General features: G+C 38.4%; 8 protein-coding genes, 1 long non-coding RNA gene and 1 pseudogene across 17 annotated transcripts; 4 read left to right on the top strand and 6 right to left on the bottom strand.

Annotated features, from left to right (window-relative positions):
- Positions 1-8859: 8859 nt before the first annotated feature.
- On the bottom strand, positions 8860-11091 carry LOC116247057 (protein DETOXIFICATION 49-like). Its single transcript, XM_031619006.2, has one exon. The coding sequence runs from the start codon at positions 10928-10930 to the stop codon at positions 9263-9265; it is 1668 nt and encodes a 555-aa protein (XP_031474866.1). The 5' UTR covers positions 10931-11091; the 3' UTR covers positions 8860-9262.
- A 20467-nt stretch (positions 11092-31558) lies between these two features.
- Positions 31559-35497, top strand: LOC116248825 (BAG family molecular chaperone regulator 1-like). The gene is made up of 4 exons (XM_031621816.2): positions 31559-32661; positions 34510-34766; positions 34862-35008; positions 35129-35497. Exons 1-4 carry the CDS (start codon positions 32442-32444, stop codon positions 35321-35323), a joined length of 819 nt encoding a protein of 272 aa, XP_031477676.1. The 5' UTR covers positions 31559-32441; the 3' UTR covers positions 35324-35497.
- A 5917-nt stretch (positions 35498-41414) lies between these two features.
- Positions 41415-45200, top strand: LOC116246636 (dihydrodipicolinate reductase-like protein CRR1, chloroplastic). 2 transcript variants are annotated; one of them, XM_031618430.2, is made up of 10 exons: positions 41415-41665; positions 41829-41951; positions 42074-42148; positions 42235-42300; positions 42598-42693; positions 42802-42918; positions 43786-43878; positions 44430-44531; positions 44618-44704; positions 44804-45200. In XM_031618430.2, the coding sequence occupies exons 1-10, from the start codon at positions 41558-41560 to the stop codon at positions 44834-44836; spliced, it is 900 nt and encodes a 299-aa protein (XP_031474290.1). In that variant the 5' UTR covers positions 41415-41557; the 3' UTR covers positions 44837-45200. The 2 variants fall into 2 exon arrangements, with proteins under 2 accessions (XP_031474290.1, XP_031474291.1); XM_031618431.2 differs by lacking the exon at positions 42802-42918.
- Positions 45201-49882: 4682 nt separating this feature from the next.
- LOC116247226 (probable transcriptional regulator SLK2) lies at positions 49883-58900 on the top strand. Its single transcript, XM_031619259.2, has 9 exons — positions 49883-51160; positions 51375-51506; positions 51707-51755; positions 52779-52993; positions 53250-53318; positions 55543-55643; positions 55738-55831; positions 55895-55964; positions 57610-58900. Exons 1-9 carry the CDS (start codon positions 50258-50260, stop codon positions 58557-58559), a joined length of 2583 nt encoding a protein of 860 aa, XP_031475119.1. The 5' UTR covers positions 49883-50257; the 3' UTR covers positions 58560-58900.
- Positions 58901-65581: 6681 nt separating this feature from the next.
- LOC116248433 (F-box protein PP2-A13-like) lies at positions 65582-68742 on the bottom strand (annotated as a pseudogene).
- A 7380-nt stretch (positions 68743-76122) lies between these two features.
- On the bottom strand, positions 76123-82473 carry LOC116249133 (E3 ubiquitin ligase BIG BROTHER-related-like). 6 transcript variants are annotated; one of them, XM_031622284.2, is made up of 9 exons: positions 81499-81831; positions 81320-81387; positions 80691-80863; positions 79841-80099; positions 79325-79365; positions 79133-79177; positions 78913-79040; positions 77785-77893; positions 76123-76402 (listed from the first exon to the last, which is right to left on the bottom strand). In XM_031622284.2, the coding sequence occupies exons 3-9, from the start codon at positions 80814-80816 to the stop codon at positions 76364-76366; spliced, it is 747 nt and encodes a 248-aa protein (XP_031478144.1). In that variant the 5' UTR covers positions 80817-80863; positions 81320-81387; positions 81499-81831; the 3' UTR covers positions 76123-76363. The 6 variants fall into 6 exon arrangements, with proteins under 6 accessions (XP_031478144.1, XP_031478148.1, XP_031478147.1 ...); XM_031622288.2 differs by having other exon boundaries at positions 79325-79362; positions 81499-81823; XM_031622287.2 differs by lacking the exons at positions 81320-81387; positions 81499-81831 and adding an exon at positions 82356-82473.
- Positions 82474-84158: 1685 nt separating this feature from the next.
- Positions 84159-91516, bottom strand: LOC116248077 (DNA-directed RNA polymerases II, IV and V subunit 6A-like). Its single transcript, XM_031620673.2, has 7 exons — positions 91360-91516; positions 88571-88653; positions 85426-85459; positions 85174-85343; positions 85040-85091; positions 84684-84751; positions 84159-84598 (listed from the first exon to the last, which is right to left on the bottom strand). Exons 2-7 carry the CDS (start codon positions 88603-88605, stop codon positions 84529-84531), a joined length of 429 nt encoding a protein of 142 aa, XP_031476533.1. The 5' UTR covers positions 88606-88653; positions 91360-91516; the 3' UTR covers positions 84159-84528.
- An 837-nt stretch (positions 91517-92353) lies between these two features.
- On the bottom strand, positions 92354-94596 carry LOC116247235 (uncharacterized). Its single transcript, XM_031619274.2, has 2 exons — positions 93974-94596; positions 92354-93240 (listed from the first exon to the last, which is right to left on the bottom strand). Exons 1-2 carry the CDS (start codon positions 94496-94498, stop codon positions 92659-92661), a joined length of 1107 nt encoding a protein of 368 aa, XP_031475134.1. The 5' UTR covers positions 94499-94596; the 3' UTR covers positions 92354-92658.
- A 3762-nt stretch (positions 94597-98358) lies between these two features.
- LOC116247244 (uncharacterized) lies at positions 98359-105459 on the top strand. 3 transcript variants are annotated; one of them, XR_007572438.1, is made up of 3 exons: positions 98359-99202; positions 103760-103896; positions 104835-105459. It is a non-coding gene; the product is annotated as an uncharacterized LOC116247244 (long non-coding RNA). The 3 variants fall into 3 exon arrangements; XR_007572440.1 differs by lacking the exon at positions 104835-105459 and having other exon boundaries at positions 98359-99155; positions 103760-103984; XR_007572439.1 differs by lacking the exon at positions 104835-105459 and having other exon boundaries at positions 103760-103984.
- Positions 101640-103158, bottom strand: LOC116247243 (arogenate dehydratase/prephenate dehydratase 6, chloroplastic-like). Its single transcript, XM_031619285.2, has one exon. The coding sequence runs from the start codon at positions 103071-103073 to the stop codon at positions 101955-101957; it is 1119 nt and encodes a 372-aa protein (XP_031475145.1). The 5' UTR covers positions 103074-103158; the 3' UTR covers positions 101640-101954.
- Positions 105460-106207: the final 748 nt, after the last annotated feature.

The following is a 106207-nucleotide window of genomic DNA, read 5'->3' as shown; positions in this document are numbered from 1 at the left end:
CGTAAATAATAATCACGCCGGTTTATTAGCAGACACGACCTTGATGCGTTGCGGCCGCCGGAAATGGTTCTTGCTTTTCCAGCGACGGCAAGCCGGTATGTTTGTCATCGGGTATGAGGTGGCCAAAGTTCAAAACCAGAGATCGATCTCTTAAGTTTTAGTCATTTGGTAATTAATATCACTGGACATATTTGAATATATATACTAAAAACCATTGTAAAATGTGCATTACATTACTAAAACCCATGGTCAAACAATTGCGGCTGACAATGTATCTTTTGTAATAGTTTTTTGCGATACAATTTTTTTTTTTTAAAATACAATCATGGAGGCAGCTTACTAATTTAACATTATATAAATATATAAATATATATATATATATATATATATATATAGTCAATGTTGTCGAATGTTGATAATTGCCATGCGGTTGGAATTTAAAAATTCATCACTAAAATTGAGCTTAGCATGGCTAAAATTTGAAAAATTGTTGCTTTAAAAAGTAACTAAATTGACATTAGCACGGGTTATGATGCAGGATGATTTATGATGAATTTTTAATTTTTAGTTGTGCAGAAACTATCTTGCATCTGGAAGCATTGACTATATATATATATATCCTCTAAAAATTAGACTATTTGGATAAGAAACAAAAGCCAAACCCATTTAAATTCATTATATATATATATATATTATAATCTAACTTTATAGATATGTTTGTAAGACTGATTTGGTGATAAACATACATTAAGTTAGTTGTTTTCTAACTTAAAAAACGTTTCTTAATAATAAAAAACGAATGGCTCGTATAACATTAGTTTTTTTTCCCTAGTGGACAGATCAATTTTTTTTACAAAAATGTCTTGAATTAAAGCATGATTTATATTAAATTAATGTTTATAAACTCATTAGAAGGTTTATATATATATATATATATATATATATATATATATATATATATATATATATATAATATCATTATTTAGGCATTCATATTCTCCAGCCTAATGCACTAGGTTGCATGTGTGGGAAGCAAAAACATCCTGACAGCAAGAGGATTTCAATATATATATATATATATATATATATATATATATATATATATATATATATATATATATATATATATATATATATATATGACATAGCACTCCATCATTTTTTATCGATGGCCTGTAAATATTGACTTTTTTTTTTCCATCTCAGGATGGAGGAAGAGTACGAGGGGTTGGAGGCGGGGCACCCCCGTGCTGTCCACCGGCGGCGGCAGGGACGAAGCCGGCAGTGCTTCAGATGGAAGAAGAGGAGGGTGGGGAAGGGAGAGGTGGGAGGGAAGGGAGGGTGGGGAAAGGTTGTTCTGAGCCGTTCAATTTTAAATCGACGGTCAAACTTTGATGTCCTAGAGAGGTCCAACCTTTTTTCATGGGAATTTTTTTCTATTTCAATGAAAAATGCATGGTAAAATGTTGAAACTTGAAAAAAAATCCATTGTGCATAGTATTTTTCTTGTGCATCAAACGAGGCCTTAAGGTATGTGTACTGCATGGATAAAATCGAAATTACTATTAAGCATATGTAAAAAATTTTGATTAAGATAGTTTGACTCCTATTACAATAAATTCTTGACTCCGCCCTCTTCCCCTCTTCCACCTACATTGCACCACACACTTGTCGCTTCAAATTATCAAAATGTCAATCCTTTATATTATAAAAAGAGGACCACTGACATGCAAGTTAAAGCATAGAGTGGCGACACTTCAAGACACTGAAAGCATTTTCTGCATTCAGAGAAGAGAAAAGGTTGGCTGAAAGCTTTAGTTCGTTCTTGGATGACAGATGAAATACTCTTTCTGCTCACCTCACCCAAAAAGACTTGACAAAAGGTGGCTTAGTTATTCAAAGAATGTTTAGAAAAAGCTACCAACTGTTCCAGCATAAAGCACAATTATTCAAATCCATCGGCATGGATGCGACTCTTATGACATTTTTTCTCTCCAATTTCCTCTGAATTCTCATTAAGAAGCTTTTTTGTTTTATTGCTGACTATCTTAAAGAAATAGCCTTGTTAATGACTTTATAAGATGGTCCATTGACTAAGAGATTGTCTCATGCAAGTTTATTATCCAAATAAGTCTTACCATAAATATTTCTTTCATCTTTTTTTTACTCTAATCACTTTGCAAACCAAATTCCTAAAGTCTGGGTATACAATAAATCGGCCCATTCAACAATTCCGGCTAAAGTCCTTTATAAGTAATATAAAAAATATTTTAAAAGTTTTAAAAATAGTTAAAGCTAATGCGTGACATTTTTAAACACGCCTTTGATATTTCTAATTTTCACATTAGCATCTTCAAATATTTTGTCCATTATTTTTTCAGATATAAAAATATGTGAATGAGTGTCACTCCAGAATCTACCACTGAATAAATTGCATTGTCAATGATGACAACAATTAAGGTCAGATTAGAGAGCGAGGTTACTATATAAACAGGAAAAGTATTACATGTGATTCTTGAAGTCAAATAATTTAAGATAATGATTAATGAAAGTGGACAATCAGAACGGCGCCAATGTGGGTCGGATGAGCAAAATTATTAATCCCACCGCCCGAAGCGAGAGTCCTGCACCTCTTCTTTTCTATTCAGCGATTTTAATGTTAGTTATTTAAAATATTTAAAATAGAGAATATAATTTAAAAAGATAAAAAAAAAACTTAAACTTCCACTTAAACAGTTTCAATGATCCATTTACCATTTATTTTCTTGTGGCTCCAGCAATAAGTGTTGATAAAAATTGTCAAACTGGAAAAGTTATTAACTTCCTTACATCAAAGGAAATTCCTTACATCAAAGGAAATTCTTAATCTGTGTTCAAACATTCAATCAAAATGGTCATGATATGGACAAGGCAGCACTTAGGCAAATTAATCCAAAAATGGCTGCTATATAAGACAACAGATATTTGGTTCCAAATTCTAAATGCTATCAGTCTGAACATCTGATTTGTTCATTTAGATGTGTGAGCTTGAACATATATGCTCATAAAATTCCTTGCTTTCTAATTGAGATTTCTCCATGCATTTTGTCGTGTACTTTGCTAATTTCAAAGACATCATTGCCTTTGATTTGATTTAAGTGGAAACACAAGAATGCCTCTCTCTCTCTCTCTCTCTATATATATATATATATATATATATATATATATATAATCATATGATCTGCAGTCAAAAGGCATCTACAACTTAGAAGAGCTATGTTTCTCCCATTCCCCAAGCCGGGGACAAATGGCTTGAACAAAGAACACTAAAAGGCTTACGAAGAAAGGGTTGTGAGACATCTTTTGACTGTCCTCTACGGCCGTGCAAAGTCCTAACACAGCAAGATTCATGTGAGAGCACAGTCATCCATTTCATTACCTTGCATTCTGTGTCTATTCTTCAGAGGAGTGAAAAATGAACAAAGATGAAATCATCTTCCTTCTTCCAATGCATGGTCATAGTGAGGGTAAGCAATGACAGGAATTGGTGTACATTTCGATGCCCTGACCACAACCTTTTTTGGGGTCTACTAAAGAAATCCGGCTGAGCCGAACTGACCCAGAAGAGAGTTGAAGCTTCGACCCGACCCTTCTACTAAAGAAATCAATGGGAAGAAGATACAAGAGTTGCTATTCGCTCTGTGCTAAGTCGGTTAAAGTCTTCGATTCACATATACCAAATGATGAAAAAATGTGAAATGATGAAAAAAGTCGAAGAAATTAATCATTCTAAATCAAGATTTTTATTAGAGACGTGTTCATGATCTTTTTACAAAGGTCAGATCTAAAGAAAATGATTTTTTTTTTTTTTCTAATACATGAAAAGTCAATAAGGAAATTTGTATTGAGGAACCCAGAGTGAGTTTTGACGAGCATGCAGGTGTCATTGGATTCAAACTTGGATTCGGACACCACCTTTTGAACCTAATCCGGATCATACTAGCATACAATCCAACATGGATCATTACAATTGATATCAGGTAATCAATCTGAGACAGACTTTTTGTTATGGAACTGCAGGCACAACTTAAATCCCATCAGCAATCAGATCCAAGTTTCTTTAGCAGATCCGGCGAAAAGGATCGATAATTGGGTATGCCTGATCCAGTGGCGGATCCACTAAATCACTAAATTTCTTTGAGCTATTAAAATATAAATATATAATTTATTCACCAATTGCCCACACCAGCTCACATGTGTCCCCGAGCTGCCCTAGTTCTGCTGCATCCCTATTTTGCATTCCAGTATGTTCAGATCAACGGCGGAGGGAAGGGGGACCGGCGGCGGCCGTGGCACCCCTCCCCTACCTCTTCCCTAGATTTTGAAAAATAAAGTTTTACCTGTTAAATTTTCAACAATTTTAGCTTTGGCATCCGTAAAATTTTAGAAAAAGTTTTCAAAAGAAACTTTTCTAGGGTCTAGATATGGGGGGCAATTTTGGTCAGATTTGGATCTGAATTGACATCAGATCGGATCCATTTGAAGCCAAGTAAGTGGACCAGCATGGTCCACGAGTACCAATACTGGTGGCCTTTATTCCGTTCAACCATGGGCTGTTCTGCACTAGAAAGCGTGTGTTTGACTCTTCCGCCTCCTCCTCCTCTTCTTCTTCTTCTTTACCTTTTTAAGCATATGCTTTCAGCACTGTCCCTGTTCCCTCTTTGAACATGATCAACTTGTTCCTTTTCCTTCCTTCTTTTCTCTCTCGCGGGATCTTTTGCTTCTGGTCCACCAAAAGCGGATGATCCGGCCTCACTTTGTCCGGAGTTTCCAAATGCGGCCAGGAACTCGCCGGAAGTGCGGCATTACCTACCACCCAAAAAGTGAAGTTGTTTCGGCCTTTTAAAATTCTTGGTTATATGCTAAAGATGTAGGCAACAAAGTTGCGTGTTCTCGGCTGCATCAACCGATAATGATCACCACTACCATGTTGACTGGACGTCGGCATGCACACATATAGTATTATTTTTCTACCACAGATGCTTGTATTTATTAAATTCGGTTGCCTGATCCATACGACACATATAGAAGCACACATAAAAGTAACTTTTTGAGAAGATAGTAAGCAATCGGTTTCTTTCTGTGTCAATCTTGTACTAGATGATGTACATTGGGTCGACATCATGATCCGATGTTCTTCTTAAACCCTTTAGGGAGTCGAGAGTCGAAGGGAGTCGAGAGACTTCGACTCTCGCCTAAGCAGTGGGATGAAACACTTTGTATTGCTCACTCAAAGCTTCTTTTAGTTACTTAAAGGTCTTTGTAAGCATGTTCAAATGATCAAAAGAATGAGTGCTCATGGTTTATCAATATATGAACAGTACACATGGATAATTAAGCCATCAATGAATTTGATTAAATATCTGAATTCATATACGAGTTCTTAAAATATGACGGCTTGTTTGCATTTCACATCCAAGGATTGAGCAGAAGTTGCTATTAAGCATATTTTACTACCTTGATTAACTTTTTTAATTGGAAGCTCCTTCTTAAAAAACGGATGAAATATTCACAAGGAATGACATGAACTGTCAACTTAATTCAATTAAACATTGCAGAATTATATTGGAAACATTCTTTTATAAAGCCAAGTCGCAAGTGGCATTGTGAATTTATAACATCATGCGTTAATATGACAAAACCTTTGTAATTGATTCTCATGAAACTTATTTTCCACGATTCTCTTGTAACGTCGAGAAGACTTGGAAATTTGCTTTTTTTTCCCCCTTAAAAAAATCAACTGGGAGAATTATATTCCAAAGACTTGGAAATTGACATATAAAATAATCATGATTGTTCAATGCACTTTTTAGATTCTATGATGACTCCAAGGACAAGGAAAACCCTAAGCGAATCAGCTATAAGCAAGGAATTCAATGCATAAGAGCACAAATATGAAATTTCTTAATTTGGAGGGAGCAGAGCGGTAATCATCATGCAGTTCGGCTAGTTAATTTGCGAGGTCACTCTATGTGGCTCGGTCCGGAGCAAAAGTGGGTGAAGGGTGAGGGTTTTGGACCTGGCATTCCCTAGTGGTTCTGCATTGACTGCATAGACGCCACATAGTAGGCGCGGACCCAGTTGGGTCAAAAGGCTCAATCAAGCCGCCATTATTGTCACCATGGCTCGACCTATTGCTATGGCTGGGGGCGCGTAGGCGCCGCGGTCGAAACCTTGGTCTTGTCTGGAATCTAAATCTTGCTCGGTCAAATACCGGCCAAGCCTGGTAGGCCCATGAATCAAATCAATTTTGATGAACTCATCTAAGGAGGAATGAGATCACTTACATCTCATCATCTTCCATGTCGGCACGGCCAGCAACTTTGCAGCCGGACCCGCAGCATTTCTAAAAAGAGTTTATGTGCGTTGGCCTAACTTGTTACGCCTTCTCTTGTTTGAAAAAAGGAAAAATATTTAAGATTTTTTTTCTCATGTCGATCACATTTTTAATTAACAACCGTGGTGAATTAGGTTTTTCTCAAATGAGGTAAAACTTAAATATCCCAGAATTTGAAAAAAAGTGTGAGGCACCTTTCAGGAATTCACAGTAAAGTGGTCGACCCCTTGTGTTATTTAGGGTCGTCTTTGTGCTGATGGTGGGACCAGAGAATGTCCCGCAAGTGATTGAGTTAACAGGCTTTCCCTTTATCGTGGGGCCCACAGAACGCCGCCATGCTACTGACGCGGATGACAGTATGGATGAGCTAAAACAGTTAGCACCATTACTTCTCTCTCTCTCTCTCTCTCTCTCTCTCTCTCTAAAAAGTTAACTTTGCCGACCTTTTCCCTTCCACGCGCCTACTCAGCGGATGCGTAACTTGACCATCTATTCGTTCTTTTTATATATATATATATATATATATGTATTTAAATTTGTATATCATAACAGATGCAGCGACCAAATTGTTTAGTTATGGTCCTTTTATATATATATGCACATTTTGCAAATGATTCTTAGCGATACAAAATTAAAAAATAATCATTCAGTCACAAAAAATTAACAGCTGATTTCGATTTACGTATATTATAAAGAGAAACTAGAAAAAAAAAAAATTGGGAGGTGCTAGATGTTTATACGCTAGTTAATTTAATTGACACCACTTTCTTTAATTTAATTGGTATTCAGACACTTAAATACTATGTACATTGGCCCAACGATTGAGAGAATAACAAAATGAAAAGAAAAGTGAACTAATACTAAATATTAAAAATATTATATCGCATTTTTCTTTTTCTTTTTTTCTTTATTATTAATTAAAAAAAATCAAGTATTGAAACAAACAATGGATATATATATATATATGTGGTGACAGCATGAGAGGGCGCAAGGAAGGAAGCTACCTCCTCAAAAGAGGAAATAACCACCAGAAGAATGAATACGTCACGGAAGGAAGAATGTCCTGCTTGCTTACGTGCTCCTTTTTCATAAGCAACTGAGTATATTATTGAACAAGATGAGCTTTTCGGCTGAGTTCTTTGGTAGTAATCCTTTCCCCACTCACATATTTTTAAATTCGTTGCCTTTTCGGGATTATTGTTTCCAAATTCCCTAGCTTTTCTGCTTTAATTAACGCTGGGCAGAATCATAGAACGCTGTCAAATCAACTCATCTGCTTTAAATGCTTGACTAGAATCCCATGAAAACGAATCTATTAGATGTCATATTCCGTAAACTTAATGCATTTTAATGCATAGAATTTATCAGTTCATTAAGTAAGTATGATTTATGCATCAGATATTTTCAGTTTCTTTCTGTTTTACATGATTTCAGATCTTATATGCACTTGGGCATCGTGTTTCTCCACATCATAATCTCTCTCTCTCTCTCTCTCTCTCTCTCTCTAGACTCTAATGGATGTATATATAGAAGAAAAATATAGTGGCATGCCAAATTTCTCCACGCCTTGAAGCGGGCCTATGTGCAGTGACCAAGACTTCCCTTAAATTAAAATTTACTGGTATATATAAATTGAATCTACTTTCCTTTTTAGGTGTGCAAAGATTGGAACTTACTTTTTCTATTAATTAGAATTTTGATACCTTTAATTCTTCTATTTCTAGGTTTCTCTATTAAAAGAAACTATAGCGGATCACACTCGTCGGATTCCTTTCATCATGGTTTGTTTCAGGAGCACACAGACAACCCAAGAGCAGAGCACTCGCACTGATTATGATTTGAGGACGGTGATACTTTCATTACCTTTATTTTAACACTTTCTATATAATATATATATATACATGGTGATTCATATTTTTCTCAGTCATTTAATAAAAACAGTTTGATCCATTATGATAAGTGGTCAAGAAAAAGACAGAGAAAAAAAGATGGAGATGGTGAGCATTTTCATCATTCGAGCATTAATTTTTTTCATTGTTTCTTTCTCAACCAATTTATTTTTTTTAGATAAATGGTCTTGATTATATATATACATATATATATATTGAAATGGCCTCTAATGAGAAAAATAGATTACCTGAATACTGTGCATGGTGCAGAAACTTTAAAGGAATTTGGCATGCAAAAGATTATGCACAAGCCTCTGCATATGACCTGTTAAGTCTCAAAGGACAACATGGAGAGGCATCGAGGCATCTGGATTCCGGCCGGCCTGAGAAAATCCACATTTTGGAAGCCCTGGTCAACCACTCAAGATATGGTATTTCCATGTGGCTATGACTTGAATATGTCTTTTTCACATACAGGAATAAACAGGCATGCGATCTGTGGTCAAAAGAATAAAGTCTGATCAAAAGTGGCGACGGTTTGGATCTTCTGATCATCTTCATGGCTTGGACCGTGTCTTCGTTCATAGTCGGCCGCTCCTTTACTCTCTCTCGAACCAGCTGGAACAGACGTGAATCGAAAACAGAGGAGAACTACCAGAACACGATTCTCATGTATGAACAGTAGCTTCATAGATTTCGCCTTTGTATTCAAAGCCAGAAATTACAACATGGAGTCCAAAATCAAAAGAAGAAGAACAAAAAACCCATGCTATAACAATTGGCAAAAAGAAGAACAGATTTTACATTTCTTCCTCCCCCGACTCCAATGAAGTATTATATTTGTATCTATGGATTCAAGATTGGGTTTCCTACTCCCTGCTATGGTTTGGTGTTGAAGAAACAGAGAGAAAGAGTATTCAAAAATGAAGGATGAAAAGTATGTATTAATAATTTACAGAGTGTGACGAGGAAATGATCAACAACGTAACAGAGCCCATCACCGTTGCTGGTCGATTTTAATATTGACGAGCTTATCCGAGGGCTGCTGATCGCCACTAGGAACAGAGGCGCCATTGGTGGAACTGCTTTCGTCGTCACCGCCGGTAAGAACCTTTGCTCTTTCCGCCTGAATTTTCCAGTCGGTGCGGCAGATGACGCTCATCATGGTCACGACGCAGGACATTTGCGCCGCCATGAGCCCCAGCCATAGCCCCTTGAAGTCGAACCCCATCACGAACGCGAGCAGCACCGCCACCGGCATCCCCACTAGGTAGAAGCACCCGAGGTTGATGTTGGCCCCTGTCCTTGGCCGCGCCGTCCCCCTCAGCACACCGCAGCCGGTCGTCTGCGGGCAGTTTCCGAGCTCGCACAGCCCAATGATCGGCAGCACCATGGCCGTGATCCTGAGGATCTCCGGGTCCGTCGTGTACATCGTCGCCCAGCTCTTCCTCACCGTGGTGGTGAAGCACAATGCGACGAAGCCCAGGACGAAGCTGCAGGAAAGGCCGACCACCATCGATTTCTTCGCCCTGTCCGGCCGGTTCGCTCCGAGCTCGTTTCCCACTCTCGTTGACACGCCGAAGCTCAGGGAGGAAGGGAAGATGTAGATGAGGGAAGTGGTCTGGATGAGGATGCCCATAGAAGCCACCGTCGCCTTGGGGTTGAGCAGCAGGCCGCAGAGGAGGATCATTATCTCGTACCACCACCACTCCAGGCAGACGGAGACGCAGCTGGGAATGGCGAGGCTGACAAGCGAGTACCAGTCCCTCAGGCACTCTGTGGAAATTCGAACTCGGGACGACTTACAGGCCTTCGAGAAGCAGACATAGCAGAGGAGGCAGAGAACAATGTTGACGTTGGTCCAGGCGGCGCTAAGGGCGACACCGCGGATACCCATGTCGAAGACGGTGACCAGGAGGTAGTTGACGGGAAAATGAAGGGCTATGGCGGCCAGTGCACAGTAGGTGATGGGCATGGTGAGGGTCTGCGTGCGGAGGTAGACGCGAAGTGGGTGCAACAGGGCTTGGGCGAAGAGGTCGGGGAGGGAGTAAACAATGTAGTAGTGGGCGAGCTCGACGATGTCCGGCTGCTGGCCGAGGAAGATTAAGATCCTGTGCATGTTAAGCCAGAGGAGGGAGATGGGAATGCAGGCGCAGAGGAGCATGAGGATGGCGCGGTGGAAGGTGATGCCGAGGAGGTAGTGCTTCTTGGCGCCGAAGGCCTGGCCGCAGATGGGCTCCATTCCCATTGCGAGACCGGAGATGATGGAGTAGCCGGTGATGTTGGCGAAGCCGATGGCGAGGGATCCGCCGGCTAGCGGGAGGCCGCCAAGGCGACCAAGGAAGACCATGGATACCCAAGTTCGGGAGTACAGGAAGAGGCCGTTGAGGACCATGGGGAGGGCTATGCGGCCGAGGTCGTAGAGCTCTCTGACGTAACCGGAGGCGACGGAGTCTTCAGGGCGGCGGAACTCCGCGGCGTCGCCGCCTTCCTCCAGGTGGGACAGAGGGTCCTTCTTGGCAGCGAATTCATGGGGCTTGGCGTCGATGAAAGGGGTGAGCAAGGTTGGCTCGGGCTGGTCATGGAGGCTTTGGGGCTGGTGCTCTTGGTCGGATTTTAGGAGACTGGCCGCTTCCTCCTCCATGGGTCGCTTCGCCTCGCACATGGTGGTAGCGGAGATCAGGAGCTTACCCAACAGAGAGAAAGGCAGAGAGGCAAGTTGATTGTTTAATTTGGAGGAAGAAGGTAGAGACAGAGTGCCGGCAATTCCCTCTTACGTCGTCAGTGCCGTCTTCCGGAGAACTGTTGAGAGGGAGAGAGTGACGACTGACGAGGGAATGAGTGATGTGAGGCGGAAGGAGAGGTTATTTATAAAGCCAAAAAGCGCTATGTTGCTTAGCACCAACAAAACAATACATTGACCAACTTATTACTGAAATACACATAGAGAGAGGGAAATTGCTAAAAAGCCAGACCCTTTAGTTTTTTTTTTTTTTTGTTAAAAAACTTTTATTTTAAATAAAATATAAACATCTTAATATATTTATAAGCTATTTTGATGTAAAACATGCTCTAAATCAAGTTGTTTTCACGAAAAAATGTTACTTTTTTTGTTACCAAGTTGATGCTATGAAAACCATTCGTTTTTACTTATTATAAAAACACTATTAAAACACAAAAAAATTGATCAACTTAATATATATTTTGTGTCAACCTATCCTTAAAATCATATTAGTAAGGTTAGCTTTTCAGAAAAAACATTAAATACAATACTTAAAGGATCTGGTCTTTGTCTTGACCTATCGATTTGGTTCTACCAATCTATATATATCCATCTTAAATTGAAGGTTGCCTGCAAAGGTAAATGAATCGCGAATTTCGCTACTAATGTAAGAAGAAGGATTTGCAATCTTCTTTGTATCTTCAAAACTTCGTTCCGAAAAAGGAGAAACTAGCTTTCAATCTCTAGTTCTCTGATCACCTCCGATCTCAGATCCGGTGTAAATGAACACAACTTAATCTTCAAAATGTCATTGAAGTGCAGCTGTAATGGACAATTCTATTGTTGCATGTCATAGCATGTTTGAAAGGACCCCCTCAAACAGCTAGCCTATTAGTAGTTTTGAAGGGTCAATCCAAAACCTGTTAGGAATTGGGATCTGACTCAATGGATGGTAGCCACTACTTTTCCTCAAGTACCCAACAGTCTCTCTTATTATTAATCAAAAGAAGAAAAGAAGCAAAAGGGCAACTGCCCTCCTCCTTTACTCTAATTAAATTCATGAGAAGCTATTCTGTCTTCTCCACAGTAGTGCATAACAAAATCAGAAACTGAATGTGGTTGGGCACTAAGGCACTTTGACTGGCCATGCTGGTTGTGAGGAGGATTCTTCTTTTGGGCGCTGAAGTTTGTATCAGAATCAGCAGACATCCTCTTCTTTATCCTCAAACCTCATGAGAGCTTTGCATGAAGCCCAAAAAGAAAACCACGTGTCGACAGGACGCGGCCCGTTAACAAGAGCTCCGGCCACCTGGCTAGGTAGAGCCCCCGGCTTCAAGAAGGTTATTGGTTCGATTCTTCATAATTTCCGATGCAAACCTGCTGGGAGATTTTTCGGCTTGCCATTAGTCGAAAGAGAGAGACAACCTCTGACATTTCCTCGAAAAGGGTGTCACCCTCCAATTGGGCACTTGCATTTACTTATATATATAAAGCCACCAAGAGAAAAAATGGCATGGCCCTGTGGGTGCTGGATGTCATGTTTGTGACATTGATTTTTGTTATTGCTAGTCTTTCAGAGTTGCCAATTGACATGTAATTGGTGCCGTACAAAGGATAAATGTGTTTCAAACCTTATAATATACTGCGGAGACATTATATTAAATACAAAATTGTTCCTGTGACAATTCGACTTTGAAGATCGGATTTGACTATCATATATAATCTTTCATTGGCTCAAAATTTCAAACATTATTGTAATGGTTTGATATTCCTGCAATCTGTCACTGCGTGCGCATTAGCAGCAGGCCCGTTGCCGGCCAGATGATTTGCCCACGGTAGAGTTCTCCCCAGCTGTTGATATTGCAACCAGAGAGACTTTCCCAAGATTGGTTTCCTACTCATGGCATCTTTTACAATTTGCAGGCAGTCGCCTGTGTCGGCCGGAATCGTAAGTTTGGAGTTGCCAATCTGTTGAATGAGAGTATATTGACAGCCAAAGGGACGGCCAGATTTGAGCCGTTGCCGACCAGATCATTAGTCCATATTAGAGTTCTCCCAGCTTTTGACATTGCAACAAGAGAGACATGGCATCTTCTACGTTAATTTGCAGGCAGTCCGCAGTGCCGGGCGGAATAGTAAGGCCGGAGCTGTCAATCTGTTGAATGAGAGTATATTGACAGCCAAATGAACGGCCAGATTTGAGCCGTTGCCGACCAGATCATTAGTCCATATTAGAGTTCTCCTAGCTTTTGACATTGCAAAAAGAGAGACATGGCATCTTCTACAATTCGCTGGTGTCGGCCGGAATAGTAGGGCTGGAGCTGACAGTCACATGAACGGCCAGTTCTGAGTGAGCGGGAGGTTAACCCACTGACCCAAATAAGAGGTAAAGCCTCTTCTCTTCTTTGTCCTTTGCTTTTAGGGTTCAGAGCTGTGTCGGTATCAGGTGATGCAGCGCAGACGGCGGGACACATCGTAAAGTTGCCCAAGTGGCAACCTGATCCATGTTCAGCACAAACACAAAGGCAGCACATGGCGCCCGGTGGACAACGAAAGATTGTGACTCTCTTCTTCTTCTTCCTCCTCATTTGAAAGAGGCAATTGTCCTCACTTGAGAGAGGCAATTGGAAAGATGATGTGAATGTATGAGAGAAAAATCAAATTTGCCGTTTGTTAATGGAGCCGAGTGGATCCAAAACATGGTGAATGGGGTGGTCAAGGGGTCCCGTGTTTGCGTGTCCGACTTTTCTCGGTCAGCCCTTGACTGGAGGTAGTGGAGCATGCTTTTCTGGTGACAAGCCAGGCGACTGACTGGTCTTGATTGGTTCCACTTTTGAGCCCACTAATGGTGGGGAATGGGCCATTCTCGGCTCCTGTTCCGTGGTGCTCATGGAGAACGCGTGGGATGCACCACTTATATATATATATATATATATGTGCATGTGTTAATATTTGTGTATCTGACACATTAATCAACTGTTTGCTTGCCTCTGTTTGGATTGTAGGAATCCAAGGGAAAATTATCCTAGGAAAACACCGGGAACTGGGAAACCGTGGCATTCGATTGGGAAAAGAAGTACGAAGAAAAGGAAGTAAATCTATCAATGGGAGATGGGAAAATAAGTTCCAAGGAAAAGCATTCCAATCAGGTGAAAGCACCCGCTTTGGTTGGGAAATTTGGATCAGGAACTCATCTTTTTGTGTGTTAGATCTGAAACGGGCCCATGTGTATGCAAAATTCCGAGTTTTTTATTTTAAGGAAATAAGTGTCTTCTTGAGCTTCTCAAGAGGTCATCCGTCTAACTTCTGAGTTTTGATGGGATCCGGTCTTATTCAAGTTTTTCAACTAAAAAATGAAAACCGATCCACGTTTAATTATATCCAATTTAACTGAGTTTTTAGATATAATGATAAAAATAAAAACTTTAAGTTGAGTTTGATAGCTTCGTATCTTAGATCCAAAGCTTCAAAACTGCATAAAAATATGTGTTTTTGGAGATCCTTATTCTTAACAAACTGACGATCTCAATAGTATGAATTTTAAATCTATGCTACATGTTAACAATCGGAGATTTAAGGTCATCGCGAATTTAAGACCCTATGATCTTAAATCAACGCGGCTATGAGATCCGGGGTGAAACAAACCAAAATGGGCAGCAAACGCTCATCCCATATAAGGAAAAAAAGAAAACAAACTGGTTTTGTGCAGTTATAACCATAATCTAGTGCTAAAAATGAAATTCTAATTTTCCAACTCCTCCTTGTGAAAATGATCAGCTGGTACACCGAATTCTGCAGGCTTACATATTCACAGCTACAGCTGAATGAATTATGAATCCGCCAAAAAATATTTAAAAATTATTTTATAAAAAGAGAAATAAAACAGACAAATAAGCCAAAAAAATATGTAAAAGAAAAAATCTTCTAGAAATAGTTAAAAGTTGATACGGGCACTCTTGAACGAAGCACAAAACCGAATCAGTTTGCCACTAATGGAGACAAAGGGAATTGCTTCCAAAACACTTCTCAAAGACTTAGAAGGAATTGGAAAGACTTGAGATTCGGGATGAAGGTGCTCCCGAACAAATGCCCATTCCTTTCGATTGCTTTCATATAATTTTCTCTTTGACTCGTCCCCAATCGGTTGCTACTTCTACTTTCCCATCCCACCTTTCTTCCGGTTCTGTTCTACCAATATTCTTGTGGACTTCCTTCCAAATCAAACACAAGCAGCGGAAATGCAAAATCCAAATTTTCTTACTTAACAAGTAACCATGTCAATATATCCTATTTTTATCGGGTATTCAATTGATCTGAATATATATATATATATATATATATATATATATATATATATATATATATGTATATGTTCAGATTTAAGAAATGACATCTGAACAGGTTGGTATTCAAATTCAAATATACATAAATATCTTATCAGATTCAGGTAGGGGTTCGAATCGGATTTATTTTGAAACAAATAAGTCGCATTTAATGCCCCTACATTTGGCAAAATTCTGCTCTAAATTTGGATTCAAATTCTGATATAAATATAAAAATCAGATTCAGGACTGATTCAAATTGTAAGATTAGATTTGGGATTCAGATTCAGATTCAGATTCATATTTGACTTTTCTTTGTTTGTATTCGAATTGAAATTCAAATTTGAATATGTGAGTACAAAAAAATGTGAATATGGTTCAAGGGATACCTGATTCGAATCTGATCTGTTGACATCTTTATTTACACAAAGAGATAGAGATTGCATGGCATGAATTCGAATAAAAGGTTGTTGCTTTCCAGACTTGGAAATGAGAACTTTAGAATTTTAGAATGGGAATCAGGAAAAAAAAATGCCCTGGATGTAAAACCATAGGATTTGAGATGGTTCAAACCAAAACCTTCCCTTAGACTAGTAGTCTTAAACTAGTAGCCAAGGCAGGAGTAGGCTGTCGTGGCATTTGCCCATGCCAGCGCACCAAAATTGTCTTATATATTGATACTTTAGTAACTTTTTATTTATTTATGTGTAGGTGCTAGAAATTTTTGGCTCCGCCACCGTCTTAAACCCTTTCGAGAGCAGCCGTCAAACCCTTTTCAGTTAAACTTTTCCATGGATTTTGTTTGTGCAAGAAATGACATTTGTAAGATTTGAACTACAATTAGTGATGTTAATATATCCGATTTGGATTGGATATTAGGTGGTAGAGCCATTACCAAAATAAAAAAGACATGAAAAAAGTGTAATATCTAATTAACAAATCAGATCAGATTTAGATTTAAAAATTGACATCCAATTATATCTGCATTCGAATATACATAAATTTCGAACCGATTCATATTTGAGTTTAGATCAGATTTAGTTTTAAACAAAAATTTTATAACCAGAACCTCTAATATTTTGAAAGTTGGCTAAATTTGGTTCAAAATTCGGATTCAGATTCATATGTAAATGTAAAAAAAACGGATACATATTGGATTCGAATTGTGAAATTGAATTTTGAATTCTGATTGAGACATGACTTTTCTTTATTTGTATTTGAATCCAAACATGTTAATATAAAAAATCTTATGATCCATTAACATCCCTAATAATAATACTGGAGTACAAGGATACATCGTAGGTCAAACTAGACCCTAAAGGTATGGCCTTGGGGGTTTGACAGCAAACACGGTTTCCCCTAAGCAAACATTTAAAAAAAAAAAAAAACATCAAAAGGGTTGGTGAAGAATGAAGATGCTTTAGCATATTTTATGATCTGCCTAACACCAAAGCAAATTAGCAAGAGAATTTGCAACGAGCTTCTTTCCCGCACCTTTTTGGATTAAACAAAAGAATGAAAGAGAAAAGGGAGATGGTGGGAAGCTATAAATCAATTAATCGACGCTTATATCTTCTTTCAACCATTAAAAGTTTGGATGGATTGCCTTGCACGGCTTTGCCGCATTATTTTCTGGCCAAAGTGCTGCAGCCATTTCAACTAAGCACCAATGATCCACATTCACCAAGATTGGAGTGCAATATTATCCACATTCGGGTACATTCATTTTATATTTAAGAGCTCACGTCAGCCACGTGTACCAATAGGAGGCTACTCAATCTTTTGAAAAGCTTTTTAAGTATTGGCTCGCTTGCATTATCTCTCTTTCCGAAGGGAAAGAGAGCAGGGAATTTGTCGAGTAGCCTTTAATGGAGTTGGTGTGGACTGGTAGGCGGGCAAGCCAATTCTATTCTGGATATCTGGGACATCAATTCTTTGTACTACAAATAAATGGGAGGTCACTAATGTGCAAGTTGAAGTACGGTAGGGGTGGCATCCCGAGACATCGAAAGTAATCCCTGTACCAAAAAAAGACGAGGAGTTTTTTGTAGTTTATATTAAAAATAGTTGTTATGAGAATATTAACATCAACAGTCACCGTTTTTTTGTAGTTTTAGCAACAGTTTATGAGTTTTCTTTATCGTAGTTTTTAAATTTTTAGCCATCTGACCGGCGGATTTAAGGTCTACATACAAAGATTGTATAAACTGATTAAGAGATATTTTCTTAATTTAAAAAATAGTTCACAAGATGCCACGTATAAAGTTACTTTTCTTCATAGTCAGGTGCAAATTGTCATTCGCTTTTCTTTTTTCCTTTTTGGATGAAGTTGCAACCAACTATGAAATGTGTCTATATGTATAGGAAAATGGCTAGGCACCAAACTCTTAGGTGCTAGACTTGTAAGAATGAATCTCAACTTCTGATTTCTTCCATGTCAACAGTTGTAGAGAAAAAAGAGAAAAGGAAATGACATTTTCATCTTTTAGTTCCAATTTACAACTCTTTTTTTTTTATTTGTATAGAAAGATGAAAGGTTGGGATTGTTCTTTACGATTCTCCGTGCATGTAGCTGATAGTTGCAGCAACTCTGTCTGTGTTTCTACCGGGAAAAAGAAATGAAGATGAAGGATGCTTATTAGTTCCAATAGAACGAATCAATTCAATTGCTCGGGTTTTGCTGAGTTTTCTTTGTTCTTTCGAGGGAGGGAAAAGGTAAAAGCTCCCATGACGAATTTTGCTTTTCATTGTGCACCGTGAATTGACTGGACGACGTTCTTCAAAACTTTATCTCTTGAGCTTTCGTTGGCACTTGCAAAATGCTGACATCTTGTCCTCATCGGCATTTATCCGCCGACGTTCATTTTTCTGTAACCTCGGTTGCGTGCAACCCGGCAGGCGACAATTAGTCCCGCGAATGAAGGAGAAGAGAGAGAGAGAGAGAGAAGTTTTCCCCGTTTGTGTCTGTTCTTTGCTAATGATTCTGAAGTAAAGACTATCCCTGACTTCTTTGAAGAGGGAAGAACATAAATCAGTGATAAGAATATTGGGTTCTTTTCAGCGGAACGACTCCCTTGATCAGCTCTTCTTCTGCGCAACACGTTCTCGGGTGGTGTCTCCATTATGTGCGTTAAATGGCTGCAGAAAAAACAGAGAAGATGAAGACAGAAGCTGTGAGATAATCGCTTTCAGGTTTGCTTCTACGAGGCTTCGATTAGGGCGATCAACCGGTAAGCCTAGATCAAAGAATAGCTGGGCATATATAGTGCCGCCTCATAAGTTTTTCCGTAGCTTAATTGAGTGAGAGATTTGTAGAGAAAATCAAGCTCTTAACTGCAAGTGGGCCTCCTTATAGATGAATGGGTAGGGCTCTTGACCACTATTCGACAAAGAAGACAAATTTTCTCTAGTTAATTTCTTAAGTAGAAAAAGTTCACTTGGCTTTTATCTTCCCCAGCATTTTGTGCCGCCCCCAGGGTGCCATTTGTGTTTGATCTGCCCTCCCATTAAGAGGATTTGAGATTATTTCCTCTCAAGTCTCGGAACAACCCATTTGAAAACACAAAACAATAAAATGTATAATCGATTCCTGGCTTTGATACGCGAATCTTTTGATCGGCAAATCATGAAGTTTGTGGTTTATGGTGTAAATGGGTCTCATGGAACCATATAAGATCAAAGGAAGGAGAGTTTGTCCTCAATTCCTTATATCTCATGTCTAAGAATAATCAAATAGCATATTAGAAGTACCAATGAAATCAAAGAAAAGACTCTTAATCCTTGTGGAAAGTGTCTCGATGATGAGAATCTCCCTGCATTTGTAGCTCAAGTTGGCTTGGGATCTTTAAGTTTGAGTGAGCGGGAGATAATCCTACCACCAAAGTGAGAGGCCCAGAACGAACATACGATTTTGAATCCCACATGTGGGAAAAACAACCCTAATTTGATTCACTTTCTCACTGTTGGAGGTTGTTTTTGTATGATTTGATGTCGGACTTTCTCTTTTCAAACCGTCTCCTTCGATCAAAGCCAAAGACAACTTATATGTGCTTGGATTTGGTCGCATCCAAACTCATTATCACAACTCCAGCGGAGAAGAATTCTCAGTTGGGACCAAGAAAGCAATGGATAAATTGTTCCAGGTTTTCTTTCCTTCACTCAAACATGAGTTCAAAGTCGAATTCGACCATCTAAACCTGGTAAAGTCTAGTATTTATAAGCATTTATGCGTAGATGCTTTCAAATTCATGTTGTATTGATAGTTGAACTTGAATTCGGATGGAAAATTTGGCAATGAATTCAAAACCGTACTTCTGCCATTAGTACAACTAAGTGGATATAGAGATGCCGACTTGAATGGTCGGACCTTTTTTTTACACTATATTTCGAGAAAGTGACAATTGCTCCATGAAGACTCGCTTTCATTATGGCTCCCGAGAACGCCCAAGAGTGAAAGGCGAGATGGGAACTGTAACAACCCGAACCACTCTTGGGTTCCTCACATTATTATAAGCCCTTGAAGATTTCTCACAATCTTCGATACGAAACTAAACACTTGGGGTATTACAGGAACCACCTCGTAGAAGATGTGGATCGAGACGTCCCATGCAAAATGCTTAGATCCAAAGCCTATGTAGTAAAATAAGAAATGCAAAATGCTTAGATCCAAAGCCTATGTAGTAAAATAAGAAATTGAAAGATTTCTTTGAAATTGTTCATTTGAAAATTTTCTGAAAAGCTTATCCCTATCATCTCTCCATAATCACACTATTGTTCAGATGGAAACAAGAACCGACTAAATGACCATGAACGATAGAACGCAAAGTTTCATAGCAAATATTTTGCTATGGCTCAGTTTGAATAGTTCAAAATTAGACAATCTGAAGTGATATTTCAATGAAAAATTTGTGGTAAGCGAGTTCATTAAGTGGGCATTTGTTTATCTTAGATCCGAAGATTTGAGGTCAGACCCCCTCCTATCGAACCTCAAATATGAGATTTTGGCTACATACCGAGGATCTCGAATCCTCGCTTTATCGTAGGATCTGAAATCCAAATTGGAAGCTATCAAACACACCCTAATCGGTTGAACCTTTCAAGAAGAGTTGAGAGAAAGATTTCTGATGTTTGATTGTTCTGGTCCTCAAGTACTTCGCTTGATTGTTTGTTTGATGCTTACTGTGAGGGTTTTGAAGCCGACTCGGCACTACTTAATGGTTCAAATCATTTCCATTCATAGCTATAAATATCGTTTTTGGGTTTTAAACGGTGATGTTTTCCCGAGTTTAAAAGAGTAAAGTTGTTTTCTTTCAAGAAAATCATAAAATACTTAATCTTTTGGCAAGAAAGAGAATGGTAGCCAAAATCTAAAAAACAAAATGAGAAAAATGTGAATATAAAAATCTAGTAGTTAAAAACTGTGAAAACCATGGAAAAAAAAACGAAAGGAAAAGGTGAAAAAGGATTTTTATTTCATTTTTAGCTTTTTTTACATTTTCCTTTTTTTCTGCTGACCTGTTCTATATTTTTTTTTTCTAAAAAACGTGTTTTCTGTGGGTATTTTTTATTATATGAGTTTAACAAAATGACTAAGCATCTTAGTTTACACTGATGCATAGAAAGAAAACCAGGTCCGACTTAGGCATCAATATCGGCTTTGAGTTACAAAATGCAACGGCTCTAATGTAGGATTCATTTATGGGTTTATGATCTTTGCTGTATTTGGCATGAAGATTGGGAGTAATTCTTATAAATCTACAGAATTGTTCACATAATATGAATTTGGTTGCTGCATTTCTTTTGTTATTGAAAGTTCTTGGTTCATAACTGTTGCTGTAAGTGTTCTAAAGTAAAGCATCTGAACATAGACTTTCCTGTCTTGCACTTGGGAGCAATACCATGGGATGTGTTTGTGACCTTTGATCTTCAGTTCTTAGATTCCAAAATTTCAGATTCATTATTTCCAACAACTATTTGAAATATTTTGTTCGAAAGATGCATGAATCACATTATAAAAGTAAAGGGGGGCCGAGAATCTCTCCTTTCCCGTTGCCTCGAGGGTCCAAAGCTGTTCTGAGACATGGGTAGAAATTGCGCACCCCGTGGCATGCATTTTATTACTTGCCGTCAAAGTAAATAGCACCCAGGGGAATCAAACTGTCGATACAACAAATACTATAAAATTTTGAAAACTTATATTTCGGCTCCTGTTCAAATTTTGAAATGGTAATTTACTCCATCTTTTAGTGAAAAATTTCTGACTCCGCCTCTATGACTGCGGCTACATTACATTCTTGATGTTTGTCAGTTGGTTTGTGGGTCAGCTTGACTGATCTGCATAGTGAACTTAATGTTAACTATTATGAAGATCAACGGCCACAATTAAGGTGCAAATAATAACGCCATTAATATTTTAATAATGCACCCACTGCTTGACAACTGTACGGTGAAGATGAAATTAATGGTATCTGATGGTGAGGATGTTAGAACAGAAATTGGGTGGATCGGGTCGCGGACTTCCGATGGTGCAAGGAACGTAAATTGTTTCGGACCCAGTCCAGGTTACTACAATAAAATAGATTTTGGGTCCGACCATCTAATTGGTTTGGATCCATTTTCGGGTCTTCCATTCGGATTTAGTCTTAAAACCGCATATTGAATCTGGATCCCATTACTATGCAGAGCTTTTGTTTTTAACAAAACCAGTTGTTAAATGTCCCTTCGGAGACATCCGCTATTAAATGAATTTGGATTTCACGTTGACATGTATTCATGATATTTAGGGATGTCAACCCGATAAGGTTCAAATCAGATATATCCTTAACCATATCCGACTCTTCAGATATTCACATTGGGAATTCGAATAATGTAAAGTAATATTTGAATCTAAATATGAAACCGATTTTACAATTCCAATCCGATTTTAAAAGTTGGGTTTTAATTTTTTTTAGATGGATTTTAATTTCTGCTTCAAATAGTAATATACTATAAATCAATCATTAGGATTTGAAACATGCAACTACAAATTTTATAGACAAATTTGTGAAAAAAAATAATGAATGCCCATATTAATTGAAACTTGAGAACTTTTTTTTTTTTTAATTAAGAGTCATTTTCAAGTATTTGAGAATTTAAAGGGCCTATACCACCGACAAATATGAAGTCCAAAATGCCCAGCAAGTCTAAATCTTGGTGATTAGATAGAAGAACACGAGATGTCGTTGATACATTACTTGCAATAGTTTGATTTTTGTCGCGATTTAGTTAAATGGTTCATGAAGGGTCCTCCGAACTGTTTAAAATAAATGTATATTCAATTTTCTTACATAATGAAGCCCAGAAGTTCATATATATACACACACGAGTGAGTGAATGGTAACTCTAGTTCTTCAGAATTACCTATCCAACTAAGCTGAGTCGTTAAAAAAAAGTCGTTAAAAAAAAGGTAAGAACTCCTAATGAAAATGGTCACCATTTTTTTCTCTCTCTTAACCGTTCATCATGATGGGACCTTCTTGGTTAGAAGGCCAATTAAAATACATATAAAATGTTTATAAAAAACTAGCAATATTTTGCCAAATTGCAGGAAGGTGGTTTTTCTCCCTTATTCTCACCTAGGGTAAAATTAAAAACTTTAACCTCTTAAAATTTACAAGCTACTCTTTTAACAGGTAGCTTTTGCTTTCTCTAGGGTTCACGGGACAACATAACTCTAAAAATCTATCTCTCTCTCTCTCTTCAGTCGAGTCATAGATGCCATCTTCTTTAATCAAACTCTCAAAGGCGTAACTTGTCCGCCACTTTCATCAGTGCGGAAGATTTCAAGCTTTCCCTTCTTCCAAGTGAATTCACAGGCTTTGTTACAGTCTAACTCTGATGGGGAGGGAGGGAAAGAGACCATTCATCAACTTCAGCCTTTCTTTTGCCAAATTTTCTTCTTTTTCTGTGTTACTGTTACTTAAACGCTTTTCTTTTGCTTCCCTTTTTGTGACCTTATATAAATTCAACAAGCTAAGAGAGGTCGGCGGATTTGCTTTCAGAGTGCTATCTGGAAGCTTCAGAAATGGCCAGTGGCGGAGTCAGAAATTTTTTTGCTATGGAGCATTGTTATAGAAATTCTTATTTTTGAAGGGCACAACGTATACAAATAAGTAAATAATTATAAGAAATCTATGTAAAAATAAATAAAAAATTTTGTTGCTGACGTGAGCAATTGCCCATGCTAGCATATATGTAGCTAGGCTACCGCATAACAGGGAAACGGTTCAGATTGAGCACATTCCTAAACAAATTTGGGCAAACTGTGTAGGGTGCTTCCCCCTCAAGTATAAAGAAAACTCGAGGGACCGCAAGGAGCTTGAGGCATGGCTAAGTTTTCGAGCTTGCTGTAGATGAGATAAGGATATATGCATTCTCAAGTGGTCTTTGGGTGTAAACGGGGAGAAAAGTTACGTGCATTGAGCGCATCGTGTGTAGTAAAGGAAGGAAGGATATTTTGATAATTTATTAAAAAGAAATGTCTTCTATAGTTTTTATTTTACTTTCTTTCTTTTCTAATTTTACCTTTACAAAAAAAATTCTTTTTCAATGTAAACTAAAGCTATTTTAGTCAATAGCCATACGCCACATGAAAAATCAAGCAGTAGTATGGCACACACATATATATATATATATATATATATATATATATATATATATATATATATATATATATATATATATATATAAGGTGTCCATTCTGGTAGGTACATCTTTCAACTCGAAGGTCGTGTTTGCCACCGTTTGCGATCCAAATGAGGACCACATTGGTGTAGCCCAAATGAGTAACACATCGGGGATCCCTTTAGTGTGGGCCGCCTTATCATCTATAGCCACACCCCTCGATCTTGCTGTTTCTTGAGAAGCAGAGGAAGAAAATTTGTTGGAAATCATAAATTTCTGGCACCAACAAGTTGCTTGGGCTTCTAATGTTGGCAGAACTTATTATTAAATATATGGCCCTCTGAAACTTGGAACATTTATAAATTGTACAAAATATCTACCATGAGGAACTATACTTTCCACAAGGAACTATTCATTACGTCTACTAAGTACATCAATGAATAATAGTAATAATAATAACAATAAATAATAATAGTAAATGGCAACTGTTCATTACAAGGCAAGATTCCTGCACTGAAAAATGTAGTTGTTGTGTTGCTCTCTCTTCTTCATCGTCGGCAGCAGCAAGACGTTTCTTCCCGTCTCTCATCTTCGAACAGAAAGCTTCTTTAAAGAGTACAACTTTTTTGTGAAATCAGTTTGCGAACTGAATCTTTGAGAACCGCCCAAAATTGTAATAAAAGACACCTGTAAAATGAAAAATGTATAAAAAAGAGTTCAAATTAAACATATTTTGAAAAATGGTTTGACATTGACGCATGCCACTTTTCAATTGGCCAATTTTGATAACTTTTTGTATATTAATGGATCTGGATTTTACCTCTTACCAATTAGTCTCGTTTTTACCAACTTTTTTATATGAATCTTCTAATGTGTTCATACTACTAATTGAATGTAAATCTTGTTTTAAATTAAACCCATTTTTCGTAAAAAAAATAAATAAATTTAATATACCATCAAAGTTTTCATGTTATAAAAGCCACTCCTTTTTTATTATTTAAAAAATATTCTTTAAATAAAAAACAACTAACTGAATATGAGTTTCTCTCCAAAATACTCTTTAAGATCGCATCTATAAGCTTACATTGTAAAAAAAAAAAAAAACTTTAATAATTAGTTTTAATAGGTCTGATTTTGCTTTTACCCAAGTACAGGAGAGGAGCTAGAAATGTTTCATGAGACATGCAGAATTAAAGTTTTTAAATTTTGATTAGAGCCCAAATATCATTTTTCAAAATTTCTATATAAAACAAACGAAATTTTTTAAAATTTACATGTACATTTTTTATAAAAAAAAAAAATTGATGCAGGGCCAAGGTCCATGCGAGCCCTACCTTGACTCCACGTTCCTGCCCAAGTAATCTGGTTTTAATCTCTCTCTCTCTCTCTCTCTCTCTCTCTCTATATATATATATATATATATATATATATATATATATATATATATATATATATATAGAGGGCCAGCAAAGAGACGATAGGTAGGAGAATGAGCAAAGGTTGCTTTCAGTCCAGCTCCCCATCTGTGGAGTAGCTTGCAAATGCACGAAAGTGGCAGCTCTCACTGAGAGGATGAAAGGGACGGAAGGCCAGCTCTCTAGAAATTGTGACACATAACGAATTCATCACACCCTTCTCCTATCCGCCGTTGCTGCTTCGAGTGATCTTCCGAGCACATCCCCAAGGCACTAATTAGAGCCAATTAAGACCGATATAATCATTCATTCTTATGGCTTTTCTAAGTAAATATAAATATATATATATATAATTTATAAATGAGTTGAAATGTTCTAGTAATATATATATATATATATATATATATATATATATATATATATATATATATATATATAATTTATAAATGAGTTGAAATGTTCTAGTCAGCTTGAGCTCAGTCCAATCATGGAGGCCCAACGCATATGAGAAGCTAGAGGATCATTGTCTTATTCTGGGCGAGTGGTTATTTTTTCATTGCCCCGAAGAGGTCGTAGCTTACCTTGTACTCCTCAGCCCCCTGGAGTTTACAAACTTTGCTTCGGAACATTTTTACGCTCCAAAAGAGCCATGCATTTGGTCGTGACAACAATCATCCCTTTAAGTAGATCACCTTGCCGTCCACTGTGCGTACTATTTTTTGAAATAAAAAAAAAATGAACTCCCCAATTTTGTTTTTTTTATTAAAAAAAAAAGTATGTGTTCATTTTTATTGTTAAAAAATATTTGCGCTTGGATATCACAAGAACGATAATATACTAAACGGTCCCTGCTGATCAATCATACGAATTACAGATATGGTATTTTATTTCTAAAAAAAAATGAAAACAAAAATCAACTAGCTTTTGCTAACGGACACGTGAGAGAGTGTGTTTCATTTTGCATTTTTTTTAAATTTGATTTAAAATTTTCTGGTCACATCACTTTGTCGATAAGAACGGATTCATCTTTTTAAAGGAAAAGCATCTCCATCAACCAATTGCAGCAAGCAGACGGAGGCAATTTCGATCACCGACAACTTTTGAAAATCTTTACGTTTCAAAAGATGAGGCAGAAACCGTGCCTGATCCATGTAGATACCCCGAAATATTAAAAATAATGAACCGTCTACTTCGTAATGGTTGGTAAGAGAATTTTATATATATATATATATATATAAAATATAGTAATTAAATCTTAACACCCAATTATTTAGACAACTCAATATTTTTTGTATCATAAACTTATAAAATAAATTAAGTCGAGCTACATTTTGATTTTGAGATTGATCTTACCTAACCCTTTCGGGTGTTGGTGAACAATCTATTTACCTTAATAATGAAAACATTACGAATCCACAGAATTCAACTTGTGTTTTTTCAAATATGTGAAAAGTTAATGACATATTAACCTCAAGGGTATGAATTTTCCTTAGCTTCTAGAATTCACATAAAATGTCCAAAAAAATTTAATTTCACGTTAAAGTTTTGCGTTTTTAAGCAACCGAATACTTGTAGTTGTTTTTCCAAATGAACCTTAAAATATAATGTGCGGTTTTACCACTTGCAGAAGGAGACGGACTTAATTTGTCACTCCCTCGTTATATACAGCCAGAGGGCCGGAACCAAAAATTTCGAAACCAGTAATAAAATTTTAAATTTTTATGAAACATCGACTTCTAAATGAGAAAAATTTGTTGTAAGGTATCAATATAAAAATATATATTTTTCTTTTTGCGGCTTCATCTGGGCAATTGCTCATATATTGCTCTCACATATAATATATATATATATATATATATATATATATATGGAGTGATGAATGTTGTTGGATTGCTGAAATTAAGAACAGTAAGAGGCATTATTTCATCACAAACTATCTTTAATGCCTATGTAGCGACTGTTTTTAAATTTAGAATGCAAAATTACTTGATCTTAACCCGCCGACATTTTATTACATATAAAAGAAACTTAACAATAATCTTATAATAAAGTGCTCCAAAACAGTAAGTTTTATCATTGGAATCTGAACTTGGCGGAATACATTTAATGGGATCGAGAAGGTTGCGAAACAGAATAAAAGTAAAATATTATAAAATATTTAAAAAAAAAAAAAAAAAAGAACTTCTTAATTGAAGATGGGGATTAGAAGATGAACAACCCTACGGGCTACGCCTAAAGCCCGAAGGAGCCGAGGACAATCGTACTTCTTATGCATCATTTCGAGGCCCCTTTGTTTATGTCATTCCTTTTGTCTTCTTATGTGAACCAAAGCATTAAAAAAGAAAGGGAAAGGAAGAAATTTCCAAACGCCTTCACTCTCTATTGCAATTTGTAAGGTGAGGCCCGAGACATCTTTTTCTCGACTCTCTGTCCCACTTCTTTTTTATGCTTCGCATAAAAAGACAAGTCCTAAGCAAACCGACATTTAGCTCCTAAATGGGAGAAAAATATATCTATATGACATCATGATGGGTAGTTGCAGCCATATAAAGCAAAAGTTGATTTAAAAGCTTACCCACCATATATATATATATATATATATGAATTATGATGATTTTTGTCGATTAAGATATTTTAAAAAAAAATAATTCAAAATTAAAAATAAAGGGATATAGGTCAATGATACCCACATTAACAACATTGCAAATCTGAGATTGGTGCTACCCAAATTTTTAAAATATTGTCGTATGTCATTTTATTCACTCTCGGAGTAGAAAAAATTGGAGCATATTGATCCAGCTACCTTCTTAAGTCGTCAATCAATCCGCGCTTTATGATTGCGCATTGACCAAGGTGTTTTAATGTTTTATAGAAAAAGCAGTCACATATTTAATCACACCAGTACTTTCATTTTATAACAAATGGAGAGAGAAAGCATATATATATATATATATATATATATATGTGTGTGTGTTAGTGTGTGTTAAATTGTTCAAAAAAGAAAAAATAAATCTTTGTGTGTTAGTGTGTGTTAAATTGTTCAAAAAAGAAAAAATAAATCTTAGTCGCTGTTAATTGGTCTAGTAGCAATAAAATAATAAGAAAAAAGGGAAATAAAATAGTTAATTAGTTCATAGTTAAAGTAGTGGAAAAGAAAAGGGTTTGATTAGAATAATTGATTTTGGGGGAGGGTGGTCGTCCCCTTCCCTTTCTTTCGTGGCTTTCTACTGGTGTGAAGTTGCGTGGTCCCTTTCCGGTCCCTTCAGATGGACGGAGCAAAAGGCGCCACGCCGGTAGGCGGACGCCGCGATGCCGTTGATCCGTGGTAAGCGGGGAGGGTGGAGAGTGTCGGTGGTTCGGGTTAGGTTTCGGTCAAACGCGGACGGGTCCGGATGCCGTGGTGGTTGGAAAGATCGGCGGCAATTCATCGCCGATTTCTTCGTGGCGGAACACTGAAGAAAACGGCCTTTCCGTAGACGTCGATATTTTGACATTTTAACCATTTTTAGCGAACCGACAGCAATTTCTCGGCTCCAAAAAGTCCCGATATTTTTCAGACTGCCGCCCACGTGACCTTAAAATTATATATTATCCTTTATATTTATCTATTTATTTATTTGAGAAATCTGTAATCCCAACAACTCAAGTAGCTTTTTATTTCTCCTTTTTTAAATGAACTATTAAAGTACCTTTCTACAATCTAATCTTACAGATATTATCTTGAGAGACATTTGATTGTACACATATATTAAGGTAATTATTTTTTTAGTTTAATTGCAATTCTCACATCAACGTTTTGATGGTAAAAAAATAATATTTTTCACGTAACCAACTTGAGTTTAGACATGGTTTATACTAAATTAGTATTCAAAAGCTTGTTTATATGTCATATTTTTTATATCTGATGCCTAGAGTACACTACTTATTCATATATACATGTATATAAAGAGGAAGCGAAATTAGATTCTAGCAACAATTTCTTCTTGTTTGACATAACAAAAGAGAGAAGTTAAAGGTTGTCCCCACATTTAATTTTCACCGAATGCTTAAAATTGGTGAAAATTTACTTTCATCTATTTAATAACTTTTGGCACATGAGTCAATCTCTTTAATAAATAAATCAACAAAGCTATGTCTATATAAAGTGAATAGTCATTGTCACTATTCATAGTCAATCAACCCCATTTGTGAGGATTATTTAATTCATCATAATGGATGGTTGAGAAAAAAACGAGAAAAAAAATATCATGTATTAGTTCAGATGTTTTTCGCTTTGTTTTTTTCTCACCAATTCTTCGTGATGGATCTGATTGCCTTCACGAGTGAGCTAAATGACTCTTGATAGTAAAGTCACCTCTCACCCAATATATACATATACATAAGCTTATATATTGCCACATATGTGTTTCTGTGTCTTGTACGTTAAGATAAGAATTCCATTCCATTGAGGCATCTATTTATTAAGAAAAAAGAAAAAAAACAATATAGTCCAACAAAAAAGTAACTATTGTCTTTAGAATTACCTGACTAGAGGAAGGATGTAAAAAGGTATTCCGGCAGAAAAGACCAAATAGGTGATTTGATGAGAGGTCGAATCAACTTCTCTTTACTCCAGGACTGCTACTGGACCTAGGAGGCCTACCGGAATGGACTTGATGACTAAGCTTTCGTTGGTTTGTCAGCTCGGCCAGCTACACTTTGCCCCTTGAACCCAAAAAAAGGTCAAAATTGAAACTATCACTTGCTCAAAACTAATCAAGTGTCTGGCCTTCACGACTTAGTTTCAGTTTGGACACCAAAAAGGTAGTAAATAAGACAGCTCAAACAACTCTCATGTCGAGTTTAGGCTTCAAGTTCGGCATATCCCAATTTGACCTTTACCAACTTTGGTTCTTCTCTTAAAAAGGATAAAAGCTAGAACCACTAATAATTAAGCAACCCCCTTATAGACAATCTAAAATTTCAAATAACTTTTATGTGGAACTAAACTTTCTTGTAACAAGGTGCTGCATCTCCACCCTTTCTTGATGGATCCTAACCCGACCCCAACAACTCCAGGGTTAGGAACGAGAACAACTAATTATTTAGCCATGTTTCCCTTATAAACCCTAAAAAATTTCTAAGCATCTTTGATATGAGATTAAACTTTGGCACAATAGGCAATATTACATTAGTTATACAAGAAGCCTCAGGTAATTTTTTGTGTATGAGACGACGCATATATATTTCCAATAACTATATAATGTGTATAGTCAAATTGATTATTTTGCCATGTCCAAGCTTAGCATCGTGGTTTTAAAGAGAAGCTGCCCCCTACTTGGTAAAAATCATGATTTGGATCTCAAAATTTTCCAAGCCCATTGCCCAAAGTTGTAATCTTGGATACTACAGTATCCAATTTTGAGAAGATCTTGGATTTTACTGGATCATCAACTGCCTCGTAGTGTTCAAAAGAAAATCTGGACAAAAGAGTCTGGTGAAAGTGTTGCCAATACCTTGAACTTGGGATTGAAGTAAACTTAGATTTGACGTTGGACCCAAATTCAATTTTTTCGCATCAAATCTGGATTTGAACTTAGATTCGAACTTTGATTTTCGGAAACTGGATTTTGAATGAGTCTGACAGAAGAGTGTCACATACTTAGCTCGAACCTTCGTTGGATATTAAAGACAGACTTCAATTCAGTTCAAGGATTGCAAACCAAATCCAAATTAGGTCAATGATTGAATCTAAAGGCATTGAAAATGGATCGATAATGAAATGTATATAGAATCCATCTGCATCCATGATAGTAAGCAGGCCAAAACCTAGGGGGACACTGGACAGTAACCAGTCTGTGGGACATGCGACATGCTGATGGATCTGATCTGTCCAGAACTTGAAGTTCCGGACAGCAGAGCCCCAGGAGCACAAGGGACAAAGCGGTCATCCCCCCGTGGACCCGCGCAGTCGGCGCCGCTGCTCTCAAGTGCCCCCTCTCGTACAAGGTCGGAGGGCATTTTGGTCTATAAGTAAAATCGATAACCGGCAAGATGTTCCCGGCGAGGAAATCGGCGAGAAAATGCCCCGAGTTTTGGCGAAGCCTTTAAGCTTCCCCACTAACCGACACGTGTCTATATTCCTTACTTGGACTCTATATGCTGGATATCATCTCTCTCTCTCTCTTATAAAGGCCGCTTCTCCGTGGGCGGACTCAAGGGGAGGAAGTTTTTTCCTTTTTCTTTTTCCCGTATTTTTTTTTCTTCCTCGTGGTTCTGGAATCTGATTGTGGCCGATCCGTGCGGCATTGCTGGCCGTGATTTTGGTCGGAGAGGCGGGAGAGACACCGCGTCCGAAGTGAAAATTACGGAAACTGAAGGCGGCCGCCGTCCGTCCATCGGGGGGCTGCAGGTTTTGTCGCTTGGGAGGGGTGGACTCACGGGCATTCTCTCAATCGCCTTCGGATCTGGGAAGGAGTCCGGCGGCCCCTTTTTTTCCGGCGTCTCTCCGGCTTGTTAGGCCACTCCGCGAGGCGCTGTTTAAGTCCGGGAGGATCTGACTCTGCTGGCTGGCGGAGGCGGCGGTGGCCCTTTGTGGCGACTAGAGGCGGATTATCCGCGGGGCGGCCGCGTCGATTTCCTTGGGGTTTCCTCGGTGAGTCCCTGCATTGACGGACGACGGGTTCTGGAGGAGATTCGCAGAGTGGATAGCCGGATTCTGCCGAGGTGCGGTCGTTTGTCGGCAGGGGAAGCGGTGATCGGGCATGCTTCGGGAGGAAGGCTTGTAGGTTCCATGTAAGGGAGGGATTGGTGATTATTTAGGGCGGATCTGGTTTTCCGGCTTGAAGGTGAAGCCAGCTAGACGCGGATTTCCGGTCTGCCGATTCAGCAGGAACTTCTCTTGCTTTCGGGGTTCGAACTAGCTGCTATCACTCGCCTGAGGGAAAGCGGAGAGCTGCAGGGCAACTCGCCATTTCCGTGTTGCCTCGGATAGAAAAGGAGAGCGAGAAGCGCCGATCTAGGTAGCGTCCTTTTTTCATCTTCTTACAAAAGGGGAAAAACGAAAGCAGGAGAAAGATGATGCGGACGAGGGTGAAGAGCGCGTCTCCGACGACAACGATGCACGGGAGCAACACCGCTGGCACCGACTCAGTGGAGTGGGAGATGAGGCCCGGGGGAATGCTGGTCCAGAAAAGGACCTCAGGGTCGGACCAGGCCCCGGCTCCGACCATCAGGGTCCGAGTGAAGTACGGCTCCGCCCACCACGAGGTCCGCATTAGCTCCCAAGCCACATTCGGTAAGACACACTTCTTCACTAGGACCAGTTATTTGCTTATTACAGATTCCCGTCCGCCTTCCATCGCCTCTCTAGATTTTTGCGCTCCCTCCTTTTGTGCTTATGATTTTGCTAGCGGCTAATGCACCAATCCGGATTCTTGAATCCGAGATGACCCACTCCAAGGAACGAGAATTGCGGCTCAGTTCTCGTTCCCGCAAGTGGCGTATTGCTCGATCTTGGTACTGTGTCGATGGTCGAGACCAGAGACCAGTTTGTCTTTTGGAACACGACCAGTCACAGCTCGTTGACATCCATTATTCACCCGTCGATACGTCCATCATGGAATCTACCATGGCCCGCGTACGAGCTAAAGTATGCAGGTCTCTTTTACTTTTACCTAGCTTTTAGCGAATTTACGTTAGCACCCATACGCGGCCCCTCATTTTACCTCCTTTTTGCTGCTCTTTCACATGTTCTCGTCTTTCCTCCTCCTCTTTTAACGCAAGCGGGAATCGTAATTTATCAGTTTATAATTTTGCGTAAGATTTTCGAGATACCGTATTCGACCATTCACCTAATTAGGACGCCTTGTTATGTGCACCACACACCTCAGACTCATGGTTCTTTCGAGAAGGCTTCTTGCGAAAGGTCAATTTCCAGAATAAAAGAGTGAAATTGCGGTCCCTGCTATTAAATAGTGCTATGGTGGCAGCTTTGAAGGCCTCTTCTAAATTCAAATAATTGAGCGTCATTCATCACGCTACTACATTGGCCCAACCATTAACTATTACTATTTGAGTCTTGCATGGTGTTAAGGAGCCTGCGATTACAAGAAAACACTGTTCCCTTGTGGTTACGAACTTGATATATCCATCGCGCATTTTTCTCCTGTGAGCTGTCCCCACCTTTTGCGCAACTCCGAGTAATTGGCATCCGAGCCACAAAAACTGTATCTTATGGTCATCGTTACTGTCGTCTTTACTGAGCTCTTATGCATCTTTGCTGTCAGGCCTTTATACGTTACATGCCAAACTAGTAAGTATCAGGGAGAAACTACAAACCCTTGGCAGACTTGCTAGACGGTTGTACCTAAAGCCTTAAAATCAAAGAAGCTTTAGAGTTAACGCGAGTAATTGCCTCAAGGACCAAGATGGTGGCGAAGGGGACTATGATAGTTGGAAAAAGACCGATATTGGTGCTTGTTACAGTGAGGAAATATTAGAACGTGGTAGGTACATACATGAGGTTTCTAAGTTAGACGTGGGAAATAAAACTACTGAGAGGAAAAAAGAAAGCTTAGAAGGTGTTCACCAAAAGAATGCTCTATCTCTCCGTCTCTCTTGTTTTGCACGTTACATCACGGTCGAGTGTTAAGGGATTGGATGATAATTTTGCATAAAAAGCTTCATTTGCCAATAAGATGTTGGTCTCTGTTTTTGCCATGCACAGATGTGCCAGTCTCCGGTTCGGTTCCTTTTCTTTTTTCCCTTTGTGGGGTGGAAAACAGGGCTTGCTTTGCAACAAAGTGCAGCCCCGTCTCTCGCTTCGGGGTCATAATGAGACCCCGTCTCTCACGCTGCAATCAACTTTAGTGTAGCTTACACAACGCCAGCGTCGGCAGGGGTTATTCCATTGTGTTTCCCTCGTGCTGTTTGTCTGCATTCCCTTCCTCCCTCGTCCTTCCCCAAAAGGGCTTGGAATAATTCCTTTCTTTTCAGCACCGCCATGTCCAAGGTTGAGTCTTTTCGGTGGCTTGTCAATCTGAAAACCTGTCCGGCTGCTGCCGTGGGAATGTAAAAAGCATGTGAAAATGAAGCATGGCCGCTATCGGTAGCTAAAAGGGAGGTGCCTTGCTTTGATTCTCAGGGGAGCTAAAGAAGTTGCTGGCTTCGCACACGGGACTGCACCCCGACGATCAGAAGCTTATTTTCAAAGACAAGGAGAGGGACTCGAAGGCTTTTCTAGACATGACTGGCGTGAAAGACAAGGCGAAGATGGTTCTCGTGGAGGATCCCCAGAGCCTAGAGAGAAGGTACCTAGAGATGAGGAAGAATGCCAAGATGGAGAAGGCTGCGAAAGCCATTGCAGAGATCAGCCTAGAGGTCGATAAGCTCGCAGGCCAGGTAGCATTAACATATTGTTTCTTTATTCATTCGTCTCCGTTGGGTCGGTCGCTTCCCGAATTCGTTTTATATCGATTGAGGGTGGTCCAATGCAGGTCTCTTCTCTCGAGTCAGTCACCTCCAGAGGTGGAAAAGTTGCTGAGAAAGACGTGCTTGGCTTGATCGAACTCTTGATGACCCAGCTGATCAAGCTAGACGGCATCATGGCGGACGGCGACGTCAAAATGCAGAGGAGAATGCAGGTAAAAAAAAATCTGAACAACGATTACACCACCACATTGATATCATCGTTTCCTCGATAGTTAAAAAGCCTTTTTTCTTCTAAAATATGTATGCTGAGAATTTCCGGTGGAATGCGGCAGGTGAGGAGGGTGCAAAAGTATGTGGAGACTCTTGATTCGATCAAGCTCCGCAACTCAATGATTGCCAGCAACCAAGCACCAGGAAGGCAGCAGCCGGCTGTTGTCGTCACCACCAAGTGGGAGACCTTTGAATCGTCCCCTGCACCGCCACCTGCCTCCTCTTCCTCAAAGCTGAACTGGGAGTTTTTCGATTAAAGTATCTGTATATCATCTGTGCCCCACACTGCAATTTGTGCTTGCTTTCTCTCTCTCTCTCTCTACACTTGTTTTCTTTCGTTTTTTCTTTTTTTCTTGTTTTGGTTTTCTGTATGTAGTTTTTTCACCATCATTCATCCATTACAGTAAATAAGTAAGATGGTATTTTTGTCACATATTTTCCTTCTTAATAGTAGCCCGAACCTCTTACTGTTGTTTCGCTTCTTTTTTTAACGTATTTGAAGCTCAAGAGATGTAAATTTCCTTTAAATTGTTGGTAAGCAATCACAGTTTCGTTAAGGTCCCACCTGCTTAATTTCTCTATTCCTCCTTTGTCACTGTCTGCCTGCCTTCCACTTCTCTCTTTAATCATTCAGGGATCTTTGACCTGATACTTTTAACAACCTTTCGAAGAGCCTAATTGAGGCCTTGGGCTGCCCGGCATTAGTTTTATTTCCACACGCATGTTTTGCTTTCTCCGAGACCTTTCTGTGGCGACAGCCGAAGTCGGAATCGCTCCCTGCAGATTCTTCAGGTCCACTTATAAATTTATGACAGATTAGAAGATCAAAACGTTGAACCAACAAACCGAATAATGAGCAATGGGATTGTCGGTTCATCCGTTTCGCACCGATTGTATGATTGCACATATTTTTATAGCATATAAATGAAGTAAAGTCTTTTGACTCTCTAAAGGGTTAATTTTTATGTATTTTTATTGCAACCGAGTTGAATGCTCTGTGGGTGAGTCAGGGTGATTTAGGACGAGTAAGAGGCAATCCTCATCGAGTCAATCTGAGTTCGGGGCGAGTCAGATTTTAGCTCGCCGAAACATTGACTCGTCGCCAGATCTGTACGCGATCGAACGAGTTTGTCAACCATAATCAATTGGGACAAACAAAACAAAGAAAGTGGAATAACCATGAATGGCAGGTCCAACTACTGCACCAGAACCATAATCAAAGCAGGTTGAACCGACATTTTGCAATGTGATTAAGTTTTATGCATCACCCGGAAGCTCTTTGATGATGAGAAGAACGCCATCAAGCATTGTTAGATCCCAAATTCTGATTGTTTCTTTGGTCCAACCTGCAATTATATAGATTCTATCCACTAAGAAAAATCTTCATTTACTAACCATAAAACTCTATTCTATAGCATATATAACAATATTAATGAAGAAGTACTTAAAAAATATACATATATGTAGCCATCAATATACTTCAGAGCCAGTTGTCTCCTGGCCCAGTGATAGCAAGAAATATTGCGATAAATGTTCATGATTCGAGAGATGATGCTGAAAGGAAGAAGCACCAATATCCTATGTCATCAATTCCATTGCTTAGTAGCCTGAGATGCAATATGTAGGAGCCACTCGCCCAAATGAGACAGGCCATTTAAATTGTTTTCTAGTCGATTTTTTAATATAAAAAAATATGGAAATAGTCATATTCACTCCAACTCAGGTCCGCCAATAGGGCACCATCCACCATATCCTCCATGTCAACGGGTCAAATTTGGATCAGATACAACCATTACCGGATCCGAATTCTTGAACGTTGTCTAATATGATCTGGAACGGATTCGGATACTAAAACAAGAATTAGAAAGCTTGTCATACCCGTTTCATTATTTTACCGAATCCAATTCGTTGAAGTTGGATTCGAATGAAATAGCCGGATAGATCCAAACTATCACCATTACCAATATTTTAAAGTCGGATCTGGATCGAATACCAGATTGCATCCAAACCATACCAACACTGACACTATAATTGCTACCATCCATTTTTCCACAAAGATACCGGGGCAGCCAAACTGGTCAATTGAGCTGTACATTAAGATGTAGTAAGTGGGTCGATCTGATTTGAGGATTTTTATCATTTTGTATTGTACTTGATTCCATTTTGGCAAAGTAAATAACATAATTTTACTTTGTATACATTAAATATAAAATTATTCAAAGATTATGAATACATACAGGGGGATACAGCGTAATCGTAAGGCATACAACATAGTTTGTAACAGCCTAGGTGATTCAATGCGAGGTTGCACCGCCCCCCCTTATGGGTTCACAAGGCTGCTCCACACATCCACTGTTTGCAGTCCAAATGAACAACGCATATGGAAATCGAACTTGTTCGACCAGCAACACTATGCTCCTTGGAAAAGATGTGAATCTAGCACTAGAGATGAACGCAGAAGAGAAACAGGAAGCATGAAGAAGCGTAGAGGAAACGTGTGATTCAGAGTCTGAGAAAACTGGAAGAAGAAGCCAGAGAATGTGGGGTTCTGCTGCTGCCAATGAGGGGATTTTGGCACCAAGTGAAGTTAGCTAGGTCCTCGACAGCCATGGCCATACATTATTAAAGAAAAAAAGGCTGAAGTGTAAGTTTCCTGTGAAGGACACCATTTCACAGCCTGTCATGTGTTTTGGAGTATTCAAACTGGAGCCAGCACTTCCAATATATATATATATATATATAACTGAATTTTTTTTTCTTTTTTTCGATTTAATTTCGGGTTTTGGAAGTCTCTCTCTCACTAAAAATGGACCATAGTCTGGAAATTAAAGAACTTCTAAGGAATTTGTGTTCGTTTACTTAGGCGTGTAGTCCACAGACATGTACAGTTTGAGACAGGTAATCCGCAGGACATGTGGTCTGGGACTATTTATCCACGGTCACTTTGTGGCCTGTATTTATCGATTAAAATGAACTGTTTCAAGAAATTGTGTTTCTTTGATTTTCTTAATTGTTTTTGCATGTGAATTGGGATGTATGTTCCCTTTGCAAATTGGCAAACTATTCATGATTTAAAACACTTTTGCTTCTAATTTCTTGAGTTAGAAAGATTAAGTTTTTATTAATTTAGTAGCAACACCCAGTTCCCTTGAGATCTTGAACATCCAACAAGTACCACAAATATGAGGGAAAAGGAAATTTTTGAACATGAAATAAACAATAACTTTGTGAGAAAGAGAGCAAAAAGTGGGAAAATATGAAGACATTTTGATAGTCGGTACATTTTCTTGTGAATAAATTTTTACTAATTTTCCTTTTTTATTTTCGAATGATATTTTGTAAAATGTCACCTTCATAACATAATAAATGACCTGAAAACCTATTCAATGATTGGTAAAGCTAGAAATTTGTAAAGTTAATGTCAATAATATGTGCACACTCATTAAGTTTTAATTGGTGGAAGTTCTATTCAATGAATAATTGGTAAAGCTAGAAATCAAGCCAGCACCAAACATACGTCAAGCCAACTAAGAAGCGCATTCTCATTATCTTTCATTATACGAGTTTGACATTGACAGGCACGTTATGAACTTACATGTTATCAATGCTTTGGGCCCCATTTATTTCATGGTATTTTCTCATAATTATGTGAACTCATGCAGTGCTTGCCAACTCAAGGGCATGTTTGAATGGTGGAGAAAATTGTACCAGAGGGGCCATCTGTCTCCCGCCGTGGTAGGATGAATACTCTTCTTACTCACTCAGACGCTTTTTCATGTGAAAATATGCGGAGTCCACCTTTTTTCCGTCGATGCAACATGAAAATGGGAAGAAACTATCGTGTGACAGGGCATCACAAACAGTCGTCTTCGCCTTTTAAGACTCGCCGTAAGTGAGAATGGATGGGAAAACATCAGGAAAAAAATGGACTAGAAAGGATTTAAAGTGAATGATGCCTGTTTGGTTGGGAAGAAATTTTCAGAAAAAAATTCAGAGCAAGTCAAGTGGAGGTTGGGAGGAGAGGAAGAGAGTGTTCATCATGTTCTATCTCCTGTCTAATGGCTCCTCAGAGCATTGAGAGATGGTGACGTGCACCCTGGTGTACAGTCCCTTGTGCATGACAGGTGGATCCTTGGCCCACTTTCAGATGGCCCGGCTCACTCTTTAAGACAAGTGTGAGATGGTGACGTGCACCCTGGTGTACAGTCCCTTGTGCATGACAGGTGGATCCTTGGCCCACTTTCAGATGGCCCGGCTCACTCTTTAAGACAAGTGTCATGCACATAGACCCACACATATAACCACCTTAGGATAGCACTTGAGACCAAACCTATTTATATGGGCCATATGCTGCATGATTCTTCATGCGTCAGTATGGTTAATGACTAAAATACCCTTAGTTCATACTCAGAAAAGAAAATTTGTTGTAAAGACAAAATTGAAAATGAAAAAAAAGTAAAAAGACTATGGAGGATTTTTTTTAAAATAAATTATAAAAAAAAATCATTCTTTTCTTTACTATGCATGGTGCGCCTAGCGCACATTGTAGAATTTTTTTGTTAAAGGCACTGTTTGTAGAAATTTTCATTATGATGGGGCACAACATATATGAATAAGTAAATAATTGTAAAGTATTTATACAAAAATGAAGAAAGAATTGTCGCTGGTGTGGGCAACTGCCCACGCCAGCCTATATGTAGCTCCGCTTCTCTACATGTAATGCAGAGATGAATCTGGTAATAAAGTGGGCCATCTGTCTCCCACCCTGTTTGGATGCTATGAGCAGTATGATGAATACTCCTCTTACTCACTCAGACGCTTTTTCATGTGAAAATATGCGGAGTTCACCTTTTTTCCGTCGATGCAACATGAAAATGGGAAGAAACTATCGTGTGACAGGGCATCACAAACAGTCGTTTTCGCCTTTTAAAACTCGCCGTAAGTGAGAATGGATGGGAAAACATGAGGAAAAAAATGGACTAGAAAGGATTTGAAGTGAATGACGCCTGTTTGGTTGGAAAGAAATGTTCAGAAAAAAATTCAGAGCAATCTTTTATGTCCTTCAATCTCAACTCTTTGTTAAGTCAAGAGGAAATTTATACACTTCTCGCCCAACAAGTGTGGTAAGTCAAGTGGAGGTCAGGAATGGAGGAACAGAGTGTTCATCATATTCGATCTCCTGTCTAATGGCTCAGCGCATTGAGAGATGGTTACGTGCACCGTGGTGTACAGTCCCTTGTGCATGACAGGTGGATCTTAAGGGTGGGTATCGGGCCGGGCCGACCCGGGCCTGGCTGTCGGGCCCGGGCCCGGCCCAAGCCCGGCCCAAGCCCGGCCCGGCCCGACACCCAGCCCTAGATCCTCGGCCCACTTTTAAATGGCTCTGCTCACTCTTGAAGGCAGGTGTCATGCACATAGACCCACACATACAACCACCTTAACATAGCACTTGGGACCAAACCTAGTTATATGGGCCATATTGCTGATTGATTTTTCATGCGTCAATATGGTTAATGACTAAAATACCCTTAGTTCATACTAAAAAAAAATTATTGTAAAGACAAAATTGAAAATAAAAAAGTAAAAAGACTATGGAGGATATTTTTTAAAATAAATTATAAAAAAAATCATTCTTTTCTTTACTATGCATGGTGCGCCTAGCGGAAATTTTTTGTTAAAGGGCACCGTTGTAGAAATTTTCATTTTTGATGGGGCACAACATATATGAATAAGTAAATAATTGTAAGGCATTTATACAAAAAATAAAAAAAGAATTGCTGCTGGTGTGGGCAACTGCCCACGCCAGCCTATGTGTAGCTCTGCTTCTCTAACTCTAGCACAGGTAATGCAGAGATGGATCTGCTAATAAAGTGGACGACTCACACACTTGAGCTCAGACTAACTGGCATGATAGAGGGGAGGCGATCCATTCCCACAAAATTGCCTGAGTTTGAAAACATGAGGCATATCTGAATCCTGTTCTACGTCTGCAACTTCGCTATTTCGAGAAATCGGAATTCGAGTATGTCACATGCCGTGGAAGGTTGCAGGTTCAAGCCTCTTGATGGTCTTTAGCAAGGGTTATAGATTCAGATATTTGAATTTGGATATCCACATTGGGCAATGAAGCTAAGATCCAAATTACATGCTAAACTGAATCCGAAATGCTAATCTGATTATCGTTTCAAAATTTTTTTTATACACAACTGATTTAAAGGTGGTTTGATCTATAATAACATATGAATCCGTTCCATTAGATCTAACTTGTTAAAGCACATATATAAAACTGAATCCGACCCGAATCCGAAGTCTTTAAATCAGCAGCCATAACAAGACATGGCCGAATTGGAGTTGAAGAAAGTGTGATGGAACCGGTGCATATTATGGTAATTTTCTTCTGCTCGACATGAAGCAAGGGTTGATGCGTCGTCCTTTCTTTATCCTTCAGCTTATCGTTCCCTCGAAGGAGTGACTGGCAGTGTTTGCTTGAAATGGTGGCGATTGGTTGCCCCCTTCAAGCTTCACACTGCAAACAGCCAAAGAAATGGAGCAGCATTATCTCTTCCTCTATGGGACCGATCAAATCCAACAATATCAAGGTGCCCATTTTGAATCCGGACCAGTATTGCAGCATTCTCCACGCACCTATGTTATTTTTTTGATTTTTTTGTTGGTAACTAAGAAGTTGAGTTCATCTTTCTCTCTTTTGTTTCGCTTTTTCCTTTCGTGGGTTTTCTCTTCTTTTTGGTTCTTTGGTAAAAGGTGGTTATAAATGGAGCGGCCAAAGAGATTGGTAAAGCTGCCATAATTGCAGTAACTAAAGCTAGAGGAATGGAGCTGGCTGCTGCTGTTGATAAAGTTTTAGTAGGAGAAGATGCTGGCACGGTACGCTGTTTCATTTTTTGGTCCAGTTTTGTCCTTTTGTCCTCCCCTTTCCTAATCATTTTTGTAATATCGGCATGGTTTTGTTGGGAACTGTAACTTTTGTTCGTTTATCTTGTGAGCAGATCTGTAACATGGAGGAGCCCCTGGAAATTCCTATTCTTAGTGATTTGACCATGGTTTTAGGTTCCATTTCTCAGGTAAATTTATCTTGGAACTGGCACCTGTTGAAATTATTTGAAAGTTACTTTTTCTCACGATTGAGAATGAAATTGACCGATGGCAGTCTAATTCAAACGGCGTTGTTGTAGACTTCACTGAACCCTCTGCTGTTTATGAGAATGTTAAGCAGGTCTGGCCTCGTTCTCTGTCTTGATTCTCCATGTCTCTACATTCTAGGGAAAACACCTTCATATTTCATGATTAGTTTGATTAACGTAAGCATGCACAGTTACTGTATTCTACACTTAATAGTCTTTATATACCTCTAGTTATTTTGATAGATTGGCTTTGCGATTCTGTTATTTCTTGGAAAGGTCCTTGCATGTTCACTTATATAGCCCCTTTAAGCGAGTTTTAAGAATTACAACCAACCTTTTCTTTTTTATCTAAAATTTTAACTGTATTATCCCTTTTGTTGGATGTTCAGGCGACTGCCTTTGGACTGAAGAGTGTTGTTTATGTGCCTGGGATTAGTTTAGATACGGTGGCAGCACTATCAGCATTCTGCGAGAAGGCGAGCATGGTGAGCTTGGGTGAGATTTTCCAATGGTGATGTCTTGTCAATATTCTCTCCGTTGTTATTTGTTTGCCAAGATTACGAGGAGTTCTTAACCTGAATGAGAATTCTCAGGGATGCCTGATAGCACCAACATTATCAATTGGTTCAGTACTCCTTCAGCAAGCAGCTATCACTGCATCTTTCCATTATGATAATGTGGAGATTGTTGAGTCGCGGCCACATGCGTCGGTACATCTACATGCATAGTTGTTGGAAACTTTTTTTTTCCAATGGTGTATATCCATTCTGCTTACAAGTAGTTATCTGATAGTTCAACCGAGTTCTATGATTTTTCTTTTTCAGTCAACAATGCTGATCATTGATCAGGATTGATTAAACCTGCTTGCGTTGTATGAAGTATAAGCATTCTATACATTAGATCCAATTACTGTCACATAAAGCATGGTTACCCTGATTGTGGATGTCCTTCACACATTTATTTTCTCACCAGCATCCTTTTTGTTCACATGGAACTGCTAGGTGACTGGACATGCAAACTGTAAATCTCTGGAGTATTTATCTGTTAAATTTGAAAATTTAAAATGATGTTGGTTGATAAATGCATCCAATAACCTGCTGCAGCCTGGTCTCGTGCACTTGGAGGGAATGAAATTTCAATCATGTCATATTAGTCGTGACACTATATATACAGAAGGAGCATTTCCTGGCCATAAAATTTTCAAAGCTCAAAGCCCAAGGCTGCAGCTGTAAGCATGATGCCGTTCACTCCTTTTTTGGGTCTCAGTCTTTCTCCCAGTTGAAGCATATGGCCAAGAGAAACTCTAAGCTAAAGCTTCCACCGACGATAAATGTAACCTCACTAAGTTGTAGATCACGGTAGATCCACATGTGTTTATGAGCATAAACTGCAAAAAGTTGAAGTTACAAAGGCCATAGTCAATTATTAGAATTGCATATGATGTTACTTTAGAATAGTTGAAGATCCTGTATCTCCAGAGAAATTTGAATGTGTTAGCCCACGACCACTATCCTGTGAATACGGTCCATTTATTTTTCAGGTTTCCTTAACTAACAAAGGTTTCGGTTCATTTGCAGGACCTTCCATCACTAGATGCCCAACAAATTGCCAACAACCTTTCTAATCTTGGACGTCTATACAACAGAGATGACCTCTCAACGTGCAACTTGGTAGGTGGAGCTTCATCCGGACCATCATACTGATGGGACTGACAAAAAATGCATATATAGAAAGTAAAAAACTCAGATATTACTCCATTCAGTTCCTGCCATGTGGATAATCATGAAGCTGAAAAAGGCTTCGACACTGGGGACAGGAGTAATGAAGTCTCTCAAGTCTCAACCCTAGTGCAGTTTCCCTGTATAAGAAGTGGAAAGGACCTATTTTAGTTCAGGATGCTATTTTCAACTGTGAAAATCCCACTCTTATCAATACCCTCAGTCTTTCAGACTCTCAGGTCAGTTGAGAAAAAAAATGATGGTTGAGCTGTAACAACTCTTTGGAATTACCCAAAGGCATATTCTGACCAGAAAGAAGGCAATTCTTTGGTTTACTGTAGAAGTTGCCAATGAAAAACATGATAGTTTGCTGACATTAGAACAAAGAAATGTCCCTAATGGTCAAGGCACACATCAACTATAATTGGAATAATGCTGACTAGTAGCTTGCCAGAATTTTCATCCATTCTGAAACATCTCCTTTATTCATTTTCTTTGGCAAGGCAAGAGGTCAACTCTTGGGTGAAGATGGCATTCGTGTTCACAGTATGGTTCTTCCAGGTCTTCTTTCCAGCACGACAGTTCACTTCTCTGCTCCGGGAGAGGTATCATATGCTCTTCCTTTCAGAATTATGGGAATAGTACTGATATTTCAATGAAGAAGAACCATAACGATAGCTGCACATAGCAGGTCTACTCTGTTAGACATGACATAACAGATGTCCAGAGCCTAATGCCAGGCCTCATCCTAGCAATAAGGAAGGTCGTGCGGCTTAAGGTTCTCTGTCTCTCTCTCTCTCTCCCTCATTTCATGAATGGCTTTTTTTTTCATGTTAACGCTGCCAATCAAATGATTTTTTTTCGTAACTCTTTCCAGAATTTGATCTATGGACTAGAGAAGTTTCTGTAAAGCCACGAATGTGAGTGGATCGGTCACTGAGATTGAACATGGCAGATATTTTTATGGCAGCTGACAAGGCTTCACCAAGTGAAGCAGTCATTCTCCCCCTGTTGAAAAATGAGCTTAATTGAATTCAACCATATAATGTGGAATCATTGTGACCTTCAATTTTTTGTTGTTGATCATACCTTCGCTTGTCCGGCTCTCCATTGAAAACTCTAATGATTTGGTCATATCGTCTCCCTCGAGTGCATTACTGATATAAGATGGCCATGATGTGAGAACTTTATGGGAGCTGAACCCTGTAGGGAACCAGATTCTCTCTGTCTCCACAGCTATATACTTGCAATGGTACCTGACCTCTTCAAGTTCACTTGTTTATGTAGTTTGGCAAGCTCAGTCCGAGCTTAAACGTGCTCAAGCTTGAACCCAGCAAGCTTGGTGTAAAACTTCTCTGCAAATTACAAAGCTTTCCAAGGTTTATCTTAGGCTTGCTCAAGAAGCCCCCTGCTCATTGTATTTGGATACATTTTCAAAGAGGCATGCTAATCCATGACAGAGACTCAAACTTCATGCCTCATTCCACTGAGTCCAAACAACAGAGATACCACTCATAAGGTGAGAAACCTGGCTGTGCTGGTTTAACCTGTAGCGCTGAACCCCAAGGACCTTCACCAAAGCGAGTGTGATACTCTTTCTATACAAGTAGCCGGTCCAAGAGTCAAACCCTGCTCACTTTATCATTCACTTCTTGCAAATAGTTAAGGCAGGCCAAACCTGTAACATTAGATGAATCATATGGGCAGTGTAGGACAGATGATCATCTATGACAAAATTTGTTACTAGTGCTATATATTTTTAAGGGGATGTTTATTGTTTAATGGCTTGGATGAATCTATCAGGGCGTATGAAATTATATGAATAATGAAAGAAATGTCAGAGCCCTTGTTTTAACAGTTAAAGGCATCTAGAAGGGTGAAGTTCGTTATGTTGGATGGTTTGTTGCACTTCAAGGATAACTTATCTGGTAATAAAAACGCCTGAAGGGAATTAAGTGGTGGAATTTCCGGCTATTATAAGCCATGGATATATCTGACACTACCATATACGTATGGATGAATTCATCCTTATCTTTTTATCAAATAATTTCACATTGGTCCTTCGGACGAAATTTATTGCTGGAATTCATTTAATGATAAAATAAGAGAAGTGCCCAAAAAGGAAAATGCAGTTAAGTGACTTAAGGCTGTCTCTGATAGCCTTATATATAAGATTCCAGGTGATTTGAGATCCGCTGTGAAATCAAATACTTAAACAATCAAGGAATTTTCGGTTCATGCTTTTCAATCCATAGCAACATCAGGCCACAGATGGATGGATCTTGGATCTGTGCGGTTCTCAAAATACCTCGATAAGTTCAAGACTGCGGAATGTAGCCTAAGTGAAATGTCAATACAAGCAAATTACTTTAAATTATAGACCACTATATGGTTTTTAAATCATTGGTATACTGCTCTCCTACCGAAGTAGTGAAGCAACTATAAACTCCTTTAAATTATAAATTATAGACCACCATATGGTTTTTAAATCATTGGTATTTCAAATGTTGAGCCGAAGTTGGCTAGCTCGATTCATAGCCTTGGGGTTTTACGTGCCAATAAGTCTCTCAGTCCAAGGTGGTTTTCTCCAAGTAAAATTAAAATAAAAAAGAAGCGGTGCCACTACTTGACTTTTAACTTTACCTTCTGAAAATAATTTTTTTAAGAAAAATTACCATTAATACCTGCCTTCCCTTGATTTATTCTAAAATTGTCAAACAATTTTCTCAAAAACATTTCACAAGTCCTTTCTTTAGAAAAATAACAGATACAAACTTAAAATGATCATTTCAGACGCATACGGGCCTAGCAGTCCCCGAGAAGCCTGTATGAAGCGTGGCTTTTGGATCGAAACCTGGGGGAATTCACCAACTTGATAAGACGTCTAGAGAATCTAACATGTCATAGTGTTTTATGAATTTGTATCAAAATCAGGAGATTCATCTAACACTTGAATAAGTATATAATAAATCTATCTTAATTTTGAGGTGGATTCATGAAACGGTTCTCATATCTATGGGGCCGAGATCCAACTTGTATGGACCTGAAACCCAACGCTGCTCAGATCCGTTGTTTTTCTGAATACACAGCATGGATTTCAGATACTGAGATAGAAGGCTATCAAATACCAACTTTTGGTGTGTTGACGCATGGGTGGGACTAGACTTGGGCAATAAGTTGAGCAAATTTCAACTTGGGCTTAAGTTGTTCGAGGGAAAATGCAACTCAAACCATTAATAAACTCACATGTTTAACTTTGAATGGTCTCGCTTAAGAATGACCAAAATATATGGAAGAGGAGGCTTTTTGTATGCCCATTTTAGGATGATTTTGTGGCTTTTATTCTTTGGGTTTCTGTTTTTGGACCTTTTGTGTCGAGTTTGTCATTCTGTTGGGTTCGTGGGCATCTATCTTTTGCTCAAACTGTTGTTCAGTTGTTCTCAGTTTATCTCTCTCTCTCTCTCCATATACATACACACACACACATATATATATATATATATATAAAACCTTGTATACTAAATTTAATAATAATAACATCGGCAGTTAATTCTAACGATATCAAATGATAGAAAATAAATTGAAAATATGGAAGCCAAATTGTTTTTCAAGAGCACAGAAAGAATTTAACGTGTAGTAAAAAATTTACACGATGAAATTTCTCCATATCCAATCTAAAGCATGAACAGTATATAAACTATTCCAATCCCAACTTAGTTCTCTCAAATAATAAACTCGTTGCAGTGCAATTACACTTTAAAAATTGGAATTGAAATATTTTTTAAAAATGCGGTTTCATCTAAGCCCCTATGCAAACACGTCAAATGTTGGAGGCTAAGATTATCTTTTAGAGATTTCACGCCGAAAGGAGTTTCCTTTAGTTATCATAGTTCAAAGCTTAAAACATCCCATCCACTCGTTAATATCTTACAAGGATAATAATATGGAATGAAGAATGTCCTTTTGCAAATTTCGAAGGCACTGGAATCCTATTTATGCACTAAAGCAAAACAGTTAATTTTAAAACCTAAATAATATGTGCCATCAAATTACACCTTATTAATCTTAAAAAAAAAAGAAAAAAGATTACAAAGAATCTGAACAACAGGGCGAGAGTAACAAATGGGCACTTACCTTATCAAAAGCATAAAAAAGGAATTTACAAACATCCATACTCTTTAAAAAAAAATCAAAACAGCCAAATAAATTATATATTTGCCCCAAAGCGACATTAAATTAAAAAATGAAAGAATTACTATAAACCCTGAAGGATGATGCGTTGACTTGCCTTTCGTTTTTCAAATAATCTTGGTTGGAAGAGGTAAATGCATAATTTATTTGCTTATCTAGTAGATTCTCTTCAAGGGGTGGTTGTTTGTAAATTTAAAAAGTTAGGCGCATAATTTGATGTATTCGATAACGTGCGCACCTATTTATTATTAATCTTTTCATCAGGGGGGCTTCCTGTAAATTTTTCTAATATCTATTTTTGCTAAGTGGTAAGTTGAAAAGATTGTTTAATACCAGTTGGTTCGTTGCGTACTGGCCCTTTACTCGATACGGTGTGCCCAAAAACAGGCTTCCATTGGACCCGAATCGCCATATTGGCTCGGATAGACCGATTCAACCTCATAACGTCATCTGCCGATACACATATAAGTATCCCTCCTGAGCCACATATAGGCTGGCTCAAGTTTCCTTTACATTTAATTAATTTCTTTAAATATTTGGTTTATTAATTTATATGAGTGTTTGTTAGGATATAAAAATATATGGAGGATGCTTCCTTGATATATATATATTTATATATTCGTTTATCTTGTGGCATCTTTCTAGTGAGTCTCACTTGACATTTATTCGGTAAAGCGATACGATTCTGCATTCGCTCATCGATTGAGGCGAACCGGTCCAAACCCGACCGAGTCATTAACCCAGGGAAAAAGGGAAGGGGCATGAACGTGGAATGCGTGAATTGTCCGGGGCGGAAGAGACTTTCTCGCTCTTACAGGGGCCCCCTTCTCACTCTCTCTCCTCTGCCGAGTTTGGAAAGCAGACGGAGGATCATCGTCAGCTTCGTATCCTCAAACGCTTACATCCAATTTTTTTCCACTGAAAAAATCCAGCCAATGGGAATCGGCGACGTGTCGAGATCTAAGGCGGTGATCGTACGGTGACGCAATCTCCGCCGTCTGATGCACGTATGCGACCTCGACGTCTCGCGCGCTTTCGAGGCGGTACCGGCGATAGCCCGTCGCCGAGGAGCCGGTCGATGGTTGTAGCCGGTCGCTGCAGTTCCCGCGACTAACTCACCTCCCTCCACAGTATAAAGGGCCGAGGGGAGGAGGCCGCGGGGAATGCAGCGGCGGGGAGGAGGAAAGCTTCTTATTTTGATGTTTTTGTGTTTTAGTTTTTCACCAGGTCATTTCTTCGTTGCGAAGGAACTGAGGTAAACTCGAAATTCTTGGTGCTCCTTTTGTTTCTTCCTAATTCTGTTTTGTAAAGTTGAGGCTTCGATCGGCCGTTTTTGATCCAGTTTTTAGGGGTGGAAACCGAAATGTTGTTTTGTCTTTCTTTTTCTTGGATTTGAAATTTCGTCTAGGTTGCCTTTGTTGGATGGCAATTAGGTTTTCCTCCTTTCTCTTCTGAAATTTGGGCGTTGATCGCGCATTTAGTGCTGAATTTCGATGATATTTGATTGTTTTAGGGCTTTTCTGAGAAGGGCCTCGGTGAGTCGGTCTTGTTCTTCTCCTTGTTGGTTATTTTTGAGGTTTGTCTTCGGCCCGCTTCTTTTCCTGGTGTGTCTGTTGCTGTGTTTTTTCTTTCCTTTTTTTGACATTTGGGTTCTTGACATGGACTGTACATGTGCAGTGCTGTGGGGATAGAGTGATCGAGCTTGAGTATAAGGGATCGCTTGAGCTGGGGGGGTTTCTATGTGTTTTATTGAACACACTGAATTCTTTTGGGGATACTTGTGACTGGTGTGGTTCTTCGTGGAGCACTACGATTTTGCGGTGGTGTTAGTTTATTGCATGATCATTCTAGAAGGCTTTCGGTTGAATTATTGAATCTTTTAGGGGTTGAAAAAGAGAAAGTTAGGCTGGCATTGGATAGCTATCTGGATTCCGGCAAGCAGCCGGTGGCGGTGCCCTCAGCGGTTCCGCCTCGGGTGTCCGGAGGTCCAGGACAAACTTCATCCTTTTCAGGCATTTTCTTTCAAGGAGACGACCACGTCCAGTGTGCTGCTAGCTCCCAAGTATACCCTAATTTCGGGAACTCGTCTGTGTCAACCGTTGGCACTGGAAGGGGAAACCCTGGACCTGCCGAAGGTGACATGAACCGTGTATTGAACAGCGGAGGAAATTCTGGACCTAGTGTTGGAGCCAGCTCATTAGTCACTGATGCCAATTCTGCACTATCTGGAGGCGCCCATCTTCAGAGAAGTGCCAGCATCAATGCTGACTCGTACATGCGGCTTCCCGCCTCGCCTATGTCATTTTCATCGGGCAACATAAGCATCTCCGGATCTTCAATTGTGGAAGGATCATCCATCGTGCAGCAGAGCGGTTCTTCTGTTAATAGAATGGAATCCCAACAAGAACAGAATTCTCATCAGTTGCAACAGAGGCAGCAGCAAAGGGCTTCTTCAGCAACTTCACTAACAACACAGCAGTTATCTCAGCACCAGGTTGTTTCCCCAATGATTCAGGTCCCGGGAGCAATCTCTCAACCAGGAAACCATCCGATACCTTATGTCAACCAGCAATCCATGATGCAGCTTGCTGGACAGGCGCTTGGTGCATTTAATCAGGATCCCAAAAGCATGCTGGCCCAACATAACCAGATCCAGAAGTGCAGGCTTGATGCACGGCAAGATGATCTGCTGCAGCAGCATCTCATTCAACAGTTTCTCCAAAGATCAGATGCGGGACTGGTACCTCAGATCCAGCGGCAAGATTCTGTTCAACTACAGGGGCTTAGCCCTCACATACAGGCAATGCTTCAGCAGCAGAGGCTTCTGCAGCGGCATCAGTTACACCAGCAGCAGTTACTGCAGTGCATGACACCAATGCAACGAACCCATCTGCAGCAGCAGCAGCAGCAACCACAGCAGTTGCACCATCACCTGCAACAGCAAAATATACCGCAAATATCTGGTGTGAAGCGACCATATGAAAGTGGTGCTTGTGCTCTCCGGCTTATGAAATACATATTTCATCAACGCCAAAGACCACCTGTATGTTACCCATTATATTTGTTTCTAAAATGAATTTCTCAGTGAAGGATTATAAGCGTGATCATCTATTACTGCAGTTTTATGTATGAAGCTGATTTTGCAGTTAAAGAAACGTTACGTCCTCTGGGAATTTTGATTAGTTTTCGTATGTAAGTTTGAGAACTTACTGTTTAAATGGCTAGTGGCTTACTAATGGTTCTCTTATCTTCTTCAGGACAATAACATTCTTTACTGGAGAAAATTTGTGGCAGAATATTTTGCACCACATGCTAAGAAAAGGTGGTGCTTATCGGCATATGATAATATGGGACAAAATACGCTTGGTGTGTTTCCACAATCAGCAATGGTCAGTGTTTTGGTCCTGATATCTTGTAGTTTCTTTAGAATATTTTGTCTACCATGTTAGACTTATATGTACTAGTTCAATATCTGAACATTCGCAATATATATTAGTTCTTGAAAAAATTATATAGCTTCTGTTTGAAACATCTTGACCAGGGTGTAGTTCTGGGTTATCACTAGATATTCTGTTTCGTTCATTTTCAGGACACATGGCAGTGTGAGATTTGTGGTTCTAAATCAGGGAAAGGATTTGGTTTGTACATCCAGCTCTAACTCTATCTATGAACTGTGATCCCATTATGATTTTCTTCTCTTCTGCTTTTAGGCTTCATATTGTTGCACCATTTTCTTCTGCTCTTGACAGTTGCATAGATGTATTTTCTTGAAATTTGTAGTCTCTAGTATCTAAATTCACATGGAGACACATTTTTTGGTCTTCATATTCTAGGCTTGAGTTACTCTTGGAAGAACCAGTTAATTCAAGGAAAGGAGATCAAACATATCTTACCCAAGGCCTAGGTTGTATGGCTGAGGCAAGACCTGGTTTTAGTCAACCTTTGACCCTCAAATTAGGCCTGCACTGTGGTCTGCTGGATCCCATTAAAGTAACATCAGAGGTCCATGACATGGCAAAATCATCTACCCTTGTGCACCTAGAACTACGCATGGGCCCATCCTAAAATTTGGGCTTGTGACCTCCCCTAAAATGCCTTTCATTCAGTTGACATTTGTGTCACTATTATTTGTTGACTGGGGTTCAGATCTGATTATTATTTTACATTGTGAATCAGTAAAGTATCAGTTTATGCACAGTACTGGTGCATAACAGGTCGGAAATGATAATTCCTGTTTCTTAGGTCTAGTTGGCTTGGTAAAATTGTTGTTTTGCTTGGTTAAAGTCTGCAAAGGAAGAAAATTGAAGAATGATTGGTTTGTGAAAATCCCATGGCCAATTTTGGGATGTGAGATGGTTTCTGACAAGGCATGACAATATGTTGTATATTTATTCTGGTGTGTATATTTCTTACGTGAATATGGTCAATGGCACTACAGTACTGACGTTTGTTGTAAAAATGGATGTTAGTATATATGGCTCTTGTGGTTCTTTTGCTCATTTTTCTGATTCCTGATGAGTGTTTATATGTCATAATATATCTGCAAACATTCCTCTATGATGTTCATTGGGATTGAACAAGTGTTAAAGAGTTCATTTCCCATTTAAAGTCTATGTCCATAACTGGTTCATTGAAACCACTTTCTTTTGGATATGGAGCAGAAACTACCGTTGAGGTGCTTCCTAGGCTCAACAAAATAAAGTTTGATAGTGGTGTTCTAGATGAGCTGTTGTTTGTGGATATGCCTCAGGAACACAGACTTCCATCTGGGATTATGTTGCTGGAGTGTTCAAAAGCTATCCAACAGAGTGTCTATGAAAAGCTCCGGGTCATCCGTGAAGGCCGTCTTCGCATTGTTTTCGGTCCTGATATGAAGGTAAGTACCTTCTAGATAGTATATTAAGTTCATGTTTTCATTATTTTTGAATGCTAAATCTTTTAAGGAATAATTTCCAAAGTCATATATTTATTTAGAAGTAAGTCCTGCTCTGTAATTTCTTTTACCCTTTTAACTGGAACAACTCTGATTGCTAGCAACATCGAAGATGGTACTCTTTTTTAGTCAATCTCCAGATCCTGTATCTATTACCCTGTGATGATTTCTTTTTTTTTTCTTTTTTTTTTTTTTCCAGATATTGTCGTGGGAATTTTGTGCTAGGCGTCATGAGGAGTTTTTGCTTCGTAGACTAGTAACACCTCAGGTACCAATGCTTCCTTATCATTTTCACGTATATTGCATCTGTTCATGCAATTCAAGCAACAATGTGTTGTTCACTTACTTTGTAGTTTGTTCTTAATGGTACAATCTTAATTTATTCAATCATTAGGAACTCCTAAGCACACAAATTATCTATAAATGGGTTGCTTGTGGTTTATTATCAACAGTTTAACATGTCTTATATGCCAATATGAACCACATAAATTATTATGTGAAGTTTTTCTCGCAAATATTTGATCATGTGATTCCACCGAAAACAAAAAGAATGTGTTAAATTGTGTGCATTTTTTCTCACATGAAGGGAAATATGTTTTCTCATTTCTGGTTCTATATTTACAATTTTAAACATAAGATGTGCTGGATATGACCAAGGAGTTTCGTAATGTGACTGTATATTGTATTAATCAAATTTGTCATCTGCTGCATCTTGATAACCATCTGAGATGTTTCTAACTAGGTTTTTCCCTCAGGAGATCTCATTAAATTGAAGAAATTGAATAAAACTATTAAAGATGAAACCGAATAAAAGTGATAGCAGATCTTAGAATTGAAAAGATAACTGAAAGTAATAAAGTAGGATAACATCAAATTGTCAACTCTTTATCTAGTTGTAAAAAAATAAATACAATTTGGAAATAAACATGTAACAGCCGTGAAGCATAAAGAATGGCTGCAAAGTTGTACAAGTGCTATAGGTTACTGGACTATAAGTCAGAATGTAAAGGTGTAAAGTGCTGTAGTCTGAAGCTTTAAGCCTTTAAAACGTAGATGCAATATTTGTTTCTGAGAAAAGGAAAAATAACAAAAAAAAAAAAAGGTCAATGATATGTGTCCTGAACTGTTCTACCACCCAAATGCTTCCACTTTCATCTTCTTCAGTCTTCACTATGTTCTAGATGGATCTTCTTCTCTCTGTATCAGTCATATTGAGTGGGACCACATGGATGATTTAACATTTTGTGCATATTTCAAGCCATCGTCTTTGTAAGCTTAGTACTTCCCAACAGTTATCGTTCTTGATAGTAGCCTTGTCAGTCCAATATTATTTGCCCTTTGTTGGTGTTTTCTGCTTCATATGCATTTCAGTATTTTTCACAAGCTGGAGTAATATGTTTGATCCACATGCTGCTTTCATCTTAGATTGCTTTTTAAATTTAAGCATTGATAAAGACAGATCAGAATCATCAGATTGCTGGGATTAGCCAGATAAGGTGAGGAAGACCATGGAATGGTGTGTGTATCTGTGTACATCCACACATGCTTGTCTTCATGGGGTGTCGCTGTATGTGTACACGCCTGCACGGTTGGGTGCATAGTGTGTGCATGTGTTCATGAGTGTTTAGGGAGGTGCACTCAAGTGAGAGTGTTCTAGGTGGGGATGGATGGCAAATGGGCTAGGACACGTCTGTGTTTACACACGTGGTGTTTGCATGGCCCTGGTGGTGCACTTTGGCATAGGATAGGACATTACAATTTAGTTTACATAATTAGACCATTAGCAAACACATTATGTAGAACAACATTATGGATTTCTGAAAAGTTAAAAGTATTCATAATACAAAAAGTTCCTCCCACATCAAGATCATCAACTTGAACTGGCAAAGTAATTGATAACAAGATTAAAATGGAAAAGGAAACAAACTTATACAAAATAAGTGATGATGATCATAAACTGGGAAAGCTGAATCTGAGGGCAAAATATTGATTGTGTCCGCAATCTTTGTGCATTTGAGAACTGTTATGTTGATGCTGGACGAACTACTAAGTGATTATGCACACATTATACCTAAGATGCCATGCATGTGTGTGTGTGTGTGTATATATATAAATGTGAATGGTGTGCTCTTGGCCAATGGACAACGCATTGACTCAGTTTAATGGCATAGACAGAGGTAAAATGCATTGTTAAAATTGTGCTTGCAAGCATGCTGTTTAAAATAAAATCAAGGTTTTCTAGACCGCCAAATCCAATTAGATGTGTTATTGATTTACTATGCCTTTTGATTTTCCTTCTTAGGTATCAGAGTAACGTAGTTACAACTTTGTTTTTGTAAGCACAGTACTATGAAAATCACATTTGTCAAATTGTTTTATCATCCTGTCCATTTAGGTGGTCATTTTGTAAAAAGTTTTATGATTTCATGTTTATGCACAGTGGCCATATGAACGCCTTGCTTCCTGACTTTGGTCTCTCTCAACTTTTCCAGGTGCATCAGTTACTACAGGCTACACAGAAATATCAAACTGCTGTATCTGAAAGTGGTTCTTCAGGGCTTCCACTTCAGGATTTACAGACTAATTGTGACATGTGAGTGATAATAGTGTTGGGATCTATTCATCCTTAGTATATTGAATGTAACTTCATAGGGAAGGGAGAACTTCAAGATGGTGTATTCTTTTAGGTTTGTGGAAGCAGGAAATCAACTTGCAAGGGTACTGGAGTCACAGGCACTCAATGACTTTGGATTTTCCAAGAGATACATACGGTGCTTGCAGGTAACTCTCTCTCTCTTTCTCTTTCCATCTTAAGTTTTTTGTACTTACTGTCACTGCAAACAGATATCAGAGGTTGTCAACAGCATGAAGGATTTGATCGACTTCTGTCAGGAGAACAAGGGTGGGCCAATTGGTAAGCTTCCTCATTGCTGTTGCATTTTGTTTTTCTGGTAATTTCAATTTCAAAAGCCAAAAGTGAAATATATGCTTAATGCATTGGTAGTATTGGTGCATCTTATGATGTGGCAACATAAGGAGTGTCGCATATCTCAGCCTAAATGGTTTATCTATACTTTTGTTACCTGTGGTTCATGTACACTTTTGCCATGGTGTTTTCTTCATTTTGCAGCTTTCACAAAAGTAGTTCTTTGATGGCTTGAAAATATTGGTGGCCACAGTGTTTGAGAATTCAATAACTTGAAATATCATTTTTTCATTGAAAAACGTGATTCAAGGTGTGATCCTTCTGAATGGACTTTTCTGAATGTTTCTGAATTTGGTTTGAGTAATACATCTTGTGGCCATGCTGATATTACCATTTTTCTCTTCTTTTCATTCCAATGCATGCATTTCTATGTATGTCTGGTGTGTGTATGTCTGCATATTTTTAAGGTTTACAACTGTCTTCTATGGGAACACATTATCTTGTTGAGTTAGATAGTTTGCTTTGTCGGTACCTTCCTACTTATTAGTATAAACCTTCATAGTCTCAATGAGATAAAATTATAGATTGTCTTCAGTTAAGAATATGTTTTCTTACACAAAGCAATCACTGTTAAAATGCCTAGGTTTTGTCATTGATCAGGATAACCTTCTTTATAAAGTTTTCGAAAGGTTTAATGTGGCCCCATATGCAGCGGCTAAAGGAAATAGTTGTGGTCAACAGATATTGGTTCTTCAAAGGAAATGTGTCAGTTGCCTTGTAAGTGAATGTTGTATTATGCTTACATACAGGGAAGGTTGTTCCTTAGGTCTTATTTTGTTAAACCATTGCAGAAAGAATATGACAACAAAATGTTTTTCCACAATTTAAATTTTAATGGGTCAGCTGTTGTCTATAAATGAACAGAAGCGTTGAAAATTTGTACAGAATAAGTTTATTCATTCTGCATCCAAGTACTTAAATCAAGCAAAAATTATGGTGTGTGTGTATATATATTCTTTAGTGTGTAATTTTTTAGGATTGTCAGTTGGAGCCCTGGCATGGTTCTTGGGAGGCACATATAGGCAAAATGCTGTTTCTATGGTGTGCTTCGAAAAGATATTATGAACTTGACTCTCAAGTTTTTGACGTGATATGAAGTTTTTTTTTTTTTAATTGATCAAGAAAAAACTGTGTAAATGTCTGATTTAATATATTTTCTCTGCTAAATCAATTATAAAGTGGTTCCTTTTTACAAAATGCATATAAAGCCATATGTCGAGTAAATGTACCAATCTCTCTCCCTCTCTGTCTCTGTGCGTGGGCTTTATGCATGCATAGGTAGTATGTCCCCCTAATAAAATGCCCATATCGGGCTAACCTGTTGTTCCTATTCTGTGTTGCTAATGAACCAATCCATTCATGATATATATATACACACACACACACACACACACACACGTGTGTGTGAGTTACTGAAGCATCATTTCAAAATTCATGTGATCAATGACCTGGCATTCTTCCATGTCAGATGGCTTTGAATGTTCCCTTTGAAAGAAAACAAGTCGTATCTCATTTATGCAGAAAACGTTTTTGTGGATGTGACTTTTTTTTCCCTTTCTTTGGCTAACTACAGAAAGTTTGAAGAGCTATCCTCGGCATGCTGCAACTTCAAAGAAACTGAAGATGGAACAGATGATGGGTCAGGGGTTGGCAACGGATCAAACCTCTGTGGCCAAAATGATGGCTATGAATTCTGGTCTGAAGATGGAACAGATGATGGGCCAAGGGTTGGCAACGGATCAAACCTCTGTGGCCAAAATGATGGCTATGAATTCTGGTCTGAGCAACCGCACGAATAGCACGCATCTGGGCAGTGGAGTGTTGTGTGGCTCAACCCCGCCTGGAGTAGGATTGACGGGGTACCAGAATCTATTGAGACAGAGTTCTATAAATTCAAACTCGAATGTTCTTTCGCAGGATGCCTCTTTATTTGGCAGTTCAAATCAAGTTCCATCGCAATCATCTCAATTCCAAGGACCCATATCTTCAGTGCCTGTTTCCTTGCAAAACATGACCCTGAGGAGCACTGGTTCATCATCTGCAGCTCAGCCAGCATCACTGAATCCCAACTTGCTTCAAACAATACAACCCCAGCCTTCCCAACAAAATCAGCCTTTACAGCACCATGTACTTCAGCAAATGATGCAGAATGTATTGCAAAATAGTGGGGTCTCGCCCATGCAGTGTACAAATGTAAATGCAGTCGACGATGCTTTTCCAGGAACAAGTGGGTCAGCGATCTTGGCATCAAGAGGTAGTTCTGGTAACGTGCCAGGGTTCGGAAGCAGCAATTTAGCAAACAATGCTATCAGTATGATACCCAGCCGGAGCAATAGTTTCAAGAGTACTGCAAGCAATCCGATGAATGTTGGAGGTAATGCTGCCTTTAATTTAAGGTCCTCTCCGGATGTGTCTCAGACCCTCCATCTGCCCGACCTGGTTCCGGATATTTCTCATGAATTTGCTGAAAATGGGATATTTAGTGGCGAACCAGCTGACATGAGCTATGGCTGGAAGGCTTGAAACACAAGTGCATGGATGTCTGTGGTTCTTAGTGTGTTACATTGTATGTATAGAAGCTTTGAACAGTCTTAAGCATTAAGAAAGTAAAAGGTCGAAAAGAAAGGTGAAAGAAAAGCGGCGTCCGCTTATGTTTCAGGCTGTTGCTGTGTGAAGAGCTCCAAGACGCCCGTTGTTTGCGAACGAGCTCTTGCCGTTGGCAGTTTTGAAGTTTGCCATTTTTTAACTGTAATGTAATGAGGTTTCTTTGACGGTCGGCTGCGAACCATGTGTGATCATTACAAACGAAACATCACATAATCATGTATTTTAGTTTGTCAATTACGTATAAAATATAATGCTCACGCGTGTTCGTTTTGCCGCTTGGCGGTTTAAAAGTTATTTGATAAATGTAATCATGATTGAAGCGTCGGCAAAGCTGGACAACGGAAAATGTGACTTTTTTAGAAAAATAAATAGGATTCTGTGGGCAACAAAAGGGCGAGACTTGGTTTTAAGGGTTATGAGGTTCAAACTCATTATTAAACGGGTCGATGTTTCATGTCTCATCATCCCCCTCGGTGGTGCAAAGTCTACTGTCTGTCAGACATCAATTCGTCTCTCGCTTCTGCAAATACAGGTCCTTAATTTACCTGTTTTGCAGACATTACTATTCAAACGAACAATCATGGCTAATACAAACCGGTGGCCGCCCAACGATCAAATTTTAGTGCAAGCTACAAGAAGAAAAGGTAGAAATCTCGATGTCTTGGGGGATTATTGAGCAAATCGGTTAACATACTTCAGAATTCTGTTTCAGACGATTCAAGAATCTTTCCGCTTGTCCCTTAAAAATGCTTCAGGAATCTGGGTCGACATTCATGAGGAGATTAACAGTTAGATAAGAAAGGAGGAAAATTTAACGAGATAAAGTACTAAACTTTAGATGGTTAAGGGAAGGAGCTCTGAATACTAGCTATGTTCATGCAATAGTTGGAAACAGTGAGCGCATAAAGGAAATGTGAGCTCATTGGAAATGACCTCGATCAGCCTGGTGCAATTTTGAGTGCTACAAGAAAAATTTTCACTGAGGATAAGACGATAAGTCAATTGGAGCTCTGCCTGTGCCCCCAGTTAAAATGATAAAATCACTGCCGTTGCCCTTGATACGTCTGCAAGGCATTTTTACAAGCTATGCAGGAATTGCATTAGAGACGATTTAAGTGGGTCAATCAGATGTATCAAGGTGAGGAGATCTGTATAATGAAGGTAAAGCATCTGATCATTTGGAAGTCGTGGAAAGAAAACTATTTTAAACTCAAATGGAGTACTGCATTTCTAGAAGAGGTAAAGGTGTCGATGTTGTTAGGAATTAAGACGGACAGAAAAATCTCGTGGAGAATAAATTCCTCTTTTGCGTGTCTTCCTTTCGTGGAGAAAAGGAAAAAAAATTCTGCCGTTACGTTTGATTGCCAAACTTTTACTGTGTACAGTGTAAAGATCATCTTCTTCATACTGTAAGACAATCAGATACACTCTGAAGAAGCCTATTTACCATTACACAAGATTTATATTTAAGATGTAATGAAGGAAACTGATGGAGAAAAGGACTCAATTTCTTCTGTCAGCCTTTTGAGTGCAAGTATTACTTAGTGAAAAAGGAACTTGACTTAAACTGAACATATAAGAGCGAGTCGACACCATGATCAAGTTTTTAATTGAAGTTTAAAATCCTTCGCTTCAGAACCTTTCACATCTGCAGTACTTTTACGTGAGTGAGTTCTTGGACATTCCGGTGCAAATCCGCTGGGAGATGGGTCCCTTTCCTTTTATTGCAAAAAAAAAATACAGAACACCAACAAAAAAAGAATTAACCGCAAAAAGAGACTGCAACTGTGCAATTTATACACTATGTCATATGGGTGCGTGGTGCGGGGTGCGAATGCAGCAATTTTTCAAAAACAAAATTGGTGCGGGTGTGGCGAGGATGTATACGTATATATGTATATAAATAATTTATTGCATAGTTATGTAATTGTTTATTAGCTTTATTTATCCATATTTACATATAAAGTTTTTGTATTAAAGATAGTTTAGTTATGTGCATATTTAAAATGGACAGTTTTAGCTCAGTGTGACCAATGTGCTGTGTTGGAAAAGCACCAACATCAACACGAGTGCGACAGCCATTTAGAAGCACTCACTTTCACTTGACATAGTTTATCACTAGGCAAACAATGTTGCAACTTTGTTGTCAAGTAATCAGGATTGCTGCCCCACTCCCTGCCCTTGACCCTCTCACATTGCCCTCCGCAGCTCGATAGCCAGCTGCAAATTTCTCATCGCCTTCCACACTAATAAGCTTTTCCACCACATGTAAAATGAAATCCCTTCCTTCCCACATAAATTTCCCTGAAGTCTTTCTCACCGTCTGCACTCATACCACTGACCTTGATAAATGATGGCGAGGCTCTGGCCTAATACAACTACTCAACCAGACTATCAGAACAAATTACAGCAGTCATCCCAAAACTGTTTGCACTGCATGGCTTTTGCAGAACCTCAGGAAGCATCTTGTTCCTCAGCTTCCAAATGTACCAAATTGCCATGGAAAGAAGTAGACGCCAAAATTTTAGCAGCCACTTTGACTTGAATCTCACTCCCCACCACCAAATCCATAACTCTTTCACATTTCCTGTCCTTCAAACTTCAACATCAAACCTTTCTTGCACAAGGTTCCACAGCGACTTGGAAGACTTACATTCCAAAAAAAGATGAGACCCTGATTCTTTCTTTAGTTCACATACAGAACATTGGTTGGTCAAACAGATGCGCAGTGATTTGAGATTATCTAGCATTAATAACTTGTCATTAAACGCTAGATAAAGGTTCCAATTTGCTCTTGAAATTGCTCCACTTCTCCAGATATTAGCAGCACCTCTTATCTCAGTCCTGTGATCATGGATTTTATCAAAAATTTTCATTCTGGTTAACTTTCCTGCTACATCATTACCTGACATGATCTCATCCTTAGCTTCCCTCAACTGGGTGTAATTAATAATGTGCATGATCCGAATGGACTTCAGCCCATTCAATAAATCCACAGCATGACCTCTAATAATCTGAAGGACTGCGCATTATACTTATTATTGAGTTCTTGGACATTCACGAGGGACTCCTTTGCAGGCTCCCGAATCCCTTGCTTGGACAAAAGGAAAATTATAAATAGACCTTTAATCTGAAAGTCTTGATTGCTCGTGTATTACAACACGACAGGAAATGACAGAAATTTACAGAGAAAGTACTTCTGCTGTTGGACACAATAGTTTCCGGAGGCGTCAACGTAGTGCAGTTCTTCAAGTCTCTCTAATTCTTATCTTGCTGCTATGGCTTCCAGAGTAGTTCACTTCTCCACGACCACTTACATGCGTTAAGGCCAAATTCCCAGTTGAGTTTGAACAATAAATTTCATTTTCTTCAGCAGAAAAATATAACTTCATGGTTTTCAATCTAAAGCCCTATTTTAAATAGTAGTTATTCACACTGGATAGAACCTACTCACTTCAGAGTTTCAAATATCTCATTCCTTTGTCCTTTAAGGGGTTGGTGTAATGGAGAAGAGGGTTGTCATCAACTTTTTGCACTGCAAAAGGAGACCAATGATGGTTAAGTTAAAGCAGAGTGAGGGTGACACCCCTCTGATGCAGTAGCCTAACCGGGATTACATGAGAGCTTCGGCTTTTTATCAGGCGGTGTGTCTCCCCTGCTCACCCAAAATCTCTCTTCTTTTTATGTTGAAGCAGCTAATATATCTATCTTTTTTGTGTATTTCTTTGCAAGTTTTCTTTTCACCAGTTGTTCCTGATCTGTAGGCAATCAAACGGGTACTGTCTTATTGCTAGCCGTTGACAAATTCGTTGCTGATTCCTAAAGTTTTTAGGTTAAATTTGTCAATTAAAACCTGTTTTTTTGAAAAAAAATGAATATGTATATATCCATGGAAAAGAGAAACACAAGTGACTTGATAGAATGATTGACAAGTACGTATGGAAAATGCATGTTCTTAGTTTGCATATACAGATGATGACAAACATAATTTCCCTTTCATTTAAAAAAACAGGAAAAATGAAAAATCCTTCTTGTGCTCTTATGCAATGTCATTTTCGGAGCAGTTGGCACTCACATTGGAGGAAGTTGTGAAAATATCACCCCTTTGACGCGGAAGCAGCATAACTAGATCTTTCATCTATATTTAGTAGTTTATAAGTAGTGATGTCAGCGGATTTGATTGGAATGACATATACCTTTAACTAGATTCACTTTTTCAGATGTTCACATATTCAAATTCAGATTCTAATAAAAATAAAAAAAAATCATATCTCAATCTAAATCCATGATCCGATTTCACAATCCTAATCAAATCAAAATCTGAATTTTACATTCATATTTGAATCCGAATCTGAATTTTCGATGGAATCTGACTTATTTTCAAAATGTAAGACCATATTATTGTATATGTAATACATATTTAATAAATTGTCGTACTTTTACATACCTTGCCGAACCCGTACTCATACCCATGTGATTTAGTATAGGTAAAAGACCAAAAAAAAAAAAATCAAGAAAATTTGTCCTTCAAAAATGGGGATGGCTTCCCTCATATTTACCAGAGAGAGACCGACATGTAATGGAATCAAATCCAAGTTTAGGATATTAAAAGCAAATTGAAGGTGGCAGCCCCATAATAGGGGGCTGAGTTAAAGGGAGGCCTCCATGAGCCCTGACTCACCTCAATTTAAAAAAAAAAAAAATTTACATGTAAATTTTAAAAAAATTTATTTGTTTTATACAAAAATTTTGAAAAATGATATTTGACCCATGTTAAAATTTAGAAACTTTAATTCAGCCCACCTTAAGAAAAATTTCTACTGAATACTTGACTTGAAAAAGAGTCTATAGACACCGCTTAGGTGTTGTTATCATCACAACAACCAATGACTAGAAAAATATCGGCAATGAGAAAAAAAGGTGATATGTCGCAATTGCATGATTTGGGTGAACGGAAGAGACCCACCACCATCTGATTGAAGGCCGAAGCCCCCACTTAAATGCCTCAACACAGGAAATCTAAATCCAGGATAAAGATCACAAGAAAATAAATCTCAAAACAACAAAACAAATCAAAAGGGTTTCCAGCCTGTTCTTGGTGGTTGTTTGAATGAGACATCTCAGAGAGGAAAACGAAAGGATGGGGATTCCCGTACGGAGGGAATTCGGATTCTTCAAGAAAGACGGACGGAAATTGAACACCTCGACATCTCAAGCCTCTAGAACCATCCTTTATTTATTAAAATATTTATTAACTATTTTTAAATAAACATGAAAAATATTTATTATCGTCCAAAAGTGAACGCCATGGAAACCGACACTGATAGCACTGCCCTTGTCCGTTCCACCAAAATCAAGTCTTCTTCATCTGCTTTTTACCTCATCTACTGCATATTTACAATGTACTAACTAAGAGGCTTCAGTTTTTTTAAGAACATATGTTTTGAGATTTTGGCAATCTTAGAATAAGATGAAGATTTTGGTAAAGTGACTCTATGATTTTATTTTCTATTCAAGTAATCTATTCTATCTAAAAGTTGTATAAATGAAATTATCACGTTCTTATAGCAAAACTTAGAAGTTTCTTTTATATGTACGTATATTTGTATATGTATTTGTTTGTGTATATTGGTAGCTGCCAGTCGTTCGTATGCCAGATTTAATGAGAATCGTATGCTACTGTTCGAGTTCGATTTTCTTTACCAAACTTTGAATAAGCTGTAGCTGGAGACTTTTTTTCTTACCTTACTTGGGCAATAAGAATTGGATTCCAATTGGTGAAACAAAAACCCGAGTTACAAGAAAATCTTTACCACTACCAATCCACCAACAAGAAGTAATTCGCCCATGAATTGGTAGCTACAAAATTTCAAGACCAAGAACCTGATCAAATTAAAAGTTTTTTTTTTTTTCCTAAACAGATCAAGCCCCATTCAGCTAAATACATAGACAAGAAAATTTTCATTTTGCGGCTTATCTTTCGTTTATAACCTCTAAAAAAGTATTTTGTGGTTTTTCCAACAAGTCACACTTTTCATGAACAAGGCTACCAAACAAAGTTCTGAAATGAACTTCCGTTGATATGAGAAATCGAAAAGATAAGCTGCAGTTCGTTTCTCCAATACCCTCTAATGCTAAATTAGATCGTTTGTTTTTTTTTTTTCAATATATTAAAGCTTGTGTTTGAAATTTTTTATGAAAAAATGATTTAATCAAAAAAATAGAGAAGATAATCTCTCTCTCTCTTTCTTTTTTAAAACCTATTAGCAAAAGGTAGGCTACAAAGAAGAAAAAGGAACTGGCGGTTGGTGATCAAAGCCGAACTTTCAAATTCCCTCTCTTAAAACACTCGCTTTAACAGATAAACCCTATCTTCTGATCTCTTTCCTCACATTGCCAACATTCCAGTAGGGCTAGGAACAGGAAGAAGAAAGAAAAGGACGGAGATTTTTACGAAGTATGAGCCAAGGGCGTAGGAAGCAGGCCACATCTCCATCACAACGCCGTAGGGATTTCACAACCCTCCCGTCTCGCAGAGGAATTCCCGGACACTCCCAATTCAAAGGAAACTTTTCCAACTCCTTAGGGCGTGTCTTAATCATGGTGGAAAAGGTCTGACTATAGCGTCTAGAGACCTTTCTACCATCTGTTTCAGTCGCGCGTCATCGAAAGTGCAACAGATCTTCAGAAAAATCTGCATGCTAATAGTGGAGATTGATACCCATCTGTCTGAACGAGGAATGTATGCAGTCAGACTTCCCCACCGTTCTTCAGTCTGCATAGACCTGATAAGCACCAATGACCTGACTAGGTCTAAACAAGAGCGCCGGTAGGCTTAGATGCATCAATAAACCAAATCAAGCAATCGCAGACTGGAGGAGGTGAAAAATAGAAACCGCAGGCAACTCTGCAGTCAAACACAGATCAATGGAAAGATAGATCATAGAAGCATCAGAAATGTCATAAGCTCGTGAAGGGAATGTGATACATTTGTCTGAGAAGCAAGAAGCTTCAGTAATATGAATAGAATAAAATACAAACAAAACTTTTTGTACACAACGAAGCGCACTTATCAAATCTATCCTAAACAAACAAACAGCAGAAATCGCAATTACTACAGGAACCCAAAAAAAAAACGGCCTGTAATCTGGCGAGCTCTTCACAGCCTTTGATTTAGCGATTCCAGCAGAAAAATACTAAAACACTACTCTGCTTTTACTTTAAAACTAAGAGACCTTCCTCCTCCCAACAGCTGCCGGAATGATCAACACAGAATCGAGGCACAGACCACCCTTTGTGTGGGTGCAATCGATCTGCATCATCGAGTACTTAATCTTCGTGGGAGTATTCGAATCGTGCACGATGAAATCACCAACGTGATAATCAGTCCAGTTCCCACGTATAGTGGATGCATCTACAGATTTTCCATCCTTATCAGGATCTTCAAGGCAGCGCTGGGTTTGGCCACGTTGCCCATCAGAAGTAGAAAATTCGAATTTCACTGGCTTCAGATCCCAACCATGAACGTGGTCGAAGTTGCAGTAACGCCAGCCAAATCTTTTGGATGCACGGCCCAGCTGAATCCTAAAGTATAGGCTATAAGTTCCGGCAGGAAACTGGAACTCTAGCTCACCATCTACTTCAAACCACCAAATCTGCTGAAGATAAGCAACCTCACGGAACCTGCAAAACGAGCAATCTCTTGTTAGTTCAAGTCGGCAGACCTTCACAAGACTGTCAAAAGGCTCCAAACATGATCCCGAAAGGATGCCATCCAAGAATTGTAACAGGCCAAACCGCCAAAGGCCTCGATTAGAAGCTATGACACTATCTCAACAACATAGTTGATGAAAGAGAAAGAATGTCAAGACACCATCCTAAGCCAATAAAATCAGAATGGTATCTCATGATAATTTTTGTAAAAGATGTCAGTAAAAGGCTTATGATTCTCTCTCGCCAGATAAAAACGCTAATATACTAATGCCTAAGGTGAGAATAAACATTGGCAATCTATCCTTCCACGCACAGCATAATCTACTAGTGTTCCATCAAGCAACCACCAGAACCCATTACCGAGACGGATAAGACAATAATCAGAAAACAATCAATTGAAAAGCTGGTGGTTACGTTCCCTTGCACTAAATGAAATGTTCCTCTCTCTCTCTCTCTCTCTCTCAAGCATGCACAACCTCAGAGCATCATAATCAGTCGGTTAGCAACAGGAAATGGGTCAAACTAACATAGTTCACATACACAGACCAGAAACGAAAAGCCAAAAAATTGCTTGGCAAGAAGCAACTAATTATAAGACACTCTTGTAATGTACCAATAGGAAATCATTAACGAACATAAAAAAAATCTCCGAAGGCATTACTATGGCCAACAAGTATTCCTCGGAAAAAAAATCGCGAACTAGTCAGATCATCTAAGTTTAGTCCGAATTTTTCATAGTGGGAAGATAAGGTGAATCAAAAGCGATGCTGGCATGTTGACAAATTTGCAACCAATTAAAAACTTTACATGTGTTTTTTTTTTCTAGCCACGCAAGGGAAAGATGGTCTTCTTCAGGCACATATCTGATAAATCTGCTCGCAGAGATTCTGATGAAATGTCATTTAACATATTGAAAGTAGTACAACCTTGTGAAAGTTTACAGACACAAGCAAACTATACTACAATCCTCACTACCTATTTGGATGCTTTATCTCGATATCAATTTACTGAATCAAAAACATCTTCTCCAACAGAGAGCCCTTTCGGATTCTTTTTTCCAGGCTTTAATGACCATCTTAGAGAAGATAGGGAGCGTATTTGCACTTTCCTCAGCAACACTGAATCTCCAAAAGCACAAAAATATGGAAAATAAACAAGAACTTCTGTACCAAAACCTACCTGGACTCATCGGTAGGAATATAATTCCAATATCTCCGATCATCGATCCCCGTTATAGACATGGCTCTGGACGATATCGACAAACAAACGGCACCAGTCGTCTTCTCTAACCATACCTCCTGAAAAGGCATTCCAAATTGTCAGCCAAGAATTGAGTTTGAACGAGAGAGAGATAGAGAGAGAAAGCCTAATCAAAACAAAATCTTCTCTAACACAAGCCAGGAAATCCTAAATTTTTAAAAGAAAAGAGATAGAAAGTACGAACAGAAAAGGCAAGAACCAACCTTGGTACCGCCATCAAAAGAGTTAGGGCGAGAAAGGAGAGCGTAGATCTCCTTCTTCGTACGATTCCCCAAGTCCTTCCGGAACAACTTTTTCAACAGGTACCCGTAATTCGCCGGCAACTTCGACTCCCACACGAAATCCGCCGATGCAGCGCCTCTGAAAGTCCGATTCAGCCTCGCCAATTTGCAGATCTCTGGAGGACTCATATACATGAGCACAGATGCAACGCAGTTCTCGGGACATCCCCCAAACCGGGCCTCTTAGGAGCCCCATCTCCCTCCGTCAAGCACGAGAAGTTAACACCCATATATTCATTCACAAAAACAAAGGGGAAACAACAATTCCTGAAATATCCTTAAGCACCAACAACAAAACCCTGATCTCCCTCCAAATAATTTGCCCAAAAAATAATCCCCACAAAAGAGAAGCCCAAGATTCAATCTCTGTCCCAAAATCCCCCCAAAAAAATTTCAATCTTCACACCATAAACAAATCCCAAAAATCAGATCTAAAAGAGAGAACCCCAACGCCACTTCCTCCTTCTCCCGATCTCCCTTCCAACGAAAGGACCTTCAGACCAAATCCACACTCCACCAAGAACAAAACGCCGCCCTTCTTCCACAAACTCCCCGGTAACCCCACGCCCCTGGAATCAAAACCTCATCCGCAACAAAAAAACGGAAGCACAGAGGAACATCATCCACCGAACTTTCTTCCCCACGAAGAGCGAGATCCCGACATCCGGCCAAAGAAATAGAGGGGAACCGTGGATCTTCCACGTCGCCGCCTGCAGCTTCCTGTGTGCGGGGAAGGGAAGACTGGAGAAGGGCAATTGGGGAATTGCGCCCGCCGGGAAAGTCGTGGGCGAGGAGGAAGGGCCAGAGGGCAATGGCGTGGATGCTGCGTCACTGGTTCTAGGGGCGGAGCCGTATATGTATTCGCCGTGGGACGAAAACGGTCTTATCTTTTCAGCGTAATTACCTGGCCGCCTACATTTTTCCGTGTCCGATCTGGATAAGACTAAAGTTTACCGCGAGGGCAGGTAATTACTTTCGCGGGGGAAAGCGAGATCATTTACGGGAAGCTGTTCGCATTTTACTTATTGTTCGATGGACGCCCCGTTCTTTATAAAATTTAAATCTGGTTCACAGATTTTCTTTACGGCCCATGGAAATCTCAAATTGAAAAAATATTTTTGAAAATATAGTTTTTGAAATAAAAGAATAAAAAAAATCTTTTCGATTTTCGTTTGAATGACTATGAAAATATATTTCTGATGAAAAATAAATATATTCTCAATAACCATATAAAAAAATTTTACTATGTTGCGTAAGCATAAATTGAACGAAGCAAACATCCATGATATTTTCAGAAACCATATAAAATTATTGTACACAATAATTTTGGAGTGCCCTTTTTCTTATATATTAATTTTGACATAGGTTCTAATCTATGATTTTTTATGTCCAACAAAGCACTTTTTTTCAATATTGAACTCAAATATATATATAAGAAATATATAGGCGCAATGATTTTTGAGATGAAAGATAGAAAGAAAATCAATGAGAAAAAGATATTAATTAATGTTAAATTATTAAAACATCAGATCTCTTTTTTTTCTCATGATTCTCAACTTCTCATATTAAAAAATCAACCGTTAAGATTATTTCTTATGTATTATTTGTTTACTATTTATTTATTAGAGGTTTTGCTTCTGCAAACAAACGGGTAGTTTTATTTTTTAAAAAAACAAAACGCATTCCACGTACATCAAACTATTTCCAATGGATTGAATACCTAAAGGTTGAGCAGCTACCTGCTCATTTATCATATAATAAATTAAAATAAAAATCTTTAAAATATAATAGAGAATGAGTATGAACTTATTTTTTGAAAATATAGCTAAAAAGGGGTCACTTGTAAAGAAGCTTTTTTTTTTAATTCCTTTGGAGTATTCTTTTAAAATATTATCTGCAGGATGATATATTGAATGATAATAAAATACATTTAATTGAAGAGTTTATGAGCCAAGGACAAAGACCGGGTTAGGTGGGTCCGAACTATAATACGCAAGAAGCCAAGAGCAAGATATGTTAAGATAGGCCTATCTTCTCCTTGAATTACTTAAGATATGCTTAAATAAAATTGCCTTAAACTCACTCAGTTTGGATCCAAATTTTACTGAGTTCGACTAAGTGGAGCCTCATCCAATTGAATCGGGTTTTGGTTCCGGACTTGGGTCACAATTTTATTGGATTTTGGACTTAGTTGGCAAGCTGCACTGCGTACGTGATTCGGATCCGGGTAAGTGAATCCAAATTTAGCTAACTATCGGATAAATTCAGCCCACAGACAACCCTACTTCCAGATCAGTTAAAATATAAAAAATGTTGGATCTTGCTTGGATATAGTCCACCTAAAAAAAACGCAGATTTTCAAATCCATGACTGGCTCATTCAGGCCTTTACATTTATTTCTCTCTCTCTCTCTCTCTCTCTCTCTCTCTCTCTCTCTCTCTATATATATATATATATATATATATATATATATATACACATATATATATATATATATAAGTCATTCACGCCTTTACATTTATTCATCTCTCTCTCTCTCTCTCTCTTTCTATATATATATATATATATATATATATATATATATATATATCACCAATTCAACTTCCTCCTCCATTTTTTGGTTCTTTCCTACCGATTCAAGAAAAAAAACACGTTTTTTATCGTGAATTTAGTTTTATATCGTCAAAACTCAAATTGTATCGGACTCGGCCCAGTCTTGGCTGAGTCAACGAGTCAGCCGATTTTTTGCCGAAGTCTTGGTGTGGATCGCTTGGGTCCTAGCCCATGACCCATTGAGTGAATGATCCCAATCTGATTTGAGCAATTCTTGAGTTGGATGCTATGTTTGCCAACTATGAGAGAGAGAGAGGGCCGATAAAATGAGAATTTATACTTGCAGACAAGAAGTCTCTCAATTACAATAACAAACTCAAAACAGAAACAAAAAGAAGAAATATACAATACAACACACAATAAAATAAAATAAGAGGGATGGGGAGAGAGTGAGAAGACAGAGCGGCACAATCACCCAACCGTAGACGGAGGACGATGTCGTAGCCGAATGACAAAATGTACATCCCCTGCACAAGACGAGCTACAGATTCCGACAAAGAGAATGTGCCCCTGAAGATCCTGTTATTACGCTCTTTCCAAATGCGCCATTAAACTGAAATAAGATGCTAGGTTTGCCAACTATAAGAGAGAGAGTGTGTGGTAATCCTTTGTTAAATCATTTGAAATCAGTTCACAAAAGCATTTTGACATATATAATATGGTTCTAACATTTTTCCTTACAAATTTATGAATATAATTAAGGGAAAACAACGTTTAATTGACTATGTTGATGTAGTGCTAGACAACATCAGTTAAGTATTCGCTTGACCAAGCAAATCGAGGTGATTAAAGTTTTTGATTGACATGTCCCTGAACCAGAAACAAATGACTATGTCAACAACTAAATGGACAAAAACAAAAATTGTTAGCAGGGGGTCGGCAAATACTGACGGCTAAGGAGCCTTGGTGAATTTATGATCAGACAACCTTTCACCAGAAACGCCCCTCACTAGAACAACTATTATAATAGTTATTTAGTTTGTCACTAATTCATATTAAACTGAAACGAAAATATGTTGATCCGATGCTAAGTATGTGACTCTTACAACCCAATTACACTTTCTTTAATAATATTAATAAGGTAATCTAAGGGCCTATTTGATAAAAAAAACAATTTGTAACTGTTTCATGAATATGTTCCAAAAATTGAAAGAAATTCTATGCATTCATGAAACCAACATCCCGGGTTCGGCCAAAATAGCAGAATGCAAGCTTCCAATTCAACAGACGACTTCTCGGCATTCCCATGCGAGCGTCGTTTCTTCGTGTTTCCATTCTACATGGGCCCACAAAGAATGAAAGGCGAGACCCATTCTCCCAGCATTCGAGTGCATTCAAACGCCTTCTAAGAAACATATTCTCATGGCAAAATGAACCCCCTCAATCATTCACATTGTAGTGTTTGAACCAGCTCTTTCTGTCACGCCTCTCTTCCTTTGAAATTAAATATGCAAGTAAAGCAAAACATATATTTAAAAGGAGAAGAAGCCGTATATTGATTAATAAGGTGACAAGATATCTAGTCATCAATAGACAATAGACATCCGCCTATATTGTGTGAACACGCACAACGTCAGACCCTAGTCAGCAATCAAAGGATGTAGACTAAAAAAAGGAGGAAAAAATCAGAAACCATAAATCAATGCGACTCTCGATCCCCACATGGCATTGACGACAACAGCAGAACGCGTTTGTTGGTCTTAATCAGCAAACGCCGCGAATTTCTCCAATTAAAAATAAATTTTTCTTGAGAATTTAGTGTATTAAAAAAGAATTTATTCCGTGGGGACAGTGATTTTCTCCTAATGTGAAAATAGAACCTGGTTCTTCTCAGTTTCAGATATGGTCCCCTAACTTTCTGAAAAATTGCCAGAAGAGGATTTCAAGACTGGAGAGCGCGCAAACACGAGGCTATAAGGTTCTTTAAATTTGCCACGTCCGACGTTAACTTACAAACTTCTACCAAGGCGCGCTTGGTTTTTGAGCTTCGTTATTTGAGTTGGGAAGGGCATGAAATACCAAGCATTGGATCGGAAAACTGGAAAGTTAAAGACTTATACTGTAATTAACGTAAAAATTATTTATTTTTTTATCATTTTTTTTTAGCTGTAAAACGTGTACCGGAGCATCACGTGCTCTGTCAGGCGACAGGATGCTCTTCCCGTCCGTACGGCCCGATTTCCAGTCAGCACCACGTAAGAGAGAAGAGAGAGAAAGAGAAAAGAAGCTTCTCAGCAAACGGTTTCCTCTGGAAGGTGGCTGACGGAATAAAGGGCCATCTAACCTCCTGTCAACTTGACCGGCCCGTCATGGGCGAGCCGCCCGGCCAACATAATTTTAAATTATGTGGCCATGTCAAATTATAAATATATATATAAATAAATAAATAAATAATATATATATATATATATATATAAACTTTGAATTTACGCTCCATCAATGAACAGTTGGATTAAATGGATGGGTGACTTTAAAAATATAGGATTTACCATTCAATTTATTTATATATATATATATTATAGAAATGGTTTTTATTTTTTTTTCTTTCCGTACTTTCAGTTGGATGGGTCTCTTTTATTTTGATGAATGGACATTATTTTTGGATCTCTAAAGAATCAAGCGATAAGTTATTGGGTGCATACATTTGGATTTATGTATGATCACATGTATGATAAGGGAGAAGACCTCACATGTCTCAATAATTGAGACTATTTCTTCTCATTTTAGAGGTAGGCGTAGGTCTCCTTTTCAAGTTAATAACAATTGGTTCGGTCAAGATTAATCGATTTGAGCTGGGCTGGTTGTGGTCGCTAAACAAAAGCAAAATCTTAATAATTTGATTTCTATGGGCACTATGTCTTTTTGTCGATTAAGATATGATGATCGGCTTTTGATGTGATTGCAGCTCGAGACCCTAAAGACAGGAGGCAATGTATCAAATGTATGAGTATCTTTACCTCAATTTGAGTTAACTCTTCTCCGATTGAATTTGTTTCCTTTTTTACAAATTCGCTAAGGCTTGTCCAGTTCCAAACATTAATTTGTAATAATTTGACTACCTTTTATTTTTTATTTTTTAATATGAAAAGCATCCCGTAATGCCCAAAAGCCGAACACTTGTGTTTGCTACAGCAACATTGACAACCACGTAGCTTACAAGAGGATGTCACTTCACCCGAGTTACACGCCTAAAACGTTATAACATGATTTGATAAAGGAAAAATAATAATAAAAGAGCTTCACAAAAATTCTTACGCACACAAATTTTAAAATAAATAATAATAAAATACATTTTTTCATAGGAGCTGTTGAATTATAATTTTAAAATTTTAACCCAAGCTAAAATATAATTTTTTAAAAATTTTATATAAGATAAATAAAACTTTTAAAAATTTACATATAATTTGTTTGTTTGTTTTTTTTTTTTTTTTTGAGGAGAGAGTGGAGGTGGGAAGCAAAGCTTCTCAAATAGTACAAGGGAAGTACTCGCATCTATGGTTCTTCTTCAATAAAAGCGTGGCACATGCACCCATGTCAGTTCCCTTTCGGCATCTTTCTTCCATCTTATTTTTTATATGTATAATTCATGTCTCTCAACATTTAAAAAAAAAATGTATATTTTTGAAGCCACTTTGATTTTTCAATAAAATATAATTTATTATATCTTTTAAAACAATGTGTTTGGATTAGTAAACATGGTTGAAACTATTAAATAATTGGCACAATTAATACTATTTTGAGGCAATCCTAATTTTTTATGTACATCTCTCTTTACTTAAACAATAGACCCAATTAATTTTCTCTCTCTCTCTCTCTCTCAAGGAGGAGACAGGGATCAAGTTGAACGACTCTATATGTAACACCTCAAAAGTTTAGTCATGCATTGAAGATTGTGAGAGATCTTCAAGAACCTATAAAAGGGATCGTTAAAGTGATTGGTTGTTCTAATTTCTAATTTTTTTAAATCGAAACTACTAAAGAGTGGATTCAGATTCATTGAATCAAAGGCCCAAGCCCAATTGGGTCCTGTTGTTACACTGCATCAGGTCCAGATCCAGCCAAATTGATATCACTAAAATGTATTTAGTTCAAGCAGTTAAATGCAAACTACTCAAACATGAGCGTGCTTCTGTTATTTTTACAAAATTACTGAAACTTCGGTGAAGTACTTACTACTAAGGCCTATTGTCCACATGTTTTACACAAGAGACCTAAAAATACATTATTCTTCATTTCAGAGAAGGACAAGGCCATTTTCCTTTTGCAAGTTGGAAGATATCCTTCTGTCTCTAGTTGGCAGAAGGGATCTCAAGGGCCAGAAGTACCAAACACAACCCACCTAATATTTCATCCTGACTAGACTGTTCTTTGTCTCTTTACATTGGGATAGGTTAAAATAAGAAAAAAAAAATGCATCCAAGTTAAAAAAATTGTGCTCATTTTTGTGCTCCATAATTTGTTTTGTTAGGTTAAAAGAAAATGTATTCCTCTGACTGCCATATGAACATAAAATACGATCTTGATGTAAGATTTCCAAACAAGACAAGACCATGGCCATCATCTGTTTCATCTTGGGCAACAAGACCTTTTATTAGCTCAAAATCATGAAGTGACAGCAGCATCCACCTCTCATTTATTTGATAATGGCTGTTCTTGGTAGGTGAAAGGTGTTAAATGTGATCCCTAGTTAAAGCGGTCAACCACATGGTTCTCCCCTTCACTGTGTGTCAATAAAGATATGTTTGAAAGCTTCTGATTTCATCTGATTTCACTATCCTTAAAAATGAGGATTTGAGATCCTCAGTATGTAGCTAGCTAAAACCACATATCTAAGGTTAGATTTTTGAAAGAAGGGGACCTGACCTCAAATCCTCGGATCGCAGATCCAATATAAACAAACACCCCATAAATTCATTGGGTATTATGGATCTAAGGCGGTTGGTGTAGTGGGTATCTCAGATCCAAGATAAACAAACTCCCCATAAATTCATTAGTTATTTATGGATCCAATGAAGAACCAATATCTTTGATCAGGTAGGTCTGACTTGTGCAAAAAAAGGTAGTCGATGCGCCTGGTTGTAATGTTACTTCATGTCTAAACTCAGGAAGACGAGGAGGAGCGCCATCTTGGACCAATGAAGAAGGTGAACTAAAACATTATTGGGTTAGCGTTGCGCGTTTGCAACTCAACCGCGGTTTTCATAGAAACATTAAACACTTGTTTTTCATAAATGCTTCTTCCAAAGATGAAACCATGAATCTACTTCTAATACACAGTCGTCTGGTTCTATCTAATGATCAAGAGTTTGTTGATACAGTTGACTCTCTCTCATATATATATATATATATATATATATAAGAGAGAGAGTTTTTTGTGTCTACTCCTTTTAAATAATCTGTGGAACTTATAGCCGCCTCAGCATTGTACAGAAGTAGGCACAGTTGGCGCAGCTCCTAGGCACAGTTGGCGCAGCTCCTGCTCTCTCCACACACACACACACACATAGCAACCGTACATAAAATATTAGATACATGCACATTCAGACTCACGAATACTTACAAGCATGCATATTAACACATAAGAGCATACACACACATAAATGCAGACCATATAACTTGGATAAATTTGATAATTTCCTGAAGATGCGCATGTCCACTGCGTCTCAACGAAGTCATCAACAGAAAGTAGTTTTTAATTGATGCACAAACAACCAAGTTTATCGAAAGATAGTAAAGGCAAACTCTTAGGTACATCTGTTCAGGTTTTCAAAAATTTATTTACATATATCCTCTGGGAATTAACCAACTGAAGCTTTGCCACAGAAGCAGAAGCAGACAGCCCATCACAGCAGGTCACGAACCAAACACTTCAGAATAGCACACGGGACATACCTAATAGCATAAACAACAAAGTTCAGCTTCAATTCATGGAATGAGAATTAATTCAGTATTACAACTGATAAAGTGAGAAAAATAGTCACAATCGCTCATAAAAATGATGAACTAATAAGGTTGACGTTTTCTCCAATTACAGTGTTTATAGAAGTACTTATAATTCCTAGGAATTGCATAGCGTCGCAATAGTATCCATAATTTCTAGAGAGAGTATGACTTGCCATTCGTATACTCACAGTTTTTAGAGTTGGCGCTAGCTTGTCATCAAGGAAAAAGCTAAAAAGATTAATTTTATCCAACCAGAATGTGTACTGATCATAATAATTTAGACAAGTATGAATGCAGTTGAAGACAAGACCTTATCAAATATATTCGGAACAAGTATAAATGCAGCTGAATCACAATAATTTATCGAATATATTCTGAGCAAAAATCTGACGGAATAGCATTTTCTAGCCCATTAGTAACATGAAAACAGAAGTATACTGGAAATCATCTACAAAATGTATGTAACCAGAGTAAACAATGTCATGCAACAGATACATGAACTCCTTTGCCTAATAAAAGAGGAGCCTGAAGCAAGTGCTGATGGGTCTCCCCTACTTGAATAGCAATTGAAAAACTGGAAGCCTAGCATCTCCTAGCCCATTAAGTCATCACAAGCATCCTTCACCTTTAACTTTTGTTGAAATAAACAGGAACAGTAGTAGGTGGGAATGACACGCTGAAGTAAGAATCACATCCCTTCTTTGTGTAACCAGACATACAAACAAACATCTATAGCAAGGGTTTAAAGGAAGAAGAAAGGAATGGGGGATGTTTGACAGAGTTCAGAGCACAGATCAGGCAGTGTCTCACTGAAACTATAAAGTCAAATCTCATTGGACAAGGACACATATAAGCACTATACTGTTGCATTTAGCATCCAGTTATGCGAGCTGGAAAGACCTGCACTTATTTCTTTAGTATCGAAATCTGGTTAAAAATTGCAGCACTGTTCAGAGCAAAAGAACAGGAATTCCAAGACTCAGTACCCCTAATGAAAGCATCTGATTGTGCCCACATGAATATCCCAGTAACACTTGATTTGCCAGCCACAAGTGAGAGGAAAAATGAGAATCTAATGACTTATGACATCCACATTTATTTATGTAGCCACTTGGGAGACAAAACTTCAGATGCAAGTGGAGATATGCAATTATTTTTAATTATTTGGAGAGCACATTGTTCAAACTTCACACACTCGGACTCTTCACAAACTTTCATCTCCATTGTTGATCACATTGCAACACCTCCTCCCAAACAGGTCTAAGACAACATGATTTTATTGATGATGAAGACAGTAACAACTTGAATGTATTGTAATGAACTGCAGTTACCTTATTGACTCGCAGCCAGCGAGAAGCACAATCTGCATGGTAAAAATGTTTGCAAGGCAAAGTAATTAAACTGTCGCCTCTTTTGTATTCTGTGCAACATATCACACACCTGTGAAACATAATCAAACACAAAAACCATTCAAAAATTGAGATGCCTGCATGAAGTTTACTGAAACTTTATCACATGAAAAGTTTTCAGAATTGAGAACTCTATGGAAAAGACAGTAAGGATAGACAACATATCAAAAGGTTTTTTTTTTTTTTTCACCACAGCAATGAAATGAGACCTTATACCATCAATTGAAACTACATTTGGAATGAATTGTTGATCGATATACTAAGTGTTCTATTGAATCAAAATGCCTTTCAAAATGAAAAAATTGACTGAAGGAAACAAAGATAAAGGCCATTTTCCAACTGAAATCAGATTAAAGATCAAACAAGGATTCAGCAAAAAAAGTTACATATTGAAGTAAAGTATAAAAAGAGGTACAATACTCAAATCTTCGATAATAGGAACCAGGAATACCAATAAAACAAATCATGTATGCTTGTATACCAGGCAGGATTCTAGTCCTGGCATAACCAGGAGTTCATCCACCTATTGCCAAAGGGCAAAGGGATTATGCAGTTGAAGTCAGGTGCATTAATTATACATATTACCAACATCTCATGGCACATAATTTAATCTTGTTTCCTCCAATCTAATACACAGAGATACAGCTGGAGATATGAACATGCAACCACTTTTTGTTAAATTATCTATATAATTCTATATAATGAGACACAGAATAGGAGACATGATGAAATATCCCAATAACACAGCCTGCAATTTGCATGGAATTGAACAACTAATAGTCGTCCCTTGCGACTTATTCTATATATATTTTATTCATTGACACTAATCCTTTCAATTGGAATCATTATGGATTGTCATTAACTGGCAGACTTAAGCCATAACTCAGAAGGTTGATTTCGGTTCATGCAAATATTGGCCAATGTGCTTCAATGCTTTGATTCTGAAGCAGAAAGGCAGCCCAACAGAAGCACCAATAATCCCAGGAGTCATATGCACCCATTAAGGTAACTGGTTGTGGTAGATAAATAGAGGATATAAATAGATCTTACTCATCATGCTGCTTGTTTCTGGAGAATAACCCTCCTGTCTTGTACTTAGAAGATTCTAGGTATGAGATTAGCTCATCAGACAGGCCTTTACACTGTGTTCCAATGGCCTCTCCTAGTGATTGCAATTCCTGGAATCAAATGCTTGTGATCATGATTACTGAATTATAAGCTATGAGTTTGGGAAGAAACAGCAATTAAGGGGGAAAAAGCCAAAACATACTTCATAAGTCATATTATCAGGGTCGATATCATCCTGAATAACCACCTGTACAAAAGCATATATAAGTTGTATTTGCAGATGGTGAATGCTAAATCATTTCATTGCCCTCCAAGCGTACAGAAGAAACCAATTATTATTATTATAATCCTCATTCCTCACATACAAGCACAAAGAAAAGGAATTGTTGATCACCTGAGAAGTACTAGCCGTAGAGTTTGTTTCATTGTTACCTGCTGAATATCGAACGCATCAGTCAGAGGATCAAGGAAACCTTGAAGAGTTCTATTCTGTGGTGATTATCGAAAAGAGAGATGTGTGGCATGCTCTATGAACATACACAGTGCCAACATGTGTTTGTGTGTGTGTGAGTACTTGTGTGCATAAATACATACATATATACATATGTCTGCATGAATACATACACATATAATGTGTGTATGTGTGTGTGTGTGTGTGTGTGTGTGTGTGACAGAGAGAGAGAGAGAGAGAGACTTTTATGTGCATCTGAACAGATTGGAGTTTTATTCATGAAATGCTGACCACTAGATTAAAAATAAATCTTAAGGAATTTTGAATAAGTGTTACGTGGATTATGTTTCTATTTCAGATGTGGAGCACTCTAGTCTGGATTCTGCTAAAACAACCCAGACAAAAAGGTAGCGCTCATGCACTAGAAAAACCAAAATTATGATAACATTAAATGCACACCTGGAGGATTTTCCCTTACTTCACTTCTAGCAGTTCTATTGGACGAAGATTCAATTGCTAGGTTCTCCATCTCTTGCAAAGCAATAGCCAATGCTTCATCAATCGCAAATTGACGCTTAACACTTTCTTCATCCACATCCTTTTTTACAGTCAAAATCCTTCTCTCATCACCACTTTGATGGTGAGTACCATTAGGACCAGTACTTGAAGAACCTACTTGATCTCCACAGCTTGTTTCAAATGACTTGTAATAAGTTTCCTACCCAAAAAAAAAAAAAAAAGATATAATAACCAGGATGAGCAAGAATTCAAGCAATGAGAAAATAACTCCATCAAAGCTAGGAGAAGAAAACAACTCACTCATTATCTTTGGAGAAATATAACAGGAGAGAGAGCAAAAAATGTGACTGCATTACCAACCATTTAAGAATTCCCAGTTAAGGATCCTCAAGTGTTTCAGAAATGGAGATTGCTTCAAAATACCTTTAAAAAGATATGCACATTTGTGTAAACAAATGAACTAACATGCATTATTACGTGAAACGAAGATTCACAATTTCATTTTCTCTTGAGATGTCACTGGACAATTTATATTGATATGGTCTTTTCAGGTAGCCAGTCCTTTAAAGTTACTCTTGAGAAAAAACGAACAGCAACTACAGTTTAACTACAGAAATTTTCTCAATTCATAAAGCAACTTTACACGCACGGACAATAGATGCCAATGAATTGTAACAATTAATAGTGACAGTGAAGATGAAGAAAGAAATGTGTAAGAAAATGAAAAAGCCAACGCATCAAACTTGAATGCGAAAGAAAGAACTAGCACGGAAAGGGATAATTTGGACACCTGATCCTGAAGAGCCTGGGCAAGAATAAAATCATCAAGATGTTCATCTCCGTCAAAATGCTCCTCAATTCTGAGGGGCAAGCCCGATCTCACATAATGAACTTTCACTTCCTGACCACTCTGCATCTCGAATTTTCTTCTCAATGAGCTTCTCTTGCAGCGTCACGGATTACCTGAGAAAAAAATCCAACCAAACTAAGCTTAGAGAATCACAAACCCCATAATTTTTCCAAAAAACCACTACACATTCCTTGTCCAAAAAAGAAGAAAAAAGAAAACCCATAACAACAGAGATACAGGTTTTCAGAACCCCTAGATCACAAGAAGCTCGTCCCTTGCACCACTAGGTCACTCAGAACTAGTCCTAAAGCAATTACGCTAAGGGCTTAGGCCTTCGAAATTCAGCCTAAGAACGCGAAAAATCAAAAAAAGAGAAACCATTTCTGCAAAGGATCACGCTCGAGCGACCCCCAAAAACGGAAAATTCTTTTCTGTCAAATTTCAATTCTGGGGATCGCATTCGCTGCACTCCAGCAACAAAGCACGTAATTCTAACACTAATGTTTCCGATGGACGCAGTACGACATGCAAAAGGGATTCCAAGTTACTCAAAAGAAGAAAGAACATACAGAGACAGAGAAGCAGAGAGGGAGAGAAACACAAAGAGAGAGAGGCCAAGAACCCTAAATGCCTTTACCTGCAGAATTACGAGTGATCAAAGTCAATCTTCCATCTCAGGTAAATTTACTTACAAGTGAAAAAAGCAAAGAGGAAAAACAGAAGAAGACAAAAGGCGGAAGAATTATACCCTCGTCGTGTGAACAGAAATGAACAAAAACCACCGTCGGCGATACTGCAAAATGAGAAAAAAGGAGAAAGACTCGACATTTTCCAACGGCTCTACTGCGTGGAATTTAATCAACGAGGTGGTAAACTGAACGAATCCAGCTGACGCCAAGCTCCACGATCTAGTCCCAAAAGCCTTGGTGCAGAAAAAAAAAATGTTGGTGGCTTTGGAGCTCGGTTGACCAGGTCTCCATTTCCATGAAACAGCTTGAAAACGCTTTGCTTTCTTGCCTTTGTCATAGTAAAAGCGATCTACTTTATCAGTAAAAAAGAAACCTCTCTCTGCTATATGAAAAACTTTTCCTTGATCTCCAAGAACTTTCAGCTAACTAAATTCATATTGAAGTTTAAACTCATGACCATCTTACAAAAGAATCACCTTAGAAAACCCACCAAACTAAGTTCTTAGTGAGAGAGAGTAAAAACTGTTCTTGTACCAACAGGACAAACAGCGATGACCATGATGATAAGCGCCCTACTTTCTTTGCCTACGATCATTATGTCCATTCATGGTACTCACACTATCTACCACAATGAAGTAACCAGGGTATCGTGACTCTGGAAACTACAAATCATCCCATTGTTCAACCGGTCATCTGTTTTTTTTGTGCGCAATATCTGTTACCGCTTTCAAGAATTTATCAATTTCATTAAATGAGCATAAGTGGTAAATAATTCAAAGCCTAGGCCATGTCTTCCAACATATTTTCTTCTATATTAGCGCCACTAGAAAAAATCACTTCTCAGTGCAATGAGCGCAACTATTCAATCAACATGGGAAGAAGTTTGCAAGCAAACAAGTGTATAACTCAGACTAACCTCAAGAGGATGAGAGGAAGAAGAAAGCATTGGCCATCACTCGGGTGGTGCGATCAGCCTTTTTCTCACCCAAAATATTTGTGCAATTGGTAATTATAACTTTTCATTTTATTCTCATGAGCTTCCAAGCGAAGTCAGGGCCACACTCCCTAGAACCCAGATTTGACAAAGCACCTAAACGACAAGGGCCAGCTAGCGATGCCTGCCCCCACCCAGGCAGTCCAATTTAATGTGTTAGAATCTAGTGTTCTAAACAAACCTGAAGTTGGGACCAAGCTGTCTGCCTTCTCTGTGCAAGCTCCATAATTCATCTACACTCTTATGTTCTCAAAAACTAGGGGTGTAAATAAATTTTAGTTGGATTGGACATAAGTATTATGACTTGCGGATATCAGATTTAAGGAGACATCCAATAATCAGGTTCTGCTAGGAATTGATATAGCAGAATCTGGACCTATTATCCAGGTCACCATAATCATATCTAGATCTCATAAGCGACTAGATCCACTTTGGCTACCCAACCTGATTAGTTCATAGAATGTGGGATATGATCTGAGGCCAAAGTAGTAAGCAGGCGGAATCTTGTAAATGGGCACATCTTTTACCATTTTTTCCAGATTATGAAGGAAAGTACCTAAGCTTACCTAGAGGTGCATGTTTACCAAATCCTACTTTGATATGCCCATTAGACGACTGTTCTCATTTCCTTGGTTTTTCTAGTAGTTGACATCTAGACTTCCTTCAACTTGACGACTTTAATCCTAGAAAGTGGAGAATTGTGAATTATGGAGAGACACCGTGGGCACATCTCTGCTTTCCACAACAAGCATATGCAATGTAATAAGTTTTAGTATATGCTTGGCATCCTAATGAACTGTCAAGATTTCAAAGGTAATTTTGAACATTGCAATGGATCATACAATTGTGCTTCGAGGTGTGTACCTTTGGGAGACCCATAAAATGTCCCAACCATTGTTACAGATTCATGAAACACAGAAGGTTCTGATTACTAAATGCCCTCTCGAGAAGAAGGGAATAACCATACGTTCACCTAAGCCCTAATGCAGTTCTGGACCGAGAAAAAGGGGAAGGAAGGGGGCTTGAACCTCTTACCCGGACAGTGGGGTTCCCTTCTGGACACCCAGACTTAGATGTGCATTACAGTGACAACTGTTGGTAGTTAGATGCTTCGGTGCATATAGTTTGAAGCGAATAAACGTAGCAAAAAATGCCATACCACATGCATAAGATCATGGGCAGCTTCGTTGGAAGAAACCAAGTGTTAAAAAGACGACTTCTTCGCCCATTTTCCTGAAAACACTACGAAACTTTTTCGTTAGGAGCTTGCATGTTTTTGGCTTGGCCGTAAAATACGTTATGTATTATGCGTCGGCTGGTCGCCCGAGACCAAAGATTAAAGGCAGATCAGATCCTTTTCCCTGAAGAAGCAAGAACCACTTTGGCTTGCTTTTGGCCGCAACTGTGAAGTACATAACGGAGATCTTTTTCTCTTTGTTTACAATTATACTGCCCGCCCACAGAATACCCATCATTCTCTTGAATGGACACTGCTGCGCTGGATGAAGTTATAAATGACCGTTTCTTAATTAATCAAACAAATCTTTGTTTCGATGATCGCTCGAAAGAGGACAAAGGTACACAACGTTAAGTAGCTAGCAGCGTTTATAATACCACTGCAAACGTAAATACAACTTCTGGTGCTTTACACAAAAATTGAGATTGATCCAATCGGTAAAAGAAAGTCTACTAACTTGAAAAAGAAAGTTAACAAGAGGATAATCATTTACGTCACAAAATTAATCTAATATGATGTATTCTGTGTATCTATGTTCACTGAGAAACTTTCATGACAAAAGAGATCTTCATGAGCATTGTTTTGTCTGATCTACTTGATCTTACTAAAGAAAACCAGGGGAACATTACCGCACAAGACATACACAAGTACAAAGACATAATTCAACAGCAGATGGGACCCAGACTCCCAGTATGCAGCAGAATTGCCCTTCTCCTTAGGAAGAAGAAGATAGTCCCCATAATAAGGTCCAAGGAAACACGAAAAGGGTCTAAATGTCAAATTTACTGTTCCCATTCAAACATTTTTCATGTTTCTAATACAACCAAAAAACTGCACTGGTCTTCGACAAAAGCAATTTTAAACACCTCCCACCTGCCGTCTCCATGTGTCTTCGACAATCAGCTCATCAACTCCCCAGTCCTCGTAACTGCCAAATTCTTTCCAAGTTAATCAACAACATGGATGAAATAAACCTGACACAAACGGAGAGGTGTGGCAATCTAGAAACGAACCTTCCATCAGGCAGGTAGCGCCGAATAGTAAACGGTATCTTGCGCTCTCGAAGCTCCTTCATAGCAATCTTCACATAGTACACATGAGGGAAAAAAAACAGCAGTTCAGCACTTGATTTAGGCAAATTTTTGAAGTGATTTTGACTGATGATAGCAACTCAGTTGTTGAGATATCACATCCAATGAACGCAACAGAAATAGTATGTCCTCCAAGAATTAGCATGACAAATATTTGCTCCAGTTGAGGCGGCTATAGTAATGTCACCTAAATAGTTGTTTTTTATTTTAAAGTACATGACAATGCATCAAAAGCCTCTGAACACTTTAAATGCAGATTAACTACTGGCTTTACATACCTCCAGTGGATCTGTTTCACCATTTAACTCTACCATGACGGGTGCATTCATGCTGCATGACAAATGTATGGCCACAAGATCAATGTTTAACAGAAACAATTTCTTGGACAAGTTACTACAAGATAAACACACACCTGATTTGCAGAGCACGTGTGCCCAATATCCTAGCACGCTCATACTTGGTCATGTACTTTGAGGTCTTCCGAGGCCGCTCAACCGGTTCCTCTTCTTTTGTTTCTGTTTCTGTTCCAACATAAGCATCTGGAATCTCCTCAGCATTCTCAACTTCCTCTTCTGCCCCTTCCTGTGTAATATAATAAATGATTTATCTGGCTCATTTAAATCAATCATAGTAAGCTAGGAGAAGATAACAAGGTTCTCAGTACCTCAATCTCAGGCTCAGGAGGCTCTTCCTCATACCTGAAAAATGTGTGGTTAAGAAATAAAATGTAAAGACATAAACAAGTTGCAGACTTGCCCTTGCAAACACTAAACAAAGTCAAAGATGCATACGACAATGTAAACTACAGTGATATCATGCATCTAACGTTTTGCTGAAATTATTCTACAAAAAACTGTAATGAAGAAAAAAATAAAATTAGAAAGAAATTTTATGTTCAGACATTTTGTTGACGCCTTGATGCTCTTTTAGGTAATGCCACAATAGAACACACTATCCAATCAAGTAATCACAATTGAACAATAAGTGCAATTATAAAGAATGGCAAACAAAAGTCATTCAAGGACTAAGAAAAGGGAAGCAACTGACACACATTTAAGTTACTCGTCCAGATGCGAGAGAGAGAGAGAGAGAGAGATCATGGAAAAAGGAACAAATTTGACCATGGATTACCCTGTTGACTGCACCTACATCATGCATGCAGGCCAAAACAGATATTTCTACCTTTTCAAAGCATCATTAATACAAGGCATATAACTAATTAAAAAACTAACCGAGGCTCATAAAATTTCCTACCGTCTAAGAATTCAAATAACTTTAGATGCAATAATTGAAACCCAAAGCTAAGCGACGATGAAGAAACCTCATTTTGCAAGCTGAAAGAGATTAAAAAAACACATGAAAACGAGTAGAATTAGAAGTAGAATTGGTAAAGAAACAATTACAATGCATTATAGTACAAGATGGTATGTTCTAAGACGAAAGAATTGAGAGCCAGGAAGACCACAAGGAGTGAGAATAACATTGTAAGAAGGAGAGACAATAAACTAAGAACTATGAAAGAATTAAACAAGACACTAGAAATCCATTGGAGAAGAAAGGAAACAAAAGGCAAAATAATCTCAACAAATTCTCAACAAGGCTTTCTTAAAGAGAATAGAAAATCAATAGAAAGTTTAACAATTACCGAAAAGATGAATCCTTTTTCAAACAACTTGCAAGAATATCAAAACATTATGAAGATAATACTAGAATTTAGGATACTATTAACACATAGAATTTTTGTTGTATTCTCGGTCATTACCAATGGGCAGCAGACTATGCACATGAAAATAAACTATAAAGTTGCAAAACTAAGTAATTAAGTTCCTTTCTTATATCATAACTTGACCAGTAAAATGAAATTACTAAAATAAAATTAAAAAACATCTTTTTTCCATTCATATTCTCGAAATTTTTGCCTAAAAATTTTATCCATGTCATTAATCTTTGGAGGAGACCAAACAGGCAAACACACATCATAATAAGATTAAAGAAAATTCCTAAATAAAATGGCCTCCCTAATTGAGAAAGAGATACCTTTTAAGAATAGAAAAGAGAATATCATAACTAGACGCACAATCAACCTAAACACCTATGTTCGGATAACACCTTGAAACAGCATTTGGAGGCAAGGCACCCTTTAAGACATGTTTGGGTGACAATCAAATCTAGGTTTGTGAAAAAACCGATTTTTGACAAAACGGTATTTTCGAAAGGGGTGAATAATCCCCCACCTCCAAAGGTTTTTCACAGAATGCCATTTTTGGATGTGTCGGCCAAACACACAAACCAGTTACAAATAACTGATTAAAAAACTAATTTTTATAAAAACTGATTTTACAAAATAACTTTTTTAGGGTATCATGCAACCGCAACCTAAAAGTCATTCCAATTACCAAAACAAATACTCAAACAACTAAAAGTTGCTATATGTCATATGTGCAATGAAGGCATTGCCCGGCACAAGCAAAACTGACACCAGCATTCAAAATTCATCGACTTCCCACTATTTGTCTTTAAGAGGTAATAATATTGTGATATCATTGGCTGGCTAAAAGAGGCCAATGGTAACATGATATTTTCAGAATCTCAGAAATATCAATCACTGTGACTATGATATACAGAGCTAACCTCTTTGGAGAAGAAAATTTGTCATCTTCCAGGTGCAAAACAAGGAAAGCAAGCTTCCTACCTTAAGAAGGTGCTTCTGGAAGCTATATTTAGCCCTCTAGAATAATAAGAATCCAGAAACGGAAATAAAGGTAGCAGAAGACATTCACTTCATTTCCCGAATTCATCTGTTAAATCCTCACAATAGGGAAAGAAAAGAGCAGAACATAAACTGGAAAGAGGAGGTATCCTTTAGTCCTTTAAGTTGAAACTTTTGGTTTATCTCATACCTTGTGATGCTACATTATCACAATGGCCTCTAGCATTAGAAGACTGTTTCTTTAGTTATCATATCATATCTACAAGAGCAATCTTCTCAGATGAAGACAACAGAGAATATCATACCACCCAAAAGGGGGAAAAGAGCCAATCGACCTTGTGTTTTATCTGGTTCCAAAGCTTTTTCTAAAAATGCTTCCAACATAAAAAGCCACAGATTCCCAAGACAATCCCTAATCATCCACCCAAATGATGAAGGACAGTGCTACTTTAAAATGGGTGTTTCTTATGATGAGGTATCCCCCCAATGAGGAAGAGCGAAGATGCAAGAACTGAGCAGGTAAAACACCCACAACTGATTTAGCATACATATAAGAAAGAACAAGGAAACTTCAACTTTGCCACCAAAACCTCAAACAGATTAATATGCATTGGCCATCGATATTTCCTCTTATGCAGGTGAAAAGTTCAACTAGGCTAAACCAATACAGTTGAATATCTTTTCCTTTAAGCAAGTTATTCAAAACAATTCATGTAAACAATCAATAAGTACCATCCAAATAGATAACAAAACCTTCATCAATGTGTTGAAGGAAAGGATATGGAAAAAAATTGTTATCATTCAGGAAGGAACATGAAATATCCGGTTCAACCAATATGCAAGTCAATTATTAAGCAAAGCCAAATTTCAGGCGTGTTTCATAGAAGCACCAACCGAAGCTGGAAAATCTTCTAACAATGAGAACCATACTACAACCAAACAAGTTTTGAAACATGCCCTAGAAAAGTTTCAGAAACCACAAGTAGGGAGAAAACAAAGAAAACAGCATGCGACAAAATCTCACAATAGCTGACAGGAAGATTAGACAAATGAATCAACCCTTGGGTATAAAGAATCACAAATAAACAAATAAAGTTACCCCATGTCCATCTCATTGTAGTCATCATCCGCCATCTCACTCAAATGTTGTTAAATGCAATGAGGCGAAGCAAGGGCTTGAACCTATCATGAGGGGAGGTGGATTAACAAGCATACAAGTAAAAAAAAATATAAAGGATAAATTGAACTCATATTAATCATCCCCCATCCACAAATACACAAGCAAACCAAAATGAAGTGCAAGATAAAACAAGTTATATCCACAATCACAAGATCATACTGAAAGCAACTCAAGAGACATGAGATCATCTCTAAATCGACCTCGCCTAGCAATACTTTCTATGCACAAATTTATTTTTTACAAATCACCTGTCCTAAAAATACCTTCTACTCCTAATTCAATTGCACAATCAATATAAAAAAAACGAAACCCTCATTGTTGCACAATACTAACATTCATAAACGAACAACTAAAACTGGAAAAACAAAGATTAAAATAATATCAACTAAAAGAACAACTAATTTAACAAGTACTCAAGTGATCATCAATAGAAGAGCACTGAAATCTGCATATCTAACAAAAATTACAACAAACTGTTTCGTCCATGCGGTTATTAATAAGCTCTTAACGAAGTTTAAATTTTTCTTCAAGGCAGTTGTTTAATTATGTGATCACGGTTGTGTTAATTGGAAATGAAAAACTATTCATTCAAACCATCCATATACACAATCAATTCATTCTCTCTTCAATTTCTTCACCACCAGCAGTCTCATAGTCATGTAGAAGAAAATGGGCGCTCTAGCTGATGAATGACCATGAATCATGGTTGCATGTGTAAATACATCAACATAAGCAACAACAGAGTTACTAGTAGAAGAAACTAAATATGGACAGAGTGCACAAAAGTATAAGTTTATAAAAGGAGTGCAATATTTATTCAGTAGACAAAATATTTCTAAAGTTAGCCACAACCTTATGAATGTTATCTCCCCCTACAATTTTCTGCCCCAAATTTGTCTACATAAAAATGATATAATTATTCTAGATATTCTTGTTAACCAATATAAGCAAAAGGGAATTCTGGCCTCCTTCACGAATACATTTGTGCCAGGATTTTGTGTGCCAAAGCACCAGCTCAACGCATGAGAAGCAGTGCAACTCCTCTTCCAAAAGGCCTTCCAGAATAGATTTTGCAACCACTTATCATCCAAGTTTATCTAGCTAATGAATTATTAGTTGTCTACGTAAAGGACTCCCCCTCCCCCGCCAAACCCCTTTCTCTTTCTCTTCCCCCTCAACCTCACCACCCCTCACCCAGAAAAAAAAAAAAAAACATAGGCTCAAAACTCAAAAGTATGTGCATGACCACTGTATGATATGGACCTTAAGTTTGTTTGAGATGAAATTTGAGCTAGAGAAGAAAAAGAGATTGCTAATGCTTGTACAGGACATGTTAATTGGAAATGTTTACCAATTCAATAGCTTGTTGATGATATTTTGAACTCATTTAACCCTTCTAAACCATCATAAGAAACTGGCATAGCCATTTGCTCACCATATCTTATTCGACTTTGATCCTCACTTTGGAATAGAAAAATTTACCGTATGTAACTGATCTCCCAAGATGTGACTGATCTCCCAAGATGTAAGATACTCTTTCTACAGTTTTTTCTTGTTTCTCGTTTTATATGATAGGAAGTGGTGGTCATTCAAGTGGAAAGAATCTCATAACTTTAGTAAAGTATTTATGCTGACTAAAAACTGCATTAGGAGTTGACTGGAATACTGCCCAAGCACCCAAAGATAAAAGGAACCCATTCTCCACCTACAACCTACTTGATTATCCTCTTTGTTACAGATTGAACGCCAATAATGAACCAATATAGCAAGTACAAATAGAACTGTTCTCTTGTTCCATGAAATTGCAAGAGAGCCGATCATCACAACACTGATCCATCAACTACAACCATAGGTCAGATATTGGAATTTAAACTAATATTGGGATTTTCAATGTAAAACAAAGAACAAAATACCAGACTCTCGTGAACCAGAATAACCAGATTCTGGTAAAACGGTAAGAGGCACAAGAATTGACAAACTCCAGAGAAACAATAAGTCCACGAACAATTACTCAGAAGGAACCGGACCATCAGTGCTGAAGAAGTTCAAACATCTTAATCTAGAAAGAAGTAGGCCAAAAAAGGAGATTCTATAGACCCTCCTGCCCATTTTCAGATGGGATTCTCTTGCTAAAAGCACCAGTTATAGTACAGACAAAAAGTCGGCAGAGCCTGAAGCCATCTTAGCTTACCCATTTTCGGATGGGTTTCTCCTCAAGCAAAGGGGAAGACCCAACACAGTTTACATAATCTCCAATTTCAACACCAGCAATAACACAACGCTGGTTTTGGAATACCACTCAGCCACTAATTCTCATGCCATTACAGAGAGAGAGAGAGAGAGCAGCACAGCACGCAGGGAGACGAAGAGAGGGACGCATCATGCAATGAGAAAAGCATTCGGTGTAACCGGGAAAGGGGGGGGGGGGGGGAGGGGCAAAAAGACTCTCTCTCTCTCTCTCTCTCTTCCCTCGCAACCAGAAGGAAGAAGGAGGAAACCCGGGAGAGACTGCGATAAGAAAACCCTATGGGGCTCGGTGTAGGCTGCGATGAGAAAACCCGATAGCAGCCGCCTCTGTGCTGGGAAAGTCAAGAAGCCGCCGTGGGCAGCCTCTTTCTGTGCTCAGAAGGCCATGACCGGTCCACAGCAAGGGCGTCGGCCATGGCCGATCGTGAGAGAGAGAAAGAGAGAGAGAGAGAGAGGCTTACCTGAGAGCGGGAGAGACAGGTCGTGACGGTGAGAGAACGAGCCCCAACGCGACGGGAGGAGAGATATATGAGCAAGAGAGTGGGTGAGGGGAACGAGGTGGGAGAGAGGCAAAAGAAAGGGGGAAGGAGGTGGGAGAGGAAACTCAGGAAAGAAGAAACAAGCGGGATCTGTTCTCGCGCATATTGAGACCCGTCCGATCCTGTTTGATCGGACGGTCTCAAACATAGACAGTTCGATCCGGCTATGGTAACTCTCACCCATGAGTGGGGGTGTGCTAAAACAACGAAGAAAACGAGCGTACCCAGTTAAAGTTATGAAGAAGAAACTAAATTGAAATATTTTATCTTTGTGCAATTGAGTCAATTTAATATGTAAACTTGGGTTATTCAAACACTAAAGCAATGTTGACCGAACAAAAAAAGTAAAATATATTTGGTTAAAAGAAAGGTTGCCTATAGACCGGAAAATAAAGGAAATGCCAATATCCTTTTCATACAAATCAATGTCCCATTTGGGGCCCCCCTTTCGATGGTGCCTAATTCTCACCAACTTTATAAAACTTAATACTATGATTAAAATCAACAACTTGGATGGATGTGCTAAATTCAACTTGCGATCCAAAAAGGTCAGGGATTCGTACAAATCAGTAATTTGGGCATTCAGATCCGGATAATAATGTTTTATTATAAAAAAAAATATGTTTTACTATCAAGCATGATGAAACTGAGAAAAAAATACATCTTTCTGTCCGAGATGTACACTATATTTATGTTTGATTGATCATCTTAAACTTTTCCAGGGGGTCCTGATTTGAGTGAATTAGTTCTCGGTTTTCCTTTTCCACAGGATCTTAGTGGGTTCTGGGTTTCCCTTTTTTCACTCTCCTGGTTGTATGAAGAATTGCAACAGAAGCTACGACGCATGCAGGGGGTTTTCATTCAGAAAACCAGAAAGAAGAAGACGTGTAGGAGCTGCTTCAATGGCAAATAATGATGAAACCAACTGTTTCCACTTGGGACTTCATTAAAAACCCAAGTTTATAACACCAACACAAAGAAGTCATAAACAGCAAAAAAGAATGCCTCCTAGAATCATATCTTCAAGGACAACAAAGCAAACAAGAGAGAGAGAGAGAGAGAGAGAGAGAGAGTTTCTTCGTTAGGCTAAAGGGAAATGACTGCCAAAAAAATAGACCTAATGGCCAAGCAGGAAAGAAAGAATTGCAGAGTCCCACTTAATCCCCCAGTTGAGAGAGTGTCAAGATGGCACTCCCCAGTAGTTTATATATGGTTCAGTGCTCAACTTCGTGATGTTTCATCTTCTTCATCAGGAAAGCGCAGATGTTTTCCTTTTGGAGTGGGCAGGCCCTTGAGATGAAGCACATTAGGAGAGGTAGCCCCCACTACAACTTCCTCCTCCTCTATCTCATCATCACTGTTGTAATGGAATCTGGTATGAGTTCCTGTGAATTGAGGAAGCCCCTCCCGTGGCTCCTGCACGCATATCTTGCTCAATTCCCTGCATAACTCGTCGCATAAATCGTCATCGATCTCATTGCATTCCTCGAATTCATCTTCTTCATCCTCAGCATCTTCTTCTTTATCTTCAACCTCTGCAAATTCATCTTCATCCTCGTCTACCGCTGTGGATCGTGGGGAACTTATGTTTACATGAGTAGACCATTCTGAGGCATTGTCATCGTCTGCAGTCTTTTCTTGAGTGCAGTTCTCTTGGTAAGACAAGTCAAGGGAAGGGGTAGCAATTGCAGTAGCGTTAACAGAAGCAACGGTTTCTGACTTTTCAGGTGAATCAAAAGTTAAGGCTCTGGTGATTGGGCTCTCAATCGGCTTCACCTTCTCCACGTGTAGGACATCAAGTACCTTCAGCAGTTAATCAAAAATTTCAATACAGAAAATTTTAGCAAGAAACCTCCAAAAAGAATTACTGAGTACAATCTAAACTGGAAACCCATTCGTTCAACAAAGGAAAGTGAACCCCAATGGAAAGAACAGACCAGATATCTTGAGAAACCTCTGAAAAAACCCAGTAACCTCTCCTAAAAATACTAAGAAGAAGTTTAAGAGAAAACCATATAATAAGTACAGCAAAAATTGCCAAAAGAATCAAGTGGTGGAGCGAATCCTAAAGGAAAACGACCCTCAAAATCCACAAAGGAAAATAGTTCGAGCAAATTGTCTTATTATTAGAGTTTTGCCAGATAAATATGTATTTAAGGGGAAAAGGAAGAACCATTGGAAAGGCTCTGGTGTCCACGGGAAAAAGAAGAACCATTGAAAAGGCTCTGGCCACGGACTCCCCCCTAAATACAGACCGATACTGAAAAGAAGGCAGATGCCAAGAATCGTACGCACAGAAAAGATATCATCCTGCTATTGTCGCTATCTAGAAAGATGAAAAAACTAAAAAAAAATAAAAATAAAAATAAAAACAAGAATGAATACGCGATACCAATTATTGTTGTTATTACTATTACCACCTAATCACCTACTACTAGATGTGCAAGAAGCAACAAGAAAAATCAAAGGCATCAAGGTAACCTAAGAATAATTCTTCATACTCAGCAGCAGAATCAAAGAAAGCAAGAAAGATTACCTCAGGAAGATGAAATGCTTCAGAAGCGAAAAAAGATAGACCCACTTCGCCCTTCGGCACGGATTTGTTCTCCAACTGTGGATTGCAAAAGATCTCAGGTGTATTCGCAGGTGTCGGCGCCAATAGACCCGCCGGTGAAATCAAACATTTGCCTGCCAAACATAGCTTCTGCAGCTGCAGGTAATGGGTCTCGAGTTTTGGAAACTCGGATTCTTCCTCAACTCTCTGCAATAGCGATTTCACTTGGCAGCGGAGAAGCGTCTCACCGGAGCAAGGCGTATTGCCCGGGCCGGCTCTAGGGATGGTCTTCCTTCTCGACAAAGGCGTCTTATTCTCGCCTGCGATCGTCGTCACTCCGGCAATGGGCGAATCGTTGGTGATGTCAAGAAGCGCAAGCCGATCAGCTCTGTGGCTTCTTGATCTCGAGCACCCATCTCCTCCCTTGCTAAGCTTGGACGCGCTATTCAGCAAGGAGGCAGACTGAGACCTTGTCACACGTCTTGTGGAGGATGGCGTCTCCATCATAGAGAAATGCAGAGGCAGAAGACAGACACGGAGATTCAAATGCAGGAACAAGACGATAGGAAAGTAGTCGTCGCTCGTAGATGGGAAAAAAGGAAGAGAACGAGTGTTATTAAAAGGAGGCGAATGGGCACGCCTCTACTTGTCTGGTTTCTAGCTTTTCGAATTCAACGGATATATGACCGTTATGAGCAACGAGTTCTCGCACACAAGCGGCGTTTTGCAGCCAATTTTTAGAAATCGAAATATAGCCGTTGTAAATTTTAAGTGCCCATATTACCCTTGTTTGCGAAGGAACCGCCCCAGCTGCTTCGAGCCAAGGTTCACTCTTACTATTAAAGCACTCCCAAACTTTTCTATGGTTAACAAAAAATATTTATAAGAGTATTTTCAAACTTTATTGTGGTATCTATAAAAAAAATTTACCATTTTACCTTTTAGAAGATATTCTAAAATGTTTATTAATACGATGAGGTTTTCCATTAAGAAATTTCCAACATTAATGAACAAAAGTACACAATTAATTTAAACATTGGTAGGAACATAAGCTATTTAGATATAATTAACCATGCACTTATCTTATAGGATTAAAAATAGCTAAGGGAAGCACAAACTAATGAATCTACAAAATTTCTTTATTAAGGGCAAGCTTAATTTATTAATAACCTACGTTAATGAGAAAATGGTTGTTTTTTTTAATTAACGGTGAGAAAGGTAGGACTGTTTTTACGAAATATTAGGTGTAGTTCTTATTCTTGCTAATTCTTCAGGCTTTTTTTTCTTTAATAGCTTTTGTTTTTTTATTAACAATGTAAATGATTCATACATGTCATTGGATTCTTAGTTTGTTTTGGTAATACCACGTCCAATAGTCAATAAATGTACGTACTCTAATCCAAATCCAAACCTTGATGTGGATTGAGATTATGAAAAATGGAAGGTGATCGATAAATCAAGTACTAATTAGAAAATAAGGACATTATTTTATGCTAGAATCCATGATAATATATGAAAATGAACTAAAAAATTTGTATGGTGAGAGAAAAAGTTCCTTGATAGTATGGTGAGAGTTAGAGAGTTCATTGGTTTCTTGATGTAGGTTTGAAAATATGCATAGATTACATGATTAATTTATAATCCTTGTATTTTAAAGTTTATGGATCTCAAATCGTAACCAACCCCAACTTTTCCTAGGGATTTGGTGCACACTATGAATTATTCTGAATTTCAAAGCTTGCTAAGCTAACAAATTTAAAATTAGTTAGTGTGCAACAAGGGCGGAGCCAATAATTGTTTATAAGGAGGCATAGAAATGTTCAACTAGTTGAATTTGTTCTATTAAACTCAAGTTGAGCTCGACTCGTAAGTTAAACGAGTTGAATTCGAGCTTAACTAATAACTCTAGTTCGAGTTGGATGGACTCAATTCGTTTAAACTTGTTTAACACCAGTACTTATTTTTATAATTTCAAATACTTAAAATGGCTTAAGTAAAAACGTGAAAACTTTAATCATAAATTATGTATTAAAGAATACGAGCTTAAACGAGTCAAGCTCGAGTTCGGACTCGGTTAAGCAATTTGAGCTCGTGCTCACCTTATAAAGCTCAAGCCGAGCTGTATGTATTCAAGTCGAGTTCGTTCTAGCTGGCCAAGCTCGAGCTTGGCTCGCTCGTTGTACATCTCTAGGGGTCCGAATTATAGTTTCACACTTTTAACAAGGGCTGAAATATAATTTTTCAAAATTTTTATATAAGATAAATGATTTTTTTTTTCATGTAAAGTTTTTCTCTCTAAATTTCGATCTACTAATCTACGATCCTTGGTAAGCAAACACATCGTTGAAGTTCTGCTGGGGAGATTCTTCCTTCTCGATTAACTAAATGACATACACAATCTTATAATCCACACATGTTGTTGAAAACATCTATCCAAAATAGCCATTTCAAGAAGAGTAGTATTATCATCTAGAACAATATTGTATTATTTGGATATCAATAGAACATTATGTTTCAAATAATGCAACTTTCATGCTACCAAATGTCTCATAATAAACAAATGAAGGGGCAAAGTGAGAAAATTTTCACTAAGGGGCAGTAATTTCAGAAATTTCCTTCCTAAAGGGGCACCATTATAGAAAACTAGTAAATAGTTGAAAATAGATATGAAAAAAATTTGTGGGGCTAGTGTAGGCAACTGATCATACCAACTCATATGTGGCTCCATTACTAAAATGAAGTTATAATAATTGATTCTAGCAATATCCACAAACCTGAAATCCAAGATTTCTCTACCTAAAACCCAAGAGAACCAGACACTTCTAATATTTCTTGACATTTTACCATCTATTTGAAAGAGTTTGTGATTTTTTCAAAGGTAAGTATTATTAGTCCTTAGCAACAAAAATATTCTGACTCTGCTAGTGCCATTTTCCAATGCTAGGTTTTAGCCTAAAAGTTGTAATACAACTGGACAGCAAGGCAGTTCACATTCAAAAAGTTTGATGTTTGAATCTCGTGGTCGTTGTCATGCTCAGATATATTACATTTTTGTGCTACAAACCAGTAGTAAATGCAACATTCGAGTCTAAAATCCCAAAGTAAGCCAAAACCTTGTTAGTATAAGGGTATGACCATATGATGTTTTATGTTTTCCCATAAGTAAACATTAAAAAAAAACAAAGCACATGATGATATATTCAATAAGGAAGTAAGTGGATCAGATATACTTGATTGCCGAGATGATTTTGAATCTGTTGATCTAAACCAGACTATCAAATTCGGACAAGTTACTACCCAGATTTAAGTTTGAACTGCTCTTCCATAATCAACCATGAATTTGAGTCCTGTATCAATCTGAAATTCGATTATCCGAACCGGTTACACGTAAATGCTGGATCTAATGTTAATCAGATCTGAACTCGGTTCTAAAAATAGGATGCCGATCTGGATTGGAATCTGAATTTGAATCCAAATTACATCGGGTTTGATTCGGGTAACTCTGACAGAGTCCGAACCGTTTATACGTGTCCCTTACGTGGCAAGCGTTATCCAAGTGCGACCTGACCCCACCATAAGCCGCAATGTGACCTAAGAAAGATTGCGGAGTGAATACGTCATGACAGCCCTCACATAGCTTGCGTCAGTCCACATCTTTGCCGTTGGACGAACAATGTAAAATGGAACGGTGAGCTTCCAGCCGTCGGATGAATCTACAACGAACGGATCAGATCGCTTTCTCATTAAGACTGCGGGAGTTAGTTCTCTACCTGGTCATTACCCTTCCGCGAATTCAGCAGATGCCGACAGGTGCGACAAAGATGCGCACCGTTCCAGGCGAGACGTCCCGAATCGGAATTTTGTTTTGGGCTCCGAGTTACTAAATCACGGAAAGAAGTCCAAGATTTAGCCTAAAGGCGGTCGTTCTAACATTAAAATATTTTCACAGGAAAAAAAAGCCATAAAAAGTAGAAAATAAAATTTAATTACTTCTCTTTTTATATTTTGATGTTTTTTCTATAAAATAATGTAAATTATGAAAATAATTATAGGAGAATGTATTCAAATTTCAAAGACACAAATTATGCCATAAAATGGAAATCAAGTCACCAAATGTTTCATGTAACAGAAAAAATTTTCACATCTTCCGGTTGGAGGTTGTAGTGAATAGCGTACATCAAGGGATTGGCTTACGTAAAATCCTAAAAAGTTAGGGCTCGTATTCAAATTAATGAGAAAAATTGAGCTTAAATGGAAAACATTCGAATCGGATCAAAAGTACTCATCCAGCTAACTCAAACCGAGTCCGGTTCTCTCCGAAAAGATGGATGAAAAGATTTTGGATAACGGCCAACTATGAAAGAGACAGACTGCGAGAGAGGGAGAGCAATGGTCGAGAACGCGGCGACCGGCAGAGGGGAAAAGGGTAGAGAAGGAGAGAGACAGAGAGAGAGAGAACAACGGCTGAGAACGCGGCGACGGGACAGTAGAAATCAGGCGGGAAGGTAGGATGGAAGGGAGGCCTGTCACAAGTGGCGGTGCAAGGGAAGGCGAGAGATCGGAAGAAGCGCTTCAGGATCCACGTATTCTTGTTCGAGGATCCACGAGGCAGCACCAGGCCACAGCATCTGAAACGAGGTGTCAGAAGCCAGTTGAAATAGGAAGAGACTCTTGTGAAGGGAACCATGGAGAAAGGAAGTTGAGAGACGGACAGATTACAAGAGTTGCTTCAGGTTCCACTTTTTTTCCTTTTTTGGCGCGAAGATGAACTCTCACGGCCTTCAATATCTCCCTCGCTTTCTCTCTCATAGACCATCTCTGATCTGTATTCTCGGGCTACCAATTAGGTTGTGGAACCCAAGTAGATGGATTCAAGTTCCTGAGGTCTACCTAGGAGATGAGAGGTAATGATGGAGATGGAGCATAAAACATCCATCCAGGCGACTCTCTCTCTCTGATGACATTTGTAGCTCTTGGACCATGAATTAACCCTTCTCCAGCGAACCAGCCAAGCTTCTATTAAGGGAGGTGGGGAGCAAACAGTAGATTCGTCATCCTGAGTTTGATTTGGGAAATGCATAGCTCGAGAGAAGGATCCGCGAGAGAGAGAGAGAGAGAGAGAGCTTTTTCAAGCAGGGGAAATTAACACCGCGAGACACAGAAGGTTTGGTGACTAAAAATTGAGCAATTTCCCTAGGGATAGGAATGATGGTATTCTTCTGAGCTTTGGTGCAACTTGATTTATATGTTTGTTGGTTTGTTTGAACTGGCTTCATTTTTCTGGATTCCGTGTTTAAAAGATGAACCTTGCGTGCTGCACCTTTTTTGGGTTTATGTATTTTGATCTCTTGCTACCCACGTTGGTGTTTGACCTTTCCCACTGGGTTAAGATAAGATGCATGTGATAGTGCTGGTTTTCTGCCTAATTTAACATGTCAGCTGTGTAGGCTTTCGGTTCTGCAAATACCTTTGCGTCTCTTCTTACTTTTGTTTTTAAGGCTATGAGAAACTTGGGTGGTTTAAAGGCCTACCTTTGGACGCCCTGCTGATACCATGTTTGTGAGGCTAGAAAACCTTTGGTGGTTTAAGGGCCTAGCTTTGGAGATGCACTGCTCATGCTAGGTCTGGTGTTACGGTCAGGTACTAAGCTTGGTATCTAGTGCCAAGTTCATGGTTCATGTTTCGGAAGTGGCGATGCAAGGGAAGGGCTACCCGGAACAGAGTAAAAACCGCGAAAGGTAGAAGTAGTATCTGAAAATAAGGCCATTAATGTTGCACAACTGTGTCACTTCACGGCTTTTATTGTTTAGATGACTGATAGAACTGGTCAAGCTAAGGGCTGCTCACAAACGGGATTTTTTCAGCATGGTGGGATTTGAACTTATTTTTTCCTTTCGAGGGCGTATAAGCGGCAATTGGTTTGATTTATGCTGTCCACTCTACTCTTACTGATAGATTATGTCATCTCATTTGCTATGTCATGCTGGAAGATTGGAAATTCTGGAAACTAACAGTTGGTCTACGTAATTCTTTGCTGGAGTTTGCAAGTTCAATGGTCTCTCGTGTCACCTTATTTCTTAGAGCTTGCAAGGTTGGTCGTTTTGGAAAGGAGAAAATTGACAAATGCTGATGCGGGTTGCCCAAATGCCTATTTCAGATTCTGATGCCAATTGCCCACTCAATATCTGGGAAACACTTCTGAACTGCTGCTAAATCTATGGACATGTAAGAGAGCAGGAAATGTGGAACATCCTAGTAGCTGGAGGCCACAAAAAAATGTAATTATTCCCCTGCATGTGGGTGGTGGAAGAGTGCTGGTGGATAGTTCTTTTTACTTAGTCCTTGTGTTGCTTGTTGATGATGATTCCATCCCTGTCATCTGAACTAAACGAGCTTTACATTTTCCTATGTTTAGCGAATGCATTCAACCATGTAGGTTCTAAGGGATATCCAGAACGTACCTAATGCACGTGTGGATCATCATTGGTTGTTTTGTAATGTGGTTTCTAGAGAATTTGACTTTCTCTAGTATATGTGGATACTACGAGGTTTAAGTTATGCAAATGAGAACAAACTTTTATAAGCTTTGGAATGCTTATGAGGTAATACGAATTATGATCATCTTATGGATTCATGGGTCCTTTTTAATTAATCCATATAAGTGCCTTTGGCAGGCCAATACCTTCTGTATAAGAGGCAAATATAGATAGATTTATTATTTATATATATATTTTTAGGTTATCTAGGTAAAAAGCATTTGCAGCTCACTACATTGTGACCATGAATCCATTGTTTATCATGCTGATTTCATTTAATTTGGGTGAAGCTATTGATTAGTGCCTTAAAGATGTTTAAATTGGAATGATGTTCATTATCAGGATTTCCTTTCTGGTTCATAGTAACTTGAGTGGGTTGTCACAATTTGTACACTGGTTGACATGATTTAGACAACAGAAAATTTTCTCTTCCTATTCTGATCAATGGATTTGAAGATTCTCAGGTTTGAGTGCACTATATTTTGGGGAAGAAATGACTTTTAACCTTAACATCTAGTTTACCACACACTTTGTTTCTTTGTTTTTTTGCCTTAGATTTAGTTCCTGAGTTATGTCGTGATTGGTGAGCATGAAACTCTTAGTTGCTTGACATGGATAGGAGCTTCAACATAAGTTGAGGGGAGACTGACTTAGGAGGCTATTCTATAAATCCTGGAAGTTACAAGGTTTGGGCATCTCTCATGAATTTGATGCATTCTCTGCTTTTTAGCAACCATCTTTTTCGTCGTTGTTATTTTACTTGATGAGCTTCTGGTCTGTGCAGCAGCTTTGTGAATCTGATGCAGTTTCTGCTTTCTTATTGTAGTTTTTTCCTTGTGGCTATCATTTCCCTTTATTATCCAATCTCTCTCTGTCTCTCTCTCATGTTCGAATTTTGAAGCCTGTCAATATTGATCTTTTTCAATTACTTATCGATTTATACAATTTTGCCAGTTTTTTTTCTCTCTATTACATTTTGTCCTTGACCTCTCCATTTGTTGTTTTGAGGTTTTTAAATGCTACGATTTGTTAAGGTAGTTGCTAATGGTGGAATGCTAGTCAAAGATTGTATATTTAGTTTTCTAATGCCATATCACGTATTGCTGATAAAGTGCTTGAAAAGATCTTCTGCTAGGATTTAACAAACTGCAACAGCAACTTTCAAGTTCTGACGTTCATAGAAAATTTACAGCTTTATTGTTGTGGTCTCCTAATACAATGACCAGCCTTAATTCATGATAGGATTGTACATAAAACAACGGACAAGTACAAAGACTAATGGCTAGTCTCTTTATGAAACATTTGGCACTTTTCACATTTTCTGGACATCCTTATTGTCATGTATGTCCTGGCACATATGCCTTTGCGTTTTTTTTTTCTTCCAGTGAATTCATGCATTTCTGGATCTAATAGCCCAAGGCCAATCCTCAAAGATCATATATTTTAGTGTCAGCAGCATAACATCCCATGACTCGTATGAATGGTGAGAAAACAGAAATCTCCATCATTGCATCCAACACCTTCTGGTCATCAATTGAGCCTTCAAGGTCAACAAAGAAAGCATGTTGAAATTCTTTCACAGTACCTCCTTCCTTGGGATCTGATATCTTAATGGGCTTTCTCATTGAGTTCTTGATTTTCAGCTTTGTGAGATTGATGCTTCGTGATGAGAATGCGGATAGTACTCGAAACAATGGCTGCAGACCACCTTGGTGCGCTATGACCATGCTGGTTTTCCTGGTCCCTTCTATCCTTGATACTGTATCTAGGTTCTTGGAGAGTATCAAGAACCTAGTGACATTCCAAGGCTCATTCTGCACTCCCTGTGCAAGGACTTGAAGACCATAGAGCTTGGCAGCCTGTGTGCTTGCTATGGCTGCTGTGTCAAGCATGTTCTGTGATAGCAGCAATTCAACAGCTCCTGCAGTATCATCAACTGCCTCTTGTGGGGCATCCAAACCAAGACGGGCTAGACCCTGACCACAATGAGCCAGAGCCACAGGGTGGCTGATCACCTTTTTCACATCCTCCTTTTTCACACCAGGATTTGCCACCAAGCAGTAGTTGACGAATAAATTTATCTCCTGAGTTATGTACAGTCCATGCTCTAGCAAGAGATTGTAGTTACGGACCTTTTCACCCTCCATTGTGTTTTCAACAGGCACTATGACACGATCAGCTTGTCCAGTCATGACTGCTTCAACAGCATCAAGAATGAACTTGCATGAAATGGTTGTGCAGTCCAGACATGCTAACTTGGCTGCAACCTGACTGTATGCACCTGGAATTCCCTGGTATGCAACTCGTAACCGTGTGGTCTTGTGCTGGTGAACCAGACCTCTCTTTGGTCTTGTTCTTTCTTTCTCTTCGTGGGTGATGATTCTGGTGTCTAACATCTGTTGCATGCTTTTTGCGATGCTGCTGATTTGGGTCGACAACTTTATGCGTTGAAACTGGGTTGTCCTTGTTGATGCCAATCCCTTGTGTTTCAATGGTGTGGTTGAGCCCAGCAGGCCATTTAACAGCAATTCTGCTGTTAGTGCCATGGAAGAGAAGAGGAGCCTGGATCTGAATCTTCACAGGCAACCTATCTGTGAGAAATGATGGTGGGCATAGAAATAGCCAGGGGTTGGGGGGGGGGGTGGTGTTTGTTCACTTGAATAGATCACTCTTTTAATTAATTGGATATTAGTTGTACATTGACTTCATAATATTGTTTTCATTTATCACAAGGGATCATTGTTTCCATTTTTCCTTGTAAAATATTTGCAGCGCCTCTACCATTCCTACCTTGCAGTGTCCATTGACTGTTGAGTTGGCCTATGTTCTATATTCTGCACAAAGAATTAATTTCTATGTGCTTCACCTTCTATTCCATTCTTGATATTGGAAAATTCTACACTATATGAGTTTTAAACTATTTACCGCAATATGAATATTTGTTTTTTTTTAATAGATAAGCAGTCGTATAAGCAGATATTCTCTGGCTTCTTATTGTCAAGTTTTATCGGTCCTTTCTTCAGAAGAACTGTAGGTGGTGTTGTAATTTTTGCACTTTGGTTTTATCATTCTTCTCGGTTTTATCACTTGGATGGTGGCTAATTTGATGCAAGCAAGAATGCAGTCTATGTAGAAGCTCTTTTTATTTAAAAATCATCAGCATAGGCTACCATACTTTGTTTTTAGAATCAGATAGCATTCGCATTGATTTCTTCTTATCTTCCTATTGAAGGTTATATTCTAGAAATCTATCTTAATAGAAGGCACATGGAAGCTGAACTACCCTGCAGAAGATTATTTTCCTCCTCCGGTAACCTAAGTGAAGCTCTATTGCAATAGCCTGTGATACGTGGAAGTCAATTGTCGGAGGTACAGAGGAACATTCTTGTGTTTTCTTCTAATAACTAAGATTAAGGAGGTTTACAAGTAAGTCAGTCGGATCTTGGTTGACTTGTCAGACATTGTAAGTTGCAACTACAATTCCTTTCAAAATTTTTGAGAAGCAGGAATTCACAGACATGTTAAGTGAGTGCTTCTAGAATTAGTCGAGTCTTTGAGAAATTGGAGCCCTGTTGATGCATAGTGCTCACACCTAATGAGCATTTGAAGGACAATTGGAGAAAAGTGGTTCAAAAGCAAGTCAAGTCGTACTGTTGATTATTGTTGATAAATCAAGAACCTTTCACCATTGATTATGACAAGGTCTTAGCTTAACTGTCTAGGAGAGCTACAGTAATATGGTATTCTACATCACTATTCACAAAGACATCGAACAAATCAGTGTCTGATGCAAGTTGAGTGAGTTGGCACTTGGCAACTTTTGTAGTTGATTAGTAACTAATCATGGTTAAGTGAAAGCAACTGTTGCGCATCTACTTGTATACAGTTTCTTGACCGTTAATTTAGATTATGAAAATTGTTGAAGACACTAAACAAGCTTTGATTTTGATTAAAGAAAAGTTATATGTTTAGTTGAATGGAATTGGGCAGCTGGCCACAATAAATGACATAGGTGTTGGAAAGGATTGATGTTTTTTTTTACCACATGTCTGAATCCAATATATTATTGCTGCGTCTATCTAACATTCAATCTGTCGGTCTTCAGTTCATATGAAGGAGACCTTGAACTTTAGGTTGAGATTCTTCCAGTCACGGATTAATTGTTAGATTGTCTGATTTTAATACTACTTATGCAAAGTGCGAAAGGTTGAACGTTAGATGAATCCCATTTAAACCATAGAGAAGGGTTTGAATGTTAGATAGGTTTTGTTGCTGGTTTTGTTTGATTGCTCATGGTTTGAAATCAGACAGGAGCATCGCACATGCTGCAATGAGGAGCTTTATGGTTTCATTTATGCTAGGCCGCTTTTCATTCGTGCCTGGAGGAAGAAAAGCAAAAGTTGGTGCACTTGGTTGAGCTTAGAGGCTGATGTTATGTACCAGACAAGCAAGCTTTCTCTCCATCTCTCTCTCTCTCTCTACGTTGGGGATCTCCCATCTTTGATACCAAATCTGGTATTTTACATGCCTCAAAAGATGGTACAGGACGTGTGTCACGCCATGTCTCATGCCCTTTATATGATTAAAATTTAACTGTGGTTACATCTACAGGGAACCGAACTGCTACTTTTGAGAAGTTTACATGCATTCGTGCGATTATTGATTAACCTGACTTCAAATAAGGGGATAAGCCTTTTCCTCCTTCTCAAGCATGCATCGGTGAACAAAGCTTATTTTGCAAGTATACTTTTGCTCTCCTGCTCGGCATACGTCCGTGGAAAGGCCACATGTACATTACATTACCATAATAGATCTTCAACATTTTAAGGCTGTGATTTAAGAGATGGTTGCATTGGAATATATCTATATATGTGAAGTAAAATGGTGATTCTAGTTTTTCAGAATCACTCAGCCATTTAATCAGAGTTGTCTAATCCATTATGATAGTTATAAGAGAAAAAAAAAATGATGGGCATGCTCCTTCACACCACAGTTTTCTATCTTCCTCTCATCTATATCATTTACTCACTATATATATATATATATATATATATATAAGGTCATGGCGCTAGACCATTTCTTATGTATATACTATTCGAGAATTCAATATAACTGAGTGGAAACCATTCAAACACTGGCTTCTATGGTTTTCACACGCAGTTGTTCTGCAGTTGTTCTGAGGGTGCTATCCATCGAAACCTTCAACAAATAACACATTCTGTGCAACATCAGCATTACCGCTTGAAAGAACGAAGATAAAATTTTCTTACACATCTCCTAGCGATCGAAAGCTGTTGATTCTACCTATGAATCTGAACAGCAATTATACCTTTATCATCTGGGTAACAAGAAGTTTTTTGCAGAACAGGTAAAAGAACAAAGAAGTATCTCTATCACGCATGAACTGGCAGGTCCTTCCTCTTGCAAAAGTAACACAACGAGGAAGGACAAGGAAAAATGTGGTCCGGCCTTATTTCTTACGTCCCCAGAAAGCGGAATTGCCGCTTTTTCGTCGGTAGGAGAGAAGCCGCTTTTGGGTGGCTGGCCTGATTTTGCCTTCACTCGAGCAAAGCACAGCAATACTCAGTTTCCTAATGAGGACAGCGGCATCAATCTCTTAATGGTAAAAAGAAAAGTGTGTTTTCAGACACATGTTCTTAGATGCATCATTAAAAAACTC

Source organism: Nymphaea colorata, chromosome 2, assembly GCF_008831285.2.
Source record: "Nymphaea colorata isolate Beijing-Zhang1983 chromosome 2, ASM883128v2, whole genome shotgun sequence".
NCBI lineage: Eukaryota > Viridiplantae > Streptophyta > Magnoliopsida > Nymphaeales > Nymphaeaceae > Nymphaea > Nymphaea colorata.
Note: the sequence above shows the minus strand (reverse complement) of the source record. Positions and strands in the feature narration are given on the sequence as shown.

Coding starts and splice junctions, on each gene's coding strand:
- LOC116248825 (XM_031621816.2), top strand. CDS start 32,442: ATGATGCGGACGAGGGTGAAGAGCGCGTCTCCGACGACAACGATGCAC. Junction 34,767..34,861: donor TCGATAAGCTCGCAGGCCAG/GTAGCATTAACA, acceptor GGTCCAATGCAG/GTCTCTTCTCTCGAGTCAGT. Junction 35,009..35,128: donor AAATGCAGAGGAGAATGCAG/GTAAAAAAAAAT, acceptor GGAATGCGGCAG/GTGAGGAGGGTGCAAAAGTA.
- LOC116248077 (XM_031620673.2), bottom strand. CDS start 88,605: ATGGCGGATGATGACTACAATGAGATGGACATGGG. Junction 85,460..88,570: donor TACAATGAGATGGACATGGG/GTAACTTTATTT, acceptor CACATTTTTCAG/GTATGAGGAAGAGCCTCCTG. Junction 85,092..85,173: donor ACACGTGCTCTGCAAATCAG/GTGTGTGTTTAT, acceptor TTTGTCATGCAG/CATGAATGCACCCGTCATGG.
- LOC116247243 (XM_031619285.2), bottom strand. CDS start 103,073: ATGGCACTAACAGCAGAATTGCTGTTAAATGGCCTGCTGGGCTCAACC.
- LOC116249133 (XM_031622287.2), bottom strand. CDS start 80,816: ATGCAGAGTGGTCAGGAAGTGAAAGTTCATTATGTGAGATCGGGCTTG. Junction 80,100..80,690: donor CCCAGGCTCTTCAGGATCAG/GTGTCCAAATTA, acceptor TTTTTTGGGTAG/GAAACTTATTACAAGTCATT. Junction 76,403..77,784: donor GCTGGCTGCGAGTCAATAAG/GTAACTGCAGTT, acceptor TTATGCTATTAG/GTATGTCCCGTGTGCTATTC.
- LOC116247235 (XM_031619274.2), bottom strand. CDS start 94,498: ATGATGGAGACGCCATCCTCCACAAGACGTGTGACAAGGTCTCAGTCT. Junction 93,241..93,973: donor AAGCATTTCATCTTCCTGAG/GTAATCTTTCTT, acceptor TAACTGCTGAAG/GTACTTGATGTCCTACACGT.
- LOC116247226 (XM_031619259.2), top strand. CDS start 50,258: ATGAACCGTGTATTGAACAGCGGAGGAAATTCTGGACCTAGTGTTGGA. Junction 53,319..55,542: donor GTAGACTAGTAACACCTCAG/GTACCAATGCTT, acceptor CAACTTTTCCAG/GTGCATCAGTTACTACAGGC. Junction 55,644..55,737: donor TTACAGACTAATTGTGACAT/GTGAGTGATAAT, acceptor GTATTCTTTTAG/GTTTGTGGAAGCAGGAAATC.
- LOC116247057 (XM_031619006.2), bottom strand. CDS start 10,930: ATGTGCGAGGCGAAGCGACCCATGGAGGAGGAAGCGGCCAGTCTCCTA.
- LOC116246636 (XM_031618430.2), top strand. CDS start 41,558: ATGGTGGCGATTGGTTGCCCCCTTCAAGCTTCACACTGCAAACAGCCA. Junction 42,694..42,801: donor TCTGCGAGAAGGCGAGCATG/GTGAGCTTGGGT, acceptor GAGAATTCTCAG/GGATGCCTGATAGCACCAAC. Junction 44,532..44,617: donor ACTTCTCTGCTCCGGGAGAG/GTATCATATGCT, acceptor TGCACATAGCAG/GTCTACTCTGTTAGACATGA.